The 121,896-nt window shown below is 32.1% G+C and overlaps 9 protein-coding genes and 1 non-coding gene across 22 annotated transcripts; 5 read left to right on the top strand and 5 right to left on the bottom strand.

Annotated features, from left to right (window-relative positions):
- The first annotated feature begins 8,576 nt into the window (after positions 1-8,576).
- LOC137823164 (uncharacterized) lies at positions 8,577-9,626 on the top strand. Its single transcript, XM_068628316.2, has 2 exons — positions 8,577-9,009; positions 9,154-9,626. Exons 1-2 carry the CDS (start codon positions 8,652-8,654, stop codon positions 9,492-9,494), a joined length of 699 nt encoding a protein of 232 aa, XP_068484417.1. The 5' UTR covers positions 8,577-8,651; the 3' UTR covers positions 9,495-9,626.
- A 5,023-nt stretch (positions 9,627-14,649) lies between these two features.
- Positions 14,650-16,922, bottom strand: ATOEP16-2 (Mitochondrial import inner membrane translocase subunit Tim17/Tim22/Tim23 family protein). The gene is made up of 7 exons (XM_068628315.2): positions 16,576-16,922; positions 16,433-16,484; positions 16,236-16,310; positions 15,913-15,944; positions 15,758-15,791; positions 15,100-15,167; positions 14,650-15,022 (listed from the first exon to the last, which is right to left on the bottom strand). Exons 1-7 carry the CDS (start codon positions 16,711-16,713, stop codon positions 14,879-14,881), a joined length of 543 nt encoding a protein of 180 aa, XP_068484416.1. The 5' UTR covers positions 16,714-16,922; the 3' UTR covers positions 14,650-14,878.
- An 818-nt stretch (positions 16,923-17,740) lies between these two features.
- LOC137823162 (uncharacterized) lies at positions 17,741-33,990 on the bottom strand. 10 transcript variants are annotated; one of them, XR_016515363.1, is made up of 27 exons: positions 33,878-33,973; positions 33,679-33,734; positions 30,283-30,363; positions 29,829-29,928; positions 29,653-29,737; positions 29,503-29,552; positions 28,830-28,909; positions 27,489-27,548; positions 26,838-26,937; positions 26,673-26,750; positions 26,453-26,520; positions 26,260-26,328; positions 26,105-26,182; positions 25,924-26,019; positions 24,526-24,596; positions 23,852-23,932; positions 23,671-23,764; positions 22,467-22,565; positions 21,028-21,093; positions 20,745-20,938; positions 20,541-20,655; positions 19,474-19,605; positions 19,288-19,395; positions 19,107-19,216; positions 18,922-19,026; positions 18,115-18,830; positions 17,741-18,023 (listed from the first exon to the last, which is right to left on the bottom strand). XR_016515363.1 is itself a non-coding variant. In XM_068628314.2 (25 exons), exons 1-25 carry the CDS (start codon positions 33,933-33,935, stop codon positions 18,332-18,334), a joined length of 2,667 nt encoding a protein of 888 aa, XP_068484415.1. In that variant the 5' UTR covers positions 33,936-33,990; the 3' UTR covers positions 17,741-18,331. The 10 variants fall into 10 exon arrangements, 5 of the variants coding, with proteins under 5 accessions (XP_068484415.1, XP_090150923.1, XP_090150926.1 ...); XR_016515362.1 differs by having other exon boundaries at positions 17,741-18,830; XR_011083073.2 differs by lacking the exon at positions 21,028-21,093.
- A 9,891-nt stretch (positions 33,991-43,881) lies between these two features.
- On the top strand, positions 43,882-52,405 carry LOC137820218 (dihydrolipoamide dehydrogenase). Of its 3 annotated transcripts, XM_068624169.2 has the most exons (16): positions 43,919-44,378; positions 44,839-44,985; positions 45,099-45,233; positions 45,398-45,506; positions 48,731-48,855; positions 49,023-49,148; positions 49,224-49,304; positions 49,973-50,035; positions 50,131-50,205; positions 50,290-50,368; positions 50,443-50,543; positions 50,751-50,864; positions 51,451-51,564; positions 51,750-51,821; positions 51,924-52,008; positions 52,200-52,405. In XM_068624169.2, the coding sequence occupies exons 1-15, from the start codon at positions 44,079-44,081 to the stop codon at positions 51,969-51,971; spliced, it is 1,689 nt and encodes a 562-aa protein (XP_068480270.1). In that variant the 5' UTR covers positions 43,919-44,078; the 3' UTR covers positions 51,972-52,008; positions 52,200-52,405. The 3 variants fall into 3 exon arrangements, 2 of the variants coding, with proteins under 2 accessions (XP_068480269.1, XP_068480270.1); XM_068624168.2 differs by having other exon boundaries at positions 43,882-44,378; positions 51,924-52,405; XR_016515451.1 differs by having other exon boundaries at positions 43,921-44,378; positions 50,272-50,368; positions 51,924-52,405.
- Positions 52,406-53,986: 1,581 nt separating this feature from the next.
- On the bottom strand, positions 53,987-54,711 carry LOC137820219 (large ribosomal subunit protein eL29z). The gene is made up of 3 exons (XM_068624170.2): positions 54,608-54,711; positions 54,404-54,507; positions 53,987-54,274 (listed from the first exon to the last, which is right to left on the bottom strand). Exons 2-3 carry the CDS (start codon positions 54,503-54,505, stop codon positions 54,191-54,193), a joined length of 186 nt encoding a protein of 61 aa, XP_068480271.1. The 5' UTR covers positions 54,506-54,507; positions 54,608-54,711; the 3' UTR covers positions 53,987-54,190.
- Positions 54,712-65,976: 11,265 nt separating this feature from the next.
- Positions 65,977-68,581, top strand: LOC137820325 (small COPII coat GTPase SAR1A). Its single transcript, XM_068624355.2, has 3 exons — positions 65,977-66,428; positions 66,522-66,653; positions 68,001-68,581. Exons 1-3 carry the CDS (start codon positions 66,300-66,302, stop codon positions 68,319-68,321), a joined length of 582 nt encoding a protein of 193 aa, XP_068480456.1. The 5' UTR covers positions 65,977-66,299; the 3' UTR covers positions 68,322-68,581.
- On the top strand, positions 67,428-67,549 carry LOC137823249 (small nucleolar RNA snoR83). Its single transcript, XR_011083102.1, has one exon. It is a non-coding gene; the product is annotated as a small nucleolar RNA snoR83 (small nucleolar RNA).
- A 2,736-nt stretch (positions 68,582-71,317) lies between the features above and the next one.
- On the bottom strand, positions 71,318-79,240 carry LOC137820789 (conserved oligomeric Golgi complex subunit 4). Its single transcript, XM_068625034.2, has 3 exons — positions 78,542-79,240; positions 72,685-73,651; positions 71,318-72,032 (listed from the first exon to the last, which is right to left on the bottom strand). The coding sequence occupies exons 1-3, from the start codon at positions 79,165-79,167 to the stop codon at positions 71,403-71,405; spliced, it is 2,223 nt and encodes a 740-aa protein (XP_068481135.1). The 5' UTR covers positions 79,168-79,240; the 3' UTR covers positions 71,318-71,402.
- Positions 79,241-81,196: 1,956 nt separating this feature from the next.
- Positions 81,197-93,098, bottom strand: LOC137820251 (calmodulin-binding transcription activator). 2 transcript variants are annotated; one of them, XM_068624222.2, is made up of 15 exons: positions 92,888-93,098; positions 92,587-92,734; positions 89,233-89,358; positions 88,625-88,740; positions 87,359-87,447; positions 87,143-87,188; positions 86,176-86,305; positions 85,674-85,790; positions 85,534-85,592; positions 84,661-84,697; positions 84,314-84,531; positions 83,328-84,025; positions 82,489-83,035; positions 81,681-81,980; positions 81,197-81,585 (listed from the first exon to the last, which is right to left on the bottom strand). In XM_068624222.2, exons 2-15 carry the CDS (start codon positions 92,648-92,650, stop codon positions 81,526-81,528), a joined length of 2,607 nt encoding a protein of 868 aa, XP_068480323.1. In that variant the 5' UTR covers positions 92,651-92,734; positions 92,888-93,098; the 3' UTR covers positions 81,197-81,525. The 2 variants fall into 2 exon arrangements, with proteins under 2 accessions (XP_068480323.1, XP_068480322.1); XM_068624221.2 differs by having other exon boundaries at positions 84,314-84,697.
- An 11,154-nt stretch (positions 93,099-104,252) lies between these two features.
- CTL2 (chitinase-like protein) lies at positions 104,253-107,264 on the top strand. The gene is made up of 3 exons (XM_068625728.2): positions 104,253-105,113; positions 105,685-105,844; positions 106,517-107,264. Exons 1-3 carry the CDS (start codon positions 104,741-104,743, stop codon positions 106,935-106,937), a joined length of 954 nt encoding a protein of 317 aa, XP_068481829.1. The 5' UTR covers positions 104,253-104,740; the 3' UTR covers positions 106,938-107,264.
- Positions 107,265-121,896: the final 14,632 nt, after the last annotated feature.

The following is a 121,896-nucleotide window of genomic DNA, read 5'->3' as shown; positions in this document are numbered from 1 at the left end:
TCGCATCGCGTTTCTTCTTTTCTAGAGTGGAGAAACTTCCACAACCGGTCGTAGGACAGAAAAGACCCGTGATTTCTATGTCTGGCAGAGATGGCATACTATAATTCGTCCTAAACGATTCATATGAACCAGATGATAATGTACGCACGCTACACAAAACATCGTACCTGTTATTTCTCACGAAGCTCATTCTCGTTTGGGTACCAGTACTCTCACCGAATTGTTCCCTCACGTCGATATTTACTGAGTATACAACATCGTCTTTGCATTTTTCAATTATGTTGAAAACACAAAATCGCTTACCTACACAGAATGTGGTGCTCCTTTTCACACAGAACACGCCCTGTTCTTCACCGTCGGGGTATTTCCGCGTTATGAACTCTTTCACTTGCACAGGTGGACCGCCACAGTTAAGCTCAATCAAATACTTCTTCGGGTCTTCTATGGCTTTAAACATGGTAAATGTGTATTTATATATAGTATTCCTTTTTGTTGGATTCACGTGGTAACAGTTATATGATCCATTGCAGCGCTAGGGTTCATTTATAGGTGAAACTGCTGTATCTACAGATTTGGAGCGTTAGAAGAAAGCATGGAATATATGCTAAAGACCACCTTCCTTCAAGATAAGAAAGAGAACCAAAATGTTCCATTTATACAACAACCTGACATAAATATTTTGGTATTTTTTTATAATAATATATTGAAAACCTACATTTTACCCTATTACAACTTCCAATATTATTATTTTAATATTTTTCATATCTCCAAACCTATCCTTTTTATATACATTTATTTCTAAATTCATCATATCAAAAGTTGTATACAACTCCATAGGTTGTCAAAGTATCATTTTTCATTTTTTTTTTCTTCTATCCATAGTTGAAATTTCACTTTAATAATTTCACTTTAAGGATTTCAGCTGGTGGAGAGACTTGAAGGGGGTTTGGGGATGGAGGATTGGGGTAATTCATTTGAGAATTGTTGCGAGTGGAGAGTGGGAGACGGGAAGGATATTTTGTTTTGGAAAGATGTTTGGTGGGCAACGAAGATTTGAAAAGTAAATTCCCAAGATTGTTCTCTTTGTGTGGTAATTAGAAGGTAGTTTACAGTCTTATGGGGAGTGGGTTAATGATAGATGGGAGTGGAAGTTAATTTGGAGGAGAGGTCTGTTTGATCGGGAAATATGCCAGGAAGTCCAGCTGTTACAAGAAGTGCATGGAAAGACCCCTATCTTGAATTCTGCAGATAGTCGAGTTTGGAAGGCTGATAAGGATAGTGGTTTCTCGATAAAATCTGCCTATGCTCTTTTAAGAGGCCCTGTTGAGGGAAAAAGTGTGTTTGTCTTCCTCTGGAAGACTATTGCTTTGCCCTCAGCACAGATTATCGCTTGGAGGGTGTTGATTAATTCGATTGCCACAAAAACTAACTTGGAGAGGCGTGGGGTTTTGGTGGATACCAATCTATGTAATTTTTGCAGGATGGTTGTGGAGTCGACAAAACACATGTTTTTTTATTGCAGGATTGCTTAGTTAGTCTGGAATCAGTGCTATACATGGTTAGGGATTGCGTCGGTTGACCATGTTGTCCCAACAACTCACTTCTTGCATTTTAATTTGCTAAATGCTCCTGTCCAGGTTAATGTAGTTTGAAATTGTGTTTGGATTGCTGTAGTTAGTGAATTATGGAAGCACAGGAATAAACATATTTTCCAAGGAGGGGTGATCGATCCTTCGGAAGTATTCACTTTGGCACAATTAAAGGCTCGGTCTTGGGTAACTTCTAAAACTGTTTCTGCTAGTTTTACTTACTCTGAGTGGTGCATTGATCCTAGGGCTTGTATGTTTTCAATAAAGTGAGCTTTTATAAGAGTTTACTCCTTCGGTTGGGTTGTTTGTTGTTCTAAGCTTCTAGTGTTCTTTTTGCCCCTTGTTATGGTTGCAAAGAGATTGTATTAGGTTTGGTTTTGAGTTTGTACGGGTTAGATTTGAATTTGTACGAGTTAGTTTTGAAATTGTATGGGTTGTACGGGGTTTATATTGGTAGATTTGTTTGTCTCTTTCTATTTGTTGGTTTGGGAGACCAGTGAATTTGTCTCTTTATTTTTAGTGGTTCCTGTTATTCAATCCTTATTGCTGATAAAAAACAAATTTACTTTATATTTTAATACACTACAAGAAAATCATTAAATAGAAATCAATTTTAGAGACAAAAATAATTAGTTGCTATATTGACTAAATTAGAGATCATTTTAGAGACTAAAAAAATTTTTGGTTTCTAAATTAGTTTCTTGTTAAATAGTTTCTAAATTAGTATCTAATTAGCTACCAAAGTTTTACCTACCAATTATTTAGATTCCAAATTTGGTAGCAAAAACTTTGATAGTTAATTAGGTACCAATTAAAAACTATTTAACAATAATAGAAACTAATTTAGAAACAAAAAAAAATCTCTAAAATGGTCTCTAATTTAGTCAATATAGCAACTAATTATTTTTTGTCTCTAAAATTGGTTTCTATTTAATGATTTTCTTGTAGTGATACTTAATAAAGTGAAATTTCAATGGAAATTTTATTTTTGCACCAAATTCACCAAACATATTTGAAAAAAAGTATGTAAATAGGTAAGTCGTGATAGCTTATTCCTAAGTCTGATAACCTACAAAAGCTTATTGATTATAGACTCATCTCGTTCATAGGGTGTGTGTACAAATTTGTTTTGAAGATTTTGTCTATCAGGTTGAAAAAGACGATTAATAAAGTCATCGACGTTAGCCAATCTATTTTTCTTGAAGGGAAGGGGCTTTTGGATAGTGTTCTAGTGGCCAACGAAGTCTTAGAGTTGCATGTTTTTTTAAAAAAACAGTTAAAAAGTTGTTATATAAACAACAGGTTGAATTCAAAACAAACAAATTGTTTTTCAGAAAAACTATCAGCTCATCTTAACTGAAATAATTGTCTGAAACGAACTTTTTGGTGCCCTAACAGAATTTTGAAAAACTTTTCCGCAGTTCAAAAATAAATCTATTCTTTTACAAATAAACAAATTTATTTTTGTGCAATAACCTGATTTTTTGAGAAAACTTAAGAGTTTTTTGGGAAAACATTTAAAAACTCTTTGTGCTTGATCTTACCACCTTGATTTGGCATATAGGGTAGGTCATGAAGCAAAAGGCAACCTTAAACTCACTCTATCCTATATACAAGATCACCTAATTACACATTACAACCTTCAAAGCAAACTAGCTATTTTCTTCATTAAACACATACTAAGACATGGTACAGAAGAAGCTTCATCCATCTTCAACAGTTTTCTCTTTCTGTTTCTAAGGAGGCGAATCTATTTGACTGTGGATATTGGGTTAATGGTGTCTGGGTGTAGAATTTAATTTGGAGAAAGGTTTTTTTTTGCTTGGGGGAGGATCAGGTAAATCAGTTTTTCGATGAGATTTCTAGTAAAAGGCTCAGGTTGGAGACCATGGATAGATGGTTTGGAAGGATAGCGAGACAACAGTGTTTTCAGTCAAGTCTGCTTATGGTTTATTTAGGGAAGAGGGAGTTGAGGAAAATATGCGGATGTACAATTTCTTCTAGAAGATTAAGGCTCTTCCTTAAGCTCATGTCACAACTTTGAGGGTAATTGAAAAAAAGATTGCTTCTAAGGTAAATTTGGAAAGACGAGGGATTGGGGTCGAGAGCAACCTTTGCTGCTTGTGCAAGGAGTCAGAGAAGTCAACAAGTCATTTGTTCTTCAGATGCAGAGTCACTTGGCTAGTGTGGAATCTCTGTTATGATTGGTTAAGAGTGAGTTCGATTGATCCTCTTGTTCCTGGATCACATTTCGAGCAGCTCAAAATCCTTAATGCGTCTATTTCAGTTAATCTGATTGTGGGTAATGTTTAGATCGCATTAATTAGTGAGATTTGGAGATACATAAATAATTGTTCATTTAAAGGAGGAGTGGTTGATCATTCTGAAGTTTTTTCCCTAGCACAAGTTAAGGTTTGGTCTTGGATCTCTTCAAAGATACAGTTAGTGAGTTTCTCGTTCTCTGACTGGTGTATAGAACCCCTGGTATGTATGCAGTCAATTTAAAGTTACTATTAGGGCGGCGAGGTTGGTCCTTGATGTTACTGTTGTATTTAGTTGGTAGTGTGGAGGTAAACAGTAGGCGGATCTTTTGAGATTTTGTTTGAGTATGGGAAAAGGTGTTTTAGTATATCCTTCTTTTGTATGAGGGTTAGACCACCCCTTTAGTGGGTCTGTTTAATTTATTTGTTTCTTGCTGATAAAAAAAAAAGGTAAGTCATAATAACACGACTTCATTTCTTAAGAAGGCGTTATTCTTAAACACAGCTTCAATTTAGTACAAAAAATTTCCACAAAAGTCATAAGGCACAACTCGATTTGGTTCAATGAAAAAGATTGAAGATGTCGTGCTCATTGAGCATAACTTTGTTTAATGTTGATTAGTGTTCTTAAGTATTTTTAAAAGGTGAAATCGTCTGACTTCGGTGTAACACAAAAGTCGTGCATAGGGGTAACGACTTATGTGTCTTATTTTTACACTAAAGTCAGCATAACCCTAACAACTTCAGTTCAAATTAAATAAAGTTCAATCCCACCGTTTAGATCGTCCCTTCTATAATGTTGAACGAACAGATTAGACAATCTGGTATAAATAAGACGGTCTAGACGATCATCGTCTTCTATGCATTATTACATGGTCTTCGTCTTCTCCAGACTGTGTATAGTCTTGTATCTTTATGTTATAGTAATTTTAATCAAATGATACAATTCTTCTTTCATTATTTTGCCTTTTGTCTTCTCTTTCTTCCTATCAAGAGCCAGTAATGATTAATTTTTAAATTTTTCCATATCTTTGTATCTTCATCTTTCTAATAGTAGACACTCAAGAATAGAAAGTCTGGATTCACAATTTTTCAAAAATTTTTTTCTTCAAATATGTTTATAAAAACTAATTTGAGAGCAATTTCAATATAGGTTAGTAAAAAAAACAAATCAAAACTTAAACTGGTAATCTTCTCGTTTCAGATTTTTCACAACATTAAATATTTCTAGTTGTTCAAAAAAGATAGAGATGTATGCGCAAACATGATAAAAGATAAGTGCAAATGTTAATTTAATCAAATTTGTTTAAGAAAAAATAAACCTCAAAGATATCTGATAAATAGAAAAAAAAATTGTCGACAAAGAATTAAATCAATTGATGAATACTCCAACCCTTATACAAAACAGCCCTCACAACCTATGTATTCACCTACAAACCGTCATATGGGTAACTCAATTTGATTAACCAAACACTCTTCGTACTGAAAAACAGGGATGAATAGAGTGATTTCGTGATTTCAAATTTTAATGTTTTTTTTTTACAAAATCTCTTTGATTAAACGTGTATATAATATATATATATATTCAAAAGATTTCGCTCAACTTATTAGTCAAAAAAATTTACTCATTTAATTTGTTCATTAGACCGTCTATAATGAATATATGTTATATATATTCAGGCTATCTAATAGATTGTATATCAACTCACTTCAGCCGTAGATACAATGAGTAAACAACTTTCCATTCGAATTAGCTTTTGTAAACATATTCGAAAAAAAATAAATTGAAAAAAAGTTGAAGATACAAATATATGACAAAATCCAATATTAACCAATGACTCATGATATATCATAAAAGGAAATACAGAAGACAAAGAAAGAAATAATGAGTAATCAATATAGATTTCAAATTAGTTATTTTTAAAAATATTATAAAAATAATTAAATTGAAAACAGTGCATAATATTTATTTTAGTTAAGAATTTAGAATAAAAACGTGTAAATATTAATATTTTTCCGTTGATGAAAGAATAATATTATCCATCTATAGGTATGACAAAGAAATATATTGTATTCTATTATTTTATGTCAATCAATTCACGTTTCTTTTTAATTGGAAAACAAAAAAAAAATTGAATTTTCTTCCATTTAATTTTCCTAAATTAAAATATTGAAATTTCAAGTTGTCAACCACAAAAAAATAATAAACGCAATAAGAAGAAAAGAAATATAAGAATTATAATCCCACTATGATTATTCTATTCTATTAAGATAATAAAGCCTAGATGCTTTCTACCATGATATTGATTGATTATAATGTAGCATAAACTATCCTTTCTATCATTATACTATAATGATAATATAGGATCGATGCTTTTTTTTATTGGATATATACTATTTTCAATTTATAAAAGGAATATGGATTTCTATCTATATTAGTAAAGAAAATATTTGAAGTCAGTTTTGTCATTCAAATTAAAACCAATCCCTAAAACTCCACCATTCCATTTCAAGATAAGAAAGATAAAATAAAATTAATAACATTTCATTATTTTTAAATATTAGATTTAGGCTCTGGACAAAATAATGAGAGTTTGTATGTGTCAATTTGTGTATATTTTTTTCTATCGACAAGAAAAAATAAATAAATGTGATCCACTTGAAGTGTGGTCCAATCCTTATGCAGAACAAAGAAACAAACACTTCATTCTCCACATACATCAAACTTCGCATGAAAGCTCCAATACTAACACTAGCAAAACCAATTAAGTCCTACTTCGCCCAACTGCCAAAAAAGCTAACTTCCCTAAAAAACAAAACAAACACCAACATGTTACCCTAAAAACTTTTTTTAATCGAAAGCATACATACATGTGGTTCTAAACACCAATCGAAGAAGAAAAAACCACAGAAGGCAACTTTGAGGAAATTCAGGACCAAACATTTAATTGTGTCAATATGTGTATATAATTGTGTGTGCACGTCACATGTGATGTGCATGTGAATGTTGATGTGTGGGTCTTTGCTTACGAGTTTTTTTTTTTCTTTTTTTTATCAGCAAAAATGTGTACATGCTTGTATGTGTGTCTAGGTCTAGATTTGAGTGTGGGTGTTTGTGACTATTGTGTGTGTGAGTGTGGTTGTGGGTGTAGGTGAGGGTGTGCTTGTATTCATGTGTATGTGGGTGTATACATTTATATGTGTGGTTGCGATTGTGTGTAGGTGTGGGTATATACATTTATCTGTGTGTGGTTGCGATTGTGTGTAAGTGTGGGTGTGAGTGTGTATGTGGATATGTGTGGGTTTGTGTACATGTATGCATGTGTATTTATGTGTGTGGGTGTGGTGTAGGTGTAGGTGTGTGCACATGTGTATGTGTGTGTCTATGTGTGCATTTTTGTGTAAGTGTGGTTGTGATTGTGTGTTCCTATAGTTGTGGGTGTGGGTTCTTGTATATACATAGGGTGTTGATATGTTGACAGTAAAAACATACATTTCACATCTCAATAAATTAATATTTTATTTTTAATTTAAAAGATTATTATATTAATTTAAGTGTTTGTTAAATATATGTTTTTCACTATTTATGGTGTTAAAGAAATTTTTTTTATGTACATATATGTGAGCTTGCTTACATAAGTTATGTGAAAACGTCTACGTGTATATGTACGTGAGTGTGGATGCGAGTGTATGGGTGGGTACGTGAATGCGTTTATGTGTGCTTGTGTGTGGGTACGTGAATGCGTTTATGTGTGCTTGTGTGTATGTGCATCTGTGTGGAATTGATAATTTGTATGTTGTATACGTGTTTGTGCATGCATATAGGTGTACGGTATGTGTTTGTGCATGTATGAGTTTCTATATGTGTAGTGTTTGGTTGTGTGCCTTTGGTATTTCTTTCTATGTTTCTATTTGTGTGGGTTTGGGTGTGAGATGGGAATGTGAAGTGGTATGAGATATCGGCAAAAAAAAATAATTAATGTAGGTATTTCAGAGATACTTCAAGACCAAATTTGATTGACAGCTTCACTTTCTTTAATCAATCTAAATTGTGCGAAGTGTTTGTTTGGTTGATGGTGAACCGTCGACGTCAAACCCACCCACTCGTAGCATTTTGACCAGATCAACCAAGCTACCATACAAGTATAGAAAAGATGTGATGTTGTTTTCGTTTCCTCCTCACACATGCTACAAATACTATTCTCCAAAAATATCTCCGGTTTGCCAAATTTACTTTAGATGATATTTTATCCTCCAACACCCCTTTAAAATGTGTTGATGGTTGAGTTGGTGCGGGTGTAAAATGATTTCAAATTTTGTACAAATGGAAAACTGCATCTCAAGAATTAAAGGTGTGCATGTAAAGTTCTCAAATTTTGAACAAATGATAATAGGAAAACGTTTTGCTAGCACTGCAGATAGTAAATAACAACATTCAACAACCCTTTATAATAATATTTTAATATTTTAAATTAAAAATTAAAATGAAAATAGTTAAAATATTAATTTGTTTATTTGTTAAGCGTATGTATTTACTGTATGCCGTGTGAAGTATTCAATAATATGTATTGGAAAAGTGCATCTTAAGAATTAAAGGTGAAAATAACAGTCCATTTCAATTAACATTCTCTAGGGTTAGTCAAAACAAACCTTATCCAAAGCATAGCGGAAGATAGACGCTACCTTCCATGTAAGACAGTGACATGTTTTATTCCTTCACCAAAGCACCAATATTCACCATTGTCATAAATTTCTGAGTGCAGAAGAGAGACACAAAGGTTCCATTCCATTCCATTCCTCCATGGGAAACACTCAAAGTAGCAACTACTCTGAGCAGTATCCTCTGGGCAATTCACCTCTGATTTTCCTTCGCAAGACCAAGTTCGGGAGAGGCCCTGAGGCTCTCCACACTTGGACTGCTCACTACAACTCCTTCAGAAGCACCTGTGAACTCGAGTTGACCAAAACCAACGCCGATTACAACCAGGATCAAGAGTTAACCATCTCAATCCACGACCACGCATCAACCCACCCAAACGACTACTTTAAATTTACGTTAGACGTGACTGTTAAACAAGGTCTTCTCTTGGGAGATGCTAAAGTTACCGGAACTGCAAGCGTGCTGCGTCTTCCGGTCTGCAAAACTCCTATGGCGCAAGGTGGGGTCCTCAAGGCCTCCTCCTACTTATACGGAACTCACACGGACCGAAAGGGTCTTGTGGTGTTGTCAAGAGCAAGAACACACGATGATGATAAAGTGCTTCCTTACATGATAACTGTAAAACACTATTTTTTCTCTGCAGATTATTCTCACGGTGTCTCTCTTGTGGCCACGATTTGCAGTACTAGCGATGATGGAGGCTTCAGCGTTGAGATTGAGAAGCCTTCAAAGCATTCGAAAGGTGAGTTGTTGAAGATGTTTGATGATGTCAAAGCAAATGGGTGGTGGCCTCATCCCACCACTTCTGATTGGCCAATCCAGCTTCCAAACCAGAACAACAATATTCCTGCAATTCCTTCTTATAATAACAACAGAAGCATCAACAACGGTGGATCTTTTAATGGCAATGGTAACGGTTGTTATACAGTTAATCAGCATTTTTACGGTCAAGGATATCAAAGAATTGCGTTCAGAGATTTCTAGAGTAATAAGGTGATCACGTTTTCTTAGGAAAGGTTTATCATCAACAACTACATGTTCTCTGTATGATGTACCCTTCGATTCTGATTGTTTAACTTTGCTAAACCTTTTTCTTAGAATGTTTGCTTTAACCATCTCTTTAGTTAGTAAATAAATATATTACATGTTAGTTTTTTTTATTAGTAAATAATAAATAAAAATAAAATGAAATAATTCAACGATGTCTCAATCCTTATACAAGAATACTCAAATCAAATTACATAGCAATCAATCAACTGGGTTCCAATAAACTCTAAAAAATCAACTGGGTTCCAATAGACTCTAAAAAGACAACAACCAGAGTGTCATAAACATTACTAAACATATATAGTCATGACTACATCCGTACACAAATATAACATCATTACAAAAGACCCTAACACCTTTCAGTCAAAATAATAAAAAAAAAAAAAACTCTCACAAAAGAAGACAAGATGGAAAATCATCTTACAACCTTCTCCAACTTGTAAAGGGTCTTTACCAATAAGCTTAAGCGAGTCAAACCAACCGAGATCAGAAGTACAAAACAGACCTGTGAGATACTATGAAAATAAAAAAGTCTGAATCACAATAAAACTTCTAAATAAATCATTAAAAAGAAAACCACGAACATTACTCTTTATCACAACCCAATACCAAGTTTTCCTTTGTACCATAGTAACCAAATCAACTCGCTTATTCCTAAAAATAAACATATTCCTATGTTTACAAATTTTGCCTATAATTGCTACCGAGATCCCCCAACATCTAATAGCAGCATCCTTCAAACTTATAAGGATGGCAATACGGGACGGGTCATGCGGGTCGGCCCGCAAAGCGCGGGACGAGCTCAACCCATTTAGGCTCGCCCTCAAAACCCGTAGCCCGTGCGATGACCCGCATAAATAAAAAATTATTATTATTTTATTTTTCTGAAAAAAAAAATCATACATCACTCATTCATCATTATAGTGCAACTTTTATTTTATTTATTTTATTTTATTTTAAAAAAATTAAATTTAATGTACTAAAAAATGAAATATTTTATTTTAATCATCTAAAGGAGTTAGTATTAAGAGTGATAGTTATTACGAAAGAGTGGACTTTAAGCCTAACTCAACCCCATAAAACCGGCTCATAAGGTTGAGGTTTGCACCCACTTATATATAATGAAAGACTCTAATCTCTAGTCGATGTGGGATCTCCAACACACCCCCTCACGCCGAGACTGTCAACTCGTGCGTGGGACTATATATTATGGGTGGTCCGATAGCGGTCCGATAGCGGGTGGCACGATAGGCCCAACAAATACTCGCTAGGATAGGCTTGAAATGGCTCTGATACCATATTACGAAAGAGTGGACTTTAAGCCTAACTCAACCCTATAAAACCGGCTCATAAGGTTGAGGTTTGCACCCACTTATATATAATGAAAGACTCTAATCTCTAGTCGATGTAGGATCTCCAACAATAGTGGATCTAGTTTTAAGTAAAGTCTTATATTTGAAATTTGTTAATAAAAAAATAATATAAACAAGAGATTTCAATAAGATTCTCTTTAAAAAATTAGACATCTTCATTAAAATATTTTGTAATTAAATTTTGATAAGATACTCATACATTTATACACATATAAAGGAAAAATATATGCAAACAAAACTTTAATTATTTTTAATCAAGCATTCTAACCTCATATTTGAATTCATATTTTTATCTTAATTGATTGAATTGAAACATGGATAAAATTTTATTTTTCTAGCAGGAGAAATATTTTTTTCTTATAGTTAATGAATTTTAATTTTTTTTTCAAATATTTTTCTTATGCAAGCTGACCCGCAGTCCTGTGGACTACCTCTTATGTGGGGTGAGCCAATGCCAAACGTGGGGCGGGTCAGTCCGCATAGTCACCCCTAGACTTAAACAACTTAAAATGCATTTATGTGTCATAATGAGAGACCAAAAACCCCAACCACTCGAGACAGAGCTCCCAAATTCTTCAGGAAACCCTATACTCAAAGAAGAGATAATTTATCGTCTCCTCTCTCACATCGCACAGGGGGCAGCGGTCACATAACAGAGTGATGCCACATCTTAGTAGATTGTCCTTAGTGACGATTGTATTAGTCAACACCCTCCATGTTGTAATTTGTGTCTAAGGTAAAGTCTTTAACTTTCAAAAGTCTGCAAAAAGGTCTCAATACACGGCAAACTCCTTCCCCTTTTAGATAATTATACTTTACCTTCACAAAAAACATTTTAAACTCTACATCCCTCCAAATTCACTTATCAATCGTACATTCACCCTCTACCAATAACAACCTCTTGTTATCCAACAAAAACAGCTCAGTCTGACAAGATTTCCACACAAAGAGAACCATTCTCCACCCCAGCTTCCATGACCAACTATTGTTATTTCATTCACTAACTTGTGACAAACGACCAATATCTAGAGAGACTGAAAATAGCCTAGGAAATTTTTGCATTAAAGATTCATTATCCACCCACCTATCCTCCCATAACCTAATTTCTTTTTCATCCACTACTTTCCACCTTCCTTTGTCTTCAAAAACGTTACCTCATTCCTCCAAATTCCGTACTTTCCTAAAGTCCCTCCACCACAAAGATTTCTTGTTATTCCTAACCTAGGACCTTAAGTTCCTCCACCCACCATACTTAGAATCTAAGATATCCTTCCATAAGCCACTCTTTTTAGGCATAAGTCTCCAAATCCATTTTTCCAAAAGAATATAGTTAAACCTTCTTATATTTATAACCTATAAATCTCCTTTTTCTTTCAACTCACGGACCTTATCCCACGCCACCCGGATAATTTTTCTACTATCTAAGTCCCAACCCCACAAAAAGTTCTTTTGTATTCTTTTTACTTCCTTTACCACAGTAGCCAACATACAAAAGAAGAAAATATAAAATAGCGATAAGGAGGTAAGAACAAATTTGATGAGACATAATCTGTCAACCAAAGAGAGAAATTTACCTTTCCAAGCGTCCAATCTACTCCATAATTTATTAAACACTCCTTCTCAAAAAACACACCTCTTATGGTTTCCTTCTACCATCACCTTCAGATAAGTAAAAGGTGCCTTAATAATTTCACAATTAAGAATAAAAGCATAAAACACAATCTAATTGACGCTCACACCCACACCACCAACCTTACTCTTAGAGAAGTTAACTTTAAGGTCAGAGGCGAGTTCAAAACACTTCGAATTATTTTTAAGGTCATAACACTTTGAGTTGTGGCTTTACAAAAAAGAGAGTGTCATCTGCATATTACAACATACTCACATCCACCTGTCTTTCCTCGACCTTAATGCTCTCCACTATAACTTCTTCCTTTTCATCTCTCTTACCACCTCTGCTAGCCCCTCAGCCACAATGAGAAAGAGAAAGGGTGCTAACGAGTCCCTTTGCCTTAGACCTTTTTTTGGTTTGAATTAATAGTTGGACTTCCATTTACAAACACCAATATCGAAGAAGTTTCTAAGTAATTCTTTATCCATTCAATCCACTTTCCACAAAATCCTAGAAATCCTAGTTTTCTTAACATGTAATAAATAAAATTCCAACTTCAATAATCATATGTCTTTTCATAATCTACCAAAAACATAAATGAAACATAAAAATGACCTTCTGAGTATCTAAATCCAAATAATATAACAACAGTTTCTGAATTTCGACATCCATAAACAAACATGAAATCAAGGACAATGTTAAATTTTAAATTTTATTTTATGTTAGGTGTATATCTTAAATGATACTGAAAATTGACTTTTCCAAATAAATGGACCCACTCCTACTAGACACACCCCCTCTCCATCGTATAAAATTGGGTCCAAACTCACCTAGCGGAACCAATTGAACCTTTTAATAGTGTTAGGATTTCCAGCTGTCCACCTAATTCTTTATTTTCCTCATTAATACGCCTAGGGTTTTGTAGCCTTCAAAACCCACTCTTCCATCCACATCTACACTGCACGTTTTCTCTCCGACAGCCACGTGTGGCCTCTCACAGCCACGTGTGGCCTTCCACAGCCACGTGTGGCCTCCCACAGCCACGTGTGGCCTCAACACCAAAAGTACACTGCGGAATTCTGTTATCACTGAATTATCAAAAACCTACCAAACCTGAAATTTCAGAATAGACAAATTTGATATCAATTACAAAACTAGAAAAATCGCTTTTGGCAAGCAAGACTTCCTATCAAATAAGTTGGGTTCCATGAATATGATTTTTCTTTTTTATTTTTTCACTAACATCCACAATTTTATTTCATATATCTTTTATTATTTTATTGAGTTCATGAATCGTATATGGTAAACATTTTTTTTTTGCTGCTTATACAGATTTTATTTATTTATTTCGAGAGCTCTCCAAAAGTAGATTTTAAATTTAATTCTTGACATATGCTTTAGAGATTCAATTATTTGATAATCATGTGCCAGTCTTTTTGATAAATTAACTTTCTTTATTCGCATTATTATACCTCTTTCTACACTTTCAAACATAAAAAAAAAAAACGGTGTAACTCTAAAGTAGGGTTTTTTTTCATGTTTTACTGTACAGTGAAGGTATTTATTGAAGGTGATCAAAAGTACAGAGGAAAAATATATTTGAGTTATTGAAATTAGTGAATAACGTAATATATAAAAATTATTAAATAGAAATTTATTTTAAAAATTAAAATAATTAATTATTATAATAATAAATTAAAAATCATTTTAAATACTAAAAAAATTATTAATTTTTAAATTTATTTTTATTTTTAATAAATAGTTTTAACTAAATTAATATCCAGATTTTAACTATCAAATTTATAATCTAAAAATTAATTTAAAAATCAATAATTTTTTTAGTCTTTTAAAATAGTTTTTAATTTAATAACTATAACAACTAATTATTTTTATTTTTAAAAATTAATTTAAAAAGTAATTTTTTTTCTTTAAAATAATTTCTAATTTAAAAATTATAACTAAAATTAATTTTTATTTAAAATGTTTTTCTTGCAATACTAATTAACCCTATCCTGTTTCCTGTTCACTTATACGGTGTTCACTTATACGGATCAAAAAGTCAAATTGTGAATCTTGAAAATTAATCAAATGTAATGGAAACCATATATATCCACTAAATATTCTTCCTAGAAAGAAAAATCTCTTTTATATTTAAAGGTTTTAGATGATTGTTTATTAAGGAGATAAACAGATTTACAGAAGCAAGAAAAGAAAAGAAAAAACTTAAAATCCTTTGACAAGACAACTAAAATTGAAAAGGAAAGGTCTTAAAGATGTATGATAGTGAGATTGAAAAGCATAAAAAGGTAGGTAGTGAAGTGGAAGAAGAGAGGCATTTAGAAAATCCCAGTGAGAAGATTTGCAGCAGTGGAGATAGCAGCTCCTGTGATAGCACATTGCACAATCTGTTCATGGTTCGAATCATCCAATGTAAGTGCAAGGGTCGCCCCTGTGATTGCTCCCGCAACTGCGCTGTTTTTCTGCATCAAATATAATCAAATTATAGAGAATGGATCAAGAACATAAACATGAAACCAAGAGAGAAAAAAAGTGCTACCCAGTCATGAGCTCCACGAGCTTCCTTCAACCCATATGTCAGACCTGAATACAATCCTGCAGCCACTCCTGCGTTTCAAAGAATCTTTTAAGCTCCACTACGTAAATAGGGAAAGAAATCGTGCAACACTTGACAAATTGACAAATTCAAATTTGAGATATTATAAAACATAACCTAACTCTACCTCATAAAACATAAAACATTACCTCATAAAACATAAAACATAAAACTGTCATGTCCTAACTTAACCTCGTAGATTTGCCTCATTTATTTGCCTCATTTATATGCCTCATTTATAGAAAACCTCATAGAGTTGCACTCATTTATGAAGATTTGCCCTCATTTATAGAAAACCTCATAGATTTGCACTCATTTATATGAAAATGAAATGTCTCAGATAAATGTCTCAATTAACCAAATAAGCCCATATGGGTATTCCAGATAAACTCTCTTAATATATGGAATCTCCAAACAGAAGAAAATAGAATAGGCAAAACAAGAGGAAAATAGAAAATATTGAAACTCAATTTGTCATTTGTACCTTTGGCAAATCGAAGTTATTAGACAGCTTAAAGCAATCACTGATTCTAGAAAATTCACATTTTAATATAACATAAGCAAATGCTGTCCTGATTAGGTAGAGGGAAATTTGAAATACCCCATTGTAAGGACTCTTTGCCCGTGCTCTTCACCTGAGGATTAGACAGATAAAACAACAAAATTAACAGAAAAAAAAAATATATTATACAGATGATCACTCTCAGATTTACAATTCATGTTCACTTGAGGTAAACATTATAATTAAAAACTCACCATGGCCTCCAGAGATTTGTTACTGGTCTCTCCTAAATGCACAAACAGAAAAGAACAAAACATCAATACTAAGACAAATCAGAGCTTTCCACCCCACAGATGTTCAGTACAAGAATGGTAAGAGAGGGAAATAAAGAATTGAACAGAATTTCTTCTCTTTTATTCTTCTTTATTGGGTGTCAATATATATTTGTAACTCCAATAATTCTTTGAAATATCCATATTCCGGTGGACTCACACTTCACTTGAGAAAGAAAAATAAAGAGTAAAAATGAAAGCAATGGTTATTAAAACTCCATGATGACGAATCTGGCATGATGTACCTCTAAGACCTGGCAACTGATTTTTCTTTGTGCTTGAAACTTCTGCAGGCAAACCAGTGCTATTTGCCCCGTTACCTGCGAATATGCATATCATGTTTTTGTTTAGAAATCGGACAACATTTGCAAGAAAAGAAGAAGGAGGAAGTAAATGAAAAATAATATAGAAAGAGAGAGAAAGTGGAAGAGTGTTTGTGGACCTTCAACAGCTGTGAAATAAGCCTCGCGGGAGACAGCTTGAAGGGCTCCTATCTGAAAGAAAAAAAGCATGCATGCGTTGATGGAAAAGGAAGAAAGAGAAAGAAAAGGGTATTGTGAGAGAGAAGAGGTTAAAGATAGATACTCCAGAAGCTTTGACGAAGCTCTCGAGGATGCGGTTGAGAAGAGGGTGTCCAAGATCGAAGAGTCCTTTCTTGTCGAAGTTGCAGAGTTCATCAAGAAGAGACCGAGTCTCCAAGTTAGAACTGGTGTTCAGATTCATCTTCTTATCTTAGCTATGATTGATTCAGTTCACAAGTGGGAAGGGAGAAACTCAGTGTTGGTAGTAATAGCAGCAATGACGTGAATCAAAGAATACTGTGTAGAAGAGTGGGGAAGGTTAGAGGACACGTGGCACGTGACACGTGGCTTGTGAGGCTACGAGAACGCGAAGACGGTGCCAACTGTTAATGCCTACGACCAGCTCCTCTTCTGCACATTTTACAAATTCAACTCCCTATATTCTTTATTTATTATAAATAATTAAAAATAATTCATATTTTTTAAATTTTAACTTTTTCATTATGTATTATTGCATTGTATTACGTATATACAATATCTTTTTAATTTACAAAACAAATACACTTCAACCTATTTTAAAATTCCTTCAATAAATAGATAAACTATTCATATATTAAATAAATAGTTTAAACAAGATACATTAATTGTGCGTTTAGTTTATAGAGATAATTTTCCACGTTTTTTATGTCATGTTGAAAATTAATAGTTATAAGTTTGATACCTCAAACATGAATACTAACCTTAAATGTAAATTATTTTAGAATGAAGTTAGTAACACTTCCGCTGAGAATTCTTTTTGTTTGTCTGATTCCCTAGTGTTATTCTTATCCATTAGAATTTTAAGGGAATTTGAGCCTGCTAAATACAAATAATGTAAGTAGTTTAGAATATATTCTAATAATTTAAATTCATTTTTCCACTATAATTCTATTGTATTCACAATTTTTAAAAAAAGGTTCAGTATCCAATGTTATAACCTTCAGCTTGCATTTATCTAAACTAGATAATACGATATGCCCAATTTGATAAATTAAAAATTAGAAGCATCACTCTACACGTCTATTATATTACATGATCTATCACTAGTTAAAATTTATTAAAAACTATAAATATTAAGAGTATAATTCACCAAAGATTTTTCACTATAATAAATAATAAATTTCAGTAAAGAAAGTATTAAAAAATTGTGTTGGTAGAATTAATAGATTTTAAAGAATTAAGAAGCGGTCTTGGGCGAAAACTAAGCAACGATGGCAGAACTATATGGGAGTTCCAATGCATACGTTACAATTCATTAGATTTACATTGGATCATGTATTCTTCTAAGTACATTTTGGGAGAAAATGGCCCTAGAAAATCACTGCACATATCCCCTACATCACATTCACCACCAACATTGGGGAGGAGAAAAAAAGGTAAAACCTGTGTAGGGCGAATATTGGCGCCCTCTATGAATAAGTTAATATAACTTTTATAATGATAAGGTGATCAAACCCCCCAACCCAGAATCCTCTGCAGAATTGAAAAAAGAGCTGTAAGAGGTTGAGAAGGAAAGGTAAAAGAGAATTATTGCTGGTGAATGTTACACAAATGCAACAGTTACCATGCTCAGAGCCTGAAAAGCCTACTAAGGCATAGGAGCAGATCGAAGTTGCTGCATAATATCTTGCACTGTACAGTATTTCCACAATTCATCCATAGAATGAATAATCAGAACTTACCCCCTTAGTAGAATGCAATCCTCACATTAGCACAGCAACCACTTTGCACCAGCAAATCCATTGGCCACAAACAATCTGCCTGACTCTGGTTTGAAAATCTTAAGATCCATTAACAGCCATCTCTGGTGGGGATTTTGGTGAAACCATTGTATGTTCCTCACCACCCAACTGTCCGTTGTCAGGTGTGCCGTACAACCTATCAGAAGAATTTCTACATGCAGCAGTTTCTTTCTCTATATGGTTCACCTCAGCCGATGCATTGTTATTCTCATAGCAGCTTCCAGAAACATGTTGCTCCTTTTCTTGATTATCCTCTATACAAGGAACAGTAATAAAGTTGACTAAAGGTTTCTTACGAGGTAGAACAGCCTGGCTCAAAGTTGAACACAAGGCAGCAAAAACACGATCTTTAGATTTTGAATTTTTTGACAACTTTGGCATCTGTAAAATCTCGACCTTCGACAATTTTCTTTTCAGCCTGAGAGACTCCATTGTTCCTTCATACTCTTCAGAGGCTTCTGGCTTATTCCTTGATGGTGGCCTGTAGTTTTCGTCATCCTCATCATCATCGTAGTCAACCAGCCCACCAGATCTTGGACTGAAAATCATGAGAAATGCATTATACCTTACAGAAGATGATGCTGTCCAAATTAAATAGACCAATAAAATACAATGAAAAACAAGTATACCTTAACTTTGAGTAGCTTCTAGCATCTCCATTGGATAAGGCAGCTTGCCGTTGTTTCACTTTCTGATTATGTGAATTGGATGCCGAGGTTGTATCCTCTTCATCACTGATTAACAACCAAATGTCTGGAGACTCAATGCCAGTTGTACAAAAATCTCCTACCATAAATGTGAAAGGGATATATACCTGTCCTCGTTGAAGTAGTCTTCCTCTTCTTTCTCCGGAGCACGCTCATCAAGTCGTCTTCGAAGGTCACTCAAAATAGAAGTGTCATTCGTCCCATCATTCTCCAAACACTGAAGCAAGCACATAATCTTGAGTCAAAATTGTACTTCGTAAAGTGTGGGTGAATAAAAATTGGAAATACCTGCTCATATTTTATTTTCAATGAATGAATGGAAACCAAGTACTCAAATTTCACTAACTGGTCCCAGAAAGAATCAACTATATACTTCAGCAATAGTTTCATATTCTCCTGCATTATGCAATACTATCAGTTCAAAATTGCCCGAGGTAATGATATCCACAATGAATACATACAAAAGAATGATACCTTACGAATATACTCAAAAAGTTCAAGAACAGCTGAATTGAGCAGATTGTAGCGATTACCATTAGCAACAAAGGCATCTACAATTGGTTTCAGAAGATCACTTCTAACGAAATGATTTATAAGATGCTCATCCTGCAGGGCAACACTCAAAACTGTTACATGTACTGCAAGAGACAATTAACCATATTCACAAGAAACAAGAATCATACAAGGAAGTTAAAAAAATAGAATCAAGTAGTAATATCCTAAAACAAGATAATTAATTTCACATAAAAAGATTCAACCAACTATCTTAAAGGTTGAGTTTCAAAAATAATACCATGAGAACAAGTTATACAAAAGAGTTAGTGATAACAATTTACATTAAAGATACCAGCATAAACAACTTAATGCAGCTATAACAAAGTAAACTAAATTGCCCAAAAGTTACATTCTGGCTAACTGATATCTTCCGCCCCTCTTGAAAATGAAAGGTCGGAGAATAGCCTGATTAAAAAGAAAAAATTACAGCCATTTTTACAGTTATCAAAAAAGATGCTCCCAAACAGCCCAGATTTCATACTCCAAGGTCCTCAAACCTAGTTTCCTTCTCAATAAAATTAAATGTAATAAGCTCCAAATTGACAAAATGTACAACTCAACAATTCGTCCATAGAAGCTTATGGAAAGAAATAACAGAGAATAAAATAAGTTATAGGTTCCACATACAAATGATTTCCAATATTCCACTCTATATTTCATAACTTCAGACCATTCTCAAGCTTAAATCACTAACATTACTAGTCAATATGCCCTACCCTAAAAAATAAATAAATCAGTAAAGCGCCTCCTTAAAAATAAATACACAGGTATCAAGGTTCATTCTGTAATGATTGGGGGAAGGGGTTTTATTTTCTGTTGATATAAGGCTGTAAGTGTAAGACCTATATGAACCCTAAAATTACAAGCCTGTGGCAGAATATCAAGATTGAGTTGATACATATAGAGTTGGGGAAGGGGGATCTTCATCTGACATTTGCATGGCCAAAGTCAAAACAGACAGTATCTGCACAAACATTTAAACATACATGACGTGAGAGAATAGCACGAACAAACCGAACAGCGCCAACAACAAGGTATTTTTCTCTTCTCCGTGACAGTAACAGAATTTTCTCCATTACTTTATTCAAAAGAAAGTTACACCTGCAAAAAAAAGAGACCCATGTCTCAATCACATTAAGTGATCAACTACATAAAGTCATTCAGATTACTGCCTGGCAAGAAGGAAATACTTTATCCTGTATGGGTGGTGTAGAACGCAAAAGCATAGCAATTCACATATGTTTGATAGTATCTCTGGCTTTGTCCCACTCTGACACTTTACTTGGCTATTCACATGAACATTTTCTGTAGGACATGATGCTGTTATCACATCAATCAGTTGACTCAGATGCTTCTCATAGAAAATATCGATAATAGTATCCCTCTGTCAAGTAAAACTGAAAAGTTAATAAAAAAAAACTCCAGTATAACCATCTAATAACACAAGAATGAGACACATAATGCATAGCATACCAGCTTCTCAGAAACAAAATCAACAGATTATTAAATTAACACAACTCATTTTTCAAAATTTGCAACCTGCGCAAACAAACTAAAATGAGAAATAAGAGAACGAAACCAATCCCACAATTAATTTCAACAATCTAGCTTGTCCAAGTCCAACATCTCAATGTAAAATTTGCACGACAAGCAAAAAGAACAACTAATAGGACAGTCTAGTATAGCATCTTCAAACCCAGGTTGCTATGTTAATCTCAAAACCTAGCTCAAAGAGGGAGGGCTATACCCTCGTTTGATACACTATTTTAGTCGTCAAGTCAGTATGGAAACTACTACTACTCACTTACACCAGAAATGTGTTCTTGAATTCTGTAATAGTAAACAAGAAAAGGAAAAAATAAAATGGTAGTACATGACTCAATTCGAGGAAGTAAGACCAATATTAGAGGCCTGCCCATCTAATTCCTTCACAATAGTTTCTTCCAACAACTACATGCGGAGTCCCTCAGACCCCCTACCAATCCAATTATCACAAGATGCAACCTCTTCTAAACAGTAACAGGAAGCTGCATAGTAGCTCTATGAAAAATTCAACACCACAAAATCTAATTATAAGATGAGGATTGCCCCTTTTTGTATACTATAGTTTTTCTATACTTAATCAACGTGTTCCAAAAACACCTCCTTACACGAAGGGCTGAACATTTTGGGCAATTCAATAGTGAATAACACAATAGAACCAATAACAATAGCTAAAATAGTCTCTAATAACATTTGAACCTAACTCAACCCTACTAAACCGACTTGTAAAGTGAGGTTTATATTCCAATTAGATTGCAAATGTAATAACTTATTATATCCTTTCAAATTGAATTAGTAGATTATAGAAGAAAATAAATAATACTCAAGTATTTTGCTAAAAACATTAAAAAAAAATACAATGATTTCTATAATGAAGACTATAAAAAGGGAAATAGAATATTTGTCTAAAGAGGGGAAAATGGCATTAATTATCTTCACAATGAACATCGTAAAAAACAAGATATTGTCAAAAAAAGATAATAAAAAAAAAAACTAAATATCACTATTTTATAATCAAATCCCCTTAAAAAATAGGACCTTTAATATTATATATATATATGTGTGTGTGTGTGTGTGTGTATTGAAACATTTAAATTTTAAAAAAAATGGGGGAGGACTCCTAGTAATGTGAATAGATCCATCCTAAGCATGCCTACAATAATAATAATTAATACAATATAGTTAAAATCAAGAAAAGTAATTTTTTTTAAATATGATTTAAATTTGAAGTAAATTCTAAAATAATAAGAATGAAATTTCACTTCCATCCTATGATCACTCCTAGGATTGTTGACTCATTTGGGTCAAGCCAAAAATTAGTTAGAAAGCAAAGCAAAATTATGAGATCAGAGAAAAGGACCAAAGCAAACCTGTGCTCCAGATAATGAGCATGGGTCTAATAGACTGCGAAGAATCTCAAGAAACTGGCAGTGCATGTCATCTCCAAAATCTGTTATCATACCTCTAACCTGTACATTACAGAACTTGATTAAACAAAACTACTATTCAGAATCCATATTTTTTCACATTTTTATTGGGAATAAATTTCATGCACCGAAGTTTATTTCCATATATTATTAAGGCTAAACTACTATCAGGAACTATAGAAAGGTCAATATAGTGGTGCAACTTTCAATTTAACTTCCAACAAACTTGAATAAACAATACAACAATGGACTACTTATCAAGTATTTAAATTTAGGAGGTTTAGCACTTTACATTGACAATTAACAGATGCAACAAATTTTAAGAAGCATTTATTAAGAATATTTAAATGTATCATAAATAGATTATCCTGGTAGTCCTTTTAAATTCATATCCATTATTTCCATTTATTATCTAGGCTAAACTACTATCAGGAACTATAAAAAGGTCAATATATAGGTAGAACTTTCAATTTAACTTGAAGCAAATGTTTGATTAGACATGAGACTCGTGTGAACATACAACATACAGCATTCTAATATATTTCTTCTATAACAATAAACAATTATTTACCAAAGCCACGTAACTTGAATTCAAATTGCAATCTCTCTTGTACGATTTCTACATCTTCTAAGTTTTCTAAAAGCCAAAAGTTAAACCTCTGTTATTTAAATCCACTAGGACCAGCCTAGTTGGTGGGGGTTTGTATCGTTTGCAGAAAGAACCTAAGTTCTGACCTTGTCAACATCATTGTACACCAAAAATACTCTTGTCTATTCACATCCCTATACCAAAAGAATCCATTGTTTCATTCTTTAGTTCCCTTCCTTCGGCTCCACATGAGTTTGGAGCCAGACTTCTGACTACCACCACTTGAACAAGGAAACAAGTCAAAGCGTGGAACTAGCCATCTTGCAGAATAATCGGTTTCACAGTTCAGATAAACAAAAAAAATGTATATTTCAGCTACACTATTGTATTTGCTAGTCTTCTTAACACTTCAAACAAGGTATTGGCAACCAAGCAACCTGTCTCGTAAATTAAACACACAAGGAAAAAGTCATACACACACAAACACCAAGGTCATTTGATTTCCACCAGCATTCATCTAGAAAGAATATGTGACTTCATTTACATTCAAAAACTTACCAATAGTCCAAGAAGTGTAATTCCCTCCTGTCGAACAACATGAGACCGCAGAAGATTAGGATCCTGATTCAAGAAGAGAATGAGGATATCTGTTCTGCAACCATCACAACATTGCCCTCTTAATAATTAAGCTTAAATGTCAGAAGGAAAAGTAAAAAACCAAAAAGGGGAGCATCAGTACCCAGTAAGCATAAGCTTTTTGTCTTGACTTTGCAAGAGTACATCAGAGATTATGTCAAAGATACCCTCATTCATCAGATCCCTACAAACATATTTTCAAATCAATGAAACAATGAAATTTAATAAGATCCCAATAACAGAAAACTTGTAGCAGAATAAAAATGATAAATAACTAGGAATTCAGGTAGAATAATAAGGCATCCATGCTGCGATGTCAAAAAATAAATGTGAGAGCTTCCTTCCTAATAAGAATTTCATTAAAGTGCTTTCATGGAGATGGCTTTGATAATTATACATAGAACTTGCTTTCTAAAGATGTTTACTGTCGTAGAAAAATCACTGGGCATACACTTTGTGAAAAATCAAAACTGAAGACATCAAATCTTCTGTAAACAAGTATGATAATAGTTTTAAAATAAAAAATTATGGAGTAAGAAAAATTAAAAGCATACGCAAGCCATCATGGCTCCACTATTGAAGATTCCGTTACCATAAAAGAAGTAGCACTTTTAGACATGCTTGATCAAATTATTCCTTAGAAAAAAACAAAAAAACAAACTTGACAAGAATGCAATCAAACAATAGCAACTGATTTTGAAAATTGGAGAACACAAGCTTAATAGCAGGCAGACACAGTGTCAACTGTCAAGCTGTACCAGTCCACATGCTACATACCGAAAGAGTCGAAGCTGCTGCACCATCTGTAAGCTCTTGCTACAACTACAAAACTCATGCAAGAAATGAACCTGTCCACCATAAGGAGAGGCAACAATATTTAACATAAGAATCACCAGTAATGCCAATAATGAACATAAAAAATGGCATTAACATTAAAGCCGTATAACATAAAAGATAGGAAAAACACTGTATTAATATATATACATAAATACAAATAAAGGTCAAGCAGGCACGCTTCATTTGAAAGAAAATAAAATTCAAATTTGGGCCAAAATCAAATTACAATCTATTTGTCCAAACACTTCCTCCATCAGTTCCATACTATTAACGAAACTCATTAGGCATGACTTCTAAGAATAAAACAAAATGATAAAAAAGAGAATAAAAGCTCGCTGCCTGTCTATGTTCTAAGTGAGAAACAAAGGGTAAGGCAACCATTCCTTCACAAAGACTTGTAGTATGGTGCATCCTTTAAGCATAGAAGAAAAATGATAGACTAGATTAGGCATTGTGTGGTCTTTCCTGTTAATGCCCCGCATCATCTATGATATGGCCAAAGAACTACTAATAATGTCTCATGCAATCCAACTCCCTAAGGAAGATTTTGAAGTTGGTTAGGCCCAGTCAATTCTCAATTCTAAAATTTCCAATCAAAAAAGACATCTAATATTACAAGGGTACAACTAATAGAAACACATCTCATCATGGGATGGCACATGTAGTGCAACAACTGATATGGAAACTGGAGAACAGGAACTTCAGTTAAATCAGGCTGAGTTTAGCTCTAAAGCATGTGCAGTGATATGAGTTCAAAACTAAAGGAAATCCTGATGTGATTGTAGCTCTACCTATTATAGAATAAATAATGCAGCTACTTTACAGAGTCCATACATGTATAACTAACTGAACTGTATTCAGTTAGCTGCCAGGCTGTCAGATAGGAGTCAGTTATTAGCCAAGGCTCTATTAAAAAGTCATAGATTCAGAAAAATAGATAATTATGATATTATCTACATGAGTTTCACAAACCCTATCCGTACTAGTACCTTGAATAACAACACAACAGTTTATGGAGGGTGGTACCTTGAATAACAAAATGCATATTTTCCAATGTTTTGAAACAAAATCAGATTCAAGAGGGGGAGCATAAAAGATCAATAGTTAATAGAATAATGACCTAAATAAAGTGTAGAGAACAACAGGAACCATTTATTGGCATAACCTCACACTGGAATTCCGTTTCTTCTTTTAGTAAAATTTCATCAAATGGGACTGCACACACAAATAATAAGCTATGCCACCAGGAGGGGAAAAGTCAACTTAAGAAATAGCAATGTCATGCCGGAAATAGTTAAGTAGTATTTGTCATGGCCAGGAGAAAAAAAAAAGACGTACCATATTTTTCTTTGATTCAGAAGAGGTGGTGGGTGATTTTAACCTAGCAAATAACTCCTGGATAAATGTGCTGTCATCCTTCAATAAAGAAACAACCTAAAAATAACAGAGGAGTCAAAGCAAAATATAACAGTCGCTATATTAAATGTAAGCCTTCTTTCCATACAAATGAAAATCTTACAATGGCATTGTTGGCATGTACAATGGAGTTAAGATTAGCAACAGTAGCCTCATCCAAAACTCTAGCCAAAACAACATCCTAAAAGCAGTAAAAAAAGGTAAGAACCAAATTACAAATAAATAGAGTAAACAAGAAAAGGCTTAGAAGGAGCAAACCTTCAAAAAACCAACTCTATATGTCTGATGTATCTTAGACAATACAATTGAGTTTCTTATAGGTATGGCCTACAAAAGAAAATAGGTAAATACTATGAGAAAGAAGTAAAAATTTCCTGGCATACCGAGAGATCTACCTACCACCTGGATTCTCTCCCAAAATAGAATAAATAATGAGATCACAAAATTATACCTCCTTAAAAATAACATGCTCCTTTAAGAATTTACGATGATGTTGAACATGGGGAACCTTTGGATCATCTAAATGACATAACAATAGATTCAAAGAAAACCCACTTTTAGTGTTTGTTCACTACATACACCCAAAAGTGCATAAAACACAATAGGATGAATGTCAAAATACCAAAAAGCATTTCACTAGCTTGAGAAAAAAAAGTGTTTAATGAACTTACACTCAAGGGTACCAATAATGTCCATCATTAACTCATCACTGAATAAACGCTCAAAAATTTGTGTACTGTTAAGCAAAACTGCAGGAGAACAAACATATATATAAAAAATGACAAATTTCAACAAAAAGGGACTAAAATTAAAATGGCACAAAAGTGAATACTGACTGATCCCTTTGATTATTTTGAAAATCATGTGAAGGCCATCCATATTTTCCAAGTCTTCACAAACTCTGAATACTTCCATAAGTTTCCCAAAAAAATCTTGCTGCATTGGAAATACAAATTAAAAAAGGGAAAATCTAAAGGGAAAAATGGAAGGAATTTACATATTTTGATTATTAAACCTCATAATAAAAAGGGGGAAGGAAATGAAACAGGATTGACTACCTAATCATTCTAAATTTGCAAACAATATCAGAATTAGTAAATAGTAATTAATGTTAGGATATAATGGAGCAAGTAAATCAACAGCATAACCAGCATCAGTATCACATAAGTATCAACTACGATACCATACATGTTGAAAACTTATTTGGAAAAATCAGAAAGTACACTTCTCTTCCAACAAACAATAAAAACATACCCAAAAAATTTATAATCCATGGTAACTTTCATCTAAATTTATTCAACTTAGTAAGAAAAAACTAGGAATGTTACATGAATGACAAGTCATGGATGACTCAAAATAATCATCTAGTCCATCCTATCCTTCAGTCCTTTAATTACTGGGTGATCCCAAATCATGTAGAATGAAGGTGCCTAATCTATGAAGACAACGTATGCACATACATATACAAGTGATTTAATTAATCTTACATCACTTAAAATTAGTTCCGCAAGTCGTGATTGATCTGTATTGCCACTCTCAACCACCATCTGTGAACAAAAAAAGAAGAGTAACTTCAGTGAAGCATGATAGATAAGTTTAAACAATCCAAAGAATAGCATAATTTGATAACACTGCACTAAAATTCAACTGAAGTATACCATAAATTGTGTGAAATATCATTAAAAGCTATACAATAGACAATTCATGCTAGTCCCCACCCCATTATAGCCATCAGCTATCAAAAGTACAATTTGCATTCTAATGAGTGGGGTGTCAATCCATTGGAATAAGAATTGCATGCTAGCCCCTGGAATTCATTTGATAAGGTCATGCTTGTTTTAGATCTTCTATTTCCTTGAGCTTGGGTGATGGTTCAAGGATTTCCAGAAGCTCCTGTGTTATTTTGAGAGGCTTTGAAACCAATAGAGATGTTAAAAGACTTTGACTCATTGATTTAATTTTACTTGGTCATTAAAAAAATTCCCTGGACAAGTGCAAAATTCATCTAGGATTGTGTAGTTTGCAAAGCTTCTCTGTAATATTCTGATGAAGCTCTAATTACGAGGGTGCCTAATCGGTTCAGGTACAAAGGAATTAGCATGCTCTGTTACATGTTTCTTACATTCCTTTTTAGGGTATAGTTTTGAAGATTTTGTATACTCTTGCACTTGTATCTCTCCTTTTTTCTTAATAAATTCTTTTTATCAAAGATTCTATAATTGTAGGCTGACATTTTTTTGTTTAGGATAGTTTATTAACATCTAGTTGTCAAACAATCTTTAATTTGGCTTATGGACCAGGTTGGTGGTCTAATGATGATCAGCATTGGACTTTGTGCTAGAAATTAGATATAAGGTAAGAGATATTTAGTTGGCTTAGTTAGAATAGTTAGTTAGTTAGAGAAGTTAACCTGTATAAATAGAGGGAACAAAGGTAGAAGGATTCGTTCAATTATTGTTATTTGTGAATTGGGCAGGCAGCACACTGTAGAAGGAAAATCCTTGGAGGAGAATTATCTCCTTTTCTTTCGTAACCACAGCTCAGTGATGGTAGGATAGGTTCAGCTAATAAAATCTCAGTATAAGTGATAAGGAACACTACTGAAGAAAAATAATTAGTAGTGAATCCACTGTTTGAGTCTATTTATTAATGATTTATCAGAATGTGGGATTTAATTTGTTATATTGTTGGTGGTAATTCCATAAACTAATGATAATTTCACAGCAAAATGGTTCCAAAAAGTAAATCAAAAACTTGCATGGATTGATGAATTTCAATTAAATAAACGAAGGCTGTAAATCAACTGAAACAAGTACTTTCATTCAAACCTTAAGAATCAAAGGAAGCGATGACAATTCAACTGTGGGCAAGTCCCTTGACTCACTGTTCACACTATGAAATGCCTCACCTGAAATACACAGTAAACAGTAAGACCAAATGGCAATATAATTGTTTCTCCCTCCTTTTTTATCTTTACCCTGATATAAGTTAAAATTTAGATGAAATTTTGATATTTAACACAGGAACACTAAGACATCGGCTTAAATTTATAGAAATAGTCATGTCATGCCTACAAATATTAAAACATGACAGTTTTTCATAAAATATATACGAAAGCTGCAGCAATCTACACCCAAAATAATGGTAGCATCAACTCAGCTCCAGGACCAATACAGTCATATCATATGAATTCTAAATACAGCACCAAATGGCACTTAAATGGTAAAGCAGTAATTATTTAAAATTAAGAATCAGCACATCAGATAAATAAATCACTAAAACAAAAAAGTATATATATTATTATAGTAGCAGAAGCAAAAAACAACTCCTAAGAATTAAATTTTCATTAATAATAGTTAACAATAAAATAAAAAACAAAAATTAAAAAGTATTAAAAAAATCAATAATTGAAAAGGTTAATGAGATATTTAGTAGATAAAAAATGTAAACAACCTCCAGTACTAAGAGAGAATAATAAGATTCAAATTTTTCTTAACTTACTATTTAAAGTATTAAAATGCATATTCCTTTGCACATTGCAAATGTGGTCCCTGAATAAAACAAGGATATGAATTAAGATCAGTTCCATAGCAGAAAGAAAAAACATACAGAAAGATGTGAAGTATTTCAATTTTAATAGTTATTTGCTACCATATGTAAGAGCAACCACCAGGTACTTGAAAGCTAAGTGCCAGTTCAGTAGCATATTCTGGATCTCTCCATGAAATAATTGTATCTGCAAGACAAAATAGTGTCCACAGTCAAACTGATAAACACAGTGAACCTTGATAGGCTTCAAGAGCAAATGGTGCACTTCTAGTCATTACCTTCTTGTTTCCTGTAAATATCATCAGGAGAGATGCGATGCAAAAGTATGTTTTCATTGTCTTCTTCATCATAAACAAATAAACCCAGATCTTCTGATCGCTGATGCATCATTCATTGGAATAAAAAAAAAATTAGATCAATCAACCACCTATTTCTGTTTAACATCATATTGTGTTGTCAACTCTAAATTGAATCTTTATGCACTAGGAAGATGAGGATATAATGGTATTGTTATCAGATATGGTAAGACATTAATTCCCATCACTGTCACCAATCATTGAGGAAACTACATATTATAAATTATTATCTTAATAAAATGCAAAGACAAAAGCCTCTGACCATACACATAACCAGATATAAAGTGGAAGTCAAGCATACAATATAGAGAAGTGCTCATATATGCAATATAAATGTTAGTAACAAGTGAAAGCTTTTATCAAAAAGTGTGCAAACCTCCAAATAATCAACAGTGACATGCCCAGTGCCTTGGTCATCCCATTTCCCATCACCATTCAAACGATAGACCTTGACACGCTGAAATCCAATAAGAAATACTTCAGTAAAGAGGCAGTGTAAACATCTTGACCATTCAAGATATCGAGATTGAAAACAATTCCTAGTAACTTCTCCAAATGTCCATATTGTATCAAGTCAGAATTCAAAGCCATATTTTTCTTTCATTTTCCCTTTTCATTAAAACATATTATGGAGGTACAAGTGGAAGCAGTGTAAACCAAGCAGCATCAGCAAGGAAAATCACAATAGAAAAGGCTTCAACAAATAAACTAAAATGAGAATGGCTTTAATTTTCATTTTCTCTTGCACTAGTGTTGAAGAAGTAAAATTGGAAGAAATACAAACAGAAAATACACAGTACAGTAATATTATAATTTGGTTATATCTCTAGTTGATGTAACGTCTCAACAATAGACAAATAAACACACCAATAAAGAGTTGATCATATATAGCATACTGCAAAAACTGTAGGAAGAAGAGGACTACAAAAACAGCAAGTGAAATCAGTAAAAGTAACTTAGATCTAATGACCTTTATGACCACTTGATTTATGACATAAGACAACGGCATGCCATCAAATGAAAGCATTAAAAATAGTGGAGATGATCTAAAGGGAGAATTTTAAGACATGGTTTATGACATAACACAGTGCCATCCTTTGTTCAGAGCAGCTGATCACACCATGTGAAAGAAGGCCTTTTGTTGAAATTGGATAGGTAAAATACAAGTAGTGAACAAGTCAAAGTTGAATCAGATGACTAAAATGTAGATAAGCTTGGTAAAACTTTCCTAAAACGCTATTCATTTAATTTGGCTGCTTATTATAATGAATATAATACAATATTAATCCAAGAAAATGTGGTAAAAAAGCTCCATGTTCCAAATAAGCAACTTCTTCACAACTTCCTTTTTGTGCTAAAAGGGCCCTTAAATCAACTTGATTCTCTTGTCTTTTTAGAAGGGCATGATGGAAAAACTAAAAAAATACTCAATTATTTTTTGTGCAAAAAATTGTATTATGAGTTTATGATAAGTAATTTCTAACTCCCAATTAAGATGGTTAAGGATAAATGCTTAATATTAATGTGACTGCCAAGAGCCATAGTAGTCAATAGTAAATAACAGTGCAGTGTGGCTGCCCCCAGTAACACTATAGTAGGATGGCCTCCATTTGAACCCTAAATAGTATTATATAGTTGTATATGTGCTAAAAGCAAAAACAGAGAAGAAAGAGTGATGCGTCTTTGAGTTGCAATCATTTAGTCTTATTTGCAAAGATTGAGGATGAGACAGAGAAGAGACATGGGTCTTTGAACATGCCCGATATTGGAGAGAGAACTTGCCAAAATTGATGGGTAGGCACTGGAAATGAAGAACCAACCTTTAGAAATCTGAAAACTCACCAGAAGATCAGCAGTGAGTGCTGCACATGGCAGAATTTGAACAGAGGAGTTGAGAAGCAGAAGTTGCAGAACAGAGGAAGAAGTCACGGAGCTATGGCAAAAAAGTAGAGATGACAGAAGAGAAACAAGTGATAATGAAACAGAAAATGCATCAGATTTAAGATGGGAATTTTTCAAGTTGGGCCCCCAAAAATCCCTGAAAAAGGCTGGCTTTCAGGGCCAAGCTTGAGTTTTGTCGTTTCTGGACAGTAATGCCCACTACAAATTTTGGGTGCAAAATGTGCCAACAGACAGGAGCAACACAACTGCCCTTGTAGTTGGAGAAGCAGCAGGGTGCCACAACACTCTGCTCTAGCCCTATTAACACTTGATTAATGACTACAGCGGGCAAGCAAAGAGTGTAACTGCATCAAGAGATCATAAAAATTGGAACAGGAACTAGGGCATTGCATCCTGACGTGACATACCAACAACTTTCCATGTTCGATGCCAGCCTATTTCTGGTGGTACACAATATGGAGGGGGTGGGTTGTAATACCAAATCATTTTCCTTAGAAAATGAATTTAAATCTAACTAAACTCATAAAATCTTCTTATAAGATGATACATAATGACATTTTTAGTGGATGTGGAATCTCCAACACACCTCTTTATGTCGAGGACTAACTCAAACATGGAAATACAAAGGTAACCGATGGCGGGTGGCACAATAAGTCCAACAACCCTTGCTAGGATAGGGTTTGAAGGGCTCTAATATCATCTTAGAAAGTAAACTTTAAGTTTAACCCAATTTTACAAAATCGACTTATAAGATGTTATTTGCACCCATTTATATATTATAATTTGGTCATATCAGTAGTTAATGTGTTGGCCACCTCATGTTCGAACATGGGAATAAAAGTAGAACCTATAGGGGGTGGTACGATAGACTCAACAACTCTTGCTGAGATAGGATTTGATTGGCACTAATATCTTCTTAGAAAGTGTACTTTATACCTAACTAACTATCAAAATCAGCTTGTAAGATGTCGTTTACACTCAATTATATAGTATAATTCTATCATAAATCATAACCACAAGGTAAAAGAAAGTGTAAACACAACCCTAAACCACCACGAGTAATCTTCACCTTTTTCCTTAACTTTGAGAATACTTTTTATCCACCCTCATTCCATAAATCCTTAACACTATCAATTTTTGTGACCTATTAAATTTAATATAAAAGATGAAAGAACATTTAATATACAATACTAAATTTTACTAATTATTTAGATATGAAAATGTTAAATATTTTTTTAATTCAAAGCATTATAAATGCTTAGCATTTTATTTGACACACCTATTCTTATTCCCTTATACAGTGCTCCATATAAGCACTCGTCAGCAAACCTATTATCAACTAATCATCCAAATCCAATCACGAATTAATAAAGGGCCTTGACTATCACATCACAGCCAATATGTCGGAAATCCTACTTTTTATTATCTCCTAACATACCATATAAGTTGATACTTGATACTATAAACAATCTTCGAATGGAAACTCTTTCTAGAATTTAAAAAAAAAATTAAGAGGAAAATCAAAACAATTAATAGTTTATCACACCAACAAGATACAACATAAAATGCGCATTCAAGCATGAGCACTCTCCCCCACTTCGTTGCCTTTCATGTTTCTAAAAATATCAACCAAGTAAAGCATTGCATAAAGCATAACACTAACTGAGTGATAACTAAAGATACACAGTGAACCGCTCCAACTGAATACACAAGCAGTAACACTTACTCGCACGTTCACCAATTCATCAACAAAAACAAATCGATACGGGAACTATGAACACGTCGAATAGAAAAAGCAAAATGCAATTCCATCCACTAAAACTCGAGGATAAAGCCTAGAAGCTTTCAACTACACATAAAGCACACTTGCCTGCATCGAATTAGCGTTTGTCTGCGATTTCTCCGGGGCGCCCATTGCAGACAGAGCTAAAAATTTCAAAGCAAAAAAAAAAAAAAGAGATACTGAATTTTGGGGTTCAAATTAGGGTTTGGAGGAGGAAAGTAGCTTGAAAGGAGATAAGAACTATAGCAAGGGAATCGAGCTTGGGGGATCAACAGGAAACCCTAACCGCCATTGACGTAGCATGGTGAAGGTTCCACATGTACACTCTCTTCTTTCTCTCTCATATATAATATTCTCCGTGCAAGAGTGTGTTTCCGAGACTTTGATTATGCAAAAGGAGAAACAGAAAACACATACGCCTCAGGAAATACCGAAAACACCACTATGTTCCCGCTGAAATTACTAAAACGCCATTGGCTACTGACATTCGCTTTACACGTGTTCGTCGCTGGATGGATACTGACTCACTAATTCCGTTGGTCTAAATTAGTTTGACTTATATCTATTTTTCATTTCCGAAATAATAAGGAATTTTAGTTTTATCTTTATTTTTTTATAAATATTCTTTTTAACAGTTCGTCTTTACTTATTGGAAAATTCAAAAATTATGGTCAATCTAGAAAACATTTATTGCAGTCCAATTTCAAAATATAATATTTTAAAAATAAAATAAAACAAATATTATTTCTCCAATTCAAAATAGTTTATTTCACCAAAATCGAAATTAATACATTCTATAAAATCTATATTAATGATTATAATTTTACATACATTAAATATATATATATAAACTAAATTTACATTCATTTTATAGAAACTAAATAAATTCATTACGAATTAAATTTTAAAAATTATATCATAAAAATGAACTTCAATTATATTTTAAAAATATATAATTACGACTTATTTAAAAACATTATAATTAGGATGTGATTTGACTTTATATTTATCCTAAGAACAAAAAGTATTATATTTTTAGTATTCAATTCGTCTAAGCACCAAGTGATATATTTAAGTGATTCCTTAAGGTTGTATCTATTTTCAAACACTCACATTCTATGTGGAAGAAGACATGATCAGCTTCATTTCTCGAAAAGATTTGAGTTTTTCTTTAGAAGATAAGATAACTCATGGAATTTTTGGCAACATATTTAAGAGATTTTGTCGTCATTAATCCTTATTAAGTAGTTGTGACATGTGTGTTTCATCTAGGTGAGATTGATTGCATGTTTTGCGTAATTACCCATATATGTCAACTTTATATTTATTGTTTTTTTTATTGTCTCATTATTGGAACCAATGTCCTTATTTTGTTGAATAAAATCTTTAAGCTTAATATGTGTGAGTTATGGATTTGATTATCAAGAAATCAAGAAATTTATTAAATAGTAATCAAAATTAGAAAAAAAATAATTAGTCATTATATTAATAAAATTAGATATTATTTTAAAAACTAAAAACTAATTTGTATCTAAAGTGATTTTTATTGTTAAGTTGGTATCTAAATTAGCTATCAGGATTTCAACTATTAATATTTTAGATTCTAAATTGGTCTCAAATAATTTTTTAGAGACTAATTTATATTCTAAAATATTAATAGATAAAACATTGGTAGCTAATGGTTAGATACTAATTTAAAAAATATTTTATAAATTTTATTAACAATAGAAACTACTTTAGATATTAATAATGTTTTTAGTCTCTAAAATGATCTATAATTTAGTCTCATAGTAACTAATTATTTTGGTCTCTAAAATTAGTTGCAATGTGATTATTTGCTTGTAGTGAATAATGCACTCTTGGAGCATACAATATATATGTAAAAGGATTAGGAGTCATGTGTTAACTTTATAATGTTTAGTGTTAAGTTCTCTTATTTGATACAAATTTTTTAAATTACTCTATCTATGCCTTTTCTCATGCTCAACGTGCATGGAAACTACTACAACATTCACATATTGTAGATATTAGCTTATAAATTTGGTGGGCCACTAAATGTTTAGTTTCTCTAAACATTTTAGGTTGGGTGATCACCTTTTGGTGAAAATATTAGCTTTTGGTTACTATTTAATGATTTTTTTTACTGATGGTCAACTCCATTTTTTGAAAAGGTTTGAATTTTTCTTTAGGAGGTGACTTGTGGAATTTTTGTCAACATATTTAAGAGATTTTGTTGTCATTTATCATTGTTAAGTAGTTGTTACAAATGTTTTGATCCATGTGAGATTGATCGCATGTTTTGCATAATTACCCATTTCAACTTTATATACATTTTTGTGTGTTTTTTTATTGTCTCATTATTGGAATCAATGTCTTTGTTTTGTTGAATCAAAACTTCAAGCTTAACTATGTAGGAGTTATCATGTGTAGGGTTTGATTATGAAGGAATAGTATGTTGATCAAGGATGATCTTGAAGCTTTGATGTCTTCAAATTCATGGTGTTTGATGGAAGGTTGGAGTTGTTGTGTGTGAGTGGGTTTTGGGTGGAATGATGTGTAATTCACTATTTGTTTGAATCTAAAACAATTTGGAATCAAAACCTTTTTGAAAAAAAATTGTTTTGTGAAGAAGTGGAAAAACAACCAATTGTTTAGTCGTTTCTATCGGTTGTTTATCACTTAAAGGTTTTTGAAAAGGGTTTGAAACTATTTGACTTGGTTGACTTTGTTAGAATGTATGGCTTTAAACTAGAGGGGGGTGAATGGTTTAAAGATGTTTTTCGAAAACTTTTAAGCCCTAAATGAAATTACTTCGAGAATATCTTGATTAAGAAATCAGTTTTTCAAAACACAAAGCAAAAGGCACAGCACCAGAAAAACAATCGGTTGTTTCGCAGAAACAATCGGTTGTTTATACCAGTTTACAAATATAAAAACTGATTTAAAGAGTTAAGGGATAGAGAAAATGCACACAGAGATTTATACTGGTTCACTCTAAACCCAGAGCTACATCCAGTCTTCACAGAAACCACTGAGGAATTCCACTAAGTAATCAAACCTAGATCACTTACACCAAACCAAAGAAGTGACCTTGATCCCCTCAAGACACACACTCCTCTTGGTCAACACACCAACACTAAGAATGTTGATCTTGATCCCCTCAAGAACACACAACACTTCTCAGCAAACACACAAGGTTTCTTTCAACAAATACAAGGATTACACTTGTTACAGAATGAAATTTGAAATCAATACAAGAGAAAATCCTAGCTCACACACTTTGATCAATCACAATCTCTAAGCAATCTCAACTTTTCAAAAACTCAAAATCAGTGAAAAACTCAAATTTGTTTTTCTGTATATATCAAAGATGTTGTTTGTTATCAAATCTTAACAAACTATTAATTGCCTTTAAAGATTGGTCAAAGCATTAAAAACTGGAGCGTAAATAGTTAGAAAATCATTTAATGCTCAATCAAAGCACAAACCATTTTTCTGTTATGGTACCAAAACAAACAATCGGTTATTTCTACGAATCAATCAGTTGTTTTGGTTTTGACAGCAAGTCGACCATAAAAACAGTTTTCAACCTTTTTCTAAAAACACCTAAGTATAAAACAATCGGTTGTTTAGACAAAACAATAGGTTGTTTTTCACTTAGCTTGAAAAACACTTTTCTTTTAAAGAGATTGAGAGTGTTTATGTTTTGGATTCAATCAAGAGTGGATTACATATCAAATCTACCTCAGATCCTATCTAAAGGACAACTCAGCAACAGCAAGCACAACCAGTCTTCATCATCCGTCAAAGGGTTTGGATTCTTCAAAGCTTGAACGCCACTTGGTTCAACAGACTTTGCTGTCAAACCAATTCAATCGGTTATTTCGGGAATTTAACCGATTGTTTGTTGAAAATCCATAACAGAATTTTTGTTATGTTTGCAAATCAGCTTTAAATGTTTTCTAACAGAATAGGCTTCTACTTTAAATGTTTTTAACAACTTTTGGAGTATTTAAAAAGGTTGTTATACTCTCTTAAAGTTTGATAACAGTTTTGAGACATTTGTGAAAGTGTGAAAACATATTTGAGTTTTCAAGATTTGCATTCAAGTTTTTGGGTTTTCTTAAAGAAGTGGAATAGGATTGTTGTAATCTTTTGATTTGATCTTCATCAGGTGTAATCCTTTCTGAATCTATTGTATTTCTAAATATTGGTGTGTAAGTGCAAAATCAGAAGTTACTCTGATTTTTGTGGTGTTTGTGTGCCAAAGGAAGTGTGTCTTGAGGTGTTCAATGTCACTTCTTTGGTGGTGTGTTTGTAATCTGGATTTTGATTGCATAGTAGATACCCATTAGTTTCTGGGGACTTGATGTAGCTCTTAGGATAAGAGTGAACTAGTATAAATTGTTTGTGTGTTTTTCTCTTACCCTGAACTAATTTAAATTCTGCTTTTAAGTTGTTTTTAATTCCGTTGATATAAACAATCGGTTGAATCGCAAAAACAACCGGTTGATTTTATGTAAATCAACTTAAACAATTATAATTGATTGCTTTCTGGATTTCTATATCTGTTATTCTACTTTGAACTTCATTATACCTTCAAAGTTTGCGAAAATCTTTCATAAACAGTTCACCCTCCCCCCCCCCCCCTCTTGTTTAAGGGCATATATTCTAACATAGTACACTCTTTGAGCATACAATATATATGTAGAAGGATTAAGAGTCACATATTAACTTTATAATGTTTAGTGCTAAGTTCTCTTTTTTTATACAATTTTTTTTAAAATCATTTTCTCATGCTCAACATGCATGTAACCTACTTACAACATTCACATATTGTAGATATTAGCTTATAAATTTGGTGGGCCACTAAATGTAGTTTTTCTAAATAATTTAGGTTAGGTGGTCACCTTTTGGTTATTAGCCTTTAAATGGGATTTCTAGTTATATAGTGAACCTAAGTGATCAAATATGTATTTCATCGCTCATCTCATTCTTTAAAATATTAAAATCATGATTTTAAGGAATACACTAAAATGAAACTTAAAAGGGGTATTAGGGATTCAAAAGATGGATAAGGATTAAAATCTCTACATCAAGCATACGATAAAAAAATTAACACTTGATGACATAAAGTGTAAAAGTTGATAACTCTCATAAACTCCAAAGTATTTTGAAGAACTTAGGAAAATTAATTCCAACAACATAGTCATAATAGAATATGATTATGCAAGTGAAGTTATCCATCAAGTTGGGTGGAGATGAGTAAACATGTTGAGTGCCTCTTCTTTAAGAGAGGTGGGGAAAACTTTGCACCATATAGCCTTATTTGTAGTGTAAAGATTCATTTGTGTCTTGTAGACATTCATATGCTCATTTGGATATGTGAAACCATCATAGAGCCTGATATTAAGCCCATTCCATTTGGACGGGAGTTGAGCCTCCATGGTTTCATCAGTAAAAGGATGTCCTTTTGGGTCATCCTCCTCATCAATAATTTGTGTTCGTTCGGTATGTTGTTTGAATGCCTGATGGGTATGAGTTCAAATGATTGCTTTTTTTTTTACTTTGGGTAGGCTCGTTTGAACGAGATTGCTCTCTACGCTCAGATCCGACAACTCGTCGTTTTAATTCCTTATTCTACTCATTGAGGAAATCGGGCCAACATCGCACACTCATACAAGAAACCCTCAGCTTCTTGAGTTAGGACTCTGATAAGGTGTTGCAGTTACAGGATGGGATGTCAGGGTGGATGACCCTAATCATAAGCTACCTTAGGCTTATAACCCTCCTAATTGACTGAAGGAAAGCTAGAAAGATCCATCGGCAAGCGTCATTTTATACATTTTAGAATGACGAGTTGTTATGAAGGTCCTTCTCGGCATCATTGTTGAAGTGTTTGGGTGAGGAATAAGCAAAATATATTCTTGCTGAGTTGCACAGAGAAATTTGCGAAATACATTATTGAGCCAGAAGCATGGCATCTAGAGTCATGAGGACAGCATTCTACTAACCCACGATTCAAAGGGACGCCAAGGAATTCTCGAAAAAATGACTGGAATGCGAAAAGTTCGACCCCTTAGTCAATCTACCATAAGAAGATTTGCACTTCATCCTTCCTTTTTGGTCCTTTGTTATATGAGGAATGAACATACTCGGCCATTTCCCACTAGTGAAGGGAAATGTCAAATTCTTGATAGTGACAGTGAACTACTTTATCAAATGGATTGAGGTCGAGTCCTTGATAAAAATTATAGCCCAACAAGTTTAATGTGTTTTTTGGAAAAAAATCATATGTGGACACGACCTCCCATATTCAGTGGTAACTGACAACGATAAACAGTTCATTGACAAAAAATTCGAAGGTTTCTTGGTTCAACTAGGAATCAAGCATCACGTTACATCAGTCAAGCACCCATAGACCAATGGTCAGAGTGAGGCCACCAACAAGGTCATCCTAAGATAGATGAGAAACAAACTCAAGTCGGTAAAAGGTTTGTGGGCGAAGGAAATCTTAGGTATCCTCTGGGGATATCATTGCACACCTAAATCCTTCACAGGGGAAACACCTTTTCACCTCACTTATGGGGCGAGCGTTATGATCCCGGTATAGACGGGGAAAACCTCATAGAGGAAAGGAAGCTTTGAAGAGGAAAACAACGCAGATAACCTGAGGATCGATCTGAATCTCATTCACAAAGTCAGGGAGAAGGCATAGGTAAGAGAATAAGTCGTCAAAGGAAGGGCAACCCGACAATATAACTCTCGTGTTAGAGCTCAAACACTCCACAAAGGAGACTTGGTATGGAGGAAAATCGATGATGCGAGAAGATGTTGAGAAGAAGGGAAGCTCACAATTGGCCCATCAAGGTGGTGGACACATTGCAAAATGGAGCTTACAAGTTCCAGAAGTTGAGTGGGAAATTAATTACAAGAAGATGGAATATCACCCACTTGAAAATATATTACAGTTTAAATCCACGGTGATGCACTTTTTTTTCTTAGCTCGGATTTTTCCCTAAGATGGGTTTACCGAGCAAGGTTTTAACGAGCCAAACCTAAGTAGAATAAAATCTTTGACTTTAGCGACAATCTTGTCAAGCTCCTCTAAAATAAGCTCAATCACGAGTAAAAGCTAAAAGATAGTTCAATCAAGAATTAAACAAGCATAATCATGAGTAAAAGCTAAAAAGTAATTCAATCAAGAACTAAGTAAACTCAATCATGAGTAAAAGCTAAAAGATAGTTCAATCAAGAACTACGCAAGCTCAATCATGAGTAAAAGCTAAAAAGTAGTTCAATCAAGAACTAAGCAAACTCAATCACGAGTAAAAGCTAAAAAGTAGGTCAATCAAGATCTAAGCATGCTCAATATGCTCAATCATGAGTAAAGGCCAAAAAGATAGTTAGATCAAGAACTAAAATTGCTTTATCATGAGTGGTAGTTAAAAAATAGTTCAATAAAAAACAAAACATCCCCAATCACGAGTAAGAACAAAATCAAACAAAACGATTATAAACAAAAAATTGTCTTAGTCATCAACAAAATGATCATCTATTACCTTGTCAAGGTAAAAGTCTTTGGGCTTGATGTTAGGGCTAAAATAAATAGCCTAGCAAAGAGCCTTCTTGTAGGCTTTAACATACCCAAGGGAAGAGTCCACAAGATTATTATTTTCAGCTCTAAGTTCTTCTTCTCAGGCGTTCAATTCTCTTACCTTGGCATGTAGGCGCCCAAGGCTTTCTTCGTCATCTTTCTCGACCACGATTGAACCAATCAGCTCCGTGTAGAAGTCCTCAAGATCTATTTCCGCACTCTCTAACTTGTCCTTAAAAACTTGGTGACCAACCTCGGAGTCTTCCAGTTTCTTTTTGGTCAAGAAGATTCGACGGCATGACTCAGTGCCCACCCTAGTGACGCATGATAGCCATGTAGCGAGCCAACATAATCATAGTCGAATCCGCATTGATCAGAAGATCAACGTCATAAGGGTCAAGGAAGAAATTACCTCTCGTGCTAACATGGTGACCGCGCATACTCACGAGCCACAAGGAGTTGGAATGCGACACCAAGGTAGAAATGTGGTACAATCGAGGAATCAAACCATCTTGGCTTTGAACATTCACAAGTGTGGAGAAATCTGGAATGACATGTGGAGGAAAAGGAGAAGCTGGAATTTGAGGAGGAGACTTCAGAGCTCGAGCGGAAGGCTCGGGGGAGCGAAGTATGTCTACCGGGCTGCCCAAGCGAACAGATGGACTCGATGGCTCCGAAGAGGCCCCCCCTTTTGCATTTTTTCCTTCTTGGGAGGATTGAGGTCGACCTAAATCCCTTGGCTACGAGAAAAGGCATTCTTCTTAGCCTGCAGGACTTTATAGTCGAACCCCTTTCCCATCAGTTATGTGCAAACAAAGGGAAGAATCATACAGCTAGACACACACAAAAAAATGAAGAAAATCCTAAGACCTAACTCTCACTTGTAAAGACCATGATGGGATTCTTGGCCAATAACACTCTTAGCAAAGCCCAACTATTGATAGGTCGGGGAAGGCTCTTGAGCACGACTATGTCAATTATTTCCTCCTCATTGACAAAATGTTCAACCTTTGACTTGAATTTATAAGGCCTATGCCAATACAGAGGAAACTTGGTGGAACCGTCCACATGGTAAAAGATCATTTTCCGAGGATCTTTATGGTTGAAAACCTTAAAAAATTGATTCTTAAAGCCTTTAAAGGAAGAAAAGTAGACCGTGAAGAGGGAACCGTTTTGGACACCATTCAATGACACTCAATCGACCTCAGCACCGTGTTTCAGTTGGTAGAAATACATGAATTTGTTTATAGTAGGTTGTATGTGCATATATTCACACAACAATTGAAATGACTTCAGGAAAGCCCAATACAAGCTTTCCTAAAGTTGGCTGGGAGTAATATTCATAACCAGCAGCATGCCGCTCTCAAAGGACGTTAGTGGGAAAGTAACTGCCAGTTCTTTAAAAAAGTACTCGTATACGTAGCTCAGAGGGGTACACGTATACCTCACCCGAAACCCATAGATAACTCTTGTAGGGCACATAGGGAAATTTATCCCTACACTTCTTGAGAGCCTCACTTTGATTGGCTACCTTTTGGGAAGACTCCCCCTTTCAGGTTTCCTCATGATGATGAAAGTGATGGGAGATTGCAGAAAGGCAGAAACCTCCTCCAAACGGTTGGAGAAGGTCTGACTTGATGACGCATACTCACTATCTACGAGGTCAGACATGCGAGGAAAAGAATAACTATCATTAGAAGTAGAAGAGGAAGCCATGAGACCGTACCTAAGCACAAAAGCTTGAATCTTGTGAGGAAAATGAAGGAGATGGTTGTGGAAGCAATTGTGGCGTATAGAAGCACAAACGAAATGAGGATGCGAGAAAGTTGGATATGTTAAGCGACACTCATTTTGGAAGAATATTAAAGGAAGATTCTAGAAAAAAAGCAGAATGGGGGAAAATTAATACGGGAAAAAGAATCGCCAAAAGGGGAAAATGTCCAATCTCCTTTTTCGTTATTTTAAAAATTATAAGTAATACATGTGGGAACAACTTGTTCGACCTTTACCCACCAAGCTCAGGCAGAATAACTTGGTATCTTATTCGTCCTCGATTGTTTAAACACCTCGATCTCCAAATTGAGGGCTTGTGTACCTGCTTGACTGTAGGTCGGACACAACTAATAGCTCGGGGTGACCATATGACTTCGTAACCGAGTCATCATTTACCATAAATGACCATCATGAATAAAATGACCTAATCAATGAGCCTTAAATGATGAACAACTATTTATGAAACTGTGAATAACAGTTACATGACTAATCCAAATGACTCATAACAGTCCACTCAGAGGATACCAGGTTAACCTATAAGTACTCATTCTCTAAGAAGTACATCTTATCTTATCTCATACTTTTAACTCTCATACTAAGAACTTATCATTTATGTGCTCCTATTGACTTAAGCATCGATGAGTCATTTTCTAGTAGAGCTTCCCTTTCACACTGAAGACGAGCTGAAAACTCATTCCCAGACAATATCCAATTTTGAGAGAGTTGTACTCCCAAACTTTTTTTTTAGAAATACTCCATATCAACAACACAATTAAGAAAAATGGCATAAGTTTCAATCATTTAAAAATATACTAAGAAGAAAACATTAAAACTTTCTTATCATTTTACAGACAAGATATTAAATAAAAGCAAATAAATATAATGAATATCATCTAACACTGGTCACTTATCATATGAACAAATATTATAAAAAAAGAGTAAAAGGATTCTTAAAAAATACAACAATTTGTACCTATTTTGTAGTTGGAAGTTGGAAGCCATTACTGATAAGACACATTGAGAAGAAGGTGGGTTATCCCTCTGCACTCCCAAACCAACCAACAAACTTTCACTCACAGAGAAGCATTTATTTTCACCATTTCTGATTTCCCCCAAAATGCCATCATCCATTTCTCTCTCTTCTTCTTACGCTTCCACTGTTTCGAGGCCACGTCACTCTTTTCCTCTCTCCGGTGGCACCCTCGTCCCTTCGACTCTCAATTTCTGTGGTCTCCGCAGCAAGGCATTCACTTCCAGTTCCCTCAACCACCACTGCCACCGGCGCCGGCGGCACTCCGCCGCAGTGTCCGCCGCTCTTTCCAACAACGGTACCGCTCCCACATTTTTCGACTACGACTTGCTCATCATCGGTGCCGGCGTCGGTGGCCACGGCGCCGCGCTTCACGCCGTCGAGAAGGTACGCTCAGCGCTTCTTCTTCCGACGTTTGGATCACTGAAAACCTTTCTCTCGAGCGCGCCCGCGCTCTGTCGAGTTTGAAATTTCAGCTGAATTTTGTAATGAATTAGAAAAGTTAGTTTAATTGAGACTGAAATACAGTTTTGTTCACTCGTTTTATACTTCGATTTCAGTTTTTAGCTAACTTTAAAGTTTTACTTTGTCACTCAAAGTGTATCTGTTTCCCTCAGTTTATTTGTTAACTTTTCTAGACATGAGAATGTTACACCAAACAAGTATTGGACGCGTAATCTAGATTAACAGCAAATAGCCAAGTTTTAAAACTTAGAGGACCAAGCTGAAACAAAGAAATAAGATGAGAGACAAAATGTATTTTAGCCGTTAATTAATGAAGAGATTGCGTTTTGGTAAATTGTTATATTCTTTGGAGAAGTTTTGAAGCGAGGAGGTGGTTTTGCAGGGCTTGAAAACGGCCATTGTTGAGGGAGATGTGGTTGGAGGGACGTGTGTGAATAGAGGTTGTGTTCCTTCTAAGGCACTTTTGGCTGTGAGTGGTCGTATGCGAGAGCTGCGGGATGATCATCACTTGAAGTCGCTGGGTTTGCAGGTAATAGTATTTTGTTGGAATTGATAATGAGTGAAATGTGTTTAGAATTTGAGAATATAGTGTGCTTTTGTGGCAGAGAGATTGGTGGTATTATGATATATTTGCTGTTTTAGGTTTCTGGTGCTGGGTATGACAGACAAGCAGTTGCTGACCATGCTAATAATCTTGCTTCAAAAATCCGTGGCAACTTGACCAACTCCTTGAAAGCTCTTGGAGTGGACATTCTCACTGGTTTTGGAACTATTTTGGTAAGTGACATGTTGTGCTATGTGGTGTAATAGATAATGGCTATTGTGATTGCCTTTGGAGATTGAATTATTTGTTTACCAGGCAAGGCTTGAATTTTGACCACAAAAATGCAAGAGGTAATTTTAAATTTTTTGTCTACTGCCTTGACTGTGGATCCATGCAGGGTCCTCAAAAGGTGAAAGTTGGCTCTTCCAACAAAGTGGTAACTGCAAAAGACATCATCGTTGCCACTGGGTCGGTTCCTTTTGTTCCTAAGGGCATTGAAGTTGATGGTACGCCATACACTACTTGTTTTATCTTTTCTCTTCATGACGTTATTGTTTTATGCTAGCATCTCTAGTTTTACTCAATGAAAGGATTTGATTATAGTCACATCTTCCTCCTACCAGAAACTGGGATGTACAATATCATTTATGATTAGAATCATATCATGCCACTAGTGGCATGACATAACTAGTAGAGTGCTATCAGTTATAAAAGCAGTTAGCACCCAATGGAAAAAGAAAGCTATCAATTTGGCATTAGAGAGATGTTTTGATGGATAATTGTTGTAACTTGAGAACCTTCCTAATTATTTCAGCATATTTTTATTTCCTTTTTTAAAGGTTTTGGTTACTAACTTACTACAAATAGAGATGAAGAGAATGTAACTGTAGTGGTGATTGATTTCAATAAAATAATTCTTTATTTTTCAAGTTGGTATTAAAGCCTAATTTGGTATCAGAGCTCCGATCAAGGGAGTCTTGTTTCCGCTACCTTGTTAATCGCCATCACCCTTGTTGTTCGCCATTTCCGTTGGGGTTAGTGGTGGGCCAAAAAGGTGTGCCCCACCCGTCGCTGCCATAGATAGGGTTGTCGGGACATTGTTTCCGTTATGAATCAAATGATAAGGGTTGAATCATGTCTTTGTTTTATGTTTTTCAATGTCTAGTATGAAAGCTTTTAAAAAAAACTTGGTCATTTGAAAAGAATGATTGAATCAATGACCAAGAACTTTGGATCATATACCCTACCCAAAGGTAGCTAGAGCCTTCCTTTTCCATATGTTTGTTTTTAAAATCTATTAGAGAGAAGTTGTGTTAACTGCTCCATACCTTGTCAACAGGTTACCCACTCATATCTTAAATAACATTTGTCCTATTGAGTCTTTTTTGTCTTTTGTCCCCTCTACTCCTATTGTGTCAAATCTACCTTGTCAAGTATTTTGGATATTCTGGTTTTGTTCACTCTCATAATCCTAATTGCAATAAATTAGATCCTAAAATTCTTAAAGGTGTATTTATTGGTTATCCTACGAATGAAAAAAGGATACAAATGTTATCATCATGAGAGTTGTCGTGTCTATATCACCATTGATGTCACCTTTCATGAAACCAAGTCCTTTTTTGTCATCCCTAAGCTTCGGGGAGAAATCACTTGAAGCAGAGGAACTCTCCATTCTGTCATTAACATGTATATCTTTACAAGATGCTCAAGATCCAAGTGATGATGCAACAACAAATTATGTTTGTATTGAGGAAGAAGACAAATTATTTGGCAAAAAATATCAAACAAGATAACCCACTTTGTCTCCAGAGTAAGAAAAATTGTTTGACTTGGAGGTGAGGATCTCTGAAAGCAACATTGTGGAGGTAAGTGTTACTAAGAATTTATCCACTGTGTTGAGAAAAGGAAAAAAGATCATGTGTTAATTATCCTATTTCTTAATATGTCTGTATTGACAATCTTCCTGATAGACATCGAATCTTTATTGTTGTCATTGATGCCATAAAAAATCATACCTCAGTTCAATAAGCCTTGAGAAGTGAACAGTGGACTCAAGCTAGGAGAGAGGAGATGGATACATTAGAAAGAAACTCCACATGGGAGATTGTTGACAAACCAAGAGACAAAAAAATAGGGTGCATGAAACATTAGGTAGATGGGTCAATAGACAGTTATAATGCTAGATTAGTCGCAAAGGGGTATACTCAAACTTGTGGAATTGGCTATGAGGAGACTTTTTTCTCCTGTAGCAAAGATGAATACAATTCAAGTTGTTCTTGCTATAACAACTCATTTTGTATGGGAATTACATCTGTTAAATGTGAAGATTGTCTTTCTTCATGGAGATTCCTCTCGGATTTGAAACCCATGGTGGAAGGAATAAAAAATGCCTCTTAGAGAAGGCCTTACATGGTCTTAAACCTATAAAAGTAATGATTTCCTTAAGATATAAGCAAAGTTAAGGAGGTCATACTTTATTCATAAAACACTGTTACAAGTAAACTTACACTATTGTTGGTCTATGTGGATGACATGATTATTGCAGGAGATGATGAAACATAGAAATTGGCTTTAAAGGAAAATTTGGCAGCCCAGTTTCAAATGAAAGACCTGGAAAAACTTAAGTGTTTCCTTGGAATAGAGGTTACTTATTCAAAAAGGGAATTTTCATCTCCCAAATAAAATATGTACTTGATCTCCTTAAGGAAACAAATAAGTTAGGATGTATAACCTCAGGAGTTCCTATTGAACAAAATCATAGAATTGGAAGTGAAGATAGCTCTCTTACAGAAAAAAACCCAATATTAGTGATTAGCAGGAAAACTCATTTATTTATCATACACGAGATCATACATTGCTTATGAAGTTAGTGTGGTAAGTGAGTTTATGCATGATTCAAGAGAAAGACACACACAAGTAGTTGACAAAATTTGCCAGTACTTGAAGTTAAGTCCAGGAAAGGATACACTTTGATCCTGAAGATATATGCAATGCTCTGTTATTGACAGAAATTTCTTGGAGAGAGTCTAGTGACGGAGAAGCAAAAAACACGATAGAGTATCTTGTTTTAGTACAAAAGCTGAATTTCAAGCCCTTGCTTAAGGTGTGTGTGAAGGACTCTAGATAAAGATCATACTTGATGACCTTAAAATTAAGGTTGACATCCTTATGAAATTATATTGTGATAACAAGCCAGGCATCATGAGCATTGCTTATAATCCAGTCCAACATGATAAATCAAACATATTGAAATTGACAATCACTTCATCAAAGATAATCTTTGACAGAGACCTAGTGGTTACAATTCCTATTCCTAAATGATTTCAAATAGCAAGTATTTTTTTTCACTAAAGGACTTACTCAGGGCAGGTTCTAGGCAAGTTGAGGGGGAGTGTTGTAAATATTTGATTATTAGAATAAAAAATATTCTCAATATCTCTGTAGTAATTAGGAAAAAATATCTTCAAAATCTTCCTATTTATTTCAATATATTTTTATTTCCGTTTTTAGAGGTTTTGGTTTTTACAATTGTAGTACTTAATATCAATAAAATAATTCTTTATTTTTCAAGTTAGGCTAGAGAATAGTAAAATGTGTATAAGGAGATGGAGATCTATATTCAGTTATATTTTGATACTGTTCCTCACACTTTCTGTTTTTTTATTTATTTATTTTGTGTTGTAAGTTTTATTTGGTTTCAAGAGAAACCTCACCAAGTATATACATTCAGGGAAGACTGTGATTACTAGTGACCATGCACTCAAACTGGAGACTGTTCCAGATTGGATAGCAATTGTAGGAAGTGGCTATATCGGCCTTGAATTCAGTGATGTTTATACAGCTCTTGGAAGTGAGGTATACTTCTCTGCTGCTCTTTTTTTTTCTCCTTTCTCCGTTGTATTTTTTTACATTAGGATGTTTGAAAGTTTTTTTTTTTATATTATTTCATTGTTTGTAAAAGGTAGAAACCTAATTAGTGCATGAGTTGTATAGTTGGTAATAGTAATAATAATATACTGCAGGTTACTTTCATTGAAGCTTTAGACCAGCTCATGCCAGGATTTGATCCTGAAATTAGCAAGTTGGCTCAAAGGGTTCTCATAAATCCCCGGAATATTGACTATCATACTGGAGTTTTTGCATCAAAGGTAATGACATCCGGTAATTTGTAATATAAGATTTTGTTGAGTAGCTATTCTTCCGTCATCATGTCCTCTATATAGGTCACTCCTGCAAGAGATGGAAAACCTGTCACGATTGAGCTCATTGATGCAAAGACCAAGGAACAAAAGGAGACTTTAGAGGTACCCTAATGTTTTTCTAAGGCTTTTAATTAATCATTTAACTCTTAAATTTTCTCCATATACTAATTGGTAAAGGTTGATCGGAGAACATATGACCAATGAACACACTCATACCTTTTGTCATATTCATTGTATAGTAGGACACTCTTAATACAGCATTCTCTAACGGTATGAGAGACCTTGTAATGACCAAGATCACATTTTCAAAATCCAAGTGGTTAATATACTCAACTTCAATAAATCATAGAGAGAACTGTGTAGCAGTACATATGCATGTAGCTGTGCTGAGGTAGACAACTTTGTGGCTGAGCGTAACTGGGACAGAAGGGGTTAATAGTCAAGGATTTCACCTTCCAGCATTTTGAAATTTACATTTGACTGTGCTTAGCTTTAGAGGCCGGTGACTTTTGTATCTCCATTGAATTTTGTAGTTCAATCTCAAATTCTTGAACATTTGAAGTGTTAAGAATGGGATTTACAAGTCCGCACCAAGGCAACTATCTGAAAATTCTCAATTATAGATGACATTTAAAATATCTAGGAATCCATCTGTCTATTTATCTACCCATCCATATATGTATACATGTATGCACAGCCACCCATTCATACCTTTACATTCATATTTAATTACTGACTTCTTAAAAGATGATGCTTCTGATTTGCTTTAGGTGGATGCTGCGCTAATAGCAACTGGAAGGTCTCCTTTCACACAAGGTCTTGGATTGGAAAATGTATGCCTTTCTAACTGAAATGTCTTTATGATAAAAGGTTTTCCTCAAAGGAAATGATTGGGCATTTGGATATTTTCCTTTACTTCTTCCTCCAGATTGATGTTGTAACACAGCGTGGTTTTGTTCCTGTGGATGAGCGCATGCGAGTACTTGATGCAAATGGAAACCTGGTTTGTTTCAAATGTTTAATGTGTACATTATTTTTTTCTTGGTCTGACACATTGTTACTGATTTAGGGTATGATGGAATAATAGGTTCCTCATTTGTATTGTATTGGTGATGCAAATGGAAAGATGATGCTTGCTCATGCTGCCAGTGCGCAAGGAATTTCAGGTAAGAAGCAAGTAATTTTGCTTGTAATATTTGAGTCATTTGCTTCCTTTACCTTATAAAAGATTGTTGGACAGTGGTTGAACAAGTCACTGGAAGAGATCATGTGCTCAATCATTTAAGCATACCAGCTGCTTGTTTTACTCATCCTGAAATCAGCATGGTTGGATTGACCGAGGTATATAATATTCTCTTTTTGTTTATGTTTAAGCCTCCACCTGCTGCTTTTTTCATTCTTTCATATGCATGGCTAACTGTCCTCTCCTCTGTTCTTCTGCTGTGTTACTCCCTTTCTTTCCCTTGTATTATTTTATATCTAAAATTTCTGCTTGTTGACCTTCACTCAGATGAACTCATGTATTATGGTTAAACATATTATATGCAGCCTCAAGCAAGGGAGAAAGGTGAAAAGGAAGGATTTGAAGTAAGCGTTGCCAAAACAAGTTTTAAAGCTAACACAAAGGCCTTAGCTGAAAATGAAGGGGAGGGTCTTGCAAAGGTTATATTTCTGTATCTTTTCCCTTGATTCTATTATTCTACAAAAGCTTATTTGGGTTGGATTGTAGAGGAAATGGTCTTAAAACATCTGACTTTTAAATTATGTTATTGTGCAATGATATTTTAATTGTGATTATAATAGGGATATTTTTTGGAAAATTACTGGATTCCCCTTGCTAAAATTGATTGTTATCTTGATCTTGTTACAACCTTGAAAAAAGTGAGACTTGATTTGCTCAAACTACCCAAATATGATTATGGACTCTTCCAAACAAAAACAAACTGGGGATCTTAGCTCACTTGATTTTTAAGATCGGGATGCTGCTACTGGGACTGACGGATTTTATCCTCCACATACCTCCACCCCCTTACCCCGCCAGTTAATCTGAAGAAATTGGGACCTAGCAGTTAGATGCCGATTATGAGTTATCTACTAAGAATTATTACTTTGGTGATGTTAATGCTATTTGGTTTAGAGCAGGGAGTCCTGATTCACTTCTTGAATTCATTCTGGCCATTTTTCTCTGGGAACATTGTTGTTCTTTATCAGCTCCTTTGTTTACTATTTTTACGCTGTTTTCCTGCAGTTGATATACAGGCCTGACACTGGAGAGATACTGGGAGTTCACATTTTCGGGTTGCATGCTGCTGATCTCATCCACGAGGCATCCAATGCAATAGCGTTAGGAACACGTATTCAGGTAAATTTTTCCTTCCAAAGCTGTCAAATGTGAGAGCCTGGGATTTAGTTATTAATGGTCGCATGTGCTACATTGACAAATAAATAAGGTTCTCTATGCCATGTTTTTAAACTTACCTGTTAATAGCCTCAAGAATCTGTTTATCCTTTATGTGTGTCTGTATGGTAACTCCAACATCAATGCAGGACATAAAATTTGCCGTTCATGCTCATCCGACTTTGTCTGAGGTGCTTGATGAGCTGTTTAAATCAGCAAAGGTGAGCTACTGCATAATTTACTTCCAGACTTGCACGTTCGTACACATAAATAGTTATGCCTGGTGTTTTAATTCGTGTTCCCCCTTCAATTACTAAAATCAGGTTAAAGCACAAGCTTCTGCGCCAGTAAAGGAAGCAGTTGCAGTTTAATCTACCTCTGAGTATCCGTTTTACAAGAGAGTTTTAGGTACAATGGAGTTTCAATGCATCACATCTTCTGGCTGAATACTTCAACCCATTCAGAAACCTATAAAAAAGGGAACCGTTTGAAGGAGTTTCGGAATGGATGAGTGCCTCATATATTATTTTCTTGGCATGTTGTTAGCTTCCAGCAATGATTATATTCCTGTCTCACTTCAAATACTCGTTTTCTCCCAGTTGCAGCCTAGATGCCTTCATCTTCAGCTTGTAGCAGTTGCCTATTGTTCATGTTCGGAGGCCTTTGCGGGTACCCTATTTTTTCAATGTTTTAGTTTTGAGTGCGTACATAAACTGTCAGTTTTTCTTGTATGGTTTATCATGGTATAACCGTAACGATAATAACGCAGTCCACTACATAAAGCAATTTTGTTCTACATTTAGAATTTTGTGGCATCGATCGTTCCAATCGGATTTTGGTATGCCAAGATGATCGTCAAGAACCACGTGATCCTGTTACGATCAAAATGTTTATGCCGTCATGAATCATCTAAAATCTAGTTACACACGTTCATTTACTAACTATAAATTCTGATTACTAACTTTATCTTCATTTGTGGACTCGTCAACTTAAAACATTTACCATTTTAAACAGCTACTGCTCAGGCCACTAATAGCATGCCACTGAAGACGGGCATGGAGCATATTTAGTTCCAAATTCCTTCACAATTACAGTAGTTGCTTTACAACAGAGCCATGGTTGAATAAAGTCAATGAAGATGGTTTACAGACAATCACAGCCTGAGTTATATGCAAAATTCAGTTTCTTAACCTTCATGCAAAAATTACTTACCAAACACAGTTAATTGTGAGCCTCGAATTTAAAAGGTGGCAACTTTAGTTTATGCAATTTTAGATCATTCTCTACAAAACTTTACAGAAAAAAATAAAATAAAATCTTCAACAATTTTTAAGGAAGAATTTCATTTCATTTCATTATTTTTTTTTCTATGCTCTTATAGAAAAGGTTCACCAAACAAATTATGATCCTTCACACAACTCCAGTAGCAAGAGCAGAGGCGTCAAGAAAACCCCCACTTATAGTGAGTATGGCAAGAGATCTACATTGCATTCACTAAACTACATAAACAATAAAAGGTGGAGTGGGCCTAAATTCATTCATACATCATAATCGCCAATACAGTAACAATCTCAAGCAGATGAATTTATTTCAGTCTGCGTAATTGTGAACAAACTTCTTTAGGCTATGATGAGCATACCACAAATAACAATTAAAAAAATTATGAAAGGATCTAGATATAATTTTAGAAGGAATCTTTTTTCTCCATCCGAACCATCTCTTGGCAATGAACAAAAGACACAAACCTTCACATAAAAAAAATTCAACACCAATCCAGCAATTCACTTTGTTTCTTGGTTTATGCATTGGAAAGGATCAAGATATAATGTTAGAGTCAATCTTTTTTTTCCATCCGAACCATCTCTGGGCAATGAATAAAAGACACAAACCTTCACATACAAAAAATTCAACACCAATCCAGCAACTTACGTTGTTTCTTGGCTTATGCATCGGAAAGGATCTAGATATAATGTTAGAGTCAATCTTTTTCCTCCATCCGAACCATCTCTGGGCAATGAATAAAAGACACAAAATCCTACACATTCATTCCATTGATAAGAAAATCCAACACCAATCCAGCAACTCTTTGTTTCTTTGTTTATGCATGGGAAAGTGTAAAACTTCTTTTCAACTTGGGCCAAAAAGGTTTTCAAGACACACTCTAAAATCAGCCATCTCCTAAACCCTTTCGACATTTTCATCTTTCGGATACAAGTCAGGGTATGAAAATCCAAGCTTCTTCCCAATTGAAACTAGATCCAAAAATATGGTGACATAGTGCTAAGCTAACCATCAACAGCAAATGCATGCAATCTCCCTTTTCTTTCCAGAATTAAGACAACAAATATTCAATTCTCACACGAACATAGCCACAGCAATGACTAAATGATACCAAAACGTTGACATTCATTCCATTTGATAAAAAAAGTTCAAGGACCTTCTCCAACAGAAACCAGGAAAACAAAACTATAAGAGTACTGCATTCTCTGAACAAATTAATTATACTACTGAAAATTGATTCCAAACAAAGTTTACCATTAAAAACAAAGCTTAAAAAACCCTAAAGGTTCCGTTAGAAAGTGCCGCCACTTTACTCTTCCTCGGAAGCAGTTTCCCCACTCTTCTTGTTGTGCTTCCTAGCGTACCTCTGGTTCCTCAGAAACTTGGGGTCCATCTACACCAATTGCCAACAATAATAAAGCATAAAAATCTTTAAAAAAAAAGAAATTTAACAACCCCAAAAAAACATATACATCCGCATAACATAAGAGAACCTACAACATTAAAAAAGTGAAAATTTTACCCCTTTGGTGGAAGTGTGGCGATGCCTCTTTGGCTTCTTGATGCCATTCTTGTGGGCCTTGTAGGACTGGTTATGTGCTGTGTGGTTCTTAGACTTCGCCATCTCTGCAATCAGAAAACGCAGAATAAGATATGAAAAGGGACAGAGCAAATTGTGAAACGCAAAATTCGAAGAACGTTGTGAGGGAAAATTGAAGACACTAACCGAAAAGAAAGTGATTGCACAGTTTAGCCGGCTAGGGTTTTTGGAAGATGGCTTTGTATATTTATATATTGAGACGAAACGTTTTAGCGTTTTTCTCCTTAATGACGATAATGCCCTGCCCGTAAAAAACACAATTATAAATGTAGGGCAGAGATTAAAATAGTTTAAGCCCAATTAATTACAACATCTATATTAATTTTATTAAATGTATATTTTATTTATCATAATTTTAAAATATTTTTTATCACAACTATGGATACATTTTTGGCAATTTCTTCCTATATATTTTCAAAATTTTCAAAAGTACCAAATAATAAATATAATTCAAAACTAAAAAAATACATTCTGGACAAAAAAAAATAATCCAAAAACACAAAATTGAAAATGCATTTTGGAATTCAAAAATATATTTTATAAATTTAAATTTAAATATTTTCGGATAAAAGATTCTAGAAGTCATTTTTATCTATATTTTTTTATTGAAGGATATTTTCGTTATTTTTAAAGAATATTTCTCATAGTAGATCGGATGCATGTAATTGATATGGTGGAGGGAGAATTTGCCTTTTTACTTCTCGTTTTAAAATTATGAAGTTCGGACACTCCTCTTAAATGTCGTGTCAGTCTTTACTACATAGTTTTAGAATATTACATTTCATAATATAGATGTGGTTCAATTTGATGGTAAAATCAATTTATAATTTCTATTATATAAGGATGTTTATTAGGTTTACTCATTTAAATGGCTTAATCAGATTTAAATAAATAAAAATAAATTTGCTTGAATTGTTTTTATGATTAAATAAAATTTAGAATAATTTGAACGGATCAATCTATCATGGGTAGTTATTAAGCTTAATACTTAGTTCTGATTGAAATTTAGTTATTTATATATTTAAATTTGTTTTAGTCTTAATATTGAATTTGTAATTATAACTCTCTTTTTTAGTTTTACTCATACTAATTATACAGTCTATTTTTCGAAAAATATTTTAAAAGTATAAAAGAAATGGAAATTATAAGATTTAATGAATAAAAAATTCAATATTTATGATCTAGTTCACTAAAATTAATTGCAATTTTGAAGCATCTCTAACCCTGTTTCTTAATATACTACCGAGATTAATGTTATATAATTTAATTAAGAATCCAAATAAGAAAATTTTCATCCAACCTAAAAATTCAACGAGAGTTTTATACATGGTCCCATGTAAACCTTAAAAATCTTGAAAATTAGTAACATTGCTATATTTTCATCTGTTTCATATATTAATACAAAAGATAGATAAAGATACAAAATCTTGAAATGGTTTATACAAACTATTAGTATTTTAGTGATTATAGACATTGTTAGACCAAATTTACGAACTAACATGAAAAATATTAGTCTATTAAAATTTGAAAAACAAGTTTCCATTACTTGAAAATCATGTCAATAAAACTCGTTACAAGCTAGAACATCTTCAAAAAAAATAAAATTATTTGTGTTAATTGACTTAAAAAACCATTTTTAATAAAAGCATATAATTGCTGTAGGTGACGTGTGATTCTTATTAAACAATAGTTGCTTTTATAAACAAAAGATCTTAATATTTTTGTCTAAAATGTTAGTGGGAGAGAAATATACAAAATAAAGGTATTTAGAATATCCAGGGAAGGAAGTATAAAGGAAGAAGTAAAGTAAATCAATTAGTAAATGACAACCTTCTTATATAATTACGATCAATTATCGCATTCGATATATTTTTCATTTTGGAGTTTAAAGTTCTTTTGAGGTTTTATCTTTAAAAGACGTCAATGTTCTCGTTCAAAGTTTAGTGACTTCAAGCCAGTAATGTTTTATTTGAAAACTTCGTGATTTTCAGTCAGTCATACTTGATCCCCTTTTCTTCAAGGGTCATCATATTTATAGGCACGTCACCATCCCCAGGGTTAAATTGGAAAATTGACTTAAAGATAAAAGATATTCTCTTCTTCAAAAATTGGATCTCAAGGACGTCATTGGTATCCCTAGGTTGAATAAGTATTGGAAAATTTACTTTAAGGTAAAAGATATTCTTTCCTCTAAAATTGGATCTCAAGCATCATTAATAATTTTGTTATACATTAAATCTTGGATCTTCAATAATTGATTTGTAATCCCACTTATCTTGTTATTTAACTTTGATGATGTCATGTGACTGAGGTAGAAGTCCCCAAATGTGTAAGTATAGATGAAACTTTTAAATTGTAGATAATACCATTTTCATGAATTATATAAGGAATGTGTGTCTTAAATATGTCGAGTATGTTTACTTTGGTATTCCTAAGTTGGTTCCACAATATGCATGCACTTATTGTAACTATTTTTGTGTTATATAACCAACATTTGCATGTGTCATAAGCCTTGTAATCGATTAGGCTTTGATGCATAATTGATTATGATTAGGACCATAATCGATTATGGTGTATATCTTAATTGAATATGGCCTTAACCATAATCAATTATGCATCCAAGCCTAATCAGTTATGAGACTTTGGGGCACATATCAATTTGTGTTAAACTAATTGCCCTATTCACCAAAATGATGTATTTGTTGAAATTCATTTCCAGGTGTCTAAACAATATTGAGTTTATATTATAATTCGTTAGGCAATATTGATTTCAAAATTATATTAACTTATAGTACCATGATAGTTGTCAACCTTCATAGCTTTTGAGTGCAAAAAAAAATCCATAATTACATGTGGAGTATTTTTTCTCTCTTTAATTACAATTTTCAAACATAAATATATAAATATATGTTTCAACCTTAATAAACAAGCATTGATCTTTATTTTAAAACAAAAGTATTTCAATAAATTTATAAATGACACAATTTTTTTTACATTAAAATCACATCAATCATATCATCTAGAATATTTTCACTCAAACTCACACTTTCAACTTACTTTACCTATATTTAAATAACATAACTTTCCACTTTTTTTCATCTCGTTTTCTTTCATTTCCACTCCACAATCTTCCAAACAAAACATTAATTATAACTAAGAAAGTGATAAGTGTCTAATTTTCATAATATTTCATATTAAAATACAGACACTTATGAGTATTAATTGTTAATTTACATATAAAATAATCTCTAATTTATGAATTTATATTTGTTTACATTTTTTTGTGATCTTTAATTGAATAAGAGCATTTTTTTTTATGAGTTGATTTTAAATTGCGTTGTCTTTTGCTTCCTTGGTCATCTTCATAGCTACTTGGTTTGTATCAATTTTATTCCCAAATTTGGTGTTAATTGCAAATTTATAAAGATTAATGGAGATTTGAACTAAAGAAGAATGATATGCTAAAAGGAGAAAGCTGTAAGGCCCAAAACGCACAAAAGAGAGAGAAAAGTCTAACTCAGCAGCGAGAATTAATGCATCAGATTAATTGGGCTATTTTATCATTAAGCCCATTAGTGCAACGCAGGAAGTCACCTAACCCTAGCAAATTAGGTTAAATAGGGGGCTAGAGACACAACCATAGTATGCAAGATTGAGGGGAAAACACCATTATGTGACTTGTAACCGAATTGGGAAAATAGAAGGTGTTAGAAGATGTGTGGCTAATTCTATCATGTGGATTTGAGAGTAATATGTTCGAACTCTCTATTATGTATTGAGGTGATATTTACATATAATATAATATTCAGTTCTTGATTGATTATTGTTATTTTTATTTTGCTTCTAAATATTTGTGACAGTTTGAGAATCTTAAATCTAGCTGAAAGGTATTTTTAGGGTTCTGACCTAGACAACAATACTTAACATATTTGAGTGCTAGAAATAGACTTGAAATGTTAACTGCTATTAACGTCTGAGTGTGACTCTAAGTTGTTTTTATAAATATGTGAGAAATTGATATTTAGGAAACATTCTTAGGAATTTTATATGCGAGAATCGATATAAATGAATTTTCCATGGATATCAATTTCAATCAAATAACTTAATATTGACATGCTAATCAAAATACATTAGAGTGAGAGAGATTAAACTCAATCCCTATTTTTTCGATTAAGCAATTAGTTTTTGATTTGTTTTCTTGTTAATTCTTGTCATTATAACAATCTTCAGACTAACTTTTTTATTGTTATGTTTTATATTTAACAAATATTGTACTTGAATAGTCAATTATTCCTTATGGAATCGATATCCGTCCCTATGAACAATTATTACTTCTGACAACGCGATGCACTTATCGTAAAAGTTTATCAAAAAGATATTATGAAAAGCTAATGTAACGAATTATAATTAAAAGACAACTACAAGGTGATAAATTTTAGAAAAGAAAGAAAAAAAATACCTTAAAATGAGATATACTATATTTTTAAACTTATTATTTTAATAATATTACATTGATTACTAATACATGTTTACAACATCTTACATTAATTACTCAAATAACCAATTCCATTAGTTTTTTTATATAAAAAAATAATAAAATGAATAAAACGGGTACTTCAGAGGTATCTCAACTCGTACACAAAAATCAAGAGTTATAATAACAAACTAAGAATGCAGCTCAAAGCAACCAAAACAACACTAGAAGTTGCACAATCCTAACTATTAACGTGAACCCCATTAACTAAAGCTACAACAACAAGCCATGGTTACAAAGGACCCTAGAAACACAAAATCATAATTGTTGCATATTTAGCACATTGTAAAACTGCATGTCACAGTTTTATCTCCTCCCCCCTACCAATTTGGTTTCTATTCCCTACATAATTTTGGTAGGCATAATTGAGGTGTTAACCATTGAACAACAATTCAACTTAAGAAAATTTGAGCATATGAGGCTTAATCTCCTTCCCCTGCCAACTCTGGTTTCTATTTCTTGACCCTGCATCACCCTCAACATCTTGCACTTCTGGTTCCTACACAACTGCAAACTTTGGGGCAAGCTTAAGAATCTTCCTTCCTCTATGAAGTCCTCCATCCTTCCTTTTTTCCTTCAAGGCACCTCTTCTACTTGCCGCTATTTCCTTTGAAAGCTCCCCATTTTTCCTTCCACACATTCCCTCCCATGCTTATTTTCTTTTTGTTGCCCTTCTTATAATGCATACATAAACAAAAACCCTTATGTAACACCATTCCAATAAATTTTTTCAAACTAATTACACATAGCAATCACAACTAACGAGCCAAACCCTACCGTACATCAACATACCATAAAGCAACATAAATATCATAAGGAATATAAACAATTTAGAGGATATAGTACCTAGTCAGAATAAGCAAAACTTAAGGATTTAATCTTCCTCCTCATTGAGGACCAAGCTTGTAATTGTGCTAAATTAAAAATCTCTTCAAAATCCACTACCCCTTCCTTGAAAACTACTTTATTTCTTTGACTCCAGATACTCCATAGAATTGCTACTCAAACACCTTTCCACACTTGATTCCTGGTCCTACTTAGCTGCATCAAGTGTTGTTTAAGGCCATTATGGTAAGCAAGTTGTATCCCCACCCATTTAGCCACCATCAACCAAACTTGGTAGGCTATCTCACATTCCACAAAAAGGTGGTGAGTTGTTTCCTCGATCTTGTTACACAACGGACACAAAGTAAAAGACAAGGTAATACCTCTTCTCAAGAGGTTCATTCTTTTCAGTACTTTCCTTTTAAGGATTTTCCAGACAATGGTTAGAGCATTAGGTGGAGCTTTTATTGCCCATAAGATTTCCATAGCTAAAAAAATTACAAGATGATTCACATTTTGTACGATATCATATGCTAATTTCACTAAATAGATTCCTCCCACTTTAGTTAACCAGGCAACCTTATCATGGGTGTCCAAATGTATTGTGACCTCCTCCAGGTCTAGCAAAATCTGTGTGATTTGTTCACTTTCCCCCTCGAAAAGGTTTCTTCTCCACGACAAATTTAAGACCCAACTTGTACTATTCCAATTGCCCACTTGTTGGATATAGATCCTCTTGTTATTTGATATAAGATACAACCCTAGGTATTTTATATCTAGGAGCACATTACCTAGCCATTTATCTTTCCAAAAACGAGTAGCATTACCTGTCCTCACTTTCCAGATCATTTGTTTATGGAACCAACTATCCGTATTCCCTTCTTCGCACGCTAAACACAAATCCCTCCACCACTAGGATTGTAAATTACTCCTTAAGGATCTCTCATTGTTATCCTTTCTGACATATTTAGATAGAATCACATCTCTCCAAACCCTCGACTTTTACACCTTCAGTTTCCACATCCATTTAGCTAGTAGAGTCATATTGAAGCTTTCAACACCCTTAATACCTAGCCCACTCTCATTCTTAGGTCTGCATATTGACTCCCATTTTATCCAAGCTATTTTACGTCTGCCACTTCCCCACCCCCACAAAAAACTTCCTTTGCAAGCTCGTTAGTTCTCTGCACACCGATGTCAAGACTTTAAACAGGGACAAATAAAACAATGGTATTGCTATGAACATTTATTTTATCAGGCAAACTTTTCCAGCAAAGGTGAGGTGCTTTCCTTTCCAATTGAACAATTTCTTGCTAGCTTTTTCTATGACCTCTTTACATAAAGACTTTTTCCTCAAATTACCACCAACTTGAAGCTAAACATTTAAATGAAATAGACATTTGTGTGCAGTTCAGTATATTGACAAAAAAAATATAACAATTGACTCTCAACTTCAACAACACTTACCCTTAACTCTCAATCCTAATTCTAATTCAAAACATCACAAAATTGTCTTTAGAATTAGGATGTCTTGATTATAGCTTTGACACACCCATCCCACTAGTAATATTATTTATTTTTCAAAGCAAATGGAACCATTATAACCTTACATTTATAATCCAAATACTTGTTTATTTGAATATAACCATCACCCACAAGCTTACTCAAAGATCCACTAAAAAAAAAATGCTGGAATTAAATAATAAATTTGGTGGTCCACAAAAATAGTTCTCTTATTTAAATTTCAAGTTAATCAAAACTATTTAAATTCTTTATTATTCTTTTCCAGTTTATTTTCTATTGATTAATTTTGTCTTGAACATTCAAAACAAACATAGTGTTAAGACTAATCCAAAAGTTCAGTTAGAAATATCTACAAACAATTAATTTATCTAAAATACGACGGATATTCAACAATACATGGAGATAATTTTTTTTTTTAAATTAGTGTTTTATAAAGGTAAAAAAGTATAATTTCCTTTCAAATCTTCTCTATTTATACAACTTTCATTATATTTCCCACCTACTTCTCTTTCTATATTTTATTTTCTATTTATTTTATTTTTTTCTAATAAAACTAAAAATGAACGGAGGATTAATACTATTATATTTTTTAACAGAGTATTTATTGTTTAAAATTCATTAAAAAAACCACCTAAGTTATTTTAAATTTTTTAATATTCAAGTGTAGTTTAATCTAAAAAGCTAATATCAATATTGCAAGAATTATATTTAAAATTCAAATATGATAAAACTTCTCGATTTTAAACAGGTTAAATATGATACAAAATTAAAATTTATGAATTATAAAAAATAGTTTTTTCATTTAAAAATTTCAATAAATATTTATTAAAAATGGTTAAGGTATACTATATTTTTAAACTTATTATTTTAATGATATATTACATTGATTACTAATAAATGTTTACAACATCTTACATTAATTACTCTAATAACCAATTCTACTAATTTTTTTTATCAACAAATAATAAAATGAAGAAAACAGGATACTTCAGGACTATCACAACCTGATTATAAAAACCAAGAGTTATAATAACAAACCAAGAATACAACTCAAAGCAACCCAAACAATACCAAGAGCTGCACAATCATAATTATTAACGTGAACCCCATTAACAAGAGCTACAATAACAAGTCATAGTTACAAAGGACCCTAGAAACACAAAAACATAATTGTGGTAGTTTTAGCACATTGTAAAACTGCATGTCCCAGTTTTATCTTCCCCCTACCAATTCTAGTTTCTATTTCCTACAGAGTGACCAAGTTAGTAGGTTTAGTTGAGGTGTTAACTACTGAACAACAATGCAACTTAAAGAAAATTTAAGCATATGAGGCTTAATCTCCTCCTCCTACCAACTTTGGTTTCTATTTCTTAACCCTGCACCACCCTTAGCATCTTGCATTTCTGGTTCCTGCACACCTGTAAAACTTTGCGACAAGCTTAAGAATTTTCCTTCCTCTATGAAATCCTCCATCCTTCCCTTTTTCCTTCAAGGCACCTCTTCTACTTGCTGTTATTTCCTCTTGAAAGCTCCCCAATTTTTCTGCCAACTGATTCTCCAACCTTACCACACATTCCCTTCCATACTTATTTTCTTTTTGTTGCCCTTCTTATACTGCATACATAAACAAAAACCTTTGTGTAGCACCATTTCAATAAAACTTCTCAAAATAATTACACATAAACAATCACAACTAACCGAGCCAAACACTACCGTACATCAACATATCATAAATCAACATAAATATCATAAGGAATATAAGCAATTTAGAGGATATAGTACCAAATGATTTAATCTTCTTGCTCATCTAGGACCAAGCCTGTAATTATGCTAAATTAAAAATCTCTTCAGAATCTACCACCCCTTCTCCGAAAACTACTCTATTTCTTTGACTCTAGATACTCCATAAAACTACTACCCAAACACCTTTCCACACTTGATTCCTGGTCCTACTTAACTGCATCAAGTTAAACTGCATCAAGTGTTGTTTAAGGTCATTATGGTAAGCAAGTTGTATTCCCACCCATTTAGCCACCATCAACCAAACCTGGTAGGCTATCTCACATTCCACAAAAAGGTGATGAGTCGTTTCCTCAATCTTGTTACACAACAGACAAATAGTAAAAGACAGGGTAATACATTTTCTCAAGAGGTTCATTCTTGTCGATATTTCCCTTTTAAGGATTTTCCAGACAAGAGTTAAAGCATCAGGTGGAGCTTTTATTGTCCATAAGGTTTCCATAGCTAGACAAATTACAGGAGGATTCACATTTTGTACGATATCATATGCTGATTTCACAGAATAGCCTCCCACTTCAGCTAACTGAACAACCTTATCCTGGGTGTCCAGATGTATTGTGACCTCCTTCAGGTCTAGCAAAAGTTGTGTGATATGTCCACTTTCCCGCTCGAAAAGATTTATTCTACACGACAAATTCCAGACCTAACTTGTACCATTCAAGCTGCCCACTTATTGGATATAACTCCTCTTATTATTTGATATAAGATACAACCTTGGGTATTTTATATCTAGGGGCACATTACCTAGCCATTTATCTTCCCAAAACGAGTAGCATTATTTGTCCCCACTTTCCAGAACATTTGTTTATGGAACCAGCTATCCGTATTCCCTTCTCTGCATTCTAAACACATATCCCTCCACCACTAGGATTGTAATACTCCTCAAGGATCTCCCATTGTTATCCTTTCTGACATATTTAGATAGAATCACATCTCTCCAAACCCCTTAGTTTTCCACCTTCAGTTTCCACACCCATTTAGCTAGTAGAGCCATATTGAAGCTTCCAACATCCTTAATACTTAGCCACACCCCCATTCTTAGGTTTGCATATTGACTCCCATTTTACCCTAGCTATTTTACGTCTGTCACTTTCCCACCCTCACAAAAACATCCTTTGCAAGCTCACCAGTTCTCTGCACACCGATGTTGGGACTTTAAACATGGACAAATAGAACAACAGTATTGTTGTGAACACTAATTTTATCAGGCAAACTCTTTCAGCAAAGGTGAGGTGCTTCCCTTTCCAATTGGATAGTTTCTTGCTGACTCTTCCTATGATCTCTTTCCATAAACACTTTTTCCTATGATTACCACTAACTTGTAAACTCATATATTTAAATGGAATAGACATTTGTGTGCAGTTAAAAATATCCGCAAAGAAATGTAGTAATTGACTCTTTACAATAACATCTAACCTCGATTTATGAAAATTGACTCTTAATCTTTTATACTAATTCTAAACATCGTAAGATTGTCTTTATAGTTAAGATGTCTTGGTCACTAACTTAACACATGTAATAAACAATATTACCAATTCCATTATTAATATTGTTTATTTTTCAAAGCAAATAGAACCATTATAACCTTACATTTATAATCCAAATACTTTTATTTGAATATAAGCATCCACCTACAAGCTTCCTCAAAGATCCACTAAAAAAATGCTGGAATTAAATAATAAATTTGGTGGTCCACAAAAATAGTTCTCTTATTTAAATTTCAAGTTAATCAAAACAATTTAAATTCGTTATTATTCTTTTCCAGTTTATTTTCTATTGATTACCTTTGTCTTGAACATTCAAAACAAACATAGTGTTAAGACTAATCCAAAAGTTCAATTAGAAATATCTACAAACAATTAATTTATCTAAAATACGATGGATATTCAACAATACATGGAGATAAAAAAAATTTAAAATTAGTGTTTTATAAAGGTAAAAAAAGTATAATTTCCTTTCAAATCTTCTATACTTATACACTCTTTCAAACCAAACAGCAACCTCTTTCATTATATTTCCTACCTACTTCTCTTTTAATATTTTATTTTCTATTTATTTTATTTTATTTTTCTCTATTTCTTCTCGTGGCAGACTATCATAGTCTATCCACTTTTAAACTCCTAATAAACAACGAACTCGCTAAAAAATATGATTTATGTTTGATAAAAAATAAAAAAATAAAACTAAAAATTAACGGAGGATCAAGACTATTATATTTTTTAACAGAGTATTTATTGTTTAAAATTCATTAAAAAAATCACCTAAGTTATTTTAATTTTTTTAATATCAAGTGTAGTTTAATCTAAAAAGCTGATATCAATATTGCAAGAATTATATTTAAAATTCAAATCTTATAAAACTTCTCGATTTTAAACAGGTTAAATATGATGCAAAATTAAAATTTCTGAATTATAAAAAATAGTTTTTTTCATTTAAAAACTTCAATAAATATTTATTAAAAATGATTAAGGTGATATAAATTTATTACTAAATAAAAATGACATAAAACCTAACATAAACACTCATATATATTATATAATTATGAATTATATAAATTAATATTTTTTAGTAAAAATATTTTTCGTGATAACTCATTTAAAAATATTTATTCTTTACTTTTATAATCACAATAAAATTTCATACAACAAATTTAAATTTTTAAAAAATTAATATACTTTTCATTTTTAAAATTATATTAAAAATTTATTAAAATTATCAAAAAAAATTAATAAATATTTTTTAAATTAAACATTTTATTGATACATATACTAAAAAAATGTTATTGGTAGAAGAAGGCAGAGAAAGACTTTGAATGAAAAATCAGATTCATGGCTGCCAGCCACCACCTACCAACCTCGTTCTTTCCTTCAATCTTGTGCCAAAATCAAACCAAAAAAGGGGTTTTTAAAATAAATAATTAACAAAAAAAAAAAACAGAAGTGCATGAGTGTCTTGCATTGCATTCCCACCACATGCGCAGACACGTGATCTAGGATCTCTCTCTCTCTTTCTCTCTCTCTGGGATCTGCTACCGTCTCTTTTCAATTCCCATTCTTCGTTTTCATTCCTCCGATCTGCGACTTTTCTCTCTCTCTCTCTCTCTCTCTCTCTCACTAAAACACAACACAACACATCATGTTCCTCTTCGACTGGTTCTATGGCATTCTCGCATCCCTCGGTTTATGGCAGAAAGAAGCCAAGATTCTCTTCCTCGGTCTCGATAATGCCGGCAAGACTACCCTCCTTCACATGCTCAAAGACGAGGTTACCTTCCTCTCTTCTTTTTAACCCCTTCAAAAAAATTTCCCAATCGTTCAAAAATTATATATTTTTTTTAATTTTGAAACTTGGTTGCAGAGATTAGTTCAGCACCAGCCGACCCAGCACCCCACTTCGGAGGAATTGAGCATTGGGAAGATCAAGTTTAAGGCTTTCGATTTGGGGGGTCATCAAGTTGCTCGCAGGGTCTGGAAAGACTATTATGCCAAGGTTTTTTTTTTTTTTTAAATTTGCTTCAACCTCTTGATCTTTATGTTTGTCATTGATTTTTTATGTTTCTTTGGTGGTCATGAGCAATGGGTTGTGTGATTTTTGGAGTTTCTGAAAGTGGGGTTTGTTTAATATCAGGCACTCCCAGTTGGATTGGATGGAACATGTAGCTGATGATAGGGGTTTGGGCTTTGTAATGGTTTATTGCTTCGTTGTTTGCCTAATTGCTTTTGATAAGGTTGTGATGCAACCAACATGTTCATAACCTGGTTATTGTATTTTTAGTTCCTTCAGCAACTTAACTTTGACTCTGTTTGGATAAATAAACTTCCTCGTAAACATGCTTATAGAAGAAGGAATTAAAGAAACATGAAATAAGTTCCTTTCATGCATGGGCTAAAATCAGATTTCTGGCGAAGTTTCTTCTTAATTATTTGTTGGGTTTACTTAATCGATATAGCATTTCTACGATAATGTTTCTTATACATTGGCTGGTTATGACTTCTTCACTGACCTTACAAACCCAGGACCTTCTCTTCCATGCTGGCTTGTTCATTATGAAGTGCTAGATTTACTGATGAGGTTTTTTTGCTGTGGTTTCTGTTGATTTACTGTTGCTGCTTCTTTAAAACCTCTTCCTCAACATTTATAGTTTGGTTTCTGGCTTGTGCAATCTTTTTTCTTATTCATTCTTCTGGTTAATAATCTAGTATGACTCAACTGTCTGCTTGATTTCTCGCAAGTGCTCATCGATCTGCCATATATGCCTTCATAATCCCAGATGAAGCTCTTTGTATTTATCTGATTCATGGGAGGCAAATATTGACAGTGGAAGTTTCGCTGATAGCACCTCTAAACCTTTTTGGAGATGTTTACTAGTTGATTTCCTAACATATCCTGTTTTTCCCTCAAGAATGAGAAAGAAATAACGTACACAAGAGTGGAGGAAGGAACAAATAAAAGATTGCCTAGATTTGTGTACTAGGATGATTATCAGTCTTCCTAATAAATTGAGTCATCCTTTAAGCATCAGAAGAAAATCAGGATTCAAGCCACCATTGTAAATTGATGCATTCTTTCACTTTCAGAGAGGAGATGTATATCTTGAAACTTAAATATGAACTTCGCTTGGTCTATGTTGCTTATTATCTGGATGCATAACCTTTTCTATTCACCAATTCTGCTAAATGTTTGATTCACTTTTCCACTATAGCTTCTTAAAGGTTGGTGGTTTCTTTAGCATATCAACAAGTTCTTCACTTGTTTTTACCTATAATCTGCAATGACTCTGATGATGATGATAGTGTTGTTGGATACTTCAGAATTCTCACCTTGCTGTGTTTCCAGGTGGATGCTGTTGTATACCTGGTCGACGCCTACGACAAGGAGAGATTTGCGGAATCTAAGAAGGAGCTTGATGCTTTGCTTTCAGATGAAGGCTTAGCAGGTGTTCCTTTTCTTGTTCTTGGCAACAAGATTGACATCCCTTATGCAGCATCAGAAGAGGAGCTCCGGTATCATCTAGGCCTGACCAATTTCACCACTGGCAAAGGAAAGATCAACCTCACAGAATCCAACCTTCGACCCCTTGAAGTTTTCATGTGCAGCATTGTGCGCAAGATGGGATATGGTGAAGGCTTCCAGTGGCTTTCCCAGTACATCAAGTAGAGTCCTTGGTCATTTGCAGTGTCCCTTTCTCTTGTCAACTAGCTCTGTCTGCAGTTACATCAGAAGATCTTTTTACTTTGTTTTTGCTTTTGATGATTTTTGATTGGATTATTTGATACAACTGCAGTGATATTACATGATAAAATTTGTATCTTGAAAGAATTTTTTGGGGAATGTTCTCCTTTCAAATACTGGATTCTGTTGTAGGATGGTATGACTTGGCAGGAACTATTAATAAATCTGGAAGAATCTTTAGTCCATTTTCTTCTTTGTTACATATGAATGGTGGCTGACTTTTCTCTTATTTCTTCTACCTTGTGATCTGGTTATGATTTTCCAAATAAGAATAGAGAGGAATGTGCTATTTAAATAGAAATATTAACATTTTTTGTCTATGACTAAGTATTTGAAAACAATGTTGGGCTGTGACTAGTTTAACATCATCTGGGAGGAGCAATGTTTGACCAAACACATTTACATAAAAAGTTCTTGAAAATAAAGGGAGTTTTATTTTGGAGGAACCAAAAAATTTAGAAGAAAGAAAAATGAATATTTGTAATTTATTATATTAAAAGTCTCTTATAGATTTTAATTGCATGGATAATGAATGACACATAATCTTAGAGATCTAAAAATGAACATGTGTAATTTTATGAGGAAAAATATATTTGACTTTTTTTTATAATTTTAATGTTCTTATTCTTAGTTTTAATTCTTTTATTTCAATCCATAAAAAGGTTGTTACATATATGTATATAGCTTAAGGATGAAGTGAAAAAAAACCTCGATTACTAAATCCTCTAGCATTTTCATTCTTTTATCCCTAACTTTTTTTTCTTGGAAAACCTTCGTTCTCAAATTCCCAAGAACGTTTTGTTCTTTTATCTTCAAAGCTGTTTCAAAAATCTTCATTCTTAAATCTCCAAATCACTTAATCAAGCTGCACACGTCTCACCATTTATAAGAGCATGGAATCAAAACTTCATCTCATGTTCCGATATGTTTAATATATAGTTTCACATTGTTTGGAACTTGAGATTAAAAACAATTTATATATTTTAAAGACAAAATGATAACTCTAAAAATGAGTAAGAGAACTCCAATAGTAATTCTTCAAATGAAGAGGATACCTTACTCTCAATAACACCACATTCTTTTCTCCTCGTGGGTGTTTAACTATTATTATTCGTTGTTGATGTTATATGCAATATTATTGTTAACATTTGCTTAATGATGTGGCGTGGTTATTATGCTATGAAGAAAACTATACGTCAATCTTGCCCTTAATTTGGCCTCCTTGACTCAAATTTTGACAATGATTTTATATGTCTATCGTTAAACTACCTCTTCTAATTCATGTGCTACCTTCTGGAAAATTTCTCCTTAATTAATGCAAGACCATGATCAATCTCTTGATAATTGATCTATTGAGTATATTTAATAATGGATATTTCAAAGTCTTGAAATTATATCTCTCTTGAAGAGTATGAAGTTCAACATTGAAATTTGAAGATTGTATTTTCAAGGTATCTTGAAAATCCAACAAACATTAATTATTCATTATCTCTTTGTGAAAAAATATTTCTCTCCTCTATACAAAGGGAGCTTGTGAGTAAGAGAAAAACAAACAAGAGAGAAGAAAAGCAACATAAAGAATAAATATTCGCTGTAGTGTAAGATTAGAAATCCCAGTGAAATACTAGATAAACATTGTATTTCATTATTGTTGAGTGAGATTAAGTATTATCCTCATTTTAAAATGAGAGAAATAAATGTTGTAATCATACTTTCATAGTAGAAGAGTTCCTATAAATTTTTATTTTTATAAGCAAAGGGAGGTTGATAGCTGCATGCACACCATAGCAACGAAATAAACTCAGCTTCTTACTTTAGGTTCCAAGAGTTACTCCCAAACTTTGTTCAATTCATGAATCATGACCACAGAAACATCGAATCTTGTGTTGTTAGATGATATAACTATGGACAGCAGCATTGTTTTTCACCAATGATTGTTTACTCATACTACCTAGTGAGCTAGCTGCGTTGACTTTGGAAGGTAGCTGAAAACTTGCATTAATAAATGAATGGATTTTATGACTAATACTGAAAGAGCTTGTCTTGTGGACTAAGTTTTGCAGTGGACTTAATTAGGGATTATGGGTATGCTATTTGCATCATGGAATATCGTTGAACCTAATTATTTAACCAAAATATTATTAATTAAACGCATATATGCCCGGAAAAAAATACATAGAAAACTATCCTTATTGATTATAAATTCAAAATAGAAAACAGATTGACAAGTAATGGTAGTTTCAACATTCCAACAGCTTCCAAACTAAAGTGTAAATTTTGATGGGTAGTGATAAATTGACAGTACATAATTTTTACACATTACAACTCTCAATACTATTATTTTAATATTTTTTAATATTATTTAATTATAAATTTATTCTTTATTATATATATTTATATATAAATCTATCACATCAAAATTGCATACAACTCAAAGGATCAAAATTGCATACAACTCAAAGGATCGTCAAAATATCATTTCTCAATTTTGATATCTACAAGGGTTTCTAAGATGTTTTGCAGCATATCTGATGTGATCACAGAAGTAATCTGCGAAAAGTGATACTTTGGACTTTGCCAGCACCATGGTTTAAATAACAATTGATTATCCAAATAAATGCTACACTTATATTCTGTATCAAAACGCAGGAAAGAGTTGTTTGGAAGTGAAGTTTTTGATGAACGAACTTTACTAAACAAGTATGAACTAAGTCTCAAAATTGATTTACAAAATAAAAAATACAAAATTGGAAGTGGCTATTCAGGAACAATGACCTTTTTACACAAGATGCTCTGTATATAAGCGTATTATCTTGGCCTCTCGGGTGGCATATCTGAGTACTTGCTTACTCTTTTGCCTTTGAAGCTAACAATGCAAGTCGCATAATGAAACTGAATGTTAACTTACCAAACACCAAAAGTAGTAAGAATGAAGATGTATTACTTATCAGATGAAAAATTAAAGTAGAACAAAGAAAGAATGTGAAGAGAGCATATAAACGGATATTACAACTTCACAGCAGCTATTGCTTCTGGTTTAAAATCAACCCGCAGACCCAATACACGCCTAACCTCTGCTGGAGTTAATCTCCAGGTCATAGGTCCAGAATTCTCACCCCAGAAATCTAGAATCTCAGAAACCTTTTCTAAATTTAGAATTGTTGCCATTTGAGTAAGACGTGCAAACTTGTCTCTGACAGTTCTCTGTGTCATGACACTGAAATGACTTACCAAAGCTCTAGCATCTCGGTCAAGCTGAAGACCGCCTAGCTGACTAAATCTTTTCTGCATCATAATAACTTCTAGCCTTTTCACAATGAAGTCAATAATCAAATGAACAAAGGTGTCATAATTGTTAGCAGTCATTAGTGGCTGCAGCCATGCCACATTTGTCTCAACAGCATGGAGAAGTCTCTGAACCCATGGGTCATTCACCTCATTATCTGCATACTCAACCTCTGAAAGCTCATAGCTAATTGTTCCAACGCTGTCTAGTACTGGTCTTATTCGAGGTGTAATGGTTGACACAAGTTGTTCTATGCCAGCAGTCAACGCTTGCTTGAAAGCATTGCTGCAATCTACCAACTCAGTCAAACAAGATTTTACCTTTTCTCGATCAGCTGGTGCAGGAAACACCTGCATGAAGTTATTCAGTCCGTTAATTTTGCAACTTTAAGATAGGCAAAGCAAACAGACATAAAATAAAGAATGACCTATACATTATAAACCCACAAAGGAAAAATTGACATTGCGCTATATAATCTTAGCAGGTAGTTAAGTCTGTCATCAGGATGGACTAATGGAATATAACAGTTTTCTGAAATGTGATGACAGTACTATGCAGAGAGGAGCAGCAGAATTGGAATATAAGAAAGATGATGGTCATATCTGGGAGGTAGAAAGCAAAACAAGTCATTTTCAGCCAAAAAAATGAGAAGGTGAGGCGAATATACTGAATTATGTAGGGGATCCAGCATAAAGGAATTAAATGATTAAGCATCCGCCGAAGATAGACAATTCTGATTTTAGATAAAACTCTAAATCATGTTACAACAATTCATAACTACATCCTGCACAAATTAAACGACACAAACTGCATAAACACATTTTGTGAATAATCCCTAACCTAGGAATCTAAAATAACCTTATAATGGGACACCAGGCACACAATGCATAAGGCAAGGGTGTGCCAACTGTACTTACTGCTAAAATTAACATAGGAATTCAAAATTTAATGAATTTCATTAGTGATATATATTTTAAGGTAATAAAAATATACGTCACTCACCTCACCACATTGTTCTTCAATTTCATGTTTTAGCTTCAGAACATACTCACTGCTAACATCCATATTATTCAAAGCTGTTGCAATTTCTGTCCCTGTCTTTTGCACACCAACGCCACCAAAGAACAACTTTGCACCAAGGTTTGGCTCTCTTATCTTTTGCTGCAAGGCTTCATGGTATTCATTACCGAGCAAACTGCTGGCACCACTCAAAACAGCTACAACAGAACTGATATTCGAAGTGGATATTGCCCTCCGCAGGCAACTCTGCAATACATAAAACACATCATCCACCATAGAAGTGGTAAGGCTGTCAGGCACATATTCATCAATCCTTATTGCTTTCCTGACATTCTCCAACATGAAAAATCCCTCCAAAATGACATAAAAGCCGGTTAAATCTTGTGCGACCTTGCTGAAACTGCCACTCCGGAAAGCCTTGGTGGCACGAGGAAGCAACTCAGGGTCAACAGAAGTAAGCCCTTTGATCTTTGAAATCGTGAATTCAGTGTAATCCTCACCAAGCTGCATAAGGGAGAGAATCTCCTCCAAATATAACTCAACCTCTCGTGGGTCAGGACCCTCAGGACCTCCTCCAACAGAAAGCATATTGGTGTTGTGTGCATTTATCTCAGAGGACAACTTAGCCAACTTCCTATACTCCATATACTTCTTCAAAATCACAGAACCACGAGAATCACACTCCTCCTGAAGCTCACAGATGGCATACACAATACCATCCTCCCCACAAAGACCACTCAAGATCTCACTATTCTCCTCAATCGCCAACACAATGTCCTTAAACAAATTGGTCAAACAACCAACAAAATTGACATTCCGCTGATCCATTGTCTCCACCAGCTGCTCAAACTCCATTCTTGACCTCATTGTAATCACCTTCTTCAAGTACCCAACATAGACCTGCAATCCTTCCTCCTCCACGCCTAGTGGGGTGAAGAGGCGAATGAACCTAAGCAATGATTGATCCAGGTTCAGCATCGTGGAACAAGTTTTTTCCTTACCATAATATGAAGTTCAATTTATGACCTCAATGCAAAAAAATATATACACATTATCTATCATCCAATAAAAAAAATCATTGTATGAATGATAGTAACAAATGTGAAAGTGAACAAACTAATTGTAAAAGTAATGATAGGAACCTCTAATATTTCCAATAAATAAAGATTCTCTCATCATAAAATGCAAACTCTAGTGACTTTAAATAAACTTTACAAGTGCAACGTAACCTACACTGAGAAAAACTAGGAATAACAAACCTAACAAACTAGAATAATTCAAATAACTATCAAGATTTTTAGAAATTGGCTTATTGAAAGTAAACAAACTCCACCACTTTTTGACTTGAAAGATCACGTAGATAATGATATCTGACACCAATATGTTTAGTTCTCCAATACATGACAAGATTTTTCGAGAGCTTGATTGATCCGTTTGTGTTCCACAGAAGACTAACTCCACCACTTTCTGACTTGAAAGATCACGTAGATAATGATATCTGACACCATTATATTTAGTTCACCAATACATCACAAGATTTTTAGAGAGCTTGATTGATGAACTGTTGTCACAAAAACAATATCAATACACTCACAATTTTTAACTCCAATATGTTCAAGAACCCCCTTCACCCAAACACAGTGGAAAGCACATAAGGTTGCTGCCACATATTCAGCCTCTGTTGAAGATAATGTGACTATGGCTTGTTTCTGTGAAGTCCAACAAACTGCTGCCTCGCTGAGCAGAAAGACATACCCTGAAGTACTCTTCCTACCCACATCTCTTGCACAATCACTGTCGCTATATGCCAAAAGTTTTGAAACTGTCCTTCTATAAAACAAGCCAAAAACCAGTGTACCTTTAAATACCTCAATGCCAAAATCCAGAACCTCTCTTGCATATTTCTTTTGGCATACGTTAATTCCATTTGCATTGTGACTTACTTCAACTCCAAGGAAGAACCTCATTTTATAAGGTCCATCATCTCAAATTCTTTCTTTACAGACTTCTTAAACCTTGCACACAATTCTTCATCATTACTAGTATATATAAAGTCACCAACATACAAATTTACCATGATTGGTCTTTCTTCTTTTCTCTTGATTAATGGGGTATTGTCATGCATGACTGATCTTTGTCAATCCTTCTCTCTGGAAATAACTGGATTCTATTAAACCATGTTCTTGGTGCTTGCTTTAATCCATACAAGGCTTTGTTGAGCTTATTACCTTGTCTTCACCATGTTTGATGAAGCCCTCAAGTTGATCTACATATACTTCTTTCAATTCCCATTTAAGAAGGCACTTTTCACATCTAGTTGGTAAACATTCCATATCTTTTGGCTGCCACAGCCAACACAATCCGAATTGTGTCCCATCAAGCTACCAAAGCATACACTTCACTGTAGTCTACCCTTCAGTTTGTGTGTACCCTCTTGCAACAAGTTAGGCCTTGTATTTGTCAACCTTGCCCTCCTCGTTAAATTTGGTTTTGCAAATCCATTTCACTTCAATTTTCTTGGCATGTGTTGGCAAAGTCACTAATTCCCATGTCTTGTTTTTCTCGATGGCATTTATCTCAAGTTTCATTGCTTCTATCCATTTTTCATCATTCACAAATTTATTATAATTTGAGGGATCACCATTTGACATAAACAAAACCATACCTACCTCCTGTTAATTAGAGAAACCCTCTCCACTTTCATAGTCCAACAGCCAACTAAGTGGTCTTCTATCTCTTCTTGGTTGTTACTTAGGCTCTAGTGTGTGCTCAAAGTTGCAAGCATTGCTCACACTTTTGCTTCTATAGTTGATTCTTTGTCAGAATCCCCCATGTCATCACCCGCAATCAAGAGTATTTTGTTTTGTTTCTTTTGAGTTTAGGGTTTAGGGTTCCAATGCCATTTTCTTTCTTTCTTCAAATATAGCATCCCTATTGACTGAGATTTTCTTCAACACTAGATCATACAAGAGGTAAGCCTTGGATTTGTCACTCACTCCAAGTAAGATACATTTGAAACTTCTATCGTCCAATTTAGTTCTCTTCTTTTTAGGTATATGGACGTGGGCAATGCAACAAAAAACCCTAAGTAGTTAACTATGGGTTTCAATCCGTTTCATCTTTCTTCTGGCACCATCTCCTTTACTACTTTGGTAAGGCTTCTATTGATCACATGGTTTCTCCACTTCGTAGCTTCTACCCATAAGGTCTTCAACATCTCTTTCTTGGTGAGTAAGCAACACACTATATTATATTCGTAATCGTTCAATTTCTTTGTTGGACTACTCCATTTTATAGTGTGAACACAATTGTTAACTACCTTTTGATGCCATGCTCTATGCAGAACTGATTGAACTTGATTGAGGTGAATTCTTGGCGAGTAAGCAACACACTATATTCATAATCGTTCAATTTCTTCGTTCGACTACTCCATTTTATAGTGTGAACACAATTGTTAACTACCTTTTGATGCCATGTTCTATGCAGAAATGATTGAACTTGATTGAGGTGAATTCTTGACGAGTAAGCAACACACTATATTCATAATCGTTCAATTTCTTTGTTCAACTACTCCATTTTATAGTGTGAACACAATTGTTAACTACCTTTTGATGCCATGCTCTATGCAGAACTGATTGAACTTGATTAAGGTGAATTCTCTTCCCCTTTCTGTTTGTAAACAACATATTGCTTTCTGAGCTTCTTTCTGAACCAGATTCTTGAAGCATTTGAATATTTCAAATGTTTCACCTTTTTTTGTTTGCATGAAAATAAATCCAAGTTTTGGGAGAGTAGTTATCTACAAGCACTAGCAAATATCTCTTACCACCATTAGAGATTGGAGAGATCGGTCCAAACAGGTCGCCATGCACCGATTCAAGTTTTTCCGATGCACTCCAATGACTTTTCTTTGGTATTTTGTCTCGATGTTGCTTACCAATATTACACACCTTGCAAACCCCATCAACTTTCTTGAATTTTGGTAGCCCTTTCACCATACATTTCTTCTGCATGACAGCAATGAACTTATGATTTACATGCCCATACCTTCTATGCCATAAGTCCTCTATGTTCTCCTCCTCAACCTTTAAGCATCTCCTCGGAAGTGATTTCACTATAGCATGAATCAAAAACATTTGATCCACGACCATCTTGTTGTTTACAATTTTACCTCTATGAGATGATAAATTTTGAATGTCCCTCCTTTTATTATAATGACCATGAAGTTTACCTAGGCTTAGAAAATTGTTGATCAAGTCTGGCACAAATTAAACATCACTCACAATTTGAGTTAATCCTTCCACTTCAAACTTGACACCTCCTTTCCCTGCAATGACATTATCAAGTTGTTTCAAAATCTAACTTATGTAACTTTCGTCTAGTTCAATGAACCACCTTTTATCTCCTGTCATATGATTTGAACAACCACAATCGATATCCCTTTGTCCTTAGTACCCTGAACTTCAGCATGTGTCATTAGCAGCAACTCCTTCCTCATTAGACTTAGCATAGTTTGCTTCCTTTTGTAGACGTGGACATTCAAGTTGGTAGGGTCCTTGCTTTTTACACTGATAGCATATAATAGCATTTATGCTTGCAAATGTTTTGGCTCTTCCTTGCCCCCTCACGTAGCTGCTACCTCCTCTTTGAGAGTTATGTCTTCCTCTCCCATGTCCGTAATGTGTGCCATGTTCAACTTGCAGAACTTGTTCTTCACTCCTTTTCTCTCTTACTAAGTAGTGAAATCTGTAACTCATCCGCAGTTAAGAGATCAATGTCTGTAGATTCTTCAATTGAGCAGCATACAACAAAGTTGAAGTTGTCTGTCAGATATCTAAGCATATATAAGTATCTTCCTTACGATTTTCACATAGTTCATATCTGCCCCGTAATTCCTTATGCCATTTGTTGTTTCCATCACTCTTCCAAAATAATCATTCACTGATTCTCCCGGCTTCATTTCTAAGGTTTTAAATATCCGTCGAAACCTTTGCAGCTGTGCACATTTCACTCTAGCATTCCCTTGATACTTGACTTTCATAGATTCCCATATTTGTTTAACCGTTTCTTTCTGTGAAATGGTCTTGATGATGTATTTATCAATGGCCTTAAATAGACAGTTCTTTGATTTCAGGTCTTTGAGCTTTGCTTCATCCAATGCCTTCTGCTGTGCTACACTGAAGGTTCATTCTCCTTTCGTTTGTTGATTCCAGATTCAATAACACTCCAGTACTCTCTCATTGAAGTAGATTCTCCATGAGTAAAATCCAGTGATCATAGTCTCGACCAAATTTGGGGATACATGGTGTGGTAAAATTGCTTGATTCTGCCATTTCACTTTCTTGACTCACTCTAGTGTTTTTTCCTCTCAAACACTCTTGTTTAACTCACTCTAGTGTTTTCCCTCTCAAACACGTGTAGTTTACTCACTTTATGAAGCCTGTGGTGGAGCTCTGATACCAAATGTAAAAGTACCGATCGGAACTTCTAATATTTCTGATAAATAAAGATGCTCTCATATCATAAAATGCAAATTTAAATAAGCTTTACTTGAAAAACTACGAATAACAACCCTAGCAAACTAAAATAATGCAAAATACTTATCCTGCTCTAAAAACCATCTTATTAAACGTAAACAAACTTACTGGCCTATATTTCAGCAAAGAATATTTTCTAATAAAGATGTAACCAAATATAACAATTTGCAACTGGATGGCAGAGTTCCAGCGAAAAAAAAATATGCATACACTGTTTACTCTTATCTGTAGTATATATGTATATGTATATGCATTACTCTCATAATTTAAGATATAGGAAAAAAAGAGATCCATGATTGAACCTGAGAATGGCGGGGTGATCGCGCTGATCCACTGCGGCAGAGAGCTTCTTCCTTACGATTCCCTCCAATTGCTTCTTCGCTGCTAACAAGCGATCCCTCTGAAGCTGATCGGAGCCGGAATCCTTGTATTGCGCGTCGATCTGGAGGAAGGTCTGGACGTAGCGCGCGGCGGACTCGTAGTCCTCTGCCTCGAGTGCACGGTGGACGCCTTCGAGGGAGTTGGCGCGCTCCACGATGGCGTCGATGCGGAGGAGCGTGTTGCGGACGCGCGACTGCGCCAGGTCAAGCTCGCGGACCTTGCGGCTGACCTGGTCAGCGAGGTCGGAGGTGGAGGCGACGTTGGAGAGCATGTAATCGGCGTCGGAGTTGACAATGTCGAGGACGTCGGAGGAGCGCTGGAGCTGGAGGAGGTGACGGTCGAGGTCAGTGCGCTGCGAGAGAAGCTCGTCGAGTTCTACGTCAACGGCTCTCTGGTGAGCGATGCACTCGTGGAGGAGGCGCGTCATGGCGCCGACGTCGGTGAGGGTACGCACGTATTCGACGGCCTCCGCCGTGCCGAAATGAATTGAGTTGGCGAGGGTTTCTTCGTCCGCTACATTATTCCCGTTGGCCTCAGGCGTATTCATCTTTCTCACACCATCAATTGCAACAACCCAGTTCTCAGATCAGATACCAAATAACATATTTTCGCACCATCTTTTAATAAAATAATTACTTAACAACTTTTTTTTATTAAAACGCATATAAATTTTGATTAATATAAATTATAGTTTGAATTTATAATATTTAAAAATTACATATACATAATATAAGTTTATGATAAAATAAAAAACAAAACACTCTTAAAATAAATATTAATATGACACGACACGAACATTAATACGATATAGTATGGACATTAATACGATAGAGACTGATACGACACACGGATACAGAAATACGTATAATCTCTAGAATGTAAGACTCAGGACACGAATCTATATATTATATAATTATAAATTATATAAATTAATAAAAAAAATTTATGTGCACAAATATGTTTCAGATTTTTTTTATAATAGAAAGATGTTTTTATAACTAGTTCAAAATGTTTTGTTTCTTGTTGTTATAATTATAATAAAAATTTATACAAAAAGTTCGAGTATTTATAAAATTAATGTATTTTTTTAAAAAAAAGTGTGTTATACCTGTGTTAGAATTGTCATAAATCTAACAAATATTTGTTGAATTAGACACTTCATTAATGCGTGTCCTATGAGTATCATTGTTTGATACGTGTGACCGACACAATCACGTCATTTAAGAGAAGTGTTTGAACCTCTTAACTTATTATATATAAAAAGTTGTTCCCTAAATTTTATTTTATTTTAAAAAAATTATATAAATGACATAATCACAACAACACTTATGTTTGGTTAGTACTGAAAAGTAAATTGTTATTTTCAAATGTAAGTGTAACTTTGTTTTCATCCAACAAAATATTAGTAAAAATAAACATGAGATCTAACAATATTTAGCCTAAAAATAAAGTGTTAATGTTTTTTCATCATTTATTAGGAAAACAATAAAGAGGTTCTAACAAAACTCTTTACACAAAAATTTAATCCCAATCTTAAAAAAATTCATAATTTAAACAAGATAGAAAACTTTATTAAAAATATATGTGGCAAATTAATGAAAAATAATTAACATTATAAACTATTATTAATAACTTAAATCGGCTTACGTCATGTTTTAATTGCATCTTTGTTGTCATAATAAGGTGAGGAGGTTATATTCTTTTATGAAATTGTGAAAAGATAGTTTCATAAGAATACAATGATAATATTTCCAAGCTTATTTAGATGACACTTCACATAAAGTTTCGAATTAAAGAGATTATGCAAATAATATTAATTTATGACAATCAAATACCTCACATATTGCTCCTAATATGCTTTTTTTAATTATTTATTATGTTGTGGAATTCCAACAAAGTTCAATGGGAAAATAAAATACATTTAACTCATAAACACTACATACAACACCAACAAAAATAAATGATTAAAAAAAGGAAATCAAGCACACAAATTATTTATTCTTTTAACAATACTATTTTAATAATTTATTACTATAATTGAAGAAAAAAAACACTATTAAATTATAAGTAACACATATATTTGGGTGTCCCATTCGATTATGTTTGTAAAACACTTCAAAATACCTATTATTTATGTTGTATATTCTACATTTCACCAACTTTCAACTTGATTTTCTTAATTCTCATCCACTAAACTTTATCACCAAATCACTGCAAATCAATGTGCCAAGCATAAGCACATATCCACGCTTTGGTGCATTTTATTAAGAAGTGAACTTTCCGATAGTGAATGATAAGGTCAAACAAACTAATAAACTCTAAATAACTCTGATATCATATTAACAAATAGATTTTAAGCTTAACTCAATCTTATAAAACTAACTTAAAAGATAAGGTTTGCATCCACTTATATACTATGAAATGTTCTTATTTCTAGTTTCACATGGAATCTCCAACATAATTAAATATGCTTTTCAACTTGAAGGAAACTATTCAAAATCATATTAAATATTTTGTATTGAGAATGTAGCAGTTTATAGTTCAGTAAATAGGGTATATATGCAAGTTATATCTGATTTAGAGGGTCAAAATCTCTAATTAAGTGTTATATATGGTAATAAGCCTTTCATTGTATCATTCAAACACGGTTTCAGCAAATATGACCTCTATTCAAATATAAGAAGGCTTGTTATGTAAGTTACAAACTCGATCTTGCATCAGAAGCATCCCTAATATGGAGCCTAAACACAAAGACTGCCTATTCAAGACATTTAAGCAAATTGGTTTAGATCTACACCAGGGAATTTACATTATCTACACACTACTATACAAAAGAAGACACCAAGAATTCACTAGTTTGCTACATTTCAATTATGGGGAAACCTTGTTTTGGGAAGATACCAAGCTATATGTCGGATAACAGGTCAACTTCAGAAGAGATGAAATCTTCAACTTCCAGATCCAGCTGCACAAAGCAGTTCAACAAAGGAAACAGACATGTGAAATAAAACAAAATCAAAACATGAAACATTTGACATTTGACATTTGCATGTTACCAACCTTTGCTTGACTATATGCTAGCTTCATTCTTCTATATTCTTCTTGTGCTTTCTTAGATCGGAACATGGCCTGCACACGTACGACAGACCTCTCGACACGTTCTTCGGCTTGTTTCAGGCCGGTCCTAAAGAAATCCTCCTCTGCACCCTCTTCCTGCTTCCCATCCTCAGCAGAATTAACCTGGAGACCACGGAAGCCTTTTCTCTTTAACCGCCATCGCAGAATTGCTTTCTCTAGCACCCCAACAGACCATATGATTTTTTTATATTGCCTCCGGACTTGAAACCCCCTGAAAGCAGCCTGCAATTTAAACATATGCCATTAATCTTTTCCAGGGTATAAATTGTATTATCTACTCAAGCTGTTGGTCCTGATTAAACTTTAGATACAAACTCTCACACATTATAGATGCATAGATAAATTATCCCCCAAGCAATAACCAAACAATTAAGATACATTTTCAAGTGTCACTGTTGTTGTCTACCACTGCACTGCCAATGATCTCTCCCAAGGCTATCATTAGATGGTAATGTTAGTCCAATTCCAGATTCAGAAATCACATGGTATTGAACTACACCAATATATTTCAGACAACTATGATTCAAGGGTAACCTTTCTAACAAAATCACATAGTATTGCTCACTTCTTATAAAATGGTAAAATTTATTTAAATTCAACTAAAAAAATATTGAAATATGTTGCCAATAAAGGTGCTTGGATGATTATGAATGTCCCAAATAACTTGTGGAACAGGACATGTGTTTACTAAAGAGAATGAACGATAATAGACAAGAAGAGTAGCTCTTACTTGAATTTTAATAGCCTGACGCCGCATGTTCAGAAATTCTCTACGGTGTTTCCGTGTAAGGAATCTATGCTGAATTCGAACAGCAGCTGCATTTGATCTCCTTGTCTCATACTTGCGAAAGGCGTGTTGAATCCTCATTGCTGCTACTATATGACGTGCTTGATCCTCTGGACTGCTAAATTCAACTGCCTTGTATTTTAAATTTAGAGAATGCTCCCTATATGCAGCTTGAATGCGTGCTGCGGCCCCAGCAGCCACTCGATAAGCTGCCAATGTATCCTTTAAGTACATCTGGTCCTCAGTGAGGTCTTCAGTATTTACTGGATCAGTTAAAGCAGTTTCTAGTGTGCCACTGAGATTTCCAGCCAAGCTCATGTCATTGAACTGCTCAACCAGAGACTTTTCGGAAAGGTAAGCAGCTAAGCCATCAAAGCCGTTCATAAAAGCAAGATCAGCAGCAGTACATCCACCAGGATTTTGCGGAGTAGGATCTGTGACCACGTTTGGCCTTGCCCCAGCAGACAGCAGAGTTGCAACCATTTTCTCCCTGCAGAAACAAAATTTAAATTTTAAATCAAATAAACAATGAAAAGTTTGTTCACACTCATAACTTGATTAAAAGGAGGAAAAAAAACGCACAAGAAAGTATTATTATATGGAAACTGAAAATATCATTTGGTGTCTAATCTCATGAAAAGATCATAGAGATTATATTATGTTGTACAATGAAACGAAATGGAAAATAACTTGGACATGAAGTCGAGTCAAAATGATTTTAAGGTCAATGTGGTTGCAGCTAGGCTAATTGTTCAGATAAGTAAGGTATCCATGTATCATACATTCCATAATAAGCTGCCCAATGAAGAGCTGTCCATCCAAATTTGTCACGGAAATCTAGCGACAAGCCTGACCAAGAAAATAAGGTGATTGCCCAATCATATCCAAGTACTGCACACAAATGAATTACACCTTGCCCTTGAGCATCATATTCAGTACTCTTGCAGCCTACAATAATTCGTTCTAAAAGCCATTCCTTTAATTTGTTTTTCAATGCAATTTCAAACAAGCTATCTTTTACTTGTGAAAATGGAGTTGTTTTGTCATCAATTGACTTCAACAAGTATTGCCAGCTTTTGGAGATAAATGATGTTTTGAAGGAAAATCTTCTAGCCTCTTTTACTGCATTTGGTGATACTACGCTAGAGAAAATATCAAGGGTCTTGTCTGTAGAAAAGAGCAAATGCGCAAGCCTCATCTGAAGTCGAAATTCATTCCAGTTGTATTTCTCTTCCATTGCAGCAGTTGGATCGTGCAAAATGGGAGTACGATACTCAAAATTAACAACATGGCTAATAGGCTTGTGGCCATCAAAGCTCAAATAGATATTGACCAATCCAGGGGAGTGTGGTGGTACCCAGCATCGGTAAACCCCAACCTGAACAATTTCTACAGGAAAACTTACATCACCACAGACACACACTAGGTTGAGCTTTGCAAGGTGTTGATAGTTACTATGAAAATATCCAGTTACCAGGACCTGCAAGAAGTATAGAGACATGAAATGTTAAATTATAATTGCAAAAATATAAAATAAAAAATGGTAGCCAGAGTGCTAATGGTGCCTGCTGAAAATGAAAGCTTGTGCTGCTTATTTAAGTTCTAGGTTTCATATTAAAACTTTGAAATTCGACAGCCATACTAAGACTGAACAAAAATGCAGACAAATAAACTAAGAAACTATATATTACATTTGGTGCCAAAGGATGCAATTATAACAGAAAATAATTACTAGCAATAAGACATGTGAGAAGAAGCAAAAGGAAACCTTTGTTTTTTCAGTGGAAGATGCCCACGCAGGGGACACCTCTGTGAGATTAAATACTTGATCAGGCAGAGAAGATAGCTGATTATCTGCCACCAGTGATGAATATGGTTCATGAACAGAAGAAATCGATGTTTCAAGAGCTGACTCGTCCATGGAACACGGTTTATCTGATATGATGTTGTTCATCCACATTCCAAAGCTGTCCTGACTTTGCAAGCCTTCATTGACCAAAGTGCCCAAGGTATCAACGCCACAGGGAGATGTAGGACTATTTTTAAGCAGATTAATAGTTTCAGAGAAACCGTAAGGAACACCGTTGCTCCCAGAAACTGAGTGAGTTATATTACCTAAAGAAGGAACTTCTGCTGAAGGAGTACTGGATGCCTGGTAACAAAAAGCCTAATATAGGTTACAACAGCAGCTATCACAATTTCTAGAAAATAGACAGAAAGAAGGAGCAGAAGAACACAAGAACATATTGAGACAATTTTATCTATATAAACAACAACCCTATATGTTTTTACCATCAATTTAAGTGATATATAAAATATATTATATCGTACATATATAAGTGCGAAAGATATATCATACACCAATGTACCCCAAGGTTTTCTTTATTTTCCTCTATTTCAAGGAATATCTTACCCTTCCCATAGTTGTGTTTTACTTCATTTATCTTCTATTAACAAATTTTTAAAGCATCCAAGCACTTGACAAACTCACCCTCACTAGCTACTAACGGAAGGTCCCATACTCCTCGATGTGGGACTTTGCACCTCATAATACCGAAGTCCTTATCATAGCATTGCCCCAAAGAGTCAACCTGTTGATGACTTTCACTCTGATACTTTACATGATGATACTTCAATCAACTTGTTGGTTAGAACCCACCACCAGTCAAAACTTTTGGTTGGTAGCCCTTTCCTAGACACGGACAACTAGCTCTAATACTAAGTTAACATGTACTCAAACACTTGGGAAACCCACATTCAAAAAGCTAGTTATTAAGAGGGGAGACTCAAACACTTAAATGCTTCACCGAAAATTCATATTACTAAATGTGGGATTTAGGCGCTGCATAATGCCCAATCTCTATCATTTTTCTATTCAAGAAAATTCGACGAACCAATGATCCGATAAAACCTTCCATAAAGCATTATGAAGAAGCTCAACACAGCTTAAAAAAGAACATAGCTGAAATAAAGGCATTACTATCTTACATTGCCAAAGTTTCCACTCAGTAAACTTTGATTTTGGTTATTTGAACGTGGAACATTGCCTGCCAAAAGTAAATTTAACATATAATTAACAACGTTGTTTCACAACAAGCAACTGATTCTGTTAAAGCACAAATAATTACCTCCACTAGATGTAGTAGAAGTGTTGGCATTTGAAACCACTAGGTCATCCCATTCAAGTGTATTAATCTCATGAAGCTTCTGTTCATAACTTCTGACTGTTAAATTGACATTAAGCTCTGTTTATCTCCAAAAAAAGATAGAAGGGATGAGGATATATACCTAGTCAAGGAAAGAAAGCAGCAGTATGTATATGACAGCAACAGTAATAATACATATGGGATCATTAGATCATAACCAATAAAAGGACTGATTTATGGTTTCCTTTGGAAAGATGGCCATAAGACTAAAGTGGTTGGAGTGGAAGGAATAAAAAATTTCAATGTATGAAGACATGCACTCATTCTCTTTATCTTTTTATTATCCTGCTTCTTTTTTTCTAACCAACACTTAGCATTTGAATATAAGATCCCAATATCACAAAGAAATGTAGTAAGTCATTCATATTGACAGCTTCAAGAATATAACTTGTAAGAATGTGGACATCTAAAAGTTATTTCTCACCAGGACTGTAATCACTTTTCGTCCCAGAATCTAAGTCTTCTGATGGAATCCAAGATGCAGCTGGATCAGAGACAGAACTTGAATTTGAATTTGAATTTACAGGTGTAACAGGAGAACTTTGCAATTGTATCTGTGTCATAAACCACCACCAAACAAAGGTTAGAAACCAAATTATTCAGTAACTAGTTCAAATGCAAAAGCATAAACGGCACATCTCCAACAGTGGAAGGGAAAGGCTCCTCTAAATTCAGTAAGGGTGTATGCACCTTTGATTTAATTTGAATTAGAGTATTATTTTACTAAAATTTTAGGGTGGATGCACCAGTTGCTCACTCTAGACACAAACTCTTTAGAGGAGCTTTTTCTTAGCTTAAGAAGCCTTTAAATATATGCATTGGCAAACAACACCGTGAATTTCCAACCAGACCATTTTATCCCCCCTCCCCTTCCCAAATAAAAACAAAAAACAAAAAAAGAATGAAGTAGTTCGAGAGAATAAATGAAATTTCAAACCAGAAAAATTTAAAAACATAGTGTCAGACACTATTCTTATAAACAATTTTTGGCATCCAGACATACTCAAATGATCAGGTCCACATAATGTGAGCTCTAATACCAACAAAACAGAGACAAAGAACAATTTTTTGACAGAAAAGTTTGCTTAGGAGAGAGTTGCCCAGCCCTATCATATATATAGAAACATTGCTCGAAGAGGTTTCTCAAAACTAGGGATCAAATATTACAAGATCTACAAGATATTCGGCCTAATTATGTAATATGTATTACGTAATATAAGGCAATGATTGCATATAAATCAATCAACTATTCTAACACATTTTCAGCCTCTATATCATAAAATTTCAATAATTTTATCACAATTTCAACAATACAATCTTATCATAATCTCATTTAGATATGAAGTTAATTTTGTAGAGGAATAAGGAAGAACGAGAACGACAAACACAACCTCTTTTGTTTCACGATAATGAACGAGGACTATGTGCTCCAAACTCCTGAAAACAAAACCATACCAATCGTAACTCACATTACCATTTGCAAACTTCTTTTCTTTCTATTTTCAATAAAAATGAAAGAAATACACAACCCCTGTTACTAACTCAGTCACAAATACAAACATACATGATATATTAGAATTGGGAACCTAAAGTCAAGCAAAACATACTTATCAAGCAACCAATAACATCTACGAACGAAGGTTGGGTTGTCTAGGCCATGTGCATAGTATACATGGATCCTTTCTTCATTGCCAACCTGATTGAATAGGACAAAAAATGATAAAGGAATGAAAAAAATTAGACACATGAATAATTAGTGATTGAATTGAACATTAGAATTACATATAACAAAATACTGTAGAAAAAGAAGTTGATAAAAGAAAAAGTATGGTGTAATATGATGACAAGAGTAAAGAGAAAACATAGTTTATTCCTCATGTCACTGAGCGAGAACGATGAAAATAAATTAATTACTTTTTCAATCTCTCTATTTAAGTACAAAGTTCAATTTCACATCTCTATTTTAAAAATGTTCAGTTTGGTCCCTCAATTTTTAAACTTCATGCAATGCATTCCTCTTCATCAAGCCAAAACTGATGGTATTAGAATTTAAAACTAATGGCAGTAACTGCCACTATTATTTTAATTGGTAAAACATTAAAAAATATTATAAGTTTACAACTGTAGATGTGCAAAGCATAGAGAATATGAGATGTAAATCTAGCAGTATCCAATTAGTTAATTAATAATCCTAAATCTAACAGAAATGATGTCTAAATCCACATAATGTCAAAAACTCCCAAATGCCACGATATTTTATTCCCTTCAAATACCATACTAAAAGAAAAAGGAAGATAATATACTGATGATAATTTATCCCCCTCTATACTTAAGAGATAACTACCACGGGGCCATATACCATTAGGTGTAGTTCGCTAGGGGTTTGTTTTAGAAATCTAGTAAATAAGCTAGCTAAAAGCTGATAAGAAGGCTTACTAAATTAAGTATTAGGTTAAACTGGCCATTGAACTAGCTAATAAGTATAAAATGACAGTTAATTACTGGGCCATAACTTGAACTTTGGTAATTTTAAAATAATTGTCACTTTCCAAATTTTAATTTATTTCACATTATTTGTCATCCTAAAAGAAGAAGAAACACTGATCAACTGATGCCACTGGCCACTCTAAAAAAACAAAACTTCAGTTAAACTACTTCCAGAGTCCAATTAAATGGGATCAAGGAAGGCACAACAAAACATTGCTATATTGAAAAAGACCAATTTTGCTATGGTAGGAGAAAGCATTAAATGATCAAATTCAACACAGGAGAAACCATTAAAAAGGCCTGGATACATGTTCAGTAAGCTTTATTTAATGGCGTAGCTGTTAACACCAAACTTCAAATAAACACCCAGGAAATGAAATCCTCACTTTTAAGTGTTCGTGAGCTTCTTTAACAGTTTTCCCATCACTTTTCTTTTTCCAATTGTGACCATCTTTTCTGAAGTTTCTAAGCATCTTGCGGTCAAATAGTACAATAGTACCACCTGTTTTACAAACAAAAATATAATCTAGCATTAGCACTGATGATTCGAATCCTGTTGGGCATCATATAATTCTCAATACTGAAAATACTAGTTAGATGCAAAAATATTACTCTAGTTAAAATTTCATTTGATAGATCTATGAAGGAAGAATGCCAAAAATTATTCATGGAGGTTTTACACATTGCTTTATGTTCATAACATACACACTTGAACAATGCATAAATTTGCGTATAAAGCCTTTTCTTCTTTTGCCTATCTTACCTTTTGTTGAGATGTGCTTCAACATGAATTGAAAGATCTACATGTTTACAAATTTATAGCATAGTGTACAAAACATGAAATGCTCAGGAGCAAGAAAATCAAGACGCTACATGAAAAATAAAAAATAGAAGTTGAAAGAGACAAGAACAATAATGATGAGAAGCAATCTATATGACAATACATATCTAATTTACAAACATCAAGTTGCTGTTAATAGTAGCATATGATTACTTTCGGGTAAATGCACTGGCTTGGCATTAATCTTGAAATATTTGTGATTACTGAGCATGGCATGAATCTCATTTGGACGAAGCCATCTGCTTTTTGCTTCCTCCATAGTATTAGTAACTTCCAGATCTGGGCCACGTATAAGAAATTACTTTAGAAAAACAAATCAAGAAACATGACTTGTATGCTTTGATCATTTACCACACAATTGGTATGGTAGTAGTGGTAGTGATAATATTTGCAGTGGGAAGCAAACAGAAAAGAAATACATAGAAAATACAATTTTGTAAGATTCCTACAAACCCCATCTTTAAAAGTACAAGTTTCTATACCATATTTAACCAAAAGTTTAAAGCCATGATTTCACATCTAGAGGTTTTAACTTTGTACTTTCTTTAATCAGTTAGGATCCTAACAAAAGCTAATATTGATATTTATGTTTGACATCTCAGCTGGCTTACTGACTCTTGGGACCAATCCTTGTAAAGTCATGAACCTTCTCGCTATATATGTTGCAACATTTTGTTTGAGCATGTAAAATTCCAAATTAATATATTCTGCAGTCACCAAGGTTATCAATGGAAGATGGAGGAATGCAAAAATTCTGCATATAAACAGGCCATTGTGTCATATGTATGGTGCGCCCATACCAGACCTCCCTTCCCAAATTTCCTATGGCAGAGGGTCAAAAATTATAGTGATATGGCAGCACTATAATGGTTATATAACAACATTGCCAGTCACAACTGTCTATCTAATAAGACACTAACAAGTAACAATTCCTAAATCTTATAAATATTAGCATTAACAGGAAACAATTTTACTCATAATCATAGCAAACACAATACATAGAATTTATTTTTAATAATATTTTAAAGAAGTTCAATTTAGTTTAAGTCAGTGCTCAGCACAGTATTTCAAACATATGGTAAAAGATCGTTGCACTATTTAAGCACAGTTCCAATAAATTACTTCATATCAACGTACAGGAAGAATATAAGAAGGTAAAATGAATTGAGTTTATCTCATAAGTCAAAGTCAACTTATGCACCTTAGTTTTTGGCGAAATCTTTTATAAAAATGAAGTCCATAAATTAATTTTAACTTCTGGGAGAAATTCAATTCATGTTACCCGCTTATCTTCTTTTCTAGCGGCACTTATAGAAAATTGTATCTAAACGAAAAGCATTTTCTACTATAAGGAAACACAAAAAACAGGGGAGTTGTCGTGGTACCATTTTTTTTTTAACTTCAGTACCAATACCCATAAATTAAGTTCTCAAGGAATGATTTCTTGTCAGTTCTCCCAAAAGTATTTGAACTTCATCAAATTTAAACAGCAGCCAGTACTAGATCAATTAACAAAATCTCATATTACTTGTTTTCCCCAGAAACACCAAGAGAAGTTCAAACTTGATGAAGAAGAAACACTCTTACAACCAAACCAGCAGTACTCTGTTTCTTAACTTCAAGGTTGCATTGAAAATCACACTCTAGCATCTTTAGGAGACAAAAACTGTTGGAAAATATGTTTATATTTGTAATTTAAAATTTAAAATATTTTGTTGGAGATCCTAAATTGACTAGGAATAAAGTCAGATTATAATATATAAGTGAGGACTATTCTCATCTTATAAGTTGAGTTTGTGAGGTTGAATTGGACATAAACCTACTTATTAAAATGGTACCAGAGTCCATCAGAGTTTATCTTAGTCAAGTTTTTTGGGAATATTATGTCACTGTTATCGAGCTCCTGGTAGATTTAGGCAGTGCTTTTGGGATCTTATTCTCATAAATAGTGTTCAGCTCTTTGAGAAAAAGAGAGCAAAACACAAAATATAAGTTCCAGTTTACTTATATATAAATACTCTGCCATTACAATAAAATATATTTTTTATCTAGTGTCACACTTCAACCCAGACTATCCTAAACTTTTTTTCATCTATTATATCTAATATACATGATGCCTATTATACACATTTTCTGTCTTTTAATTCTGATGGTATTTACTATTTGTTTTATTACTCTAATTTATATGTTAAATTTTTCTATCCAACAATATCAAGAAAAAATAAGTTCTTAAGATTTTTTATGAAGTGAACTTTAAGCATAACTCAACCTTACAAAATCGACTTATAAGGTGAGATTTCCAACTCGTGTGTGGAACTATATATTTATAGATGATCCGATAACGACCCAATAGCTAGTGGTACGATAGGCCCAACAAACTCTCACTATGATAGACTCTAAATGACTCTGATACCATCTTAAAAAATTGAACTTTGAGTCTAATTCAACTTACAAAATCGACTTGTAAAATAAGATTTACACTCACTTATATACTAAACCGACCTTATCTCTAGACTATGTGGGATCTCCAACAAAATTCTCTTTCTTTGAGTAATATGCCTCTGTTTCTAAAACATGATTGCATGGAACATGCAATTCTTGCCTCTACGCCTCTGGCAATATTTCAATTGCAATGTCTTTCTTTGTGCAACTCTTGCATTATTCATAGTGTCTATGAGTAAGTAATCATCTATAAGAAACTACATTCATAAGTGCCCTTGGATGGCTTTATATTGTTTTCAATAGTTCTATTGGCTGACCTTATTTTTTCTGCCACTTTAACCACCATAAAAATGGAAGACAATGGATCAAAGGCAAATAAGAAGAGGCACTATAAGTGTAAGAGACATGTTATTGAAGACACATTCACACACCCAAAAGTGATTGAGAGTTTATTTATGGTGAACAACAAAGTAATAAGATATAAGTATTATTGTATGAGACACATTAGAACTTGTGCTGATAAAATAGTTCGATGACTGATGATATATTTTGATAATGAACATTTGAAAAATTTTAACAAATACTTTTTATGAGATAGAACAAAGTTTACATGCAATTTATCTATATATGTATAATTCGTGACATCATATATCATATTAAATTGACTACAAGTATGCTTTAAGGATAAAAGTTAGCCAAGTATTTCATATGAATTTGAGAGTTAACAAGCTTGCTTCTTAGTTGTGTTTTACAAGTAAAATTCTTGAAGAATAAAACAAAGGCACCTCAAGACATAAGTCCTTTGGAATTTTTGACATCTGAGGGTGTTATTTCTCTTGACTCCGTCAGCTCAAAGTTTTTTGCGAATCCGATGATAACAGAACTAACAGGTCAAAATTCCACACAAAACTCAACCCCCCCAGTAAATAAATAAAACCATGACACAAATAAACATAAAAAAAAGTTGGGAATTCTCAAAGAAAACTGAAACTTAATGAAAGTGTAGGTTCAACCAAACATGAGCACAATCCAACTAGAGAGGTAAGAGAAGAAGAATGCAAGTACCCTGCAAGGTATGAAACCCATGTATCTCTGAACTCACAAGCTGCCCCGTTAAGTCGTGTGCCATCACAACAAGACAAACCAAGGGCGAATTTTGGCCCCCAATACCTCCTTCTTTCACCACAAAACCAACAGTTGCATCACCGACAACCTTAGCAAGCAGTCAGCAAACACATGATTAGACAAAAGAGCAGAGTACACGCAGATAAATAATATATAGAGAAGCATGAGTTCTGAACAGAAAACGAAAATGGTCAAAGTCAAATGGGCAGAGAGAGAAGGAAGAAAAGGTGAGAACTTTTACCCGATTGCGCAAACGGGTATGCTGGAATCGGAAGAGAGAGAAACGCTGCTCGGAGCTTAACAATAATCACACTGGTTCCTCTGTTCCTTTTTCTTCACTTTCTATTTTTCTTTTTAATTTTCGAATTATTTTATTTTTCTAACGATAATATTCCATCTTCTAAAGGTCAATCTTTGCCTCGGATATGATTAATTGATTTTAAAAAGAAAGCAAAGGAAAAAAAGTGCAGAAAGGAAAGAAAAAGAAAACAAAAGTGAGATGGTTTTGAATTATTTAATTAAAAATGAAAAAAAAAATGTCTAATTATGTGAAAAGTGAAAGAAAAAAATATGAATTGATATAAATATTTTAAATAAATCGTAAAATCTTATTTAAATTAGAGTATTTTGATTTTGTTTATAAAAAATGCATTATCTTCCTCACTCTTTTCCCCGAAATTTAGAGAATGATAATGAGATTTAGTATAATTGGTCGAAAATAATTTGATCTGATTTTTTCTTAAAAAACATAAATTTTTCTTTTTCTATTATTTTTTGAAAAATGTGTAACAATTTGATCGCATTTTTCAACATATTGTTGACTAAAACTCTTAAGTTGTTGACTACAACTTTTATCCTCAAATCAAAAGAAATGGGCTTATTGTTTTCAATCAACCAATTTGTTCCAATTCGAATCATGTTTTTTAAATTAAAAATAAAAAATAGTTAAAAATTTATTTATTTTATCATATTATTTGAAAGATATAAATGTATAAATATGCAAAGTTAATTATTTACCTAGTTAATTAAATTTAAAAAATATTTATATAATAACATGTGATATAAATAAATAGAAAATAATAAAATTATAAAAAATGACGGAATTTGTCAAGAATTTCATTTTTTTTGGTCAAAACGACTAAATTAACCCATTTTATCTCCTTTACTCTTTAATTTCACAATTTTTTGTATTGCACACTAAATAAACAATTACTTAAAATATAATTTCCAAAATAAATATTAAAAATAATAGAAGTAGAGAAACTAGTAATATATAATTGAATAATAATAACAATGGAAAAGACTCTCCAAATTTATATATAATAATAATTTTTAGATCAAATATCTTAAAATAGCAGGTTGAGGAGTAATTAATCTCTTAATTCATTCAAGCATTCAATAAAAAACAAAATCATGAAATACTAATCAAATTAATTTAATATGAATAATCTAATAGTTGCATCGAATTTTGAATTTCGTTACAATTTTATTTTTAAAAATATAATTAAATAATATATATATATAAATTATTATTAACTTTAATTCTTAAATAATATAAGGCTACATTAAATATACTAAAATATATTATTTATTTATTTATTTTGTGTTTTTAAAAACAAAAATATTTTTCATTCGAAATATGTGAAAACAAAATTATATACAGTTAGGGCGCGTAAAAAAAGTTTTACGGTTAGCGGCGCGTGGGTGGTTACAATACAAATTCCGGCGAAAGCCCAAAAAGGACGGTGGCACGTTGTGGTCACCAAATCATTATGTCGCATGCAGATCCAACTTTTCATTATGTAACACAAAATACAACAAACAAATCTATTCTCATTCTTTGTGTTCGAAAACTGTATATAAACAACCACAAATTCAACTGTTTCACATTTTAGGAATTAATTACTTTAACATTTTATAAAATTTTCAGTTTAATCTTTAATTTTATAAAATGTCTTCATTTATCACTTTTTACTAAAAAACTAGTTCAATATTGTATTTTATAAATACCCTTGATTAAAAAAAATAGAAATAATAAAAATTCTGGCTCCACATATTTTTCTTTTCTTTCACCTATATAAAGGGTATTGTGGTACAATAATGGAAGGAAAATAATTGGTACTTTTTTTTCTGATCATGACTACATTTTCTTTACTTTAGTCATCTTAGGCTACAGTTTCTTTGCATCATTCAAAAATTGTTATCATAATTAATAGTACTTTTTACTTACTGGTGCCATAACTTTTGTATTGGTACATATATCTACCTCCATATGAATTTACACTAATAAAAACTATTAAATAAAAATTAATTTAAAAGAAATATTATTTTAAAAATTTTAAAAAAATATAAAATAAATTGTATTATTAATATATATATATATATATATATATATATTATTATATGAGAGTACACGATACTTTATATTAACTATTAATAGTTAAAATTTATATATAAAAAAACACCTATGGATATATTATTTTTAATTTTAGATTGGAGGTGATATACTAATATTAAATTTGTTTATAGTTTATAAATATTTTTATGTCTTCCTTTAAAAAAACTCAAGGCACATAAGGTAAACGACCTTTAACATCACATACTTATATAGTTGTATAATATTCTTATTATAATAAAATTATTTAAGAAATTTTAAAAGAAAATTAAATATAACTTGGTTACACGTGTACTTGTCGTTAGAACTTTTGAAAGGTTTTTAAAAGCTTTTGAAGTTATACTAAAATATGTCTTTTTAAAAATAATATATTATTTTAAAAATAATATATTATTTTTAAAAAGACATATTTTAATATAACTTCAAAAACTTTTAAAATTTACACTCATTTATATATTATTAAATATTGGATAAGTATAAATTTGGTTCTATTTTACAATGAAATGAAAGTTTAGTTAGAATTGTATATATACTTGATGTTGGATTGATTGAATTGAAATTTTATTTTATGGTTTGAATTGAATGTTTTAAGTGATAATGGGTTTTTAGAGTTAGGTTCTAGTTAAATGATTTTGAAGTATGGAATAGTTTCAAAGGTTTTAAATATTATTTCATTAATTTATTGTGTTTAATTGTGACTATATCATTAAATAATGGATTCCATTATTGGTTATAATATAACATGAAAAACTTATAGTTGGGAAGAATTATTATTAAGTTGATGAGACATAATTTGATGATTAAGTTAATAGATTCAGTCAGCTATTCAATGAAAAATTTGTATAAAATATGTAATTTTGGTTTTGAATATTTTTTATGCAAATCTGGTCTTTATATTTGTAAAATTATTATTTTTCATCTCTAAATTTTTATATGTGATTTTCATCTTTACATTTTTCTAAATCCGCATTTTGATCCTAAATTTGTTTGCCTAATTTTGATATTTTAACTTCTCACTATTCATAAATTTGTTCAGTTATAAATGTTTACTACTATATTTGACCTTTATTAACTATGCTCTTTGTTTTTAATTATGGTGGTGGTAGAATTATTTATTATGGGAAATATTAATTAATATTGTAGGAGATATTCAACATATAGAATATGTTTATCTTTTCTGATCATAATTTGAAATTTAAATTAATAAATGTGTTGTCATAAATAACATAAATGAACTCGAAAAATTTGAAATAGAATTGATTATATTTTGTCATTGTACCTGTGTGAATGTCAGGGGCTGAGTAATATTGATCCACGTCTTAGTTGTCCAATTCTTCAAGTCTCTCTACCTCTTCACGTGCCTTGGTCGGCCGGCAGGGGTACCTGCGATTGCACTCTGACGCTAAAGTCAGCAATGGTGCTCAAGTGAGAGTTCTCTCTTAGTATGAAAAACGTACATTTTCCTTCTTTAGGAGTTCCTTTAGTAGGTTGACTTGAGTCTTGGTCCTCTGGGCCAAGCAACTGACGACTAGAGACATGCTTAGTGGTATCTGGGTCGTGCTTGGTAGTTTCCTGAAATCAAGTGAGTGCTCTAGAAAACGTGTTTAACTTATTCAACGGAAGTTGTAACTGCTCGCTTCGCGTGTAACCACGTTCTTGATTTAATTTAAGTTATTCAATGAAGACCATTCGGTCGTGAATTATGATCATGTATGTGTAGAGTATTAATATATAATAAGATAAATTTATTTACAGGCTGTTCGCATAATTCAAAATAGTCGTTACTACTTAATCTATAATTATTGAATTGATCATTTATTTTTATAATGAACTATTATTAGTTAATTATAACATTAAAAATTCTGTTATCAGATGTTAGATGTTGATAGTTTCGTAGAGATATGAATATGCAGGTACAATAGATATTTTAATTAATTAAATATAGAGAAAATATTATTAAAAAAAGTGTACCTTTTGTAGGTTTAGTAATCATCATTTCTCTTCACCAAATTTGCTAATAACGTTTCCTACTTTGCTAATAACTTTTCCTTTTCATTTAATTAGGTCAAACTATTCTTAAAATTTTATAGAAATTTACTAATCTCAAGTTTATATCGTAAAAGCTTACAAATATAATTCACAATTTACTAGAAAAAAAATTAATAATTTTAAATCTAATTTAATCTCATAAACTGACTTATAAAATAAAATTTTAATACAATCTCCAACATTTAAAATGAAAAGATAAAATAAGTTTACGAATAATTAAAAACTGGAACTAATTCTTAAGAATTAAGAATCAAAATTGTAGACTTTATAAAATACAGAAACTAAATTTAAATACCAAATATACAAATTCTGCAAAATATAGAAAACAAAGTTTCAACTAAACCCCATTCAAATACTATTCACTTAATATATATTTTTTTTCATAAACTATTGGAAAATTGGTTGGAAATGTGAAACAAAAAACAAGAAATGTGAAATGAATGAACATCGTACATAGAGATAGTTACTTGCACTTGTTCAATAACTGATACCGACAGAAAAAAGTAAAGACGAAACTGTATATGACCTTGTTTTGTTCGTTTTTTATTGGAAGAAAACTACACACAAAAAGAAGATCAATCCAAAGTTAACTGTGATGGAGACACCTCAACTACAACCCCATAAACATATATATATTATGTTCATTGTATCTATTTATTAAAACAGAAATTGCAGGTCTAACTTTGACTTGTGCAACTTTATTTAAAGTGTTCATATTGCAAGAGGAGCACATCCCACCCACACTTTCTCATGTGATTCAAGAGTTCTTTTTCATTCCAATTTTAATAATCACAAATTGTTCATGCCAATTTTTAAAATGGAGGGAAAGAGAAGAAAAAATATGGATGGTAATGGTTGATGCCTATTTTAATTATATTTATTTTATTTTTAATTACAAATATTATTATATCATTATAATAGGTTATTAAATAGATGTTGGGTGAGTTTGTTTTTTGTTTTGAAAAATTATTCTTTAGTGGAAAAAAATTATCATATTTTAAAAAGTGGATAAAGTTATTTAAAAAAATATCATAAAACAAAATTTTAAATAAAAATTAATTTTAGAGAAAAAAACTTAATGACTTGCAAATATATAGTTCTAATTAAAAATTTAAAAACTTAACTACAAGTAGGTCAAAAACTTAATCCAAACTGTGTTTGACCTCAAATCCAACTTTTTAAAATGCTGCATAATTTAATGAAATTATAAAATGATTGGTTAGTAAAAAGTTTAAATCATAGATATTTAAAACCTTAATAATTTTTATAAAAAATACATTTCTTCTATTTCATTTTTTAATGTATTGCTCCTATTTCATTACTATATGGTATTTTGTCTCAGCATATTTATCTTTCTTTTACATTGCCTTCAGAACCAATTATTTCAACTTTAAGAAAATAACGTTTAATTAAATGAAAAAAAAAAATTGAAAACAAATATTTGAAACATGTAATTATTTAAAAAGTTTATTTCTCTATAATTTTAAATAGTTAACATTCCTTACTTGGATTAATGAGGGAATTTGAGAGGATGGAAGAGAGTGGATTTGTGAGGATTAGAGAGGATGAGTGATGATACATGAGGTTGTTTGGATTAATGCTTTGTTTGGATTAGGAAGTGGAAATGAGAGTGGATTTGAGATAATTTGAAGGAAAAGTGTGAAGAAAGTTAGGGTGTTTAAATTAAAGTGAATAGAGTGGAAAGTATGGAGAAAGTTTATAAAAGTTTGTTAGTGATGTGATTGAAATAATATTTTTTTAATTGATAAAAATGTAAGTTTACAAATTTATCATTATATTTAAAAATAGTTAAAAAAATAATTTTATTTATTTATTTATAAATTATAATTAATTTTAATTAAAATATTATTTAAATATTTATAATTATAAATATTTGATAAAAAAATTATTTTTATATTAAATAACATTATTATTTTTATCTTTATTTTTTTTACTTAATATAATTATTATATAAATTCATTTATTTTTATTATTTATATTTATAATTTATTATATACATGATATGATATGATTAATTATATTTTTTATAATAATTATTTTTTATAACTTTATTATATTTTTTATATTTAAATTGTAATTTTATTTTAAATAAAAATAATAATAATTTAAGTTTAAAATAAAAGGGGTAAAAAATAGGGATGACAAAGCGGGGCGGGCCATGCGGGCTGGTCCGCGGCCCGCAGGTAAAAAACGCGGGGCGGGCTAACCTTTTCAACCCGCTAACCCGCATTAGCCCGCGGCCCGCGCGGGCCAGCAGCGGGGCGGGGTGGGCTGGCCCGCTAACCCGCAAGAAAAAAAAATGTCATTGTTTTAATGTGTGCAGATGACGGAGAAGATTATAATTATGAAAAAATGAATGAAAGTTCTTCTAAGGCGACATCCAATGTTATTGAAATGGAAGAATGTCAATAATGTTTATGTTTAATGTTTTTTAATTAATGTTTATGGTTATGTTTAATGTTTTGGAATTAGGTATGTTTAATGTTTTGGAAGTGGAAGAATACTGATATTTGATATTTATGTTAATGTTTAATTTTTTTATGTTTGACTATGTTTGAAAAGGAAGAAAAAAAAATTGGATTTGATAATAACAAATATATAGGTTTAATTTGACAATTTTTTAAGAACAAAATGTAAAAAAAAAAAATATTTAATTTAAAAAGAAAAAACGCGGGCTGGCCCGCAAACCCGCGGGTCAGCTCTTATGCGGGGCAGGTCGGGAATTCTAACCCGCAATAACTTTGCGGGGCGGGTTGGCCCGCCCCGTATTTTTGCGGGCCAAGTGCGGGGCGGGCTAGCCCGCTTTGCCACCCCTAGTAAAAAAAGTAAATATATATATATATATATATATATATATATATATATAATTTTCTTCGCAACTATGCGGAAAAAGTTTGAATGAAAAAAAAACTTTGGTTTTCGTGCTTTTCTATTTTTATTGCCTAGGTTTCCATGATTTTTCTTGTGAATAGTACATGTTTTTTTTTGTCCTAAAACAAACGGAACCTAAGGGATGATAAAATGGATTTGTGAGAATGATTATTGAAATTTGTGGGTGATGTGATAGTTTTGAAGGAAATTTATAAATTATTTTAAATATGTAAAATGTAAGTTTACAAATTTATTCCTGTCATTAAAAACACAAAATGAGAACCAAGATAAACAATTCTCCTTACAATGAAAATGAATCCAAATCGAATCCACACAACATGAGATCTAAGAGAATCGATTCTCTTACATATGTTCACAAGCCAAAATCGATTATGCCTTCTTTTACACAACAATGAGAATCGATTTCCATATCCAAGAGAGTATTGAAGAAAAATATTATTATCATACGTGTACATCCGCAATAATCTTTGTATATGAGAGAAGAAAGAAAAATGGATGTAACTCACTCCCTCGTCTGCACCCTCTTCTTCAAATATGCAGATCCAAACAAGAGAGGAACTCGCTCGTCCATCCGCGCTTAGACTCCATCAGTGAAAGCAAACAGGTCATAAGAGTTTGGACTCATCGTCCATTGTTTTCACAACATGAAAAATGAAATAAAGATTAGATATGAAAAATGAAATAAAGATTAGATAGAATGAATTCATTTTATCAAAATCTTTATCTAATAACTTTGTATTCACAAAGTTTTTTTAACTTTTTTTTTCATTTTACGAGTTCATGAAATATTAAGTTACATACATGTACATGGAGCAAACTTAAACACATATTTAAAAAAATTAAGTTTTTAGAATGTGAGAATTGAGATTAAAGATTTGGTGAATTGAACTAGCTATGTGATTTTGAATTGTAAATGCATATTGCATAGCATGTGAAATGATGGTTTTAAATGTGTTTTTGGTATTGGGTAACGAAATTGAGGAAAACTAAACAAAGTAAAACAATGCTAAAGTAGTGTAGTTTTGCTTTAAAAATGTGTATAAATAAGCAAGAAGAGATAAATGATTTTTTTTTTTTTGAGAAATTTTGGTGCAAATTTTTGTGTGTGTATGTTTTGTTGTATTTTTGCATTTGAGCACGGAATTGGAAGCTTAAGCAGTGCAATCACACTAAATTTATGTAAAAAAGTTATTATTCTAATATTCAATTACAATAATGTAATGATAATGTTTCTTGTTCAAGTAACAATTTAAAATTAAAAAAAAAATATCAATATAATTATTTCACTTTTAACAAGAGTCGCTAACTATTCAATTGTTATAATATATTGAATAGTTATAATATAATGATAATGTTTCTTGTTCAAATAACAATTTGAAATTTGAATAAGAAAAATATCAATATAATTATCTTATTTTTGACAAGAGTCATTAATTTTGGATGGATCGTAACTAGTTTAAATATTAATTTTAAAATCTGTTTATAATTTTTACTAATAATAGAAATTATTTTAGATATAAAAAAAATTATATTTTATATGTATTTTTTTTTTCTTTATCATTAGTTTTCTTATATAAAAATATATTGGACAAGTTATTTTAGCTGGACTTTTGATTGAAAATTTGAAATGTGGCGAAGTTTGAGATTAAAAAAATAAAATAAAATAAATAAATAGTATTTAATTAATATAATAATTAATTATTTTTGTTTTTAAATTTAATTTTTATTTAATGATTTTTTTAGTGTTTACTATTCATCTTAAGGAGGTGATATATTGACACCATAAGTAGTAAATACATACACCTAATATTCTAAAATATTAATATTTTAATTTAAATATTATTATATTATTATAAAGAGTTGTGAAGTGTTTGTGTTTTACTATTGGTGTCAAGAGAAAAGTTTTCCTTCATCTTATTATTGTAAATCTTAAAATATTTTTAATCAAATTTTAAACATCGTATTTTCACTAAATGAATCAGTGAAATTGTTAAGAAATAATACAAAATCTAGATAAATGTCATCTATCAATATAAATATAAAATTAAGATTTTGTAATGAGTGATTAAGGAGGGTCAAATCAGATTCACTTTCCGTAAATGCTGAATTTAGTTGTGTTGGCCACACCAAATGGTTCCTTCCTGTTGGAACTTTTTGGTTAATCAGAAAAAAAATGAGTTATTTCAACAAACTTCAAATACAATCCTAAACAAATCTATATCTCATTTGTTAAGCAGTCAAATCCAACTGTGTTCATAATTATGTTTCTCAATTTTTTCACCAAAAAATAGTGCTAATCTAGAAAATAGGTTGTGTAAAGAAACTCCCTAGAAATCTCTGAGAGAGAAAAAAAAATATAAGTACGAGATTTAGTCATGATTTATACCTATAATTATTTGAAAGAAGCATAAGAAAAAAAAAAGTTTAGATAAAATGGAAACAATTATGCAAAAAAATTACACGTTAAAAAATAGTGAGAGAACATTAAATTTGAATCCATATTTGTCGACATTAAATTATTGTAATATCTAAAATTAAATTATTTGTAGACATATATAACAATGGAAAGACATTAAAAAATTATCTGTATATATTAATACAGTCTTTCCTTATTAGTTTAGTCAATATAATAAGCTATTAATTATCAATTTATTTATTTATTTTTCATAAAATTATTGATATTTGTAAGTAGTAGTTATCTAATCAATATTTAGTAGGTTAACCATTTTAACCTTTTTTTGTGTGCATTAATAATTCCCTTAGGATACTTTTTCATTGTTTGCATAAAGAAAAGGCTGAAACATATATATAATTTTCTCTTAATCTTAATTTGAACCTGTAATAAATGTGTTATCACTAGTCAACAACAAATGTGATGTTGATATGTTGAAGGTTTCTTATTTGATATGAAAGAAATATGGATCATGAACAGGAATTTTTTTGATTTTTCCACTCAAAATTTATATGCAATTTTTGTTCTTCATTAAAAAATCGTTTACTTTTAGTCTACTTTATTGAAATGACAATTTCACAAACGAGGGATTAAAAGAAAACAAATTATTTTGGTATACCTACTCTAGATCAAGATTATTTTTTTTGCATATTTAGGGATCATTTTCTTTGAAATTGATAAAAATATGTAAATTTTAAATAATTAATGAAGTACTATTGACTCATATTTTAAAACATATACTGGCTTTCTAATATTTTATTTTATTTTAAAAAAAGAAAAATCGTATTATAAAAATTTGATCTTAAAGAAAAGTTAAACAATGACGCACCCTTTTATTTCACTAAGAACCCTTTCATTTATGAGAAAAAACATAAATTGAATCAATTAATTCACTTTGTCTCTTATCTCGATCCCTCACAAAAGTGAACTTATTAGCAATTTAAAAGGTCCTAACGAAAATATCAAAAATTTTAAGCTTATAGTATATAATAATTTTATCATTATTTTTTATTTTCTATATTTGATTCTTCCTAATATATGTTTTTTTCTGTATTGACATGATAAATCACCTTATAAAACCTATATCATGATAAAAAAAAATCAGAAACCAAAAGAGAAGTTTTAAAAGTATTTTAAGGACCAGTAAAAAATAAAAGATAATGGTAATTGAAACAAAATAATAAACGTTTCTTTTACATATAAAATACAAAATGTATAGATATTTAGATAACCAAAAGTTAAGAATTTTTTTATTAGATACTAAATAAAATATTCATAAATCTAGATGTTAACCTAATTAAAAGTGATGAACTTCAATTAAAAAAAATTGTTTGTACCGGTCGGGTCCGTACAACACTTGGAGGTTCGGCACCCAGTCAAGACTGACACAACCAAAATCATTATGTTCAAAAAGAAGATTAATGACACTAATCAGTGATCAAGCACTAGACAATACACTTTTAATCTGACCCGATAACAAAGAGCTCATGATAATCATATAAATAGGTATAAAATCTAAGAATCATGTACGTCATCATCAAATATTAATAACACAAAGTGCCGAATATAGAATATTTACTTGAGCGTCGGAATGCTTTTTTTAGATATCATATGAGCTTGAAATTCACGAAGACGAAAAATAGAGAAATACAAGAAAGACAAAAGAAACATTCTTAGAGGAGAGGGAAGATAAATCGACCGAGAAGAAAGATAATAGTTCTCTTGTTTTAACATGAAATAAATGTTTTAAAACACTTTACTATTATTTTTTTAAGTAATTAAAGAACACAGTTCAAATTAAACCATACCTTCATAAAAATTAAAACACAATATCCTAACTGAACAAAAAATGCCCTTTCATACACTCACTCCACCAATTCACGCAATCTTACAAACAAAGTATTGATGGCAATCTGGGCTAAATAAACACGCTAAATATGACAAAACTCCACGATTTGGGCCAAAGTCCATAACTATTATGGTAGTAGGTTTTGCTATTACTAGCTCAATGCACATTAATTACATGGATCCACCTTCCAGTTTTCTTCCCTTCTACTCAAACGTGAATGAAAATGGAAGCAAAAGCTCCATTTATTCCAACTCTGAAAAACCCCTTCCTCCTAATAAGTTACACACTCGCTTTCCATTCCTTTCACTACACATTACAGCCTCTCTAGAATCTTCTTCCTGCATGCAACATCTCTATATAGTATCTCTGATGACTTGGTGCTAACCAAACACACCACACAGCAAAACATTATTCAAGACAGAAGAAAGAGACAAAGATGAGCCCAACATGGGTTTTTGTGCTGAGTGTTGCGGCTATGTTGGTGGCTGGGAATGGACAACCATCAGTGAAGCCAGTGGTGAAGACTGTGAAGGGGAAGAAGGTGTGTGACAAAGGGTGGGAGTGCAAGGGTTGGTCTGCTTATTGCTGCAATGAGACCATCTCTGACTACTTCCAGACCTACCAGTTTGAGAACCTCTTTGCAAAGCGCAATTCGCCAGTGGCACATGCTGTTGGATTCTGGGACTACCGTTCTTTTATCACTGCTGCAGCTCTGTATCAGCCTCTTGGCTTTGGCACCACCGGAGGAACCACCAATGGCCAGAAGGAGGTTGCAGCTTTCCTTGGCCATGTTGGCAGCAAAACCTCTTGTGAGTCACTTTTCTTTCACATATGAATCATTTTTTTCTATTACCAAAAACACTAAAGAGATCAAACTCTTCTAACCGTGCACATATAACTTTTACTCATATTGATAAACCTCGTACATACGAGAGTGATTCAAGATAACAATCAGAATAAGAAAAACATATTAATTTTTACTTCGCAGTTTACCTACGACCAGATCCTCAATTATGCATAATGAAGATTTTATGACTATCTATTCTTTCATTCTTAAAAATCTTCTTATTCCTTTGTTTTTACAGTTCTGCTACTACTGCAATTCACACGCAAAACTATATTTGATTGACAAATTGAATTGTGTGAAGTGTTTTTTTTTTTATGATACCACATCTGATATGAATATATATGATCATTGTTGGGGATACCCTTATTCTTATACAATTATGTTTTTCAATTTGTTGAATTCATGATCTCAATATTTCAAGTGAGGGGCCGTTGTATAGACATATGATGATATTATAACAATTTGATTATTTCATGGTAATTTGTTTAAGACCATGAAATTGTATGGTAATCATTGTTGGAATAATGTTTCAGGTGGTTATGGGGTGGCTACTGGGGGACCCTTAGCCTGGGGTTTATGCTACAACAAAGAATTGAGTCCTGATAAACTCTACTGCGATGAATACTACAAATTGACCTACCCTTGCTCTCCTGGTGCAGCATACCATGGTCGTGGTGCCATTCCACTTTACTGGTACTCACATATTCAGATTTCTTCAATATCCTTTAATTTCATCACTCTACATTTGAAGAAATTACAGCATGGTCTAAAATTATGTGGTTTCCATCATATTACATGTTTATCAAATTTTTTTCGTAAACTGTTTTTTTAATGAGAAATAATGGAAGTATTTTAAGGATACCTCAATCCTTATACTTAAAAACAGAAATGTCTTCCAACCTCAATCCTTATACCTCAACCTTTTTTATAGATCTCATGCAAACTAAAGTTTCGAAACATTAATGTAAGTAAGAAAAACATGTTAAACGTATCCATGACCAAACTTGCGTCATTATGAAGATTTCAATGTAATCTATGCTTCCATTCTTGAAAACCTCCTTATTTATTTGTTTTCCACATATTAATGTATTTCATCAGAACCTCATAATCTTGTAACATAAAATAATGTCTGGTGGATTTTATCCACCATTTGGAGTATTTATTACATCTGTTTGCTTATTTTGATAACATCTGCATAAACATTAGACTTCTTAGCTTGTGTTAACTTCATAAGCAGAAACAAAAAATGCCTTATACAAGTCTAGTTGTAGAAGTGGTTAGTCAGAAGCATTTTATGCAAAGATTTTACCAAATTTTGAGCAATAGTTGTGATCAAACTCCTTGTGTTTTCTTCCTTGATAACAGGAACTACAACTATGGAAAAGCTGGGGAAGCCTTGAAGGTGGATCTGTTGAACCATCCAGAATACATAGAACAAAATGCCACCCTAGCCTTCCAGGCTGCAATGTGGCAGTGGATGACCCCACCTGAGAAGCACCTACCATCACCTCATGATGTGTTTGTTGGGAAATGGAAACCCACCAAGAATGACACATTGTCCAAAAGGGTACCTGGATTTGGTGCCACAATAAACTTGCTCTATGGGGACCAAACTTGTGGGCAGGGATCTGATAATGAGGCCATGAACAACATCATTTCTCACTATCTTTATTACCTTGATCTCATGGGTGTTGGCAGAGAAGAGGCAGGGACTAATGAAGTTCTCTCCTGTGCTGAACAAAAGGCTTTCAAGCCCTCTGCTGCACCATCTTCTTCCTCAAATTGATCTTTCCTTGGCTGAGATTCTTGGCCTCCATTCTTGAATCCTGCTAAAAATTCTTAATAAAGGAGGCAAGTAGACAAGATATTGCAACTACTTTGGCCTTCACATGATGAGAGTGAAACAAGTTTGGAGTGGACACTCATAGTTAATTTGTGTATAGATTATTACTTTGCTTACATATATCTTGGCTTTTGATGTATCCTTTCTCTTCTATAATTTGAATTTATTTTGGTATAATGTATACAATTGAATATTTGATCACTAAAGGCTGTAACAATTTTGTTATATTTGTATATTGTGCAATCAAAATGATACCAAGTTTCACAATAATCTGATTTCCATTTACTATTTTGCTGTTTTATGTTGTGCATTTCACAAATCAAATGATACAAAGCTTCCATTGGATAATCACTATCCCATTGCGTGTCCATGCATTTTTTTTTTTGTCTAAACTGCGTAATTGGGATTTTCCTTCATCGAATGATTTTTCACACACATTCAATATATGGAGAGGTAAAAAGATGATGATACTCATAAGAGAAAATAATAAAAGTACACAATCATCAATATTTTTAAATTTTCCAATACTTTCATGGAAGTAAATAAATAAAAAAAGAACCGGTGAATTGATAGATCCCGAGATAAGGAAAAGCGGAAAAGAAAGGATGCATGTTTGATGAAGAAGATAAGGGCAAATTGGTCATTTTACCATCTTCTGGAGGTGCAACTTCAAACTATGGGGGTACAAAATAAAATACCTCACAAGCAAGTGTAACACAAAGGAGTAGTTGAAGAGGATTGTTTCTTCCTGTACCTTCGCAATTTCTCCAGGCACCTCCATAGGTGAGACAAAAAAATCATTTTATTCTTAAAAAAATAAAAAAACCATTTTATCCCTAATATATTTTTTCTATTTACATATCTTGGACTGTAGAATGCAGAAATACCTTCCGGATTTTACAATCCAAAATATTTTATTTTAAAAATATATATATATTTTGGATTATAAATACTACAAGAAAATCATGAAATAGAAATCAATTTTTAGATACCAAAATAATTATTTGCAATAGTAACTAAATTAGATACTATTTTATAAACTAAAAAAATTTGATTTCTAAATTAGTTTATATTATTATTAAATAGTTTCTAAATTGATATTTAATTGGCAATAAGGTTTTAACTACTAATTATATAGTTTCTAAATTTGGTAGCAAAAATCTTGGTTGCTAATTAGATACCAATTTAGAAACTATTTAGCAATAATAAAAACTAATTTAGAAATCAATTTTTTTTAGTTTCTAAAATGGTCTTTAATTTAGTTACTATTGTAACTAATTATTTTGGTCTCTAAAAATTGATTTATATTTCATGATTTTTTGTAGTGAAAATTCCAATATAGTTTGGATTTTATAATTCGGAATGTATTTTTCTTAATTTACACATCCTGAGTTGTAGAATTTGAAAAGTATTTGCCGATTCAGAAATACCTTACGAATTCTTTAATCCATAATGTATTTATAAAAAAAAATATTCTGATTTATAGAATTTGAAAGTTTTTTTTTATGAAAAACATTAATAGAATAAAAGATATTTTTAATATTTTAAGAAATATGAGTGTTATGGAGGTGTAGAAAGAAACAGGCTTGAATATGCTTGCTTATTGGGTCCCAAAATCAGTTCCGGAAGGGCCTTTCAAATTTTCTATTTCATATGTTGAACGTAAAAGAAAATTGTCTTAAGTCAAAATATAGAAAGCAACATGAAGAAAAAAAGTATTATATTTTCTTAAACATTAATTTAAGTAAAAAAATTGTTCCTTAAATTAATACTCAAATATGTATTAGAAAGCTCACCTGTAACAATTTAATTGCTAATTATATAGCCATGAAATCATTCAACGTTTTATTACATCTATTAGAAAAGTTATATATGTTTTTAATATTTATAAAATTTATCAACAACTTTTTTATAACATTTAGAATGAATGAGAATCATGTGAAGGAGGTTGCTAACAAATCTGGACAATTTAATGTGCTTCATAATCAGGTTCTTCATTGTGTTTGTAAAAAAAAATCAATTGCTTTTAACAAAGTTGTAATTATTGTTGAAAAGTATTGAAATAAAAACAACTAAAACTTCAGATATTAAAACATATTAAAGTGTTTTTTCAATCGTCTATAAAAGATATAAAATTATCCATTGTTCAAAAGCAATGAATAAAAAAAAAAACAATCTGCATAATCCATTGTTTAAAAAATATTATCTGTTCAAAACTTTAGAAAGACATTCAAATTATTTGAAATTTAAAAGCATGCATATTTATAGGAAATAAAAAAAGGAGGATTTTTAAAGAAGAAAAAATTAATATTTTACTCACTTCATCAATGCTTTATTTATTTATTTATTCAATATGACTATAAATAAACCATTTTAATAATTTTTCATGTTTTAATACAAACAAAAATGAAAAGGTTAACATATTTTTGTATGTTTATTAGCTCATTACATGAGATTTTTTTTTTTTTTTTTTTTTACAATAAGAACACATTTTTCAATCATTAAATCTACACATACGATAAAACTCTTCTTATGAAAAAAATCACTGAGAAACTTTCAAAGAGAGAGTAACAAAGAAGCCACAGGCCTCCATGAAGCTTTGGATTGTTCAAGATAGAAACTAATCTCACCAAGATCTCTAACAAACCTACCATTTTAACCTAGTAGAATAATTAGAAGAAGAAAAAGAAAGTAGAGAGAAAAGGAAGGAGAAGAGAATAATCACCTTTTGTGAAGAAAATGAAGAGAAAGTGGAAAGCTTGAAGTTAATTAGATGGAGTAGATTTGAAGAAAAGTGGTGCTTATGAGTGCTACAATACTTGCCCAAGAGAGAAAAAAAGAGGGATAGAGTTTCATTATTATTGTGTATGTGGGTGTTAACATGCTTTATAAAGTTTGTGTTTTCAAGGCTTTTAAGGTATTAACTCAATTTTGAAATAGTCATAAATAATTATTAAGTTCTTTTTCTTTCTTAATTTTGGATAGTCAAACACTTCAATTTTGTTAAAAAAAAGTGAAAGAAAGTTCAAAAAGAGTTGAGTGGTTTATGTTTCTGTTAAAAGACAAAAGAAAAAGTGATTTAAAGAATAAAAGAGATTTTAACACTTGTATAAGGGTTAAGACACTTATCCTTTTTAATTTAATTTATTTTTTTTTATAAAAAAAATAAAAAAGATAAATTATATTTTTTGTAAATAAAAATAAAGAAGCAAAAATTATCCACATATATCATAAATACTTTAACATCTATATTTTTTTATAATAAATAATATTACAGTAATAGATAAAAAAACTAAGTTATTAATAATAATTTATTTATTTATTTTGACTTAATTTAAATTATCTAATTTTTTACTTATTTTGATTCTTTTTCTCTTTTTCTTTATTTTTTTTTACTTCTCAATTTGTCCATTTCTTGATCCCAACAAACATAAAGGAAATTTATCCAAAGAGATTAAGTTTTATTGAAATATGTTTAAGGCATTGACCAAGTTTAAGAAAAATTATTTAACCATTTTGATAACCAAGTTTAATCTCTTACTATCCTCTAAGGTTACATGCGACAAATGTAAAGTAAAAATAATAATTTAGAGAGTGTAAAGAGTAATATTAGATGTATCTTTGGACCAAATTAAATTGTTCCTTATGTATTTACTACCAATTAAACAATAATAGTTTATTTTAGAGTTTCTAAATCTTACATAAAGTTATTCAAAGTTGATAATTATCTTCGTTAAATGTTTAAGTATACACAATCGAAAGAAATTAGAAGAATCTTTTACTATGTCATAACATTTTTAGTTTTATGTTAATCAAATTAACCGTTGAAATTCACATAACTTTATAATTTCTTAGATTTTACAATCTAATTAATACTTTTAAATAATATTAATTAAGTTAAAAAAGGAATACTAAAAATTAGGTGTTATACTTTTGCAAGACGAATCCTTAATCATAACAGCAAATATGTGTGAAAAAATAGGCATAGATAATAAAAGTTTAGAATAAGGGTTTTAGGACCTAGTTCACTTTTTTTTTTTATATAAAAGTTTTATATGAATTAGGCTGATACAACAAGTAACAACAATCATATGTCATCGTATGAAAAAAATATTATTAAAAAAATGCAAAAAAAAAATGAGGAGACTAGATCAAAATCTATATGGTAACAAAAACGATATATAGATAGAATATATTTACTTATAAAAAATTATAAAAACATATTAGATGAAAGCTTATTATACCAATGAAATATTATTTTCTATGAATAAATCTTAAATTAGCTAACTTATCAGCACACGCATTTTCTTCATGAAAAATATGAGTAATCCTAAACTCGATTTTTTCACAGTAAATAAGACAAGTATTCAATCAATTACGAAACATTTACGGAACATTAGTTATAAAAATAAATATAACACAAATCAAGACATAATCACATTTAAGTCATAAATTAATAAACCTCGTCTTTTGAGATTCCTTCAAGATTCATTTTATTATTTTCCAATGTTCCAAAATTAGAATTATCCTAATCATCCTATTGACAAACATATTAAATTTTCTCTTTAAAAGAATATCTTAAATTTATTCTAATAAAATTTATTGGATTTATCATGCCTTTTATTTTAAGTATACAAATCTCAAATTATAAAATAATTTTTTCTCTTATTTTTAAGAAAACAAATTTTGTAAATTACTACAGACTACAGTAACCACATCTCGTCCAAGAGTTTGTGAGAAAAAAAAAATAGTCCTGTTTAAGATGAGAACATGTACAAAAGACATTGTTTCAGTCTACTCTAAAATTTTAAAACTTATTATATATGAGACCTCTTCTTACATGTTACCATAATTTTATTATTGCATAAATACTTTACTTATTATTATTGTTGGATGTACAATTTTTAAAATTTTAAAGTTAAATTTACCAAACAATAAAAAATACAAAATAGATAAGATATAAATAAAAGCATATAAAATTCAGAAAATAAAAAATAAAGATAAACATTAAAAAGAGAGACAAAGAAATATGATAGTCATACGTAACGTAACTGCAAAAAAAAAAAACTCAAAAAGTTATTGTTGTTTGTCTGCCACTACTCTTCAGGATTTATACCAATAATAGATATTACTCTTGTTGTCTCATTGTTGCATGTCTTTTTAAGTGTTTCAATATGTTTCAAGATATTTATATTTAAAAAAACTAATTGCTTATTTAATTCCTATAATTATGCAAGCTTCATTTTTAATATCCATGTTAAAAAAATATTTTTTAGTTCTTACACATACTATTTTAATACTTTTAAATATATATATATAATATTTCTTTTTTATAGTTTTTACGGTTTAAGTTCACAAAAACTAAAAAAGATTAAGTTTAAAGGATTGAGAGAGATGAAATAGTTAAATTATAGAGAAAAAAATAATTTAACCTTTAGAAAAGCAAAAACTATTAATCATTCTAAATAATATCTTAATGCAAATAATTAATTTCACATAATAAAATTTGACATCAATTAGTTAGACAGATACTTCAAATAATAACAATCATATTCCATTCCAGAAAAATATATTACTAAAAAAAAATACAAAAACTATGAAAAATTAAACCAAAATCTTATAAAAAAATATATGTATAATTGACTATGTAGATCAATATTTTTAAAAAATGAAGTGGAATAATAGAATAAAATTAATGAAGTGGAATAATAGAATAAAATTAAACTATATATCTGGTGGATGATGCAAAGGTTCTTTGGAAACTGGTTATTGATATGATTTGAATCTCTTATAACTACCATGATTTGATTGATCCATTATATCGAACATGTTACTTGCAATATTCTCAAACTCATGTACCCATTTTCCATCAAGAAGGACCCACAATGCATTATTCCATTGGGATAATATATTTATATACATAGTAAAACGAAGCCAATAATAATTAATTCATCAACCTTCAGCTGCAGTTTATGGATGAAATTGAAAATAGAGCATTGAACAGAGAACAGAAGAAGTGGTTAAATTGGGTAGAGTTGGAAAATTAGGTAAGTAGAAGCTTTGAAAAGTGAACTCAAAAGTGATGATAGTTGATAACTCAAAGCATGTAACAATGGATATTAAAATTTGAAGAAAAAGTTAAGTTGATCTTGCAAGAAAAGTTTCAATTGGTTAACCTGTTTTTGGATGAAAAGCAAAATCTTCACGTCACCTTGCATAGATTAAAGGATAAGAAGGTATACCAGATGATTGAGCAACCATTGTAGAGTGTTCATTGAGTTTGGCTATGGAAGAACAAATTTTGTGATGAATTTGGCTTCAATGGTGAACACACATGGCTAATCTTTGTTCTAATCCAAAAATATTTGTCAAAATCCACACACTCAGTGGATAGGATTTGTGGGCCCGTTTTATTTATGATCCAGTTGGGTCGGTTAGGCCCATTTCTTTTCCACCTCAACAATTTATCCATTCTCACCTTTCCTTTTCACTGTCTTTCTCATTGCATCAAAGTTGTACGCAAATCTCTATAAAAGGATGGACATATGATGTTGGAAGCCTCCCCAAGAATTTTTATATTTGCATTTTTTTTATAATAAAATATGAACAAATTAATAAATAAATAAATATATATGTGTATCATTATAATAAATTATTGAATAAAAATTAATTTTAAAAAAATATTAGTCACTATATTGATTAAATTAGATATTAAAAAAATTATGTTTTATTATTAATAAATAATTTTTAAATTAATATTTAATTAATTATCAAGATTTTAACTATTAATTATCTAGATTTTAGAGTTAGTAGTTGAAACTTGGTAGTTAATTAGATATAAATTTAAACATTATTTATTAATGATAGAAATTAGTTTAAATATCAATAATTTTGTTAGTTTTTAAAATAATATCTAATTTAGTTAATAAAGTGTATATTTTATTTTTAAAATAAATTTTTATTTAATATATAAATATAAATTTTTATTTTATAATTTTTAAAAATATTAATTTAAATTTAAAGTTTATTTTTTAGTTTATGTGTATTAGATTTTATGTTTATAATATTTATCGACTCTACCATATCTTTTATTATTAAAGTGTAATAAATTATTTAGTTTCATACTTCAAATATTTTATATTTACGTGAAAACATATATTAATTAGAAATAATCAAATCAAAACATATAAATAAATATAAACTTTGTATTAATCAATTTTATGAGTTCTAATATTAGAAAAATATATACTAATTATATAAATATTTTAAAATGAATTGAATTATGTAAATATTTGTTAGAAAGTAGAGAGGAAAAGTTTGGTTTCATTTATTAAATTTGGTTCGACGGATGATTGATTACTTCCCTGAAAATAGGGTTCATATATTAAAATATAAATAAAAGTAAGGCACATAATATGGACACAAACTTTATATTTTTTTATTATTTATTCTTTCATGTTTGGTCTAAATTGCTTACTAAGTTGGCAAACTGATTTTCCTTCAACCACACTGATTAGATACTTCAATTTTATCCCATTCCTTCTTTCAAAACCAGATAAAATTAAAGAGATTTTAAACACGACTACAATTTAATTCAGATGATAAAAAAATAAATTCTAAATTAACTTTAAAAAAAAATTGGAACCTGAAATCTAGATTATATTTTGTTATCTGTTTGTTAGGAACAAAATGATATATAGTTTTCTTGTAGGTTTGGTTGAATTTTTTTTTATTAATAATAAATAAATAAATTAAAATAAGATACTTTAAGAGTGTTTTAACCTTTATTTAAGAATCAAGAAAATCTCATCATCTAAAATATATTAAACTTAGACTTCTTTAATATTTTACCTCATCTAAACATAATTATTCTACACTAAGTACAACTCAACCTCAAATGCTAGAGTTGTTCTAAATTACAAAACTAATTCTTCTCTTATTTTATAAAATAAATATCGAGCCCTTCAGACCCGAATTATTGAACTTTCTTTTTTATTAGAATTAGAACACCCTCAAATATTTATGTGTTAATTTATTTATTATTTAACATATTACAAAGTGAATTTTAAGTCTAACTCAATCTTATAAAATCGACTTATGAGATGAGGTTTGCACTCACTTATATACAATGAAATATCCTCATTTTTAGTCGATGTGAGATCCCCAACATCCCCTCACATTGAGAGTGACAGCTTGTGCGTGGAACAACATATTATGGGTGATCCGATAACGGTCCGATAGCGAGTGACATGATAGGTCAAACAAACACTCGCTAAGATATGTTTTAAATGACTCTGATACCATATTAAGAAGTGAACTTTAAGCCTAACTCAACCACATAAAACCCGCTCATGTGTTTGCACCCACTGTATACAATGAAATACGAATAAAAAAATCAAAAACTTTTTGAGAATGCAATCCAGTTGGATAGAATCTTTAATTAACTTAAGAATTTGGTGATAAGGTTATTCATACAAACAATGAATTTTGAAAATAAATGTGTATTGTGTGGGTCTGTTTCCTTGTTAATTACTCAAAAAAACAAAAGTCTTGAGTCAGCTGAAGTTACGTTATGCATGATGGGACCATATTGTTTAACAGAATTTACAGACCATGGAACCATTTGATTAGATGGCACTAAGGGACACCATTCACGACTTTTTCTTTTTTTTCTTCTAACTATTATATTATTATATTTTATAGAATTTTATTTAGACCAATCTTAATGATATATTCATATTTAATAGATATGAAAATACATCTAACCATCTAAACAACATCATGAAAATTTTGAATAGTATTTGATTATAAGAAAAAACTCAAAAGGGTAGGTCATTTTTAAATACAAATTTTAGAACAAAAATTAAAAAAAAGTTGGCTCCAAGGCTTAACATTTATTTAAGAGTACATCCAACAAATTTAAAATAAAACTTTTAATCCAACAAATGTAAACTAAAACTTTTAAACTTTTTTTTTCATCCTTGTCTAAAGCTCTCTTTTTGAGAAAATCCAACAACTTAGGCATCTAGTAAAATTGATATCCCTTTAGGAAATGAATAATACTATATTTGCATTTGCTTATTTTATAAACGTTGAAGTAAGGTAGTAGAACAATAAAAAATCAGACTTTCATTAACAACAAAAGGAAACAAACAATCAAAACAATGCAAAATGACAAACAACTAAAAGGTTGTCTTGTCTTAACAAAAACATCTTTACTAAAGGAAAAGTTTATCCAATGCTAAAGAAGTATATTGTCTATCATATAGTCTCAATAATATATATATATATATATAAAGTATTTGAAAGATAGAAGTATTAAAGTGAATCAAGTGAATTAAAACAAAAAATACAAAATCAATTAAAACTCTCTTACACATTTTTTTTATATATTTTAAGAGTCTTATAACTTAATGAAACCGTCTAATTTGGTTGTATAATTTGTTTAATAATTTTTTTTAAGTATTTGCTTAATCATGTATATATTTTCACTTTAGTAAGTTGAATTTATTGGTAGAGATTTATTATGTGAAGTTTTTTATGATGAAGTATTTCTAGTTTTATTGTGTGTTATGCACTTTCACTGTGTAACTCTCTCGGATATGTTAACTTACAAAATTTTGTAAAACTAGTTATAGGAAAGTGATTATTCAATTTGTATTCCAATCTAGTGTCCTTTTTTCGAAGCGAAAGTTTTAAAATGATTTTTTTAATCAACAGTGAATAAATAGAATTAAAAAAGACATTTCAGGGTATCCCAATCCTTATACAATAAAATAGTCAAGATTAATATGTTCTTCACCCAACCAAAAGAGATTCCAATTGACATATAATAAAAAAAAATATAAAAAAATAGCATGTAGGAGTATATATTAAAGCTAGTCAATTCTACCATCAGGTCTAATATAGGTACATTCATCCTTCCAGTTGCAAAATCGAATAAGATTAAGCAAAATAAAGATATTTTTTATTGCCTCTTCAGTAGCAAGATAAGGAGCATCATCAATCCTCTTAAGTGAGCTTGCAACATCTTCCACCCACTCCTTCGGAACAAATGGAACACTTTGCACTGACCTCGACTTCGAATTAGCGTTCGACAATAACACAACTCCTGCATCAAAACCTTGACTCCTCTCACTCGAAACCTCAAAAACTCCCCAAAAAATGAAAATAGAATTAGAGGAAGACATTGTTACCGCAAAAAGGACGAAGAAAACTTCTCGACAAATCGGAAGATCAAGGTCAAGTGATTGTTGACCTAACGTTCCCAATCACTATAAATAGTCGCGAACCCCCAACTGTTAGATTATATGACATCTTACGGTTTAGAAGATGTGATGCTTGAAGTACCTCAGTACCCCTGACATTTATTGCGTACACTACTTAAGGAAGATATGACTCTTTGCAAACGACACAGCCTCTCCTTTCTCGAGCCCGAAGCACATGGGTATACCCGATACCCAAAACTGAGAGGACCTCGACCTGCCAAAGATAACGAAAGAAAGGAATTTTTCTTTCAAAAAAATCTACATCTCTTCTCAGGGGGCCGGTTTATCGTCTCGCATCTCAACCTCTTGATATTAGTCCTCATACTCTTAAGAACAGGAGAAGCTTTAACATGATACGATTTCTCAGCCTCTCAGTCATATTGGCTTGAAAGAAAATATTATTAATCCACATTTGCGACAAGAGGATTGAACTTAAACAAAGCACTTAACAATGAATGTCTATAAAAATAATATAAATAATTGGCCCAGGGATAAGTAAAAGGTAAGTTCAATAATATTTATGATTCATTAATACATTACACTAACTTAAACGACAGAGTACCATTACATATACCTATTTTTATTCACACAAATAACTACAAATAGACCGAGAAGAAAGACCAATAAAAAACCTAGACCAACCAAGAGTACCCATCAAGATTGTGAAGTAAGTAGACTCATTTTGCTCTTATAAAAACACATATTATATTATTATTACTACAAAGTAGAGAATGTTAAAATAGTAAGATACCGTTATACTATAATTTTCCCATCATCAAGTTCACATTTATAGCTTTTAATAATGGTGTGTCGTAGCCTTTTTTGGTTGATGAGTGTTAACAAAACATGCATAATGATAACTCTAACTAAAAACTATAGTCCCGACAAAAGTTAAACTACATAAAGGAGTTTAACATAATTGCCTTTGGTATGCTTCAAAATTAAGCTTTGCCTTCTAAACTTGTGGTGATCCATTCATCATTTGTTCAACTTTATAGTCCTCATTACCCACTCATGAATACAATAATTTCTTCATACTCCATATTGTAATCACTTTAGACAATTCCTTTTGTGTTATGGAAAGAGAACTATTACCTAATGGCAAACAAAAACTAATATTGCTCTCACATAATTAATACCGGAAAATCCACAAAATAATTTACCTATATTAAAATATTTTGTTCACTATAACAACCTCGAAAATTCAAGTTCATAGAAGATGTCGTATTCATGATTTTATATTCGTCTTCCCAACACCAAATTATTCAAAATTTTGTATTTTTTTTCTTGAAAAACAGATCATATGTGCTCTTAATTAAGAATTAAGTAAAAGATCAGACGAAAAATTTGTTCCATGAAATTTTAAAGAATAAAAGTTGGATTGGAGTGACACCTATTTCTAATTAATGGAGTATCTGTTGTCATTATAATAGTATCTGTTTCTATTATTTTAATTGTAGGTTGGTATGGGCTGCATGAAGAGTTTGGTATTTACGTTCTATATTTTTCACTAATAAAGTAATTGAACATTAGTGATCGTTTTGTTTAAAAGATATACTTTTATATTAAAATCATGTTTGTATGAATAATTATAAAAACTCAAGGCACCCATTTCGGAGAGGGTGAAAATTTTACACACTCTCTTTTAATTAACTCTTTTTTTTTTACATTGTTTTTCTTTTTCTTTTACATTTTGTGATTTTTTTAAATATTTTATACCTTTTCAAGTTTAAATTATTATTTTACTGAATAACTATATATTATCTTAAACACAAATATAAATTAAAGAATAGTTGGTGGGAATACCTTGTTTTAGTAAAAAAAAGCATATTTTGTTGAGAATCATAATAATTACCATTTTTTATTTCAAATTAAATTATATCAATTATTGTTATTATGAATATGTAATTATTTTCTCTAATTTATTTTATGTTCAGAAAAATATTTTCATTATCATTTTTTTTATCAACAAAGAATAAATAAAATAAAAAATATTGTTATAATTATACTATTTTTTTGTCATTAGTATATCATTGTTATAATTATACTATTTTCTTCAAATTTAAATGATTTTTTTACGTAAAATTAATTTAATTCATGATAGAAGCAATATATATGATAAAACTATAATTTAAATTATTAAACATCTGTAAAAAATATTTATCCTATGAATTTGTAACAACTAAAATTCTAATTAGAAAAAAGCTTCGAATTTTTTTTTTTAAATTATTTTATCACAATTGTTTACAACATTTAAAGCAAAATCAAATTTTAATCAAATAACTATTTTTTAATGCTTAAAGAGAAAGTTCTGTCATTAGTTAGTTATTCTATTCTATTCTTTTTGCTAAAAATATTTATTACAGAGAATACATGCAATGTTAACTAAAAAAGTGCTCTGTTTTTTTAAAGTTTAAAACAAAGAATTTGATTTTCTTATTTGTTTGGACATAAAAGGGTTTAACCTAATTTACTATGCAGAAGAAGACCAAACCATTACGTATACTCATTATGTTTTTTCCTGATTTTTTCCCCTTGAAATGGTTATTTGTTTTCATATTCAAGCACGAACTAATGATTCTCTAATTAATGCACCTGATTTTCGATCCAATCTCATATATAGAATATTATGTTTGAGCAAATTAAATGTTCCACTAGGTTCATAATCTTTTTCAAAAATCAAAATTTAAGCACAAAAAATTGCATTTTGACTGAATATTTGTTATTGTATTGAGACTGGTGGCATGTGGAACTTGGAATCTTCCTTGAGAACCTCACATGCCTTACTCTCAAGACAGTTGGTAGTCTATCACATAATTCACAAAAAATGAAACCAAATGGGACGTGATGTTCGCAGATAATTTCAAATTATTTCTGCTCTTAAATGCTATCAATTTTTATATTTAGTTATGTCGTTAAATAGTGTGTTTATGTTGAACGTACGTATCAGACACCGACACCAATATTTTTATGACACTTGTATGACGTTTATCGGTGAAGTGTTATATTTAAAAAATATTTGTTTAATTTTTGACAATTCTAACACAATTATAATATAATTTTAAAATGAAAAAATATATTAATTTTTAAAAATTCAAATTTATATTATATTATGATTACAAAAAGAATGAACAAATTATTTTGAACTAGTTATAAAAAATATCTTTTTACTATAAAAAAAATTAAAACATATTTGTGTACATAAATTTTTATTGTTAATTAATATAATTCATAATTATATAATATATAGATTCGTGTCTCATATCCTACATTAATTTTAAAGATTATACATATTTTCGTGTTTGTATTCGTATCTGATTGTTGTTTGTATCGTGCTTCATAGATATTTGAATTTTTTTTATGAAACTCTTACAACCCTTCGATTCTCTTTCACTTGATAAAAGATATACATATATATAGACTATTAAATAGATAACACTTCCTTATCCAATCACACGTGGGACCCTTACAAGTTGGCATAGAATTTCATTTACATGCATATATCAATAATCATATTCTATTACAATTTTCTGGGGTAAGTATAAGGACTCACCTACCTGTGTAGAATAATCAGAGCTGTTAAAAAATAGAGCCATATATGGAAGAAAAATAGCCATAGAAAAAGTGTAGCATTCTTCGTATGTACATGCGTAAGGGAGGTGGAAACAGAATGTAAAAACACATATTTTCTTCAAATGGTGTCACGGGCTTTGATATTCTTTTTGTGGTGCTTTAGTCAATTGGAGAAACATCACGGGGGTGAAAGTGAAAGTGAAAGCGTTCACTCACAAGTAGGTTTTCAATTTGAAGGGTCTTCAAGACAGGTCATTGTAACTGGTGTCTGCAGAGCAGCAGAAACTTCGCAAATCATATAACATATGTTGATCAAGATTCTTTAGAGCCAAGGGTTTGATAATAAAGATTACTAGTTGCAATTATAATTTATTGGAGATCGAATGCCTCAAATTCTGATTGTTTTTCTTTGATATCCGAGAGGGTAGAGTACCTGCAGAGATACTTCGACACTCAAATTAGATGAGATCAATTTAGGTGATCTAGTTCAGAGTTCAAAATAACATTACATTTCACTATGAGAATCTCTCTTATTTATACTGTTCTAGTGGATCTTATTCTGTTAGAATGATTAAGACAGACCCAATGAACATTTAATCACGTTGTATAACCCCTAATTAGGATTAATGCTCTTAACCCATGATTTGACGTGAACATTATTTTGTACCGAGAGACCACTAGACTATAGACTATATGAATGACCGACAATTCAGACTTTCGATTTAGAAGTTTTATTGTCTAGTAACACTTTAAAAAATTCTAATAACATTTTATCATATTAGGAGAGAGTCGTGCATTCTCCATCAATCTACGACATACCTCCAGAACCATGAAAACCAGACATCTAACTCCTTCTCAGTATAACACTTGTGATTAACAAAAATGAATGGATATTTTGAGGTAAGAATAAAGTAAGAAAAGAAAAGTGAGAGATTGTGTTTTTTTGTTTAAATAATTGGGTTGTTTTTCTTACTTTATAAGCATCCATGTTTGTAAGTTATGGCATGTAATATATTTTAATGAATGCATTTCAGCATCTAGTAGCACACAAGTAGTAAATG

This window comes from Phaseolus vulgaris, chromosome 9 (genome assembly GCF_051622355.1).
Source record: "Phaseolus vulgaris cultivar YP4 chromosome 9, ASM5162235v1, whole genome shotgun sequence".
NCBI lineage: Eukaryota > Viridiplantae > Streptophyta > Magnoliopsida > Fabales > Fabaceae > Phaseolus > Phaseolus vulgaris.
This window is presented reverse-complemented; position numbering and strand designations above follow the sequence as displayed.

What these genes read in the sequence shown, in the direction of transcription:
- LOC137820251 (XM_068624221.2), bottom strand. Translation starts at nt 92,650, where the DNA reads ATGGCACACGACTTAACGGGGCAGCTTGTGAGTTCAGAGATACATGGG. An exon ending in GAAAAGTGATTACAGTCCTG is followed by an intron (nt 85,791 to 86,175) that starts GTGAGAAATAAC and finishes GGAGATAAACAG; the next exon opens with AGCTTAATGTCAATTTAACA. An exon ending in TAGCATATAGTCAAGCAAAG is followed by an intron (nt 81,586 to 81,680) that starts GTTGGTAACATG and finishes TGCTTTGTGCAG; the next exon opens with CTGGATCTGGAAGTTGAAGA.
- LOC137820789 (XM_068625034.2), bottom strand. Translation starts at nt 79,167, where the DNA reads ATGAATACGCCTGAGGCCAACGGGAATAATGTAGCGGACGAAGAAACC. An exon ending in GATCACCCCGCCATTCTCAG is followed by an intron (nt 73,652 to 78,541) that starts GTTCAATCATGG and finishes ATCATTGCTTAG; the next exon opens with GTTCATTCGCCTCTTCACCC. An exon ending in TTGAAGAACAATGTGGTGAG is followed by an intron (nt 72,033 to 72,684) that starts GTGAGTGACGTA and finishes AACTTCATGCAG; the next exon opens with GTGTTTCCTGCACCAGCTGA.
- LOC137820219 (XM_068624170.2), bottom strand. Translation starts at nt 54,505, where the DNA reads ATGGCGAAGTCTAAGAACCACACAGCACATAACCAGTCCTACAAGGCC. An exon ending in GCCACACTTCCACCAAAGGG is followed by an intron (nt 54,275 to 54,403) that starts GTAAAATTTTCA and finishes CAATTGGTGTAG; the next exon opens with ATGGACCCCAAGTTTCTGAG.
- CTL2 (XM_068625728.2), top strand. Translation starts at nt 104,741, where the DNA reads ATGAGCCCAACATGGGTTTTTGTGCTGAGTGTTGCGGCTATGTTGGTG. An exon ending in TGTTGGCAGCAAAACCTCTT is followed by an intron (nt 105,114 to 105,684) that starts GTGAGTCACTTT and finishes ATAATGTTTCAG; the next exon opens with GTGGTTATGGGGTGGCTACT. An exon ending in GGTGCCATTCCACTTTACTG is followed by an intron (nt 105,845 to 106,516) that starts GTACTCACATAT and finishes CCTTGATAACAG; the next exon opens with GAACTACAACTATGGAAAAG.
- LOC137820325 (XM_068624355.2), top strand. Translation starts at nt 66,300, where the DNA reads ATGTTCCTCTTCGACTGGTTCTATGGCATTCTCGCATCCCTCGGTTTA. An exon ending in TTCACATGCTCAAAGACGAG is followed by an intron (nt 66,429 to 66,521) that starts GTTACCTTCCTC and finishes ACTTGGTTGCAG; the next exon opens with AGATTAGTTCAGCACCAGCC. An exon ending in GGAAAGACTATTATGCCAAG is followed by an intron (nt 66,654 to 68,000) that starts GTTTTTTTTTTT and finishes CTGTGTTTCCAG; the next exon opens with GTGGATGCTGTTGTATACCT.
- LOC137823164 (XM_068628316.2), top strand. Translation starts at nt 8,652, where the DNA reads ATGGGAAACACTCAAAGTAGCAACTACTCTGAGCAGTATCCTCTGGGC. An exon ending in CAAAACTCCTATGGCGCAAG is followed by an intron (nt 9,010 to 9,153) that starts GTGGGGTCCTCA and finishes TTTTCTCTGCAG; the next exon opens with ATTATTCTCACGGTGTCTCT.
- LOC137820218 (XM_068624168.2), top strand. Translation starts at nt 44,079, where the DNA reads ATGCCATCATCCATTTCTCTCTCTTCTTCTTACGCTTCCACTGTTTCG. An exon ending in TGAAGTCGCTGGGTTTGCAG is followed by an intron (nt 44,986 to 45,098) that starts GTAATAGTATTT and finishes TTGCTGTTTTAG; the next exon opens with GTTTCTGGTGCTGGGTATGA. An exon ending in CAGTGCGCAAGGAATTTCAG is followed by an intron (nt 50,369 to 50,442) that starts GTAAGAAGCAAG and finishes ATTGTTGGACAG; the next exon opens with TGGTTGAACAAGTCACTGGA.
- LOC137823162 (XM_068628314.2), bottom strand. Translation starts at nt 33,935, where the DNA reads ATGAGAGAGAAAGAAGAGAGTGTACATGTGGAACCTTCACCATGCTAC. An exon ending in CAAAATAATCAAAGGGATCA is followed by an intron (nt 26,751 to 26,837) that starts GTCAGTATTCAC and finishes GTTCTCCTGCAG; the next exon opens with TTTTGCTTAACAGTACACAA. An exon ending in TTTTTGAGTATATTCGTAAG is followed by an intron (nt 19,396 to 19,473) that starts GTATCATTCTTT and finishes TGCATAATGCAG; the next exon opens with GAGAATATGAAACTATTGCT.
- ATOEP16-2 (XM_068628315.2), bottom strand. Translation starts at nt 16,713, where the DNA reads ATGAATCTGAACACCAGTTCTAACTTGGAGACTCGGTCTCTTCTTGAT. An exon ending in TTATTTCACAGCTGTTGAAG is followed by an intron (nt 16,311 to 16,432) that starts GTCCACAAACAC and finishes GCATATTCGCAG; the next exon opens with GTAACGGGGCAAATAGCACT. An exon ending in ACAAATCTCTGGAGGCCATG is followed by an intron (nt 15,792 to 15,912) that starts GTGAGTTTTTAA and finishes TCTAATCCTCAG; the next exon opens with GTGAAGAGCACGGGCAAAGA.